Source organism: Panthera tigris, chromosome C2 (assembly GCF_018350195.1).
Source record: "Panthera tigris isolate Pti1 chromosome C2, P.tigris_Pti1_mat1.1, whole genome shotgun sequence".
Lineage (NCBI taxonomy): Eukaryota > Metazoa > Chordata > Mammalia > Carnivora > Felidae > Panthera > Panthera tigris.
The window spans coordinates 152,385,339-152,528,505 of NC_056668.1; the positions used below are offsets into that span (position 1 = coordinate 152,385,339).

Below are 143,167 nucleotides of genomic sequence, written 5' to 3' on the forward strand. Positions count from 1 at the left end.
AATGCAGAAAATATGGAGAATTACAGTGCCATACTGGGCAATTTGATTCCCTGTGACCAGAGTACTCGGGTCACAGCCTTGAGTCATATCCAGCTCTGGCCTCCAGGGTGCTCTCCTTTGGTCACCTTTGGGCCAGCTCATCCCTCAGCCCATTGGGGTCCCCTCTCCCTGGAGGCTCAAAATATGGTGACTTTGAGGGCTCACTCAAGTCTAAACTTGTTGGCCAGGGTCTAAGGGTCCTGATTGGCCCTTAGACTTTCTCTCTGACGAGGCCTTTCTTCTCCCCTCGGGGTTTTACCTCTTCTTACCTCTTTGCAAGTCAGTTCTTCTCATATAACTGAAGGCCCTGCATTGGCCTATGGAGGATAGAAACATCTGAGACACAGGTGCTTCTCGTGCTGGTAGAACAAAGCTGATGGCGGGCAGACCCGTGAGAAGACCTCAGTGGAGACGTAGACAAGCACCCCGAGACAGTTCCCAGCTCCTGAATCCTTCCCAGGAGGAAGTAAGGGAGGCCACTTTTGAACCAGGCCTAGACAGACAGGAGAGCTTCCAGCAGGCAGATTGAGGGGGGCCAGGAGGGAGAGAGGGACAGTCCAAGTGAAAGAAGCAGCTTCTTAGTAAGAATAATACTGAACAAAAGGGCTTAGACTCTAACCGTCAAGAGAATACTAGCAAGGATATTAACGGTTGACCCGGAGCCCGGCTCTATGTTTGGTGTGTTTCAGACATTCCGTTATGTGATTCTTACAGAAGCATTGTGAGCAATACCCATATTTCAGATGTCCCTGCAGCAGAACGTAAGCTTCTGGGCAGCAGTGTTTTGGCCGGTTACGCTCAGCCCCATATCCCAGGCATCCAGCAGAGTGCCTGGCACGCAGTAGGCATTCAACTCATTTGTGCTGACTGACTGAGGACACAGGGAGTCCCGTCAGATAGGTGATGCTGTCCCTGTTTCCCAGGATGGAAACTGAGGCCTCGGCTGCTGGGTACCAGGTAACGTGTGACTTGATCCCATGTTTCGGGCCTTTCTTTCCTATGAGGAGGACACACTCGTATCCTCATATTCTCCTCTGACACGTGCCCCAGCCTTGCAGAGGCATGGGAGAAGGAGGGAGCCAGAAAATTCTGGGGTCGTGTGGCTACAGCATGGCAGGCGTAGTGTTGGAGAATGCTGGAAAGCTAAGTTGAAGGTGGTGTGTGTGAGAGGCTGAGAATGGGAATCTAAGCTATTGAGAGTTTATTCTAAACGGTTTTAAGAGCCATGGAAAGTGTGTGCGTGTGTGTGTGTGTGTGTGCGTGTGTGTGTGCATGTGTGTACATGGTTCTGTGTTTTATTAAGAAGGCTGAGATTGTGGATGAATACATTGTTCAGCCTGGCCAAAGTTCATACTTTTTTCAAGGCCAAGTTCAAGGCCCTGTGTTTTGGGAATCTGTCAGCTGGTGTTAGAGCGGGAGCTAGAACTCAGCTCGTCCCGGTGCTGCTAAGGGACCTCCCTTTCATGGGGTTGTCCTTCAGGGGCTCCTGTCTGGGGGAGACTGGCTTATGAGGCGCTCCTGGGCACCTCCAGACCCTCCCCACGCTGCAGTAGATGGTGTTTTAGCTTCTCTGGAGGGCTTGTCTTGCCTTCCAGATTGAGGGGGAAGCAGACTGCTGTGGTTTGAGGATGGGAGGTGCAATGGAGGCCATTAATCAGCATTTGAAAGGTTGCGGTTGTGGAGAGGCTTGGGGGTGGACCTGGGGGAGGAGGTGACTGGGCTGTGAGTATTCAAACTGAGCCCTCTCTGAATCAGAAAGCACCTTTTTTCAAGGGCTGTCGTAGGAGGGCTTTGTTGCTTCCTCGGGAGCTGCTCCTGACTTCACAAGCAGGTGCTCCCCGTGAGGGGAATATGGCAGTTATCTTGGCACAGAAGCCAGGTCAGGATTTGTAGGCAACCTGTGGTGGCCGATGCTTACCTCCCTCATCTGTCCTGAAGCAGAGCACAGAGTGCTCACTTTTCAGTTTCCTTCAGGTTTGCCTTTACGGGGATATTATTTCATTCTTTCAAGAGTTTATTGTATTCAATTTATTTTTTAAAAGTTTATTTATTTTGAGAGAGAGAGAAAGAGAGAGAGAGAGCGCATCCTCATGAGCAGAGGAGGGGCAGAGAGAGAGAGGGAGAGGGAGAGAGAGAGAATCCCAAGCAGGCTCCGTGCTGTCAGCGCAGAGCCCGATGTGGGGCTCGATCCCATGAACCGTGAGACCTGAGCTGAAATCAAGAGTTGGATGCTCAACCGACTGAGCCATCCAGGTGCCCTATTTTTAAGGACTCTCTATACCCAGTGTGGGGCTCCAGCTCGCAACTCTGAGATCAGGAGTTGCATGTGCTACCAACTGAGCCAGGCAGGCACTCCTGGATTTGATTTCAATTTTGAAGGCCGTCCTTTATGTTTTCCCCGGTCACCCTCACCCTTCCTACATCCATCTCCCCGAGGAGCTGTGGACACAGATTTTTGGTAGCAGACTTGGGTTTGTACCTTGCTTGGAGAAATCCCTTCACCTTGATCAAAAAAGTTTCCTGATGTGTACAACCAGGATAATACTTACACCTCCTTCACTAGCACCGTCAGGGATGTTCCGTGAGAAAATGCCGGAGAAGGTCTCAGCACGGGGCCCGGCACGTAGTAAGTGCTCAATAAATTTTAGCCGATGTTACCTCAGGCTGCTCTCATTCCAACAGCAAAATGGAAGGGTGCCGATCTGTGCACACACTGAGGAGAGACCGTGCCCACCGCTAGCCCCTGACTGGGAGGGACGTCGAGAGTCCAGGACTCCAGTTCAGAAGTAGGAGTTGCGACTGAGCCAGCTTTGCATGCAGCGATATTTCTTGAGTAGCTTTCAGAGACCTGGTGTGGTTTTGGGAATTTGGAATGTCTGTCTCTCAAAGCTCATGCCATCGGCACACTATCGAAGCCTACGATGCAAAGACCTTGGCCGATCCTTTTCCAAGAACGGCATTTTTTAGTCTGAGTTTACATTCTTCCTTCTTCTTCTTTTTTTTTTTGGAGTTAAAATGTTCCTTATTTTGTGAAATTATGGGACGGTGGAGGGTACACGTAGACATTAAAACAATTTTTTAAAAATGTTTATTTATTTTTGAGAGAGACAGAGACAGAATTCAAGTGGGGGAGGGGCAGAGAGAGAGGAGGAGACACAGAATCCGAAGCAGGCTCCAGGCCCCGAGCTGTCGGCACAGAGACCGATGCGGGGCTCGAACTCAAGAGCTGCGAGATCATGACCTGAGCTGAAGTCGGACACTCAACCGACTGAGCCACCCAGGCGCCCCAACATTTTTTTTAATTGAAAAAATTTTAAGTAAACTTTGTGCCCCATGTGGGGTTCAAACTCATGACCCAGAGATCAAAGAGTCACATGCTCTACTGACTGAGCCACCCAGATACACTTGGCTCCATGGTATCCTTTTTTTTTTCCTTTTTCAAGTTTTTATTTAAATTCCAGTTAGTTAACATGCAGTGTAATATTAGTTTCAGGTGTAGAATTTAATGATTTATCACTTACCTGCCACATTTAGTGCTCATGCCAACAAGTGCCCTCCTTAATGCCCATCCCCCATTTAGCCCATCCCCCCACCCATCTCTCCTTCAGCAACCCTCAGTTTGTTTTCTATAGTTAAGAGTCTGTTTTAGGGGCGCCCGGGTGGCTCAGTCGGTTAAGCGTCCAACTTCGGCTCAGGTCACGATCTCGCGGCTTGCGAGTTCGAGCCCCGCGTCGGGCTCTGGGCTGACAGCTCAGAGCCTGGAGCCTGTTTCAGATTCTGTGTCTCCCTCTCTCTCTGACTCTCCCCCATTCATGCTCTGACTCTCTCTGTCTCAAAAATAAACGTTAAAAAAAATTAAAAAAAAAAAGAGTCTGTTTTATGGTTTGCCTTCCTCTCTACCCCACCATGTTCATTGGTTTTGTTTCTTACACTGCACATATGAGCGAAATCGTATGATATTTGTCTTTCCCGGACTGACTGACCTTGCTTCGCGTAATACACTCTAGTTCCATCCCCATCTTTGCAAGTGGCAAGACTTCATCCTTTTTTATGGCCGAGTAATATTCCGTTGTATATGTATTATCACATCTTCTTTTTTTTTTTAAGTTTATTTATTTATTTTGAGAAGAAGAGGTGGGAGGGGCAGATAGAGGGAGGGAGAGAGAGCGAATCCCAAGCAGGCTCTTCATCGTTGGCATGGAGTCCCAGGTGGGGCTCGAATCCATGAACCATGAAATCATGACCTGAGCCAAAACCAAGAGTCGAATGCTTAAATGACTGAGCCACCCTGGCGCCCCAATTACCATGATCACATCTTCTTTATCCATGCACCAGTTGATGGACATTTGGGCTCTTTCCATAGTTTGGCTGTTGTCGATAATGCTGCTGTAAACAGCAGGGTGTATGTAACTCTTTGAATCAGCATTTTTGTATCTTTTGGGTAAGTGGTAGTGCAATTGCTGGATTATAGGGTAGTTCTATTTTTAACTTTTTGAGGAGCCTCCATACCGTTTTCTAGAGTGGCTGCACCAGTTTGCATTCATTCCTATCAACAGTGTAAGAGGGTTCCCCTTTCTCCGCATTTTCCCCAACATCTGTTGTTTCCTGTGTTGTTAATTTTAGTCATTCTGACGGGTGTGAGGTGATATCTCATTATAGTTTTGATTTCTATTTCCCTGATGATGAGTGATGTTGAGCATCTTTTTAATGTGTCTGTTAATCATCTGTATGTCTTCTTTGGAAAAATATTTATTCATGTCTTCTGCCCATTTTTGAACTGGACTGTTTATGTTTTGGGTGTTGAGTTTGAAAAGTTCTTTATAGATTTTGTATCTTTACAAGATTGTATCCAATATGTCGTTTGCAAATATCTTCTCCCATTCTGTAGGTTGCCTTTTAGTTTTGTTGATTGTTTCCTTTGCTGTGCAGAAGCTTTTTAGGTTGATGAGGTCCCAAGAGTTCATTTTTGCTTTTGGTTCCCTTGCCTCCAGAGACATATCTAGTAGTTGCTATGGATGATGTCAAAGAGGTTGTTGCCTGTTTTCTCCTCCAGGATTTTGATGGTTTCCTGTCTTATATTTAGGTCTTTCATTCATTTTGAATTTATTTTCATATATGATGGTACACTTAAAAATTCCTTTTAATGTTTATTTATTTATTTATTTAATTTTTAAATGTTTATTTATTTTTGAGAGAGACAGACAGAGCAGGAGCGGGAGAGGGGCAGAGAGAGAGACAGAATCCAAAGCAGGCTCCAGGCTCTGAGCGGTCAGCACAGAGCCCGACACGGGGCTCGAACCCACGAACTGCAAGATCGTGCCCTGAGCCGAAGTCGGACACTTAACCAACTGAGTCACCCTGGTGCCCCGATCCTGGAGGCTTTTTAACCCCACACAGAAGGCGATGTGATGGATTTGGGGACCATCTCCCTGGTGGCGGGGAGGAGGCCAAGCTGGAGTCGGGTGAGGCTGGGGTAAGGGGAGGGTGGCAAGGCGGATACTGTAGTAACCCAGGCCGACGAGGAAGATGTCTCTGGAGGGTGTGTGTGGGCCAGACCTGGGGACAGCTCTTCTGGAAGCTGTATGCCTAGGTGGGGAAGAGCTGACTTGTCTTCGGCCTGTTGTTTCCTAGTCACGGCACTGTGGGTGTTCGTGCTTAGATGCCCAAGTTGGTTTTTGGCCCAAATCTTTGGTGTGCAACTGGGAGTGGCACATAAGATTCGTCTGGGGCAGGGTGTACCTCCTAGGGTCAGTGTGGAGGGAAAGATTCTGAGGCCTCGTCGAGCCCTGCAGGGAGGGATACTGTGACTAGAGATGTCTGGAGTGGGGTGGAGGCAGGACCCCCTGATTTAGACCCTTGTCTAACGTGAAGCTATAAAGAGGCATGAAATGGGCACGCTGCTCTCCTTTCCCCCTTTTTAGCAAACGAAAATAACAACGATTCAAATTGCTTAGGTAAAAGAAGGAAAGTTCTAGAAGGTGGCCCATGACTTCAGTAACTAGGGAAGAGGCAGGGGAATGTGGAGGGAGCCCCTCTTTCTGCCTCTTCCGCTCTCTGTCCACTCTCAGTCCAGAGTGGCTTCTTCTCGGGGTGGGGGTAAGGCTGTACCCCTTTGGAGCCTCCTACCTCAGCTGCCACTACCAGAGGAGCTCTTCCCAAAGTTCAGGTTCAAAGTCCCAGGGAAAGGTTCTGTCGGGGAACGCTGGCCTGCAGGTCTGGCACATAGAACAGGTGTGAGGGCTGGGGTTTGCCTCTGTGCACCTCACACCTCCTGTCAGAAGGCTCTATAGTGAGCCAAGCAGCCATCCCAGAGTGCATTCACGTCGGTTCATTGGCCGCCTTGTAGAACTTTCCTTCTTTTACCTAAGCAATTTGAATCGTTATTTTCATTCGCTAGAAAGGGGGGAAAGGAGAGCAGCTTGCCCATTTCGTGCCTCTTTACAGCTTCACGTTAGACAAGGATTTATTAAGGCCTGTAAGCAAGTGTGGACCCTTCTTTTCAAAGGAACAATCACAGCAGAGAAGGAGAAAGTTGGGGGCCATTTTCAGATGTTGCAGTGCTGACCCCCTCTCTCCCCTCATCCAAGGCCTCAAATCTCCGATTTTCTCGGCTATAGCTATTTAACTGACTGGTAATTTCAGGGATCCCCTGTGGAAACAGGCAAATACTAAGGCTGTGTTTTCTACTAAATATTTTCTCTTTGCTGGGTAAACAAAGCAAAGGTTCTGTAAATGTTGCAGGGATTACACTCAAATAACCTATGGAGGTTGTCACGGCCGGTACCGTTAACCGAAACCTTCACAGACCAGGGGCAAGACCTGGGTTCTGGCCCTGGCTCTTTTGCCCCCGCAACAGGTGGTGTGGACCGGGGTGCCGGGGTCCAGGAGATAAGCCCAGGTTTGAACTCTGGTGCTCACTACATTGTGACTGTGGTCAGGCCCCCAAATCTTTGAGCCTTGGTTTCCTTGCTCTGGAAACTAGCCTAATAATGTCACTTTATTAAGTCCTTTTTATTTATATGATTCTGTGAGCATATTCAGTGAGGGTGTCATACTCGTTTGCTAGGGCTGCGATAACAAATTACCACAAAGTGAGGGACTGAAGTCAACAGAAGTTTATTCTATCATAGTTTGGGAATGTTCTTCCCATTCCCAGACCTACTCCCCAAAGATAACCACTCTTGTTCGCTTCTTTTTTTTTTTAAATTTTTTTTAACGTTTATTTATTTTTGAGACAGAGAGAGACAGAGCATGAACGGGGGAGGGGCAGAGAGAGAGGGAGACACAGAATCGGAAGCAGGCTCCAGGCTCTGAGCCATCAGCCCAGAGCCCGACGCGGGGCTCGAACTCACGGACCGCGAGATCGTGACCTGAGCTGAAGTCGGACGCTTAACCGACTGAGCCACCCAGGTGCCCCTCTTGTTCGCTTCTTAAGGCCTTCCAGAACTTCTCCCAGTAGATCGAGCGTACACACATACACAAATATGTCCCTAAGCTTTCCAAGTTGCTCTACAAATTGTTCTCCAGTTTGCTTTATTCACGTCATCGCGCATCTTGACATGGCTTCCTCTTACTTAGATCAGCCTCATAGTTTAAAAAAATTTTTTTTTAATTTAAAAAAAAAATTTTTTTTTAACGTTTATTTATTTTTGAGACAGAGAGAGACAGAGCATGAATGGGGGCGGGGCAGAGAGAGAGAGAGAGGGAGACACAGAATGGGAAGCAGGCTCCAGGCTCTGAGCCATCAGCCCAGAGCCCGATGCGGGGCTCGAACCCACGGACTGCGAGATCGTGACCTGAGCTGAAGTCAGACGCTTAACCGACTGAGCCACCCAGGCGCCCCTAAAAAAATTTTTTTTAAGAGAGAGACAGAGAGACAGAGAGACAGAGCATGAGCAGGAGAGGGGCAGACAGAGAAGGAGACACAGAATCCGAAGCAGGCTCCAGGCTCCGAGCTGTCAGCACAGAGCCTGACGCGGGGCTCGAACCCACAGACTGCGAGATCATGACCTGAGCTGAAGTCGGAGCTTAACCAACTGAGCCACCCAGGCGCCCCTCGTTCTTTCTTTTTAAACACTTTTGTAAGACTTTGTGGTGGAGAGCTGCACTGTGATTTATTAAACCAGTCTCCTGTCAGTGGGCATTAATGCTGGTCCCAGTCTTTTCTAATTACAAACAGCTTGACAAGTGAATAATCTTGTACATGTTCCGTTTCCAGTGTGTGCAATCAGTCTGTAAGATTGATTTCCGGAAGTGGAATCGCCAGCTCAAAGGCCGTGTGGATGTGTCACTTGGTTCAGTATTCCCAAATTTCCTCCTAGAGCAGCTGAAGATGATCTACAATGGCTACCTACATTTTCTCTTACGGCTTTTATGGTTTCTTTTCCTCAATTTTTTTTTAAATGAGCTATTTGCATGTAATAGAAGGCACAGATTTTGAGTGCACTGTTCAATGAGCTTTTGCAGGTATATATACCTGTGTGGCCACCAGTGCATCGAAATCTAGAACATTTCCATTCCCCGCAAAAGTGGCCCTCCCTCCTTAGGCAACCGCTGTTCTGATTTCTGAGATTTGCCGGTTCTAGAACGTCATCCAAATGGGATCACACAGTGTGTCCTCTTTTGAGTCTGGCTTCTTTTGTTCAACATATTTTTGAGGTTCTTTGTGTTGCTGTGCATTTTATCATATGATTTGTATTGGTTTTCTATTGCCCCCGTGTCAAATGCCACAGACTTGGCCACATAAACGGGTTGTGTCACAGTCTATGGGTCCGAAGTCTGGGTTAGCTTGGCTGAGGTCAAGGTGTTGGCTGGCTGGGCTCTTACAGGAAGGTCTGCAGAGAAGCGCCTTCTAGGCTCATTCACGTTGCAGGCAGGATCTAGTTCTTACAGCTGTAGTGTTGAGGGCCCTGTGTCCTCACTGACTGTCACCCAGGGGCCTCTGTCAGGTTCCAGGGCCGCCTCCCTTCCTCTTGACGTTGCCTTCTCTCCACCAGCAAGGCAGTCAGTGATGGGGCTGGGCTTTCCCTTGTTCCACATCATGTGCCACATCTCTCCCGCCTTCTTCCCTGGCATCTTCCTGACTCCAGCCGGAGAGGTTTCCTGCTTGTAAGGGTTCAGTGATTAGGCTGGGCTCACCCAGATAATCCAGGATGATATCCTTGTCTAAAGGCCTATAATCTTAACTACATATCCAAAGTCCCTTTTGCATTCACGGGTTCTGGGGATTGGGGCGCGGGCAGATTTGGCGGGGGTGTGTGTGTCCATTGTTTAGCCTAGCACACGGTATGAGTTAGAAATTTAACTTCTTTTCCAGATGGTCAGCCAGTTGTACCAAAGTGACTCATTCTTTTCCCATCTATTAAAAATCCGTCCTTATCACACATGGAGTTCTTTGATAGTAGTATATGTTTGTTTCTGGATATTCTATTTTGTCCCACCCATCTGCCTACTCCCATGTTAGTATCATCCTTTAAAAATCAGATAAGTTTTGTAAATATATTTTAAAATGTTAGAGATTCTCTCTTGATCCTTTTTTCTCTTTTTCCTGTAGAATATATTTCTACTTGGCACATCCCTGACGGTCACACGTGATCCATTGTCAGGCTTCTGTGTGTTTCCCCAAATTGGGTACTTCACACCGTTGGATTCAGTGCCATCAGAATGAATCCTCAGGGCGAGGCTGTGTGTGTGTGTGTGTGTGTGTGTGTGTGTGTGTAAGATAATTCAACATTATATCCATTTGTGTTTGAAACCAGAGCTTTCTATATTTCTTTAAAAAAATTTTTTTAATGTTTATTTTTGAGAGAGACAGAGCACAAGTGGGGGAGGGGTAGAGAGAGAGGGAGACACAGAATCCGAAGCAGGTTCCAGGCTCTGAGCTGTCAGCACAGAGCCCGACGCGGGGCCTGAACCCACAGACCGTGAGCTCATGACCTAAGCTGAAGTCGGACGCATAACCGACTGAGCCACCCAGGGACCCCTAGAGCTCCTGTTTCTGTAACGCAAGGCTAATTTTGACTAAAAGCTTTGGAGTTGACTCTTCCTGCCCTTTAGTCCCACGGAGAGTGTCTGCCTCCTGAATGTGCCTTACACTGGTTCATTTCTCTCCATCTTGCCTGCAGCCAGCATGATGGAGTTAGTTTTTGTTAATCCCCAGCTCAAAAGCCTCTGGTGCTGTCCTGTCCAGTATGGTAGCCATGGGTCACAGGTGGCTGTGTAAATTAAGGTTAGTGAAGCTGAAACAAACAATTCAGTTCTTCTGTACCAGCCACATTTCAAATGCATAATAGCCACAGGTGGCTGGTGGCCACTGTCTCAGTACAAAACAGAACATTCCCGTCATCATAGAAAGTTGGAGTGGACAGGGCTCCTTTCTCAATCGTATGTAAGATGAATTCTGGTATCCTTGGTCGGCCTTCATGATCCCAGATTATTTATCTCTTACAGCAATTACCAATTACTTCCCAGCCTCACTTCTGTCCCCACCCCCTGGCAGTTCTTGAACGATGAAGCTCAGGGCTTTTGCATATACTGTTGCCACAGCCCTATTCTTCACTGGGCCAACTACTCATTTTTGGGGCTTGGCTTACATGTCACTTGCCCTCCCCATTCTAAAGTTATATTCTCATTTTATAAGCTTTCTTTTACCCTCTACTTTTCTGCTTCAGAGGAACAATCCGTTAGCTATAATATTTGTGTGGTTATTTATTTTATGTCCATCTCTCTAACAGACAATAAACTTCTTGCAGGTGAAATAGTGGTTGCCCTTTCACCACGAAACCCCTGATGCCCAGGACAGTGCCTCACCCAGGTTAATTCCATGTAAATATTAACATTGGAGTAATCTAAAGTTCTAGATCCTCTTGAGAGGCATGAATATGTTGGGTGAGTAAGTGAAAATTTCATTAAAAGAGGCATAGCTTTAAAAGCAGTCAAGAGGGGCGCCTGGGTGGCGCAGTCGGTTAAGCGTCTGACTTCAGCCAGGTCACGATCTCGCGGTCCGTGAGTTCGAGCCCCGCGTCGGGCTCTGGGCTGATGGCTCGGAGCCTGGAGCCTGCTTCTGATTCTGTGTCTCCCTCTCTCTCTGCCCCTCCCCGTTCATGCTCTGTCTCTCTCTGTCCCAAAAATAAATAAAAAACGTTGAAAAAAAAATTTAAAAAAAAAAATAAATAAAAGCAGTCAAGAGACCCCACATATTAGGGAGATTGTTATTTATTTACGTTTAGGATGTAAATTTCACAAGGGTGGTTTGATGCTGAACTAGTCCATTGGTTTTCAAATCACCATCCTGACTTTGGTGAACATGTAGTTGGGGGTAATTGAGGCTATAAATTAAGGTGGAAGTCATTTAAAGTTGTTGGATAAAGGGGGTTGGCTGGATTAGGCCAGCCCTGGGGTTTATGGCAGGCCACTGAGCTGGGCTTTGGTGGGTTGGTGCAGGCTGGTGAGACGTCTGCGGGGTGCACACGGTGATCTGGTCTTTCTTGTTCTAATTAAACACCCAGGTAGGAAAAGCTTGGGTCCAGCACCTCATACTTTTCCACAGGCCTTTTGAAAAAAATTTGGGTGAGTTTCTCCAGAAAACCTCTAGTCTTCCCCATCAGCATTTACAAGCCTTCCCCCGGGGGGAGGAGGGGGGAAAGAAGAGAAAAGAGAAGAAAAAGAAAAAAGAAAGAAGGGCAAAGAAAACAAATTGGAATCTCCAGAATGAGTTCTGACTTTGGATTTCTATCCCAGACTGTCTGTGGCCACCTTCTCTCCTGTGGGGAGTAGGAAGGAGTCAGTTTTAAGAACTCTTCCCCCTGGCCTTGGTTCGGAACTGTCTATCCCCAGCATTCCAGGGTTCGTCTTAAATCATTGACTGCCTTTGCAGGGGTTTTTGAAAGGATTTTCATAAAAAAGAAAAAAAAAAAACCCAAGAACAAGGAAAGTGAATTTGCTACCAAGATTTCTAGTGCTCAGATGACGCATGAAGGTAAAGCTTCCCTGTGCCCATTTTTAGTGGCCCCATGCCCAGCCCCGTCTGAAGTTTTTGCTCTATTCCTATAAGGCAGTTACAGGGTTTCATGTGTATATAGACAACAAGTAATAAAAGCTATAAGAACCTGGATCTGCTTTGTTTCAGACTTGCTGGTTTAAAAAAATCTACCGAGGGCACTTGTATTTTTCTTATTTCTACTTCCTTGGGTGTAGCCAGGCAGCCCATGACACCTCCCCACAACTGGACCTTGAATCCTGACGGGGACACAGTGAAAATGACTGCCAGCCAGCGCCACAGCTGTGCGACTATCTACTTTGGGCTTTCATCACACCAAAAAAGACCCTGGAAGTGAGGGCTCGGTGCCAGCCAAATCATCACATGCCTTGGGGATTGACTGGGTGCTGACCTTTGAGCCCCTGTCCTGGCCTTTCCGACTGTAGTTCAAGGTCACGTCACCTAGGTGTGCACTGTAGTGCCATGACTTTCTGTGTCACCGCGGCAAGTAGCTTAACTTCTCTCTGCTGCCGCGTCCCCGTGTGTCAGACAGGGATGCAGTCACGACTCCCTCGTGGGTTTTCTTGTAAGAATGAAACGGCGTGATTGATGTCAGGCACATAGTAGGCACTTGGTACGTATTAGCCATCAACTGTATGTCATTACCATTTGTACTTAACAATTTCATCCTATAAACAGACTGCCCGGTTGCTTAAAAAAAAGCAGACTCAACCACCAAGCCCTCTGTGTTCTAAGGAAGAGATATAAAGCATTCTTCCCTATCATGAGACCGTGGCTGCTAATAAATCCTAGTAAGAAGCCGAAAGCCAGGGCGGGGCGCCTGGACGGCCCTGCCGGTCAAGCATCTGACTCTCAGTTTCAGCTCAGGTCATGATCTCGCTCTTTCGTGAGTTCGAGCCCTGCCTTGGGCTCTGTGCTGACCGTGCGGAGCCTGCTTGGGATTCTGTCTCTCTCTCCCGCTCTCTCTGCCCCTCCCCCACTCACGCTGTCTCTGTCTCAAAATAAATAAATAAAAACGTAAAAAAAAAAAAAAAGAGGCAAAAAGCCTTCTGTGTGGCTGGCAATCCCCCTATTTCCTGTGACGTCATCTTACCGAGAAAAAGCAGAAACAAGAGAAGGAATACATTTGATGTTTGCTCACCTAACATTAAAAGCCCACTGTTGGTGGAAACAACCCGAAAATTCTGACATGAATTGTTTTTATTGTATTCGTAAATAGAGTGGAAATGTTTTGTGTTTGAATTCTTCAATTAAGCCCTTAAAGAGTCTCATTTTAATAACATTTATATTCTGATTATTAATGTTCATTGTAGAGCAGCTGGGAATTCAGAAAAGTACAAGAAGGAAAATTAAAACCCTGCCTAATCTCAATGGTGTTTCATTTTGGCATATTTTCAATATATTATATGTGTTAAAAATTCAGTTTGGGATTATACACCTATTTATGTAGACTGTACTTTTCATTTACTAACATAGCCAATCATTAAATGTTCTTTTACAACATGACTTTTAACGTTTTTTTATTTTTGAGACAGAGAGAGACAGAGCATGAACGGGGGAGGGTCAGAGAGAGAGGGAGACACAGAATCGGAAGCAGGCTCCAGGCTCCGAGCCATCAGCCCAGAGCCCGACGCAGGGCTCGAACTCACGGACTGCGAGGTCATGACCTGAGCTGAAGTTGGCCGCTTAACCGACTGAGCCACCCAGGCGCCCCTACAACATGATTTTTTAATTAATGGTATTCTCCCATATGGATATATTTAAAAAAAAAATTTTTTTTAATGTTTATTTATTTTTGAGAGAGACAAAGACAGAATGCAAGTGGGTTAGGGGCAGAGAGAGAGGGAGACACAGAATCCGAAGCAGACTCCAGGCTCCGAGCTGTCAGCACAGGGCCTGACGTGGGGCCCAAACTCACAAACTGTGAGATCATGACCTGAGCGGAAGTCAGAAGCTCAACCGACTGAGCCACCCAGGTGCCCCCCCCCCCAATATGGGTATTCTATAACCGATTCAAATCCATTACGAGTCATAGGACATTTAGGGTTATTTCCACATTTCACTGTGGCAAACATCCGTAAGACTGAATCTGTCCGTGATGTAGTACATTTCCCCTCTAAGCGGTATATGACAGCCCCCAACATTTGGGGTCATTCTTTTAATTGTTTAAGTATTTCCCCATGATACCTTGTTGCTGTAATTCTTCATTTCTTTGCTCTCTAGTGAGAGTGATCTTTTTTATTCACTCTCCATATATTTAGAAATTACTTGTATTCCTCTGTGAATTGTGGGCTTACAGCCTTACACATTTTGGACAAATTTGTGGCCTTTTCTTGCAGTGGAGAAGTATTTTTTAAAGTTTTTATTTATTTTGAGAGAGACAGAGAGAGAAAGAAAGAGCTAGCAGTGGAGGGGCAGAGAGAGAGAATGCCAAGCTGGCTTGGTGCTCAGGTCAGAGCATGACGTGGGGCTCGATCTCACAACTGTGAGCTCGTGACCTGAGCCGAAATCGGGAGTTGGACGCTTAACTGACTGAGGCACTCGGGTGCCCCGGGGAGTTATTTCTAAAAGAGCCATATTGGGACACCTGGCTGGCTTAGTCAGTAGAACATGCAACTCTTGATCTTGGGGTTATGGGTTCAAGCTCCTCTCTACTACCTTTGCTCAGCAAACACTTCTGGGGTCCATGGGCAGGTGAGGCTCTGGACGCTTGTCTCCGACTACACATCAGAGAGAATCAGTAACAGGCAACCTTCTGGGTTGCCTGGGTTTGGCATTCCTTCTGGGTTTGGCATTCCAATCTGTTACACCATGAATATTTAAATGGCCCTCATATGCTAGTCTGTAGGGCGACAAAGTAAGACAGAAGGTACGACCTGCAAGAAGTAATCTCGGGGACAAATACTCTGGGGATTATATTAGAGTGTTTGAGAAAGGGGAGAGGGCGGAAGAGGCAGTGGCTGTGGCCCTGTGTCCTAACCCCTCGTATATGGAGGCCTCTAGACCTTTCCCCCCTTCCAAGAGGATGGGAGGGCTATCCACTGAGTTTCGCCGCTACCAGTAGTCGATGCGGTGCAGTGGTCAGGAGCAGAAACTTGGCCATCGGGTCGGAACCGGGGGCAGGTGACTTGAACCTCCAGGAGCCTCAGTTTCCGCCTCTGCACCGTGGGGACAGCGCCTCCTTACGGGGGCCGTGGTGGTGGGTAAAGAAGAAGGTAACAACAGTGCCAGTTTCGGGAACAGCCGCCGCTTCTGGGGCACACACGACCTGCCAGGTGTCAGTCGTCTTGTGGGCAGAAGCAGCCTCACCACTCAGTGCCTGGCCGGGCCATTAGCACAGAATAAATGGAATCCACCCCACCCCCCCTTCCCCCCCCCCCCACCCCGGCTGCTGCCACTGAGGTCGGAAAAAGAAGAGCCCCGTGTGGTCCCCTGGTGGTGAGGGGTGTTGTCAGGATGTGCTTGGCAGGTGGGTGGGGCCAGAATGAACCAAGTGCCTCTCCACACAGTCAGCAATGCAGACGTGAAGGGAGAGCGGCCGGGCCGCCAGCCTTTTCCCCCCACCCCGTCTCTCTGCTCACAGGATGGACCCCACAGCTTACGCTGAGCTGTTGAAAGAATCTGGCAACCAAGTTCTTAAGAACGGGAACTTCTCTCTGGCCATCAGAAAGTATGATGAGGCCATCCAGATTCTCCTGCAGTTATATCCGTGGGGGTAAGTGCTGGGATTTACTCCTCACCTTTCGTTTTTTGTTTTTGTTTGTTTGTTTGTTTGTTTTTTTGTAGCAAATGGAAGGAAACTCACTCTGCCGCTTATGTTTTCATTTCTTATCACGCCGCCTAGTTTCTGTTTTCTTTCTCGCCCACTTCCTATTTATCTGCTCTGTGCTGTGAGCTCAGAAACTGCACAGAGAATACCAAGTACCGGAGAAATAGAAAGTGAAACGTAGGACGCTGTTGGTAAGCATTGCACAATTTCCCCTTCTGTCTGGTTGTGGGAATCTGAGTTCCTGGGACGATCCCAGCCCCCAGCCTCTCTCAATGGCCATCTCTCTCACTTTCTTGATCATCTGTGATGTTTACCCCCAGGCTACCGTGTGTACCCCAGGGGGACTCAGGTCCACCCCTTCCTCTGCCCCCTCGGCTTTCAGGAGACCTGTTCCCAAACATTTTTATTATCGCAGCGTGCTTAACAGCTAAGAGCTGTTGTCTGTGTAGGGTGTAGCTTTCAGTAGAGCCTGTATTTGAATTTAAAACGGAGATAAGCTTAAAATACGTTTTTAAGCATCTATTGAAAAGATCAGTAATAAGCCCATTATATGTTAACGGAAGTAACACATTATAATGCAAAATAAGTATGTTTTCCAAAGCTGAAAATTTAGTGAGAAGGGTGGCTGGCCCAGTTTTCACTTTTGCAGACCTCTTTAATGTCCGTCCCAACAGAAGGCATCCGACTTCTCGTATCTGCTTCTGCGTTCAATCCACTGTGATACCACGCATCGTGTAGCCTCTGGAAGATTCCCCGCACACATGGGAGAGAACGTGTGAAAAAGACACATGCGTGGTCCCCTGTTACCGCTGTGACTAATGACCACAATTTAGCGGCTGAAAACACCGTTTATTATCCTATAGTTCTGGCGGTCAGAAGCTGAGATGAGTCTCCCGAAGCTAAAATCGGGGTGCTGGTGGGGCTGGTCTTTTGCAGAGGAGAACCCATTTCTTGCCTCTTTCGGCTCTGGCTGGCTGCCTGCCCGGCTTGGCTTGTGGTCCCTTCCTTCATCCTCAAAGCGTCTCTTCCCAGTGTGCTGCCACGTCATGTCACTCTCTCCTCTGCTACAGCCACGTCTCCCTCTGTCCCTCTCCCATAAGGACTCTTGTGGTTGTATCCTGATCCAGGACAATCTCCCCCCAAGATCTGTAAATTAATCACATCTGCAAAGTTTCTTTGGCCAACAAGTGGTACCATTATTGGGGGACTATTATTCAGCCTGCTATCGTTGGGAAAATATTTTGACCTTGTGGGCCACCTGAGATGGTCTTGGGGCACACCAGACACTCCCAGACCATACTTGGGGGACCGCTGCAGTAGAGGAGGCCGAGATTGGCATTTGTGGGGTGCCTGCGGCCTACATTTGTACCGGGAAATGCCCCGGGATGAAATTACTGAATCCCGGCTCCCACCTCCTGCCTTCTGTCACCTTGGTGTCTACCCAGTAGCTGGATGTGGGTTGAGTGTCATTGATTTGGGCCTGTAATTCCGCCCCTCCCGGCTCAGATCAGAACGGTGTCAGAGCTGGGCCCCGAGCACAAAGCATTTGACTTTCTTAAACAGGCAGTCGGGTGTAGCGGTTATGGCTGTAGACTGCCCCGCACCGTGGGGCCACTAACGGGACCCCTGCCCGGACCCTCCCCTATTATCTCTCATAACCTTCCTGCCACTGTTCCCCCCTGCCGCTGCCGGCTGACATAGGGATTTAGGTGCGTTTGGTTTGCTGAACAAGTGCTCTCAGGAGAAGGGGACTGAGGGAAGGAGGATGGGGCAGGGCCAGGGGCTCCGAGCAGGGACGGTGCGTCCTCTGGAGGCAGCTTCAGCCTGATCCCCTGGGGAGCTCTGGCGCATGAGCTGGACTGCAGAGCCCGTCCCACTTTGGGGCCAGGGAGCTGACCTTCTGGTTCCCATGCCAGCCAACCCTCGGTTGTAGGCTGTCTGGCCCCGGGGAGTTGTCCTCAGGAGTGGGGCTTGGGCTGCCAAAACAACATGCCATTGACCGGGCGGAGTCAACAACAGGAACTTACTGCTCACGGTTCTGAGGCTGGTAAGTCTGAGATCAAGGTGCTGGCCAGCTCAGTTTCCGGTGAAAGCCCTCTTCCTGGTCTGCGGATGGGTACCTTCGCTCTGAATCATCATCACACGGCAGAGCAAGAGAGAGAGAGATTGAGAGAGAGAGAGATTGAGAGAGAGAGAGAGAGAGAGAGAGAGAGAGAGGACGCTCTCTGGGGTCTCTTCACATAAGAGCACTAATCTTATCATGAGGGCCTCACGTCATGACCTCATCTAAACCTAATTACGTCCTGAAAGGCTCCATCTCCAAATAGCATCACACAGGGGGGCCAGGGCTTCGACATATGGACGGAGAGGCACAATTTAGTCCTCACCAGGGGCACAACTTCCCGGGGAGAGGGCAGCTCCCGTTAGGTTGAGGGCGAATCTGGAGAACAGGGCCATGGGAGCCCCTAGTGGCAGCCAGTGCTCACTGCAGCTGTGGATGGCTGCACGGCCTAGGTTATCTGGGCGGGACACCTGCAGTCAGCCCCTGCTGATCGATCACCCACTGACTGCCCCACTGCCTCTTCTGTGCACCTCTGGGGCCTCATCCCTTCAACTTAAGGGGACAGAAGCCGGAAACAAAGCACTGACGATGGGGCAGTTGTAGAGGTGATGTTTACTTTGCTTTTTATTTGTGCTTATCTGCATCACCTAACTTTAAAAAAAAAATTTTTTTTTTAACACTTACTTATTTTTGAGAGACAGAGACAGAGACAGAGCATGATCAGGGGAGGGGCAGAGAGAGAGGGAGACACAGAATCCAAAGCAGGCTCCGAGCTGTCGGCACAGAGCCTGATGTGGGGCTCAAACCCATGACTTGTGAGAGTGTAACCTGAGCTGAAGTCGGACACTTGACTGAGCCACCCCAGCGCCCCAGGACCAGTCACCATTTTCACAGAAGCTTCACCAACGGTCTCTAAAAAATGAAAAGATCCTGGAGATCAGTCAGAGGTAGAACCAAGGTGTTGAGAACATCTGTCATGAAAAGGAGCAGAGGATTTGGGAGTGGTTGCACTTTGCCAATGCCCCGGGATTTCTGGGGGCTGGGGGGTCAGATGTGATCGGTGTAATTGGGACCTTAGCTGGTGATGGTGGCAGTCAGCCCCAGAATTGTGACCTCAAGGTGGTTTTCTGCATTTGCAGAAAGATGGCTCGGGCTCTACTGACCACCGGTTGGTTCTTTCTGACAGGGTTCCCCCCAGGGAGCTGGCCGTCCTGCTGTGCAACAAATCCGGTGCATTTTACAGCCTCGGGAAATGGAATGAGGCCTTTGTGGCGGCCAAGGAATGTCTCCAGTGGGATCCAACCTACGTGAAGGTACGGGGACAGCTGGGGGGCCCTGCCTCCTTCCTCCCTTCTTTTTAAAATGGAAATATGAGGAGTGCATCTCATTCAATCCTTTGCACTTCACACAGGTGCCCGTAGGGCGTGCGAGCCTGTCTGGAGAAGACCGGGAACAGTGAGGGCCAGGTGTGGCAATGCCCTTGCAGGTGGAGCTCGTTGTGCTCTGATGTAGTTTCACCACTACTCGTAGTCCGAAGTGTACTTTGATGTTTCCGAGTTTCATTTGAGCTAAGCTGTGTTGCAGGTGCAAGCTGGGCGGACCCACATGGCACCGATTACTTCTTCCGAAGCACTTCTTACTTGGAAATCAGCTCCGTTGGAGGGATGGGGGTGGGGGGAGGTTCGAATGGCCAGCAATCCACCCCCACCCCCACCCCCCCACCAGGGGTTAACAAAGATCGGTAAATGAGTATTTAAATGAGTATTTGATCGTTTTCCGCAGCTAAAATGCTGTCAGTCTTCGAGTTCTTCCTGCCTCAGGGTGAGCAAAAGGCCAGGGAGACGCCAGCCCAGCTGTTGAGTAACTCTCGGTCAAGTTGGGGAGAGGACAAAAAGCAAAATCGGAGACCATAAAGGAGTTGCCATTCTGGAGCCATCTGAGGCACAGACAATTAAGTGTCACGTGAGTGATACGGACCATTTATGGCGAGGCTCCAAGGTCAGAAACGCGTAGGCCTTTCTCCCCGCTGCTCTGCTGTGCGGCAGACTGGTTTCAGCATGGGAGGAAATGGGTTTCCTTCCTTAAGCCTTCCTTTCCCCCACTGTGTAGGGAGTGGCTGCTTAGGTCTCAGAGTCGCTTCAAGGATTAAGGAGACCTTGGTTCGAGTTGTTGGCACTCAGGACATAAGAGTTTGTGTTGTCTTCTCAGGGATCTGCGTTTTGTGTACGGAACAGTGGGAAGGGGCGAGGGGTTTTGACCTGCATGTTCTCCATCCTCGAGGGAGGGATTTGCCTATTTCACCTTCAGCCTTTCCTTAAATAATTTTTTTTTAAACATCTGTTCATTTTTGAGACTGAGAGAGACGGAGTGGGAGCGGGGGAGGGGCAGAGAGAGGCAGACACAGAATCCGAAGCAGGCTCCAGGCTCTGAGCTGTCAGCAGAGCCCGATGCGGGGCTCGAACGCCTGGAGTGCGAGATTATGACCTGAGCTGAAATCGGATGCTTAACCGACTGAGCCACCCAGGCGCCCCTATACATTTTTAACAGAGTGGTAAAGTGTGGAGGCGGGACAGACAAAGGAGAGGGGTTTAGACTTCGGGGGCTGCGGACTGCGGGAACGCACATGCACACACGTGGGGGAAACTCATGAGAGGGGAGAGAAGGGCTATCTCAGTAATGTTTAGCAGCGCTGGGCCGGCTCAGTGCCAATGTCCGTCTTCTTCATGGCCATAAAAATTCCCTGGGAGAGAAAATTTATGGCAGTCCTCATTTCTTAGACTTTCTGCTTTTACTCAGATCAGGGGAGCTCCAGGAAGGTTTCCTTCCACATCTTTTGAATCTCAAATGCCTTGGGCTCAAGATAATCCTTAGGCCAAAGTGCCATATTTTGGGGTGGCCTATTCTGAACCCCTTTCCTCTCCCCACCAAAATAAAAGATGAAAGAAACTAAAATCTGAGGAAGGGAAGGAAGCGGGGAATTCTGTATCCAGCTTACTGGGTTGGGCGAAAAAAACCCAGACATTCTCCCAACCCTTTTTTTTCTCGTTGTCATCTAATGACGTTTCAAATGAAGGTGAAAACAAATCAATAGTCAGAGATTTGGTGTTCAGTGGAATTTTTAAGTGCTTGCTTTTTGTGTGAACCCAGTTGGTGGACACCTTTCATTATCTTAGAATGTTGTCATGATAGATCCTGGTGTGGATTCCTTTAGAGAATCAAAGAGGGGGAAGGCAATGTCATTTTGCTCCTACTCAAGGCACACCATTTTATGTAGGCAAAAGTCAGCCATTTTCCTCCAACAATCATTGTAATTTTCCTCTCCACAGAAATAAACAATTTTTGCCTCCGGTATACAATGCCTATAACGTGGAGCTCGATACACCTCAACGCTTGTCATGACAACTTTTTTTTCCAGCTGTGTACCCGTGGAAGTCGTGTTGACTTTGATTGAAAGGAGCAGCGAACAAGTTCTGTGTTTACATGACAATCTCATTCTTTTCTGGAACGCTGTCGTCGGAGGATTTTTTTTCATTCTCTTCTTGCCAGGGCTGTGATTTGTTGCGTGAATAACTAAGCCACACATGTACTTGGAAGCGGGCCCGCTTCCTTCGCTCTGTCCTATGTTAGATGCAGTAGAAGTCATGCATTTGGAAATGAATGTTTTCTTGGCAGTTAAAAAATGACAGGAAAACTGTGGCACAGAACGTAACGTGGAAATCCTGTAGCCAGTGCTTGTTAGAAATCTGTGTTGACACAGAAGTGAAACCTCTCCAGCTCATTTCCCCATGTCATCAATCTTGCCTTTCCTTTTAGCAGCTGGTTAGAGGGATGGGTGAGTTACGGGTTTGCTTTTCTTCTGTCCCAGGGATACTACCGGGCTGGTTACTCCTTGCTGAGGTTGCTTCAGCCTTACGAAGCTGCTCGAATGTTTTTCGAGGGTCTGCGACTTCTCCAGGGCAGCCCGGACCAGATCCAGATTGCTGATTTCCTTGTGGGAGTCTTTACCACTATGGGCAGTAAGTTGGAACCACGGGAAATCTGCCTTTCCTCCTTCCTTCCTTCCTTCCTTCCTTCCTTCCTTCCTTCCTTCCTTCCCCTTCCTTCCTTCCTCCCTCCCTCCCTCCCTTCCTTCCTTCCTTCCTTCCTTCCTCCTTTTTTCCCTTCCTTCCTTCCCTTTCCTTCCTTCCTTCCTTCCTTCCTTCCTTTCTTCCCCTCCCTTCCTTCCTCCCTCCCTCCCTCCCTCCCTTCCTTCCTTCCTTCCTTCCTCCTTCCCTTCCTTCCTTCCTTCCTTCCTTCCTTCCTTCCTTCCTTCCTTCCTTCCTCCCCTTCCCCTCCTTCCTTCCTTCCTTCCTTCCTTCCTTCCTTCCTCCCCCCTCCCTCCCTCCCTCCCTCCCTCCCTTCCTTCCTTCCTTCCTCCTCCCCTCCCTTCCTTCCTTCCTTCCTTCCTTCCCCTTCCTTCCTTCCTTCCTCCCTCCCTCCCTTCCTTCCTTCTTTCCTTCCTTCCTCCCCTTTTCCCTTCCTTCCTTCCTTCCTTCCTTCCTTCCCCTTCCTTCCTTCCCCTTCCTTCCTCCCCTTTTCCCTTCCTTCCTTCCTTCCTTCCTTCCTTCCTTCCTTCCTTCTTTCCTTCCCCTTCCTTCCTTCCTTCCTTCCTTCCTTCCTTCCTTCCTTCCCTTCCTTCCTTCCTTCCTTCCTTCCTTCCTTCCTCCCTTCCTTCCTTCCTTCCTTCCTTCCTTCCCTTCCTTCCTTCCTTCCTTCCTTCCTTCCTTCCTTCCTTCCTTCCTTCCCCTTCCTTCCTTCCTTCCTTCCTTCCTTCCTTCCTTCCTTCCTTCCTTCCTTCCTTCCTTCCTTCCTTCCTTCCTTCCTTCCTTCCTTCCTTCCTTCCTTCCTTCCTTCCTTCCTTCCTTCCCCTTCCTTCCTTCCTTCCTTCCTTCCTCCCTCCCTCCCTTCCTTCCTTCTTTCCTTCCTTCCTTCCTCCCCTTTTCCCTTCCTTCCTTCCTTCCTTCCTTCCCCTTCCTTCCTTCCTTCCTTCCTCCCCTTTTCCCTTCCTTCCTTCCTTCCTTCCTTCCTTCCTTCCTTCCTTCCTTCCCCTTCCTTCCCCTTCCTTCCTTCCTTCCTTCCTTCCTTCCTTCCTTCCTTCCTTCCTTCCCCTTCCTTCCTCTTCCTTCCTTCCTTCCTTCCTTCCTCCCTCCCTCCCTCCCTTCCTTCCTTCCTCCCCTTTTTCCTTCCTTCCTTCCTTCCTTCCTTCCTTCCCCTTCTTTCCTTCTTTCTTTCTTTCTTTCTTTCTTTCTTTCTTTCTCCCCCCCTCTTTTTCTTTCTTTCTTTCTTTCTTTCTTTCTTTCTTTCTTTCTTTCTTTCTTTCTCCCCCCCTCTTTTTCTTTCTTTCTTTCTTTCTTTCTTTCTTTCTTTCTTTCTTTCTGTCTGTCTTTCTTTCTTTCTTTCTTTCTTTCTTTCTTTCTTTCTTTCTTTCTTTCTTTCTTTCTTTCTCCTTGTTATTTTATTTGAATGGCTCCTGGAGAGATAATTCCAGGGGGTTTCTTTGTGGCTGATGTATGCAGTTTGAATGAAACTGATTTTCACATTAGAAAGTATTTTGGAAGTTGGGGTGGCTCAGGTTCTTGTAAAAACACCGAAATCGTTTTGCAGAAATCACTTAGAGCTCCGCCACTCTTGTTTCAGACTTCAGTTTTCTGTGTTGCTACTGAGAGATCTTTCCCTATTCATACTACTCGTTTTACGTGAGTTGTGCTCTTTCCTATGAGTTTTGCATGGATTTATCCCATACGTGGAGGCAATATTTTTGTTCGCTGTCTGAATAGCCTGGAAGGGCTGATGGAGGGTCCCACAGAAGCTGCCGCGGTGCCCAGCGTCTCGGCCACTATGGTCAGTGACGCACGGGGGCTTTCTGCGTCACCGCCTTGAGTTATTACTCTCATGACCTGGCCCGTGAGCCGGCTTTGTCAGTGGCCTGGATTAGACAAAGACAGAAAGCCGTAACACAATGTAATGTACTCCCTGCCAGTGACCACGGAACTCTTTCTGTGTTTATCTTGGCGCAGTCTAAAAGTTCTGCCAATGACCAGCCCATTGTTTTCAAATATTGTGTTTGATCACATTTAAGACTGTACCCATTTAAGATGTGCCAGTGAAACAAATGCTTTGCCACTAAGAGACAAACTCAATCGTCACACGCGTCCCCATTCTAGAGATGTTAGGATGTGAAACACGGCACATGTTAGAACTGTGGGCAAATGGTCTTTGGCTTTCAGAGGTGGGGAAATAAATTCAACTGTGACAGAGCCACCTGTTCCCACTGGGAGTGTGGGAAAGCAGCTTGTGTGGTCTGTGGCCAGCATGCCACAGATTTTGGCAAGTTTGGCACAGATGGGGGGTGAGAGCCGCATCAGGCAGTGAGTGGGGGGTGGTTGGAGGTAGATACAGCCACGTCCCCCAGCAGAGAAATGGAAGATGCCCAGATGAGTGCTGATGGGTCACAGCTTTCCAGGCACCCTTTCACTGCCGTGACGGAGCCTGTGTCCCATTCCTCTGAACCTGATGGCTTGGCCATTCCCCTTCGATCTCTCATGTCTTTTCTGCATCTTTGTAAAGTCACCGTTCGTTCTTGGCGACTGCTCCCCTAAGAAATCTGGACGGTTTCCATTCTGCTCCCATCCTGAGAGCGGCACGTCGTAGGACTCCGTAGGGCAACTCATCCCAGACTTTTATGCCAAAGGACTCCTGTTTGGAGGGTGAATGGATGCCCACGGCCCGATTTCTAAAATTTGAAAAATATGCCTATGGAAATTTTGTATCCTTTTGTGCAACATCTATTTATTTTGATAGTTACCTATCTGTGGAAATTGATAATCCTGGAGGAGGTGCGATGCTATTCTGGCACCTGCCTCGTCTCCTTGGATAATCTCACCCATGGGTTTGAGAAATGTGGCTTTTGGAGGATCATGAGATGCATTGGGCCACTAGGTTAGAAGAATGTGTGTTGAATAAGAGAGTTGGTGGATCTGGGTTCCCATCTCTGTTTTTGTCGTTAACTGGTTGCGTGATATGCCATGAAGCCTGGCCTCGTTTGTCTCTGTTTCTCATTGATTGGGTGAGGATAATATTTGTCACATCTTTCTTTCTTTCTTTCTTTCTTTCTTTCTTTCTTTCTTTCTTCTTCTTTTTTTTTTTTTATAATTTCTTTATTTTTTAAATTTATATCCAAGTTAGTTGGCATCTAGTGCAACAATGATTTAGGGAGTATATTCCTTAATGCCCCTGACACATTGAGCCCATTCCCCCTCCCACCACCCCTCCAGCAACCCTCTGTTTGTTCTCCATATTGAAGAGTCGCTTATGTTTTGTCCCCCTCCCTGTTATATTAGTTTTGCTTCCCTTCCCTTATGTTCATGTGTTTTGTATCTTAACATGCCTCATATGATGTCACATCTTTCTTAAGGGAAGTGAGTTTGTTTTTTTTTTTAACTTTTTTGAGCTTCTATTTCTTCCTAAGTAGAGATAATAGGCAGTGCCTTGTCGGTATGTTTGAGGGATTAAATATTAGCACATATCACTGGGCTTCACATATAGAAGAGCTAAGTGAGTATTAGCTCACATTATACCGCTTAACCCTTGGGGCATTGAGTTTATAGCTGAACTTAAAATGATTGCTGCTTCAGTCAATTATATAGGACTTTTACTTTGCAAGTGCCTCTCTTTCTTTTTTATTTTTTAAAAAGTTTATTTATTTTGAGAGAGAGTGTGTGTGTGTGTGTGTGTGTATGTGTGAGCAGGGGAGGGGCAGAGAGAGAGGGGGAGAGAGAATCCCAGGTAGGCTCTTCACTGTCAGAGTGGGGCTCTAACCCACAAACCATGAGATCATGACTTGAGCCTAAGTCAAGAGTCGGAGGCTCAACTCACTGAGCCACCCTGGTGCCTGAGAATGCCTCTCGTTCTGATATCTTTAATTTACCACTTGTTTATGTGTGATCCTAAATGGAGGACCTTTTCCCAAATGTTCTAGACTCTGTCTGGGTTAAAATTTCTAAACTATGGAACTTTCTTTCAGGCGACCCCATTGTTTTGCAAAGTTTCTTGCCCTGTTTCGATCATATTTTTACTACTGGATTCTCAACAGAAGTGTGGCAATCTGTAATAGAAAAGTTGGCAAAGAAAGGATTATGGCACGTAAGTAAAAGGAGATGACTCTCTTGTGGGAAAAGCACATTCTCGATCAAACAGATTCTTTCTGCTGGCACTGGGGAGGGGGATTGTAATTTATTATTTGTTTATCTTGATGCCAAAATAACTTTTTAACTGACACATCATTAAAAATGGAAAGTCACTGAGGTATATTAATTAGCCAGTTTTTTTTAAAGATAGGAAACATATTCAGAACACCTATAATAGTATTAGCTAACGTGTATCACCCTCCCTCCTTGCCCTATGTCTCCATGGTCATCCCAAAAGTGTAAAGTCCAGATGCCAATGGTAATATGGAATGAGGAAAATAAATTTTGGAATGTTCATCTTCATATAATCTTTTTTTAATGTTTACTTATTCATCTTGAGAGAGAGAGAGAGAGGGAGAACACGCGAGCAGGGGAAGGGCAGCAAAGGAGGGAGAGAGAGAGAATCCCACACAGACTCCACGCCATGACTCCCTCCCGATGTGGGGCTCGAACTCACAAACCGTGAGCTCATGACCTGGGCCAGAATCAAGAATCGGACACTTAACCAACCGAGCCATCCAGGTGCCCTCATGCAATCTCTTCTATATTGCATTTGCTAGTGTGGGCTCAGGAGACCTGCCTGTGCTGCCCCCAGCGCTTCTGTGTAGGCTTAAGGGACCGCTGCCCGCAGGTAGCAGTGAGGCTGCAGGAGCCGGCCCGAGGCGGGGAATCTGTGGAAGGGATTCCCGGTGCCCAGTGCACCCGCAGCCTGGGCTTTGGTGTGACACAGATGCCTCCTCGAATCATCATCTTCCACTTTCCGTTTTGGACCAATTGTTTCCCCTCTGGGCCTCATTTCCGCATTTGTAAGTTTCAGGATATAAACTTACTCCCTCGGGGCTTTGGTGAAGTTTAGAAATACTGGAGCAAGAACGCCTAATAATAATATTAGCTAATGCTTGTCAGGGGCTTATGATGTGCCAGGCACTGAGCTAATGGAGCTTCATGGTAGCTGGCTGTGCTACGTGCCCAGTGCATCGTTGTCATTGATGGTGGCCTCTCCGTGCTCGTGAAAAGAGGCGGCCGAGGATGGGAGTTAGGTCAGGAAGGGCCTGCTGGGCTTTCTAAAGCCTGGCAGTCCAGAAAAGTCACTAAAAGCCAGGGCAAGCCATAAGGACTCTAGAGCCAGGCAGGGCAAATGACTTTAGAAGACAGAATTCTTCAATTTTTAGAAAGCTCATGGATTCCACTGGAAATCTAATGAAATCTATGGGGTTCTCTTTGTATACATAGTTTCAGGGGGTTCATGGGACATCCCCTAAAATCCAGCCATGAGTTCTCTGAAACTCAGTCCCATATTCCAAGGTCTTGAGAAAGCAGGTAGGTAGGGAAGGGAAGGCCCAAGAAGGCAGCCCAAGGGGCAGGTGCACTTGGTCCAATACCCCAGCAGTGGGGCCCAGGTCATTTTCACATATTGGAAACAGAGACAAAAAAAAAAAAAAAAAAAAGCCGGGTCAGCAATCAGGATTGTTAGAACCCTGAGTATGTCATCTGAGATTAGGGCCTGTGTGTTCAGGGTGAGCAGTAAAGAGAGGGCAGCAGGCTGAAGGAACCTGGAAACAAGATGTGGCCATAGGCCCAGTCCCTGTGGTCCCCATGTCCACTGGGCATACATGAGGGAGACTGATGCGGAGCCCGGGTCCCCAGTCACGACCATACCAGAACCTGGAGCCCTCAGACCTGTTGGCACACCTGGATGATCTCAGGAGGAACCTCTCTGTGTGACCTAGGACAAATTGCTTAACCTTTCTGAGGGATTCAGTTTGTTCATTGACTCTAGATTGGGTCAGTGGTTCAACAACTGGCTGTCTGCGAGAAAAAGGCCTGATTTGTAGTGTTTGCCAATCTTTGTAGCATCAGTACTCCAGCCATGGCCAACCTGAAGCCACGAACAGGGCTACCGGGTGTGGAATTGGGGAGAGATGTGCAGCCAGCTGTCACTCGCTGGTAGGGACCTTTCCAGCACGCTCTGCTCGCCGGGGTCTAACGGACCCCAAACACTTGGGGCTTATGAAACACCCGTGTGCTACAGAATTGATTGGGATGAGATGCTCGTAAAGGATGGGATTCCTCTGCTTGCTCGGCTTTCAGAATTTCGCAGAGAATCACTTTTTTACCCACTCTGCCCTCGGCAATGCTGCTTAACGTCAGCTGCTCCCGTCTGCAGCAGGCTTTGAGGAGCAGGACATCGGCCGGACGGAAGGACTTCGATTATCATGGCTCAGGCTGTAAAGCTTGGCACGTAACTTAAAAAGAGCGACGGGGCTGGGGCGCCCGGGTGGCTCAGCTGGTTAAGCATCTGACTTCGGCTCAGGTCATGATCTCACAGTTCGTGAGTTCGAGCCTCGCATCAGGCTGTCCGCTGTCATCACAGAGCGCGCTTCACATCCTCCGTCCCCATCTCTCTCTGCCCCTCCCCCGGCTTGTGCTCGCTCTGTCTCTCTCTCAAAAACAAATAAACATTTCAAAAAGAGAGAGAGAGAGAGAGATAGGACTGGAGGGTATTTTGTTTTGGTTTTTGCTCGTTTGTTTTCACCCCGAAGGTAACGTTTGTTCCAATAACCTACGTGGAGAGCATTATTATTCCAGGTTTTTCTCTTTCTCCCTTCTCACCAGTCGTTCCTACTTCTGTCAGCGAGAAAGGACCGGCTACCCCGAAATATCCATGTCCCAGAGTTATCACTGAAGAGTCTCTTTGAGGTGAGGTGGCTTCTTGAAACATACGGTTTTAAGTCAGGCCACTTGGGGCTTGTATTTGGGACCTCTGCTTGGATAAGGGGACTTCAGCTGCCTCACTGCATATCGGTTGTGTATAATGATCTCAGGCGTGGGCCACAGCGAATCTAGGTTTTGCTGATCCCAAATTTTATGAGTGAAGGGGCTTGACGTTTAATATTGATGTAGTGACTTCCATGATTCTTCCTTTGTGTTTTTCTTCCCCCCCAGAAATATGTCTTCATTGGGCTTTACGAGAATATGGAACAGGTGCCCAAGCTAGTGCAGTGGCTCGTCTCCATCGGTGCGAGTATCGAGACGATAGGACCATACCCTCTTCATGCCCTCATGCGGCTCTGTATCCAAGCAAGTGAGTGTTCTTCTGGTTCACCCCACCCAAGCCGCCCTCCCGGCTCTGAGCTCCGAGCTCTGCTGAATTTAGCCGCTTGAATTTAACCACCAGAATTTAGCCAGAATTTAGCCACTTGAAGGTGGAATGTTCAAACGATTTGAATATTCAAATGGTTTGATTATTCAGATGAATAAAGGCAGCAGAGAGATAGCATTGTTTGGTTTTGGTTTTAAAACGTTTTATGTTTTTTATTTTACAGAGAGAGAGGGTTCGAGCAGGGGGAGAGGGGCAGAGGGAGAGACAGAGAGAGGGAGAGAGAGAATGCCAAGCAAGCTCCAGGCTGTGAGTACAGAGTCCGATGCGGGGCCCGAACTCACGAGCCGTGAGATCATGACCTGAGCCGAAGTCAAACGCTCAACTGACTGAGCCACCCGGGCTCCCCAGACAGCCTTGTTTTTATTTCGCCTGGGATCTAGTAGCTACAGGGGCCCAAGCTGAAAGGATTCTGTGTTCCTAGACAGATCCTGGCAGCACAGGGGCACTGAGACCCGAGGAGGGACCTTGGGACAGACAGCCTTTGCTGGGCGGAGCTCCCCGAGCCGCGGAAGGCACGTGTGGTCTTTCCCCTTGTTCGGGTTCATTTTGTCTCTAGCCGGAGAGTCGACCGCTTCAACACTCTTCAACACTGGCTGTTGTTGATAGTGTCTGCTGTGGTTCTTTTAAAGGACTCCGATTTTCATAGAATTCTTTTTTTTTTTTTTTTTTTAAGTCTTCACCACTTGGCTATAGGAGTTCAATTTGAAAATATTTAAATTTTATCATTCACACACACACGCACACACGCACGCACACACAAGATAAAAGCTTGTTTTTCTTTTCCAAGCATGTACGGCACCAGAGTTAGACATTTACCCATACTGTTTTAGAGCCAGAAGAGGCAAGAGAATTGTCTAGACAGTCTTCCTCTTCTAGGCTGGATTGCCTTCCTGGGAATGAAGGAGTGAGGGGGGTGGGCAGGGCCTTCAAGACCTGGGTCCCCACTTTCCTTTAACCAGATTTCCATTTCATGTACTGTGGAGTCCATGAAAGGTTTTATTCTTGCGCAGGGACTGGTGGATCAAACATTTAAAAGTAAAGTCTGACTAAAAGCAATTTGGTCCAATCCTCCCAGTTTTTTTAATTTTTATTTTTGATTTTTGAAGGGCAGAGTGGGAGAGAGAGAGAATCTTGAGCAGGTTCCACGCTCCGTGTGGAGTCCAGTTCTGGGCTCGATCCCACGACCGTGGGATCACGACCTGAGCTGAAAGCAAACGTCGGACGCTCGACCGACGGAGCCAACCGGGTGCCCCAGTCCTCCCAGTTTTAAACTAGGAATCTGGAGCCCAGAGAAGTGTGCCTCTGGTTGTGAAAGTCATGATTCCCCGCTGTGTCTGCTCTTTACGTTAGCTCCCATGGGTACAGGCACGTGTCAATACAATCAAGCATTCAAGGTTATCCCTGATTTGTTTCTCAGAGGAAAACTGACGTGGTGACAAACCGTGTTCAAAGAGTTGGCAGAAGTGTGTGGCTTTCCTTGATCCCAGGAGCTCCAAGGAAGGAACTTGGGAAAATAACTTTTAAATATACGTCCCATCGGGGCTTCTGGGTGGCTCAGTCAGTTGAGCGTCCGACTCTTGACTTCAGCTCAGGTTATGATCTCACAGTCATGGGATCAAGCCCCGCACCGGGCGCCCAGCTGAGCGCGGAGCCTGCTTGAGATTCTCTCCCTCTCTTTCTGCCCCTCCCTTGCTTGCATGTGCGCTCATGCACATGCACTGTCTCTCGAAATAAATAAACATTAAAAAATATTAACAGTCTTGATTAACAGTCTTATTAACAGTATTGATTAGGGTAACCTTTTCGGATACTGACCTGCTTTCTGACACGGGCACCGTTGCCCTGCCTGGAGCCTCTTTACGACTAGTGCCCCCATCCCCACCTGCTGTTCCACAGCTGCCTCCTTGGCCAGAGAGCTGCTCTTGGCCAATCAGCCCCCCATTCTCTGGAGGCGCTCCCCCCTCAACCACACCCCCTCCCTAGAGGTGTTCTGGAGCTCTTGACTGACTGACACAAAGGTTAGCCCCTGCCTCCTCGTGGGTCAACACCGTGGTGCAGCTCACGCTGCAGAGCTCCCTGTGGGGTCAGGCTGAGGCCGACTCAGGGGAGACCACATCTCTGCTCGCCTCCTTCCCCTGCCCCGCCCTGCGTCCCTCACGCTCTTTCTCCTGAGCTCCCTGTCAACAACTCACACGTACAAGAACCCTGGTCTCGGGCTCTGCTGCTCGGAAATCTGGCTGAAGTTAGAACTCGTCCTTTTAGTTTACAAACTCTGTGTCTCCCATTCTCGTGGTGAGTGGCACACGTGTGTCGGAGTCCCCATTTGGCTCCCTCAGGACGGTACGTGTCGATGTGCTTTCAGATTGATTTTCTGTGTGTGGAAAATAACATCAGGAACTCATTTTAATTCCCTTCAGAGGAAAACCATCTTTTCAGGTGGTTGATGGACCACAAGCCCGAGTGGAAAGGCCGCATCAACCAGAAGGACGGGGATGGTTGCACTGTTCTCCACATCGTTGCCGCGGCTCACTACCCAGGATACCTCATCAAACGTAAGTGGCGACACCAGGCTGGAGGGGGTGCTGTGGGCTGGATGACCTCAGGCGTTAGAGAGCCTGACCACACGTTTTTACCCGTTTCCTCCTGGGATGGGCTCAAGAGGGCTAAACCTTTTGTCGACCTAAGCATGACTGGGAGGGCAGGCTATATGCAGGAAAGATGCGGGTCAAGGGAAGGAAGATGGGCTGGGGTCCCCATGCTCTTTGGGCTTCGATGGCTTCTGTGGGGTTGAATGTCTCCGGGATATGGGCCTCTGGCTGCCCTGTTCCTTCCCTCATCACACAGTTACTATAAGCGCTTTATTTTATGCCAAATCTACGCTAACGAGCCAGACCACAGAAGTGGTCCTGCTTCCTGGCCACTTAGAATCGAATGCGGGGATCGCATCCTCCATACCTGCCAAGGCCAGACAGGCCACGAGGAAGAGTGAGGCTGGTGCATGCAAGGATGAAGTTGGTTCTTTTTTTTTTTAATGTGCTTTTTTAATGTTTATTTTTGAGACAGAGACAGAGCACGAGCGAGGGAGGGCGGGGGCAGAGAGAGACACACACACAGAATCCGTAACAGGCTCCAGGCTCTGAGCTGTCAGCACAGAGCCCGATGCGGGGCTCGAACCCATGAACAGTGAGATCATGACCTGAGCCGAAGTCGGACGCTCAACCGACTGAGCCACCCAGGTGCCCCCTGGAAAGATGGATTTTTAAAAAAATAAGACAACTCAAGATTATAAAATGTCTGCTCAAAATTAAACGTGCCTGTGGACTAGACACAGCCTGGAGAGCTCTGGTTGGGGACGTCCCGGGCACTTGTAGTCTTTTTTCCTCAACGTGTCCCAGGGAAGCCCAGCGAGGATTGTTTCTCTAATGTCATCCCCAAAGAACTGCGTCCCAGGAACCCACATCTGGGGAAACGGAGAAAGGGTGTGCTACAGATACTGTTTGGAGCTTTATTGAAATATAATTCAGGTGCCATATAATTCACCTGTTTCAAGGGTCCGATTCCCTGTTTTTAGCACATTCACAGTGTTATGCAACCGTCACCACGATCGGTTAGAAAACATTCTCATCGTCTCCAAAAGAAACCGCGGATCCATCAGCAGTCATTTTCTATTTCTCCCTACCTCTCCAGCCCTAAGCAGCCACTAACCTACTTTCTGTGCCCGGGGACTTCCCTCTTCCGGACATCTCACACAAATGGAACCATACAGTCTCGTGACTGGCTTCTGTCACTGAGCATGCTCTCGATGTTCACCTTGTAGCATGTATCAGGACTTCATTCCTTATTATTGCCAAATAATACCCCGTTGTGTAGGTGAACCACATCTTATTTACCCATTCATCAGTGGATGGGCCCGTGTCTTGTTTCCACCCTTCGGCTATTACGAATAATGCTGCTATGAACGTTTGTGTATGTGTTTTTGTGTTGGAATATATTTCCATTTTTCTTAGGTAGATACCTAGGAGTGGTATTGCCAGACCATACGGTAACCATGTTGAATCCCTTCAGGAACTGCCAGACTGTTTTCCAAAGTGGCTACACCATTTTATACTCCCACCAGTAACGCACAAAAGTTCTCATTTTTCTAAATCCTTGCCGGCACTTGTTATTGTCTTTTTTGGTGTCCTGTGTATTTTACTACCTTCTTCTCTTGTCCAGATCCAGTCCTACGCTTCCCCAGCCTCCCTTTCTCTTCTCTTTGTCTCTCTGCAGAAGGGGATCCCTCCCCTCTGTTCCTCTGCCGCCCATTGTATCTCTCCCAGTTTGCAGTCACGCACCTATGGTCCACCAATTTGTCCTGGTAGGTCCCTGGAGGCATCTCTGTCACTTTGCTACCCGGGGTCTTGCAGTTCAAAGTCCTTTGGACTCAACACTGCTGTGTTCGAGAGACGAGGGAACTTCGGATCCCCCTACTTCTCCGCCATGTAGGATTACTTCCTATTTTAGTACCTTCTTAAAGGCAATGGTATCCTGGCAAATGTTTGACAAGTGGGTTCTTCAGAAGGAAAAGCCCTGAATTGTGGTGTTTGCCAATTTTCTTGGTGTAAATACACCAAGACTTGGTGCCCCGAGTTTTGTTTTTAATGTAACCTATTTATCGTAAGTTTAAATGGCTATGTTGATCAACCATCTTGTAACATTTCTAGACATTCGACTACTGGCCCTTGTGGACTAGGGTGATCTGGTTCCAGCTAATGATAATTCCCTGGTAATTTATGGTTAACGTCTGTGTCTCCAATCACTGTGCTCTCCTTACACATCCCTACTCTGAAAATGCTCCCCCCCCCCCAAAAGTATTTCCAGACAGGACTTTTCAGTTTGCAAAGAAACGCAGCTCCAAGTCTCCTGAAATCCAGGTGGTTTGTGCAATGTGGGGTATTTTACATGCATGGAGCGCCTCGGGTGCCAACTCTCTGCATTGATAACTTGGCAAGCATTTCCTTTCCTGGGACTTATACAAGGACTGTCCAGTACAAGCATAATGAGAGCCACATATAACATTTTAAATTTTCTGGTAGTCATATGAAAAAGTAAAGGCAAAAGAAGTGAAACTAATTTTCGTCATGTATGTTATTTAACCCATCTATCCGACGTGCGTTATCCAATAGATGTTATTTAGCCCATCCAATATATGTTTATATATATTTAGCCTATGTATTTAGCCAATATGTATAGCCTATATATATATAGGCCAGTATACTTAGCCTATCCAATAGATGTTATTTAGCCCATCCAATATATGTTTATATATATTTCCCTATGTATTTAGCCAATATGTATAGCCTATATATATATAGGCCAGTATATTTAGCCTATCCAATATATGTTATTTAGCCCATCCAATATATGTTTGTATATATTTAGCCTATGTATTTAGCCAATATATATAGCCTATATATATATAGGCCAGTATACTTAGCCTATCCAATAGATGTTATTTAGCCCATCCAATATATGTTTATATATATTTAGCCTATGTATTTAGCCAATATATATAGCCTATATATATATAAGCCAGTATATTTAGCCTATCCAATATATGTTATTTAGCCCATCTATCCAGCATATGATCGCTCACATCTCGGTGCAGACTAGCCACATCTCAAGTGCTCAGTAGCCATCTGTGCCTCACGGCTGCCATATGGAACGGCACAACTTTATACTGTTTCTTACAAAGGCAGAAACCTTCCGGACTTTCTGCAACATGGGAGAATAAGCACGTGAAGTAAAGAGAGGCTCCTTTCTCCATGCAGGTGTAAACATGGGCTGTCCCCCAGGCATTGCCAAATGAGGCTTCACTACTCTCGCAGGATGCTTCTCTTTTTCATCAAAGAAGCTTTTTTTTTTAAATCTTCAATTTCAACTAATTTTAGACATACAGAAAAGAGGCAAAAATAGTTCAGAGAGTTTCTGTATACCCTCCCCCAGCTTCCCTTAATCTTAGCATGTTACGTGTCAGAGTTTGATCGTCAAAATCAAGAAGTTAATTTTGACAGAATGCTATCAACATACACAGACCTCATGCAAATTTCACCCCTGTTTTCATGAATGCCCTTTTTCCGTTCGGAGACCTGTACCTCACTTCCTTGTCGGGGCTCCCTAGTGTCCTCCAGTCTTTGGCAGTTCCTCGGGCTTCTGTTACCTTGACCCTTTTGAAGAGTACTGGTCAGTCGTTTTGTAGATGATCTATCAGTTTGAGTTTGTTTGATGCTTTCTCATCATTGGAATAAAGTCAGGCATTTTTGGTAAGAATTCTACGGAAATAATTTTGTGTTCTTCTCAGCGTTATATCCAAGAGTTCGTGATGGCAGTATGTCCTGTGACGTTAGCCCTGATTGGCTGGTTAAGTTGTGATCTGTGGGACTTCTCCATTGTGAAGTTACCATCTTTCCTTTCATAGTTGTTAAATACCTTGTAGGAGATAATGTGAACTCTCCAAATACCGTCTATGCAAATACTGTTTCCCTTTAAACTTTTGCACACTAATTTTAGTATCCATTGGTGGATCTTGTCAGCATCAACTATTACTGTGACCTTTGGTTAATGTTGATTTTTAATTTTCTTCTTTCCTTCTACATTTATTACTTGGGATTGTTTTGCTATGAAGAGCTATCTCTTCGATATATGTATGTATGTATGTATGTATGTATGTGTATTTTAATATGGACTCATGGATATTTATTCTATGGGATAAAATCTAATACTATCATTATTTATTTTGTTGCCCAAGTTGTTCCAGCTGTGGCCATGAGGCACTCTTTCCTTCGGATTGGCTTCTGTGTTCCTTTGACGAGCCCTATCATACCTCTGATTGCAGACCAACACCATGGTCATTTAGCCTTTTAAAATTTGTGACCGCTCTCTTCTACAATATATTTACTTATGTGCTCACTTTTATGAGTTTCAGACCTGCTATCCCATGCCTCTTTGAGAAACACATCCACTAACTAGATTTATGTTTGTTTTATGTTCATTTTATGTTCGTCTGTGTTCAGTTCTTTTTGTCTTCAACTTTACGGCATCCAGTCAAGATATTAAGTTCTTTTCCTCCCCACCCTATTCACTGTAGGTATGCAGCTCATTTGTAGTACCCCGAGGATTATTTTTTCAGTGTTTGCATTTCATTTTAGGGTTCTTCTCATGTCCTGATTGGTTTTGTTTATGTTTTGGTATGTGAAAGGCACATATGTGAAACATTATTATGGTTCTAGGAGTCTGAACTTTACAAAAAGATATACTCAGAGAAGGGTCATTTCCTCCTCCTCTCTTGACACCCTCAGTTCCCAATTCCCCCCTGCTTTCTGCCCCTCTCCCATCCGCTCCCTGTAAGCGATCAGTTTCTTTTATATCAGGCCTATTTTTTCTGGATTCCCTTTGCAGTGATGGGCAGATACACGTGTATTTTCTTACATCTCCTTTTTTACATGGAGGGTCCCCTTCTACAGATACTGTTTGGCACCTGGCTTTTTTTTTCCATTAACGGTTATGTCCTGAAGGTCACCCCATATCATAAGTGCATATTTAGTTCTGTTAGATATAGTCAGATTTCCATCTGGAAGGACTGTGTCAATTTGCACAACTACCTGCCATGTATGCGTCTTTCCCCACAGATTCACCAACAGAATTTGTTGTCGGATTTCTAAATTTCTTCTGGTCTGAGAGGTAAAAACTTGGTATCTCAAGGTTGTTTACCTTCTAATTATGTATGAGTTTGGATGTTGAAAAATACATTTGAGAACCATTTATACACACACACACACACACACACACACATATACACACACATACTTTTTTTTTTTGGTGAGTTATATGTTCATGTCTGTTTCCCCTTTTTCCATAGAATTTTTGGTCTTTTGCCCTCAATTTTTAAGAATTCTTTGTTCATTAGCTCTTTGTCTATGGTATAAGATATGAATTTTTTTCTCCCAGTTTTTCAGTTGTCTTCTGCCTTCTTTTTTTGTCATGCAAATTTGGTTCTTTTTATGTAGTCAAATTTATTTTGACTGATTGATTGATCAGTCAATTTGATTGTCAATTTGATTGATTTCTTGCTTCTGTATTTGGCGTCAGAGTTAGAAAATCTTTACCTGCATCAAAGTTAAAGACTTCTGTTTTTTTCTAGTACCTGTATGGTCTCTTTCTTTTTTTTTTTTTTTTTTAAGTTTTTTTTCTATTTATTTGAGAGAGAGATAGAGCATGAGCGGGGGAAGGTCAGGATGAGAGGGAGAGAGAATCCACACTCTTAGCATGGATCACAAGGCGAGGCTCAATCCCACGACCATGAAATCATGACCTGAGCTGAAATCAAGAGTCAGATGCTTAACTGGCTGAGCCAGCCAGGTGCCTGGTTTCCTTTTTGACATTTAGATCCTTGGTCCATTGGAGTTTCATGCAAAGATCTAGTTTTACCATTTTCCAGATGTCCACTTATTTGTCTCAGCATTATTTATTTATTTTATTTATTTTTCAGCATCATTTATTTTTAAAGTGTGCAAGACCTCAGGGATCTGAGATGCCACTAATTCTGAACTTTCTCTCCTGGTCTACTAGTCTCTTTGCCTGTTCACGGAGGCTTCTTTGAATCGCCTTTCAAAAACTAGTTTAAAAATTAAAAGTACGCTTCACACCAAGATGGCTGAGATACAAAAAGATGACAGGAACTTATTGACGAGGATGTGGAAAAATTGGGAATCAAAAATGGTGCACCTGCTTCGCAAAAAAGTCTGGCGGTACTCACGTCACCATATGATCTGGCAATGTCACCCCTAGGTATATGCCTCATGGAAATGAAAACGTATTCCAACAAACACTTGCCCGTGAAGGTTTACAGCAGCCTTATGGGATAAGAGCCAAAATAGTTCAGGCAACCCAAATCTCCATCAATTGCTGAATGGACAAAAAAAGGCAGTACATCCATACAGTGCAATATTATTCAGCCATAAAAAAGAAGGAAATATTGATACATGCTACAACATGGATGAACCTTGAAACATTATGCCGAGTTCGAGCCCCGCGTCGGGCTCTGTGCTGACAGCTCAGAGCCTGGAGCCTGTTTCAGATTCTGTCTCCCTCTCTCTCTGCCCCTCCCCCTCTCATGCTCTGTCTCTCTCTGTCTCAGAAATAAACATTAAAAAATTAAAAAAAAAAAAAAGAAACATTATGCTGAATAAAAGAAACCAGACACAAAAGACCACATACTGCACGATCGCATTTATATGAAATGTCCGGAATAAGGAAATCCCTAGAGACAGAATCAGATTCCACGTTGCCCCTGGGGGTGGGACAGGGGAAATATGGAGTGACTGCTAATACATATAAGGTTTCTTTTTGGGGGGATGAAATGTTTTGGAACTGGATAGTGGTGATGGTTACACAACTTCATAAATACACAGAAACCCACTAAATTGTACACTTTAAAAAGGATGAATTTTATGGTATGTTCAATCAAAAAATATTTTAAGGGGCACATGGGTGGCTCAGTCTGTTAAGCGTCCGACTTCGGCTCAGGTCATGATCTCACGGTTCGTGAGTTCGAGCCCCGCATGAGGCTCTGTGCTGACAGCTCAGAGCCTGGAGCCTGCTTCGGATTCTGTGTCTCTCTGCCTCTCTCCCACTCACACTCTGTCTCTCTTTCAAGAATAAATAAACATTTAAAAATATTTAAAAAATATTTTAAAAGCAAAAAAGAAAATTGAAAGGCATGCTCTTGGTTGAAAAGAAATCCAAACATTTAAAAAAGATATGTGATCAAAAGTAAATTCTCTTTCACAAAGTCAGCTACCAAGCATTTTTTCGTGAGTCTTGCCGGGATATATACATGTGTGTACCTGTGTGTACATGTGCATGTGTGTGTGTATCCAATTTTTATTTTCCTGCTTTAAATATGAATGTGGGCATACTCTACATTTTATTGAGTAACTTGCTTTTTCCCTGAACAATAATCTTGGCCATTTTCCCCTAATAGTAACTGCATAGCTATTTCATTTTTTTTTTTAACAGCTCACAGTTTTTTCTGACATGGCTATACTTCACTGATGGGTGTGTAAATGGTTTTCAGTTATTTTGCTACCGAAAATAAAACTCAGAGAATATTTTCCTACATACATCTTTGTGCACTGGTGGGAATGTATCTGTAGGATTATTTCCTAGTTGAGGGATTGTTTGTTCAAAGAATTGTACATTTCATTTATTTGGATGACTCTCATTTTATTTAAATTTTAAATAGATTACATTCACAACTCAAAAGATACAAAAAGTATTGAGAGTCTTTGTCCTTTAGCCTTAAAAACCAATGTTACCAATATCTTATGATTTTTTCCTACAAATATTCTATGAATGTATAAATAAAAACATATGTGCGACTTTAGGATGTTAGCATATTGGTATGCATCTGGCTTTTGAAAGCTATTGCTAATTTGAACCCCAGAAAGGTTGCCCCAACAGTGTATGAGTTTTCTCCATTTTTAATACTTTTTTGATACATGGAGAGTCAGGAGCTCTCCAGCGACTTTAACGTGGCCTGAATTCCAGATTCACCATTTAAAATAATTGCAGCATCCTCGAGCCTCTGAAATCATCAGTTCTGTCGGCATTTTGGTGGGTGGCAGTGTTACTATGGTCTTCTTGGCTCTGGATCAATGTGGTTTGGGAGGCCCAGGAGTACAGTCTCAGGGAATTACCAGAGCCCGGCAGCAGCAGGACCCAAAGCCTAGAAACGGTCATCTCCTACAACTGACATCAAGCCAGGCCAGGAGTAGTTGCACTGGACTTGGTTATAAGCTGCAGACGCTCCAACTAGCTTTGGCAAGAAAGGGGATTTATTGGCTCATGTGACTCAAGAGTCCAGAGTTGGGTCCAGGTACTCTAAAGGTGTTTTCAAGAATCTTTCTACCTCTCAGCTCTGCTTTCTTCTGTGTTAGGTTCCTTCTTAGGCAGGCTCTCTTTCAGTTGAAGCCAGCTGATATTAAGTTTATCTTATGCCTATTTGTCAATCGCAGCCAAAGAGGATACCTCCCCTCAGTATTTCAGCTCAAGTCCTAGGAAGGAGTCTTGGTGACTTGACGTTGGTCACATGCCCTCCATGAACCAATCAGTAGAGCCAGAAGGATGGGATGATCTTATTGGCTAGTTCTTGGTGAGGCATTTTCCCCGGAGCTGGGGCTGGGGCAGAGCTCCGGGATGGAATGATCTGATCGTCCAGATCCCGATCAGGCGTTTGCCCCTGGATCTGGGGCTGGGGCTGGGGTTGGTTGGGGTCGGAGCTGGGGCCCCGGCCGAGGCCGTTGTGGAGGATGTCATGGTGGTAGAATGTGTGTCTGTCTGGTGTCTACTCACATCAAGTCAGGTAGGCTGGAAAAGGTGCTTCTCAAAGGAAAACTGGGCTGTTGTTACCAGGAAAAAGGGTAATGGGTGCTAGTCAAGTAAAAAAAAAAAGTCTAGTGTGTCTTCAAATTTTGCCTCTTTATCTCCTTCAAGACTTGAAAACCTATGCACTTTACATGTTTTCATGTTGACATCTAGAATTTTTTATCTGTGAGTCAAAAATGTGTAAGAAAAGGTAATTTTCAGAATTGTGTATACAGATATTTTAAAATACACCTATTCTCTCTCTCTTTCATTTGCATATACTAGAATATAAATGCTACAGCAATTTTGATGTCCTCTAACATCTGTGTAAAAAATTATGGACCAGCTCTTTAGTAGCCAAAAATATCAAATTGTTCATTCATTTTTTGGGGGGATCATATCTCTCGTTTACTTTTCAGAGAGAAGTTTACCCTAATATAATTTATGCCTGAAAGTCTCATCAGCCGTCCAGTGATCTTCTTCTGGAACAAAAATACTTATATGGCTTTAGAGTAAAAAAAATTTTTTTTTTCCTGTGATTTAAAACTCTAGAGTTAGTGTCTTTTCTAGATTTAATTATTACAAAATTGCTACTCCAGGTATCAAAGCCACAGCACTCTATTAAAATCTTCTGTAACTAATTATTAAAGAGAAAAATAATAATTTCGGAGGACAGTACGAGGGGGTAGCCTGTAGTTCCTTCGAAAAGAGTCACCTGGCGGTCACCTGCTCCTCCCTTCTGTTGATACTCTGCGGGCCAGGAATTTTCACCTCCTTGGGGCAGTACATGAATTCGCGGTCAGTTCTCTAGGCTGTGTAGCAGATCCCTGTAAATGTAGTGGCTCAAAACAGCTCAGTTCTGTAGGACAGTCGTCTGATATGACGTGACTGAGTTTTCCACTAGGTGTCCCCTGAGGCTGGTGTCAAGGTACTGACGGGGCTTTGTTCTCATCTGGAATTCCGGGCCCTCTTTCGGGGTCACATGGTGGTGGCAGAAGCCGGTGCCCTGCGGTTGTAGGACTGAGGTTCTCGTTCCCTTGCTGGCTGGCAGCCAGAGGCTGCGTCAGCTTCTACAGGCCCCACACATTCTTTGTCATGTGCCCCCCCCCCCTTCAAAGCCAGCAGGGGAGACTTTCTTTTGTGCATCACACCCCTCTCGTATTTTAATTCTTTGCCCTCTTCCTGACCTGTATACCTTTGACCTTTATGTAGTTCAGGTGGTTAGGTCAGGATAATCTCCATATCTTCAGGTCAAGTGCTTTGGGGCCTTGATTACCTGTGCGAAGTCTCATCACGTTTTGACGTTTAAAATTTTTTTAAATGTTTGTTTATTTTCAAGAGAGACAGAGACAGAGACAGAGAGCAAGCAGGGGAGGAGCAGAGAGAGGGAGACACAGAATCCGAAGCAGGCTCCAGGCTCCGAGCTGTCAGCACAGAGCCAGACGCGGGGCTCGAACTCACAAACCATGAGATCATGACCTGAACCGAAGTCGGATGCTCAACCGACTGAGCCACCCAGGCACCCCTGATGTTTGTTTATTTTTGAGAGAGAGAGAGACAGAGAGCAAGCAGGGGAGGGGCAGAGAGGGAGACACAGAATCCAAAGCAGGCTCCAGGCTCTGAGCTGTCAGTACAGAGCCCGACGCGGGGCTCGAACTCCCAGACCGCGAGATCATGACCTGAGCCGAAGTCGGACGCTTAATCCACTGAGCCACCCAGGCACCCCATTACATTTATTCATTTTTGAGAGAGAGACAGAGCACAAGCGGAGGAGGGGCAGAGAGAGAGGGAGACCCAGAACCCGAAGCAGGCTCCAGGCTCCGAGCTGTCAGCCCAGAGCCCGACGCGGGGCTCGAACCCACAAACTGCGTGCTGATCGATTGTGCCAGTGCAGCTGGGCAGTTGGGGGCTGTCTTAGAATTCTGCCTGCCCCAGTGAGATCCTTGATAGGTAAGAAGTTTGACTTTGTAATTTTGTCTCATTTTTGTGAATAGGAGAAGGGCAGTTGTGACTGGGGACATGGGAAAAGGGAGCTCCGTGAACAGGACGATGCCTGGATAGGTGCCTTGTCAAGGTGGTGAATTTTAGGAAAACATGGGCTTGGAAGTTGGGGATCAGGCGTTGGTTTGCTTAACTCTCTGTGCCCACATAAGTCTTTGTGCCCCCAGGACTACACCCGTTCCATTCGGAAACCTGTTGCATCCGTGACCACAGAGGCACCTTGGTGCTCGGCAAATAGATATGTCAAAGCAGCAAATGGAGCTGGCAGCCAGAGGGTTGGGACTGGGAGGGTGGAAACAGTGACAACGAAAAGACCCTGATGCGAAAGCAATTGCCACTTTCTTCTATCCCCAGACAGGCTTTTTCCCCCACCCCCCCTTTTTTTTCTGGAAGAATATTCTGTTTTCCCTCTAGGGAATAAAGAAATCTGAAGTCACAGCTTGCTGTTATCCTTACAGCTGTAACTGTTGCTTAGTAACCAGGTCCCCCCCCCCCTTGCGTGTTGCCAAGGAGAGGGGAGAAAGGTAGAGAGGAGAGCACTTCTGAACCTCTTAAAAGCTATTGTCCTACCCACTCCACACAGGACTTCTCGCTCTGGGAGTTGGGTGGATTGCCCAAGGCCAGCAGTTAAGATTCTAGAAGCAGAGGGACCTTGGTCTCCTTGCCCCAGGCTGCTTGGGCAGGGAACTGGGAGGAAGAGCCTTCATGGGGACGTCTCCTTATAGAAGGAACCTCGACAATCCCCTGTTGTCATTTTGGCCTGCTCTAGCACAAACAGAGGACGTACAGATGCTCCTGAGCTTTGGGGCAGACCCCACCTTGCTGGATCGACAGTCCCGGTCTGCCATGGATGTCCTGAAGAGGAATAAGAACTTCAAAGCCATCGAGAAAATCAACAGTCACTTGGAAAAGCTGGCCACATGTTCCAAGGACCTATCAGGTACAGCTTCCGGTGAAATAACTTTTTTGGAGGCGGGGGGAGGTGCTAAAACTGGGTCTGTGATATTAGATGCGAATCACTTTATACTTTCTTAGTATATGATGGTGGAGGTGAGACCCCTCAACTTTGGAAAACTTGTTTGCCTGTTTGGAAAGATACAGTAAGACAACTCTTACTTACAGAGTGTCTGTGACATTCTGGTAACTTTGCTAGGTCCGCCTTTGGGCGGTATAGGTGACTTTTTTTTTCCACGCATGCACACAGTAAAAAAAAATATATTCATACAAAACAGGAGATAACAAAAATGAAGCCTACTCCCCAGAAGCAACTACAGCCAACAGTTTAAAATACATTCGTATCTCTTAAACACATATGGTTTATCAGTATGGGACAGCATCTATTGACTGGCTGCCGTATCCGATGAAATGCAACAAGTTAGCTCTAATTGTTGTATTTTGCCTAGTAATGTTATGTGTGTCGTTTACATTCTGCTCCTTACCGCTGAGTTTTCTGTGCTTCATCCACAGATGAATTCTAGAAATGGAATTCTAGTAAATGGCATTTACATGGTAGTGTGGTTATGTAAATGATTATGTAAATTATGTTCTGCAACTGGTAGCCTAGCTGAAGCCGTAGAAAAGAATCACCAAATGTCCCGAAAACTTTGCTCTTTAATTGTGATACTATTTAAGCATCCCGGTTTAACAAAACATATACATTATTGTGTGGATGTGTGTATTTTTCCTGGAGGAGAGACATGGATAGTAGACTTATGGAGTTTTTTGAAAATGTCTTTATGTTGTCCTTACACTGGTTGAGTATAGGCAGTGTTTTCTTGAACACAGGTATTGTGTTTTGTCGATTCTAAATTGCAGTTTACCCCCACATTTTAACGTCTTTAAAATCGGAGTGTGTTTCACATGTGGCATGTCGATTTGGGGGCAGCTGTTTCTGGTGTGTCCATCAGTGTGTGGGGTCTTAGATTGATAGAATATTCTGTAAAACCTTGTTCCTCCCAACTTTGGGGAAACTGTCATTGTCTTCTAGCCTCCATTTGCTACTGATTAGAAATCTGATGTCAGTCTTGTTTACTTTCCCTTCTAGGACTTTCTCTGACCTTCGAGTTTTGAAATGTCCCGGGGTATTTCTAGGTGTGGGTCCTTTTTCGTTCTTTCCGCTTGGCTCTTGTTGGCCCCTTTCAATCTAACTTTTTTTAGCACAGGGAAATTTATCTTTTAGCATTTTGTTCCCCTCCGATGCCTTTTTGGTGCTACCATTAAATGGCTGCGCTTCCTGAATTTATAACACGTCTCTCTATTTTTCCCAAATGTTTTCTAGGTGCTTTTTCTTCCCAGATCTTTAACTTGGTCTCCAGCGTTTCTTTTATAACTCAGCTCGCTCTTTGCATATTTTAATTTGGAAACTCAGTTTTAATTTCTAGCAACTCTTGTTCTCTGATTCTTTCTTTTCTTATCTATGGCAGCTCGTGCTTGTTCCGCATTCGCGCCTGTTCTTGAATGGCATTTGAGAATATTGCAAATTTCAGGGCGTCTGTGTGGCTCAGTTGGTGAAGCATCTGACTTTGGCTCAGGTTATGATCTTGCAGTTCGTGAGTTCGGGCCTCGCGTCAGGCTCTCTGCTGTCATTGCAGAGCCCGCTTTGGATCCTCTGTCTCTCTCTCTCTCTCTCTCTCTCTCCCCCCCCCGCTCCCCACTGCCCCTCTTAAAAGCAAATAAGCATTAAAAAAAAAGAATATCAAGAATTTCTTTCCTAAAAGAACGTCATCCTCTCTTCTCTGAATTATTTGTTTCTTTGGCAGTTAGTAGATTCATTTTCTTATTTCTCTTTTGTGCTATTGCTCTTCCTTTTTTTTTTTTTAAATAACAACATTTTTTTTTAATGTTTATTTTTGAGAGAGAAAGACAGTGTGCGAACAGGGGAGGGGCAGGGAGAGAGGGAGACACAGAATCCGAAGCGGGCTCCAGGCTGTCACCGCAGAGCCCGATGTGGGGCTCAAACTCACGAACCCCTGAGATTGTGACCTGAGCCGAAGTCGGAAACTCAACCAACCGAGCCCCGCTGCCCCGCCCCTGGGGCCCCGCTATTGTTCTTCCTTAATTATCTTCTGATCTTTGGATGGTTTTTGTGCATGAATGAAGAACTAGACTGCCTAATCCTCAATAGATGGTTAGTGTGTGTTTCCTGAAGTTATCTGGATGTGTTTCCCCGGAAACACTGCCCCCCGCTGGAGTGGGTAAGTAGGTGACAAGGTGAAGGAAGCCCATTGGGTGTGTGTGTTGGAACCAAAGGCAGTGGGACAGGCAAGGTCATCACAATTGCCAGGGTACGGAAGGTTTTATTTGGGGGAGAAACTGCTTTTCATTTAATATCCCTGTGCCCCTCATTGCCCTATGTTTTTATTTTCATTTACTTGTTTAAAATATCTTCTGTTGTTTCCATGAGATCGTGGGAATGAGGGGACTGAAGTGTATTTGCAGAGTCCTCTGTTTCTCATAAATGATCTTTTAAAGCTGTGACATATCATGTTTATTTTTTATTTATTTTTTATTTATTATTATTTTTAAATATAATTTATTGTCAAATTGGCTTACATACAGCACCCAGTGCTCATCCCCACAAGTGCCCTGCTCAATGCCCATCACCCATTTTCCCCTCTCTCCTACCCGCCCCCCCACCCCCCATCCACCCTCAGTTTGTTCATGTTTAGTTTTTAAATGGTTTTGTGATTTCTTCTGTAAGGTAGTGTAATTAATAAATCATTGTGAAATTATTTCCTGAGAGGTTTATGTCTGTAATCTCAGCTTCGGGATGGTTTCTACTGTTTGAGAAACTGACACTAACCAAACAGATTTCTTTGCCAGTGAATTTCCAGGTTTTAAAATAACAACAAAAAAGGACCACCTGTTGATGGTAGAAAATGGCCGATTTGTTTGCAGATTTTTCACTTATGTTTAATTTTGTGTTTGCAATTAGTTCTAACCCTAATTCTTAGAATATTGTATATGTGTGTATGTATGCTATATTTAGGGCTACAGACATTAGCATTAAGTCATTCATTTTTGTTTAGTTTTCAAAGTTTTGATTTTTTCAAGTTTTTTTTTGTTTTTGTTTTTTGTTTTTTGTTTTTTTTTTTAGACTAGAATCTTTGAGTATCTGCTAATCCTAAAAGCATCTCAGTTTCTGAGACAGGGTCTTGTTCTCCTTTCCTCTCTCTCCACCTTCACCAACTAAATTTGTGGCCTAGGTTTGGAACTGGGAGAAGAGATTCAGTAGAATAGCAGCCAGTTCCCTTCTTACCTATTAGAATTCAATTATACTCTCATGGGAAGAAAAGCACATTCAAGAGGAATGTGCCTTGTTCCAAGCCTGCCGTTTGTCTCACTGAGTAGTTTGTGATGACGGTGGATGCTGTGAAACCTACAGCCTGCGTTGGTAAGCTTATTGGATATTACTTTAAAGTTTTCCGGACCGTCAACCACGAATTTTTTCTTGCCGTGTAGAAGAGTATTGAAACCATAGGGAAACCCTGAGTCAGAAAAGGCAAAAGAAACTGATAGATAGAAATTGGAGAAGAGGAGGATGACAGTTGTCAGGACGAGCTAGCGAGTTGGAGTCTTCTGGTAGTGTATTTCCCAAAGACTCCGAGCAGTGGAACCCTTGTAGAAGTCGTTGGAATATGTCTGTATTGAACGTCATTGAGCATCAATAAGGCTGTGTAGAGTAGTGTGCGTAAATTTCATTTCTAAGATTTTTGCCAGTTGCACAAACTTTAAAATCTAAGGTGGGGCCCGGGAATCTTTGTAGACGAGTACCATGCAATATAATTTTCTGTAGTGATGTAAATGTTCTATATCTGCTCTGTCTCATGTGATAGCCTTCTGGTCACATACGGCTAGTGAGCACTTGAAATGTGTGACCCATGCAACAGAGGAACTGGAAATTTCATTTTATTTAATGCATTTTAATTCTACTTAATTAAGTTAGTGGCCATCGTAGTGGACAGTGTAGTTTTAGACTTCAGCCCCAGCGTGGTCTTTCTCAGCAGCGTAGTAGTTGAGAAGACAGGCAGAGGGAGGGCCCAGGGCTATGGGCATAAAGGTAACTCTCCAGTCATAAAGATTAGGGTTTTATGGACTTTAATCCTTCCCCATCCTCACACATTAATGGGCTGGTTCGAAACACACTATCTTTGGGAAGGGTGCTGCTAGAGAGTTGGGGACCCTTGCTCCTGACCTGAGTCCACGAACTTAATCGTTTTGTTTTTTACATCTGGGGTCCCAAGTAAAGCGCCTTCAAGACCCTAGCTTTTCGTACCCGGACGGACCATATTCTAATGTACAGAGTAGGGTAAAAGAAGCTGTCACCCTCGGCTCATCCTGGGTGTCTCTGCACCCCGTTTTGATGATTATGGCGACAACATCTTTGGAGAGGATGGCTTTTGCACCTAGGTGAGAAATAAAGGGTCTTCCTGAAGACTTGTGCTGTTCTCTAAACCAGAGCTTCTGATGTTAATGGGAGCCATTTGGGAGGCTGTTAAAATGCAGATTTTGATTCAGCAGGTTCTGGGCAGGACCTGAGATTTTGCAGTTCTTGCAAACTACCTGGGGAAGCTAGAGCCCATTTGGAGGAGCAAAGCTTTAGTCCTAGAGTCAGGGTTACAGACAGCAGTCCCCCGCCCCATCTGCAGGGGACACGTCCCGAGACTCCCCGTGGACGCCCGCAACCGTGGACAGTACTGAACCCCAGATGTCCTATGTTTTTTCCTATTCATACATCCCTATGATAAAGTTTAATTAGCGCCCAGCAGGAGATTGAAAACAATAACTAATATTAAACAGAACCGTTATAACAATCTAGACTGTAAGAAGAGCTAGGTGAATGTGGTCTCTCTCGCTCTCTCAAAACACTTTATTTGTACTCTTCTGGCCCTTCTTGTGATGATGTGCGACGATAAAATGCCTGCCTGATGAGGCGACATGAGTCTGAGGTGGGCACTGCGACAGAGCCTTAGGGTACTACTGACCTTCTGACGATTTGTGAGCAGGAGCACCGTCTGTTTCTGGACCGCAGTCGACAGTCGACCGTCGACCGTGTAACTGAAACCTTGGCGAGGGAAACTCTTAACTGCCTTTCCCTGCCTCTCACGGCCACCACCAGGTGGCGGCAGGCCCACCGCTCTGGCCTCCGTCGCTCTTCTCTCAGGACCGGAGCCCTCATTTTCCTCATTTTGTACTATCTGATTCACTTAGAATGAGGACCATTCCAGGCCTCTGAGGCCTTCCCTCCAGGGCTCCAGTGGGAGCCAGCTGCGTTGTGTTGTGCACAGCCCTCGGAGGACACGAGAAGCTTCTCTCTGTGTGTGTGGGCTTCCCCCGTAGACGGAACTTGGGGCTCAGAGGCCCTGGTTTGTCATCTTACCAGCCCTCAGCACCGAGATGGTGCCCCATTTTCATACATACAGGAATCGACCTAAAAGATGTTCCTGATATGTTTTCCTTATTAAAAAAACAATGCATTCTTTTTAAAAATTTCACAAAGTATAGAAAAGGAAAACAAGAAAATATTAATTTTCCATAAACTCACCTCCCTCCCCCCCCAAATTAATATGTTTGTGATTTGGTCATTTAGTCTTATTCCATGCTTTTAAGGTTATACATTTTTCTTTTCTTTTGTAAAAGTGAAATGAGTACATAAATTTAAATTGATAAAATGTGTGTACTAAAATTTAACCGGCTTTGCCTTTTTTAGCTTGAAAGAAGAATTTCAGGCAAAAATGAAATCTCTTTTTGAAATGGTTTGTTTCTATGTTCTAACACTTCTGAGCACGATTGCAACTCCAGAAGATCTCTTTTCGTTCTAACTTTTGATTTAATTTTTTTCCAAAAATTTTTAAATGTTTATTTATTTTTAAGAGACAGAGAGAAACAGAGCACGAGTGGGGGAAGGACAGAGAGAGAGGGAGACACAGAATCCTAAGTAGGCTCCAGGCTCTGAGCTGGCCTCACAGAGCCCGATGTGGGGCCCGTGATATCGTGACCTGAGCCGGAGTCGGACGCTTAACCGACTGAGCCACCCAGGCGCCCCCCCAACTTTTAATTTTAAATCTGCTTATATATATATCTAGTAAACCTGATCATTGTAGAAAATTTGTAAAAACAGACTTTTATGTAAAAACAAACATTTATTTTATCCAGTCTTTTTGTTGTTGTTATTCAGCACTTACATAATCATCTTAAAAAAAAAAATCTGTGATTATAATGTATAAGCAACTTTATATTCTGATGTTTCTCTTGTCTCTTATTAAGCTTATGGAAAATTTAGAACAAAACAGATTCAGAGTAATAAGCAAGTCGCCTGTGTCTGCCCAGAAGAAACACCATCATCAGTGTGTTAGCACCTTTCCTTTTATGTGTCTTTTTAAACAGTTTTTTAAGTTTACTTATTTATTTTTGAGAGGGAAAGAGAGAGAAAGAGAGAGCACGAGCTGACAGAGAGGCAGAGAGAGAGAGTCCCAAGCAGGTTCCGCACTGTCAGCACGGAGCCAGATGTGGGGCTCAAACTCACAGACCACGAGATCATGACCTGAGCGAAACCAAGAGTCGGACGCTTCGTTGACTGAACTGCCCAGGAGCCCCCTTTTACGCACCTTTACATTGTTGATATCATTCTCTGGTTTCTTTCCTGACGTGTGGAATTTTCTCTGACCCACTGCTTGACTATTCAGAACCACACAACCATGCATTTATTATACAACCGCATCTAATTGTCTGTATTGTCAAGCTTAGTATATTTCTGTTCAGTTTCAAGAAGACTTTTATACTAGTTTCCCTAGTGGAAGAATGATGTTCTAGAAAAGCTGTTGATGGCGTGAGGTCGGGCACACGAGACTGATGGAAGTGGCTCCTTTTCCAAGGGTCCTGTTGTTCTGTGAATTTTCACTGTTTTCTATGTGTTCGTTGGCATTTTAGGATGAACTTGGGAGGGCCGATCTGGGAGTGCTAGTCAGTCAGTGTTACACCACATACACGTTTCCTGGGTCTCTGGCTGAGGTGATGTAGATCTTCCTTTGCCACGCAGTTTCCATCTCTTTTTCTGTGGAGGATGGTGTAAAGTGGGTCTTGCTTCTGTCTGGCACCTGGAGGTCTCTTGAGTAGAGGTCAAAGTGCGTTTGTCCCCGAGGTCAGTATGTATTGCTGTGTGGGTGTATGTGTGTGTGTTTCTGGTGCTCTGACTTGATGTGTTGAAAGGGGATCCCGGTGTATATCAGAAGGCACAGCAGGTAATGTTGGAACTGTCCTTGGATCCTGGGTCCCTTTCACCATTTTTGTGTGCTCCCTGACATGCTGTGCCTTCAGTGTGGGAAGCCAACACCCAAGGCTTGCTCTCAAGGAGACCGGCTTATGGAGCCAGTTTTGCTTGTGTTCCTTCAAACCAGGAGTGCTTGGGAATTTACACGCTCTCAGGGCAGCCTGCAGCCAGTGAGGTGAGCATTTGAAAGCCCGTCTCCCTGACTTCTCATGGGGACACCTGTTAGGAGTACTCACGTTGGAGCTCCCCTGTGGGTTCAGGCAAGGCCACCTGGCTTCCTCCCTGACCCCTAATCTGCTTCCCCCATTTCTCCGCTGGTCGCCTCCTTCATGAGCAGCTTGCACACAAATCCTTGACTCGGGGCCTGCTGCTGGGGAAGCTGATGAAGACAGGATGCTTTCAATCTTTTTCTCATTTTCAACTAGTTCATCTCTTTTAAAGCGTCCCTGCTCTATTAGAACATGACGTTGAATATTCGTTCGTCTCTGCACGATGTGATGGCACTTGACGCCGTGGGCCAGGCCCTTTCCACTGGGTGTGAAAACACACAACCTATGTGCTCAGTAAGATTCCGTTGTAAGCACGAGCGCTTTCTGAGTGTATCACCTGATAGCAAAATAAAACATTTGCCCTTTTCAACATTGTCTCCGCGGAGGTTTTCTAATCATGGTGACTTTCTCAAGTAAATGGAACCAAGGGGGTATTGTCTTCCATTCTCTGGCCAGAGAGGTGGCTCCTTCCTCTTGGCTTTTTCCTGCTTGCCAGTAAGACTCACGGGTGGCTGGCGTATGGTTGGATGTTACTGTGGTGCTAAGCCCTCCTCTTGCTGTCTTACTTCCCTGAACTGTTGTTATGTCAGTTATCTATAGCCATGTAACACATCGCTCCCCAAATGTAGTCTCTTGAAGCAACCAGCACTTATTTCGCTCATGATCCTGCAGGTCAGTAGTTTAGGCTGGGCTGTTCTCGTAGCTTTAACTGAATTCCTCCAAGTGTCTGTGGACGTGCCGGTCTTGGCCAGGCCCTTTCACGTCTATGGAGCCTCAGTTTGGACAGCTGGACTGATTCCTCTTTGTTCTACGCTGTCTCTTGTCCTCCCAAGGACGAGACTGGACCTATTCCCATGGCAGAGGCCTGGGTCTCAAGAGAGCAAATAGAACTAAGCCAGGCCTCTTGAGACCCCGCCTCAGAACGAGCATCAAAATCACACCCACTGCATTCTAGAAGTCCAGAAGCCAGGCCAGAAGGCAGGGTGGGGAGGAGAAAAGGCTCCACCTCTTGATGGAAGGTGATGCGAAGTCACCTGGCAAAGCACGGGCGTACACGGAGGGGTGGAGACCTGGGGTTGTTTTTGCAACCTGCCACGGCTGTGGCCCCTGTATTCAGAAGCATCGTCTGGCCCCTGTATTCAGAAGCATCGTCTGGCCCCTGTATTCAGAAGCATCGTCTGCTTGTTTTGTAGGACTGCCCAATGGTGATGGACCCGCTAGCGAGACCGACACTTTCCGGAAGGCCGCTGAGCAGCTGGTCAAGTACATGAACTCAGGAAACCGGCTGCTGCATAAAAACTTTCTGAAGCAAGAAGTAGTTCAAAGGTTCTTACGCCTCCTTTCTTCTCTGCAAGGTAATTTTGCTCGCAACGTTCGGTTGTGCCAAAGATGATGTATGCTCACTAAAACTCTTTTCTAGTATCCTTAAATTTTTTTAAACATTTATTTATTTTTGAGAGACAGAGAGAGACACAGCATAAGCAGGGGAGGGGCCGAGAGAGAAGGAGACACAGAATCCGAAGCAGGCTCCAGGCTCGGAGCCGTCAGCACAGAGCCCGACGGGGGGCTCGAACCCACAAACCGAGAGATCGTGACCTGAGCCGAGGTCAGATGCTTAACTGACTGAGCCACCCAGGCTCTCCCTGTTTCCTAATATCTTTAAAAAATTAATTAAAAAAAATAAAAGTGATGAGCTACATGTAAAACATTCCAACAGCACAGAACATTATTCAGTGGAAAGTCTAGATCATGCACCTTAAACTTTAGTTCCTAAATCCCACCCCCAGCATCAGCCTCTGTTTCCGGTTTATCATGTATCCTGCAACAGTTACTTTTACATATATGATCGTTTTTTAAATACTACAGATGTTTTTCTCTTCTATAGATAGTGGCTAATGTCGGGATATAAAGTTATTGTAGAATTGAATGTAATTTTTTTCATTAGGGGGAAATCAGGAAAGTTCTAGAAAAGAACTTCAGAGGCACATTCTAGATAACTAGGGAAGATTCTAGAAACCCTAAGTAGGTGAAAGTTAGTACTTTTAAAATTGGGCTGTAATGCATTCACTCGGACCATCCAAAGGGCTGAGATTTCTTAATTTTCCAGAGAATGCAGGAAGGAGTAGCCAGTGGAAGGAAAATGCTCTTCAGGGTATGCAGCAGATCTTTGTGTTTCAGGCTTGGAGTTTTGCATTTGAATCTTAACCTCTACCACTTACCGGATCTGTGGCCTTGGACCAATTATTTAACCTCAGGACCTTTGGTTTCCTCAACCCTGCGTTAGCTAGGGTCCCTACCTGCTGAGATGATGGGCGTAGAGCACCTCGTCCAGGGTCCTGTTTTTCTCGTTTTCAAATGACTATTTTCAACATTAAAGTGAGTGTTTATTTTAGAAATCTTCGAGAAAGGTGGGAAGCAAAAACTAGCAATGCACATTAAATTGCTCTCATTTAGGTAACTCTTGATTTCTTCCCTTCTTCTCTTCCTCCCTCCTTTCTTACTGCCAGGATTGCCAGACAAACTGCAGAATGCCAGTTGAATTATAATTAAAAAAAATTTTTTAATGTTTTATTTTATATTAGAGAGAGAGAGAAAGCGTGCACAAGCAGGGGAAGGGCAGAGAGATGGAGACAGTCTGAGCTGTCAGCACAGAGCCCGACACGGGGCTCGAACTCACGAACTAACTGTGAGATCATGACCTGAGCAGAAGTGGGACGCTTAACCTACCGAGTCACCCAGGCGCCTCGAATTATAATTTTATTAAAAAAAATTTTTTTTTAACATTTTATTTATTTTTGAGACAGGGAGAGACAGAGCATGAACAGGGGAGGGTCAGAGAGAGGGAGGCACAGAATCTGAAACAGGCTCCAGGCTCTGAGCTGTCAGCACAGAGCCCGACGCGGGGCTCGAACTCACAGACCGCGAGATCATGACCTGAGCCGAAGTCGGCCACTTAACCGACTGAGCCACCCAGGCGCCCCTATAATTTTAGATAAACAATGAATATAGCTTAAGTGTGTCCCAAATAGTACGTGAAAGATTTAACTGGCATCCTATGTTTTTATTTGCTGAATCTGGCAATTTACTTACTGAGGACCTCTGTTAGAAGTTTCCCATCCATGGGCTATACCAGCGTCATGAACTGGGATAACATTATCTTGTCTCTGATGGAATACATCAGAGATCAGATGGAAACACTTGGCGTCTCGTGATGTGAAATTAGGAATTTGGGTTAAACCATCCTCTCGCTCCCATCCGGCAACTGTTGATGTAATTATTCTACAGTGCCTCGTTGCATTTCAGTGTTCCTTAAGCAGAAGACACTCTTTATATTATGCAAGACTTAAGGCAGGCTCTTGCCCTTCTAACCTCTGAAGAGTGGCCTGACTTACGTCTTCTTCTAAGACACAGTCATCTTTCTGCCCTCCTTCGGGGCCAGGCTCTACTCTCCTTCGAGTGTTTCTAACCCTCCCAAGAGGGTCACATGGCCGGTGCTGCTACTGATGTTAATGAGTGGCTGAGTTGTGTGCTCAAAGGAATGGCTTGTTTCTGTTTTCCCCAGTGCTTACAAACACTGACCGGTAAATTCCTGTTAATTATGCCTAAATGTGTTGAGCGGTATTTGCGTTCAGAAATCATATGCACCTTTTTTGGGGCGTGTGGTGTATTCTTATCTTTCAAAGAAATTCCTCCTGACCTGGTCTGTGACATTAACCGTGACTGCGCCAACACCTTCATCAAGTTTTTGCTGGAGAAACAGAAGTGGCCTGAAGTGCTTCTGCTGCTGACCCGCAAGGTAAATGGGGAGCCGCCCCTGGGCGACTGCCTCCTCAAGGGCTGCAACTTCTCCGACCTTGACCTCTGCGCCCTCATCCCCCGCCTCAGCGCTTGGGACCCTCGGAGGATGCAGCTCCTGGGCTGCCTCATCGACGGTGGAGGTGAGAAGGCCCGTGACGAGCCCTGGAGGCTTGTCCCCTGGGATGTCAGGCCACCGCTGGTCGCGGGGCTTTCACTTGGTTTTGGAGATTCCTCTAAATGTTGCCCCATTCTCTTCTTGGGGAGCGTCTCATTTTGCAACAGTGGCCGGGTTAATGCCCTGTCGGTTGGTGCTGGCCTGTAGCTGGCCTGTAGGAACTCTCTGCGTCTTTGTGAATTCCACTTACCTTTCTTGTCTTGTCCTCTGCCTTGTGTGAGGAACCTCAGGTGCGTGGAGGGGCCCTTGGCCCTGGGTGTGGCCCACGGCAGTCTTTTCCTTCCGATGGCCGGCCGGACTCTTCCCTCCGCTCAGGATGCTGTGTGCATCCCTGTCAAAGTCTGGCATTCTTTTCTAGTCAGTGGACTGGGATTTGGTGCTTGTTTTTAAAGAAATGGCCAAATAATTGCTGGGTGGAAACATCTGCCATTGTAATCAGCACAATCACTGTATGTGGGTCAGTGTATGTCTGGAGTGAGCCGTCGAGTTGGTCTTCCTTCCTTCCTTCCTTCCTTCCTTCCTTCCTTCCTCTCTATTTCTTTCTTCCTTCCTTCCAACTTTTATTTATTTTTGAGAGAGAGAGAGACAGAGCATGCGTGCAAGCGGGGGAAGGGCCAGAGAGGGAGGGAGACACAGAATCCGAAGCAGGCCCCAGGCTCTGAGCTGTCAGCACAGAGTCTGATGCGGGGCTCGAACCCATGAACCGCGAGATCATGACCGGAGCCGAAGTCGGACGCTCAACCGACTGAGCCACCCAGGTGGCCCGGATTGGGTTTATTTTAAAACTAATTTGGGAACACCAGCCTCCTCCCACTTCCCTCTCTTCCCCCCTCTCCCCCCCTCCCCCCGCCCCCCAACTAATGCCACTACAAGTTGTGGGGCTTCGGGCATGCTATTTCTGCCTTCATGTCCTTCTTTATAAAATGAGAATGATAACAGCCCCCCCATTCTTAGGTTGTTTTGAATATAAAATGAGTTCATGCATGCAGGTTCTTGGAAGAACACCGTGGCTGTGTGGCTTTCTGCTTGCTTGGCTGTTTAAGGGGGAAGGCCGTTCATTGGTCCTCCGCTCTCAAAGTGCCACACAAAGCCTGCAGGCGTTGGCTGTACCCACATTTTCCAGGAGGTAGATGGAATGCCCCCCGTAGTTTAATGCCTTTAAACCCATTCCTCGAGCAGAGCGTTACTACTACCTTTGCCTGGACCCTGGCCGTCATGGGATTTCTCTTTCGTGCCCGAGTCAGCGAGCACTTAGGAAGTGCCTCCCTGGAATCGGGTTCTGGGGGGGCAAGGGCGGAGCGAATGTGTGGCTGCCGGGGGCGTGTGTGGAGTGTAGGGGTGGAGGTCGGCAGCCTGGCGGTGCAGAGGGGGTGCGGACGGGGCTAGAAGGAAGCCGATGTCGGGGGTGGAGAGGTGTCACGGAAGATGGCACTTGAGGGTAGAAGGGCAGCCTCAAGAAGAAGCTCGGTAGACGCAAAAGATTCGGGGAAGCCATACTCCTATCACCTGATCACCGACTGTGTGTCAGGGAGGGCGGCGGGCAGGCCCCGGCATTTCCGTTGTTCACGGGCCCTGTCCCCGCTCCCGACCAGTGCTGAAGATGTGAGGGGGAGCAGAAGAGTGGGGAGCGGCACGGCCCGCGGACTTGGGCTTTCACCCAGAGGGCTTTGGGAAGCCTTCGCCTCCCAGAAGGGGTGGTGGTAAGAGGGGCTCAGAAGCCGGGTCGGCGTCAGCTCTCGGAGTAAGTGGCAGAAGGGGGCCCCTCCTCCTCCGGTGAGCCAGGCTGTACCCCGTCACAGGGATGCAGCTCACGGGTGTCCTTCTCTTCTGCCTCCTCAGCCTTGCCCGAGGGTCTCCAGGACAGGCAGGAGACGCCGCTTGTCTTGTGCCTGAAACACGAGGACTTTGAGCTGGCTTTTCTTCTCTTGACCAAGGGTGCGGACCCCCGCGGTATCACCCTCACGGAAGGTGATACCCCTCTGCATGCAGCGCTCCACATCTTTTTAGATATCAGAGGTAGGCCTTTATTTTTTAAGCAGTCTTCTCCTCGGAGGGGCAGCTGGGCATTAGAACTGATGCCGTGCTTTTTTGTCTTTCCTGTGGGGAAAGCCAGCGCTCTGAAAAAGGCCCATTTCCTGGTCAGGCCCACCTGTTGTCTCCCGGCCCCTCACCCATAGCTTGATGAGAAGGGGCAACCGTCACGGTGAATGGTCGGCGCGGGTTGATTCTTCACCTGGTTGTCCGTAGCCGACGAATACTTCCCGGTTATCGACACCATTTTCAGGGGCCCTGACAAAAATCTTATGTCAGGAATGCTATGAAGCTATTTTAGGGTTTCTCAACCTTGACCCTATTGACATTTGGACTAGGCGATTCCTTGCTGTGGGGGCTGTCTCGTGCATTGTAGGATGTCTAGCAGCATCCTGGGCCTCTACCCGTTAGATGCCCATCCCGCCTCCCAAAGTGTGACAACCAACGGTGTCTCCAGACGAGGCCAGGTGTCCCTCGGGGAGCAGACCGTCCCTGCTTGTGAACCGCTGGGCTGTCAAGTACTTGGGGGAAGTTTCGTGCTCTGAGATGCCCCTGGCTGGCGTCTCTCCAAATCCAGGGGTCTCTGTGCCCTGGGGAGAGCGACGGAGCACTCACAGGGTTTGGTTTGTGTCTTTCAGCTGACATCGGTTTTAACTTCCTCAGCCACCTGCTGGATCTCTTCTGGTCCAACCCCGCTGAATTTTGCTACCTCAACCCCAACACCCAGGACAGCAACGGAAACACGCTGATGCACATCCTCTTCCAGAAGGGCATGCTGAAGCGGATGAAGAAGCTAATAGACCTGCTGGTGAAGTTTGACATCAACTTCAACCTGAAGAACAAAGAAGGCAAAGACGCGCGGCACCGGATCAAGAAGAACGATGCCCTGCTCTTGGCCTGGAACAAAGCTCTGGCCGAGTCCAGGCACAGGAGCCGGCAGGATTCTGCCGCCCACTCGGGGAGGCTCCCGAGGCCCGCCGCCCCCGGTCACACGTCTCAGCTCAGGTCCCAGGGTTCATCCAAGTCTCTGTCGTGCAGCATCAACGCCAGGACCCTGCCCAAAGGAGCTGTGGTCCCCGACAGCTGGGAGACTCTCCCGGGTGCACAGGCAACGAAGCAGGACCCGGGGGCCGTCAGGCCCTGCTCTCTGAGAGACCGGCTGGTGCGGGACATCACGGGTTTAATTCAGCAGCTTGAACCGAATCCGTCCCTCCCAGAGGACTGTTCTCAGGGCTCTGAGCCTCTGGAGACAGGAGCTGGTAGGGAGGTAAAGAAGGACGAGCTCCAGCGAGCCCTGGGGGCGCGAGGCTCCGACTCCAGTGGGAACAGCCACACCATCCTCGAGGCAGGGGGTGGACTTGCTCAGGCGGGCCTCGGGGCCTCGCGGCTCGTTCCCGCTGGCCCCAGAGGGAGAGAAGGCAGTGACGATCTGGACAGCTGGAGCACGCAGGAGATCGAGGCCTGCCTCCAGGACTTCGAGAACATGACATGGGAGATCGAGTGCACTTCGGAAATGCTGAAGAAGCTGTCCAGTAAGGTAATGACTAAGGTCATGAAGAAGAAAGTCATCCTAGCCATCCAGCAGCTGGGGAACGGCGAGTGGACCCAAGGCCTCCAGAAGCGGCTGAAACATCTGAAAGGAAGCATCCGGCTCTTCGAGGCCAAGCTGGACAAGGGGGCCCGGATGCTCTGGGAGCTGGCCATCGACTTCTCCCCTCGATGCAGCGAGAACCCGGAGAAGGTCATCACCACGGAGCGGACCCTGCGCTGCCCGGAGAAGTCGGGTCGGGTCTACACAGAAATCATCCGGATCTGGGACATCGTCTTGGACCACTGCAAGCTGTCGGACTCCATCAGGGCCATCTGCAGCGCCTATAACCGGGGCCGGTCCTGCGTCCTGCGGAAGAAGCTGAAGGGCATCCACCAAGGCCAGGTGTCGGCCAGCGTGAAGGTCCTCAGGCGCATACCCCGCTGCTACGTGGAAGACACGGAGGCCGAGGAGAGCCGGGGGCACGCGGACCCCGAGTACTTCCCGCCCGCCAGCGCGGTGGAGACAGAGTACAACATCATGAAGTTCCACAGCTTCAGCACCAGCATGGCCTTCAACATCCTCAACGACACGACGGCCACGGTGGAGTACCCCTTCCGGGTGGGCGAACTCGAGCATGCCGTGATCGGCCTCAACCCCAGGCCGCTGGAGCCCATCATCCTCATCGGCCGCAGCGGCACCGGGAAGACAACTTGCTGCCTGTACCGGCTGTGGAAGAATTTCCACGGTTACTGGGAAAAGGCTGGGCAGGCGGGAAGCCCGCTGCTGGCCGGACAGATGTGGCTGAAGAGAAGGCTGGAAGTAGACCCCGGAAAGGAGGGTCCGGGTCCGGAGGAAGAGGAAGAGGAGGAGGAGGGAGGGGAGGAGGAGGAAGGGGAGGAGGAGGAGGAGGAGGAGGAAGCGGAGGGCTCCCGGGAGGCGGAAGCCGTGGACGGCACAGACGAGGAGCAGGACCCTGAAGCCCGTGCGGGGGGACCCGGCGGGGAGCCGGGGGGGCCTGGCCGGGGGGCCGAAGCGCGCACCCCAGAGCATCTCCGCCAGCTGGAGCATTTACATCAGATCTTCGTGACCAAGAACCACGTCCTGTGCCGGGAGGTACAGCGGAATTTCATCGAGCTTTCCAAGTCTACCAAGGCCACCAGTCACTACAGACCCCCGGAACCCAACGTCCACAAACTCCAGGACCTGAGGGACGAGAACTTTCCTCTGTTTGTCACTTCCAAGCAGCTGCTCCTCCTGCTGGACGCTTCTCTGCCCAAACCATTTTTTCTGAGAAACGAAGACGGCAGCTTGAAAAGAAGCATCGTGGGATGGTCCACACAGGAGGAGGTGACCATCCCCAATTGGCAGGAGGAGGAGGAGGAGGCCGAGGCGGACGGCGACAATGGTGAGGAGGATAGGGCGGCGGAAATGCGTCCGTGCGACAGTGACCCCCGGGTGTATGTGACATTTGAGGTGTTCGCCGATGAAATATGGCCCAAAATGACCAAAGGGAAGACCTCCTACAACCCTGCACTGATTTGGAAAGAGATCAAATCTTTTCTGAAGGGGTCCTTTGAGGCCCTCAGCTGCCCGCAGGGGAGACTCACGGAAGAAGCATATAAGAAATTAGGGAGGAAGCGGTGCCCCAATTTCCAGGAAGACCGGAGCGAGATCTACGGTCTCTTCTGCCTGTACCAGCAGATCAGGTCTCAGAAAGGTTATTTCGACGAAGAGGACGTTCTGTACAACCTGTCCCGGAGGCTGTCGAAGGTCAAGGTGCTCCCGTGGTCCATCCACGAGCTCTATGGCGATGAGATCCAGGACTTCACTCAAGCCGAGCTGGCGCTGCTGATGAAATGCATCAATGACCCCAACGCCATGTTCCTCACGGGGGACACGGCCCAGAGCATCATGAAGGGGGTGGCCTTCCGCTTCAGCGACCTGCGCTCTCTGTTCCACTACGCCAGCAAAAGCACCGCGGACAAGCAGTGTGCCGTCCGGAAGCCCAAGAAGATCCACCAGCTGTACCAGAATTACAGGTCCCATTCAGGTATGTCCGGGCTTCGTGCCTGCCTGCAGGGGAGGTGCCTGGGCGCTGGCCTGGCACTGCTGGGCCTTGTTAGCTGAAGTGAGGGGAGTATCTTGGAGTCTGTGAGGAAATGAGCCCGTGAACGAGAGATCCTGTGGTTTCGGCTGCCGCTCATCCTTAGGCTGATAATTCAAGCTGCGGCAGAGTGGAAGGTGCATCTTGGGGACCTTGCCATGACGTGAGAACATTCCAGGGGAGCACTGAAAGTGCTCGAGAACGTCTGCTAAAACACTTGGGAAGCAGGAGCTTATGCCATATACGGCAATATGCCGATGACCAGTTACTAATCCCCAAAGCGGCACTTCTCCAGGAGAAGCCAAGAGAGAGGGCTAGGAGGCAGTCGGGAATAGCACACACTCAGGTGCTTTTAACCTGAACCTCAGTTGTGCCCCTTCCTGGCGCCAGGCAGCTGATGCAGAGCACCTGTACTTGATCGTCACAAAAACCCTGCCGGTTAGGCATCCTTCCCATTTTACAGAGAACACCAAGGGGCAGAGGGTTTGAATAACACGACATCCGCGCTGGAGCCCTTCCTTTATGGTTTACAGGATGCTCGCACGTTCACCCCCTGTGTCCTGCATGTGTCCGTGAACAAGAGAGTATCATTTTACACGCTTAGAAACTTTATCTGATGGCATCGTGCCAGACATATCTTCCTGCCACTTTGCATTTTTGCTTCATGCTATGTTTTGAGATTTCTGCATATGGACAATGTGGAGCTCTAGTCCCTGCAGTCGTGACTCCTGTCAGCGTCCTATTTTATGGCTGTACCACGATTTGTTATTCATTTTCCAGTTAACGGGCATTAGGCAGTTTTTCACTGTGATCCCGGAGTGAACCTTCCTGAGCACATCTCTCTGGATCTGTGTTATAGCCTCTTGCTTTGCTCCTGGGGTAGGTGTGAAATGACATCTGGTGTGGCTTGAATTTCCATTTTCCTGAGATGTGGCATCCTTTCCTGCGTTCACTGGCTATTCGGTATTCTGTGAATTGTCTGCTCTCCTGTGCCTGCCTTTTTAATGAGTTGTTTCTCTTACGGATTTGTTCAGAATTCTCTATGAATTCTGCCTTCACATCCTGTGTTGAGTATGTTTATTGCAGATCTTTTTCCCAATTCTGTGGCATGTCTTTTTAACTTTGTTACGGTAAAACGGTATATACTTAATGGTGCTCTTTAGTAGGAAGATACTTTAAATTTTAACCTATGAATGTTTTCTTTTAAGGTCTGTTCTTTTGTGTCTTACAAAATTCTTCTGATCTAGAGTTATTAAGATATTCTCTTAGATAATCTTCCTGTGATTTTAAATTTTGCTTTTTATATGTAGGCAGGTATTTAATGTTTATTTGTTTTTGAGAGACAGAGAGAGAGAGAGACAGAGCACGAGGAGGGGAGGGGCAGAGAGAGAGGGAGACACAGAACCCGAAGCAGGCTCCAGGCTCTGAGCCGTCAGCACAGAGCCCGACGCGGGGCTTGAACTCACAAGCTGGGAGATCATGACCCAAGCCGAAGTCAGACGCTTAACTGACTGAGCCACCCAGGCACCCCTGTAGACGGGTATTTAAATTTGGGTAAATTTAACTAACTAAATTTAATCTATCTAAAATGTGTGTGTGGTGTGACAGTGTCTTTGTTGAACTAACCCTTCTTCTCTGATCTAATTTGACTTTTTTCCATAAGGAGAATCAGCTGTGTTGACGCCATTCACTTCTGGGTCCACCTTTGCCTCTGATTTGTAAGGCTGCTTTTCTCCTGCATCTGTGACTCATGGTTTTCTTTGATTTGTCTCATTTGTCTGTTCTTGTACTATTATCACGATATCACATTTACCATAGTCATCAGATTCTCGGACTCTTTGTAATTTTGATTGGAATTTCATTGAATTTATTGCTCTTTGGGAAGAATTCACATCTCTCCATCCTTGGGATTTCTGAGCCATGACCTTGGCATGTTTCTCTATTCAGATCTTTTAGTGCCTTCAGTAATATTTTATCATTTTCCGCAGACATTTTACACAGCTGTTAGATTGGTCCTCGGGATCTTCTACTTTTTGTGACTCTCATGGCTGCCCCCTTTTCCTGTTCAGTTATTTATTTTACATTTCTAGTCAGTTATGACTGGTATAGAGGATGCTGTTGGGTTTTATACGTTGATCTGGTCAATTTAACAATCTTGCTGAACATTCTAACTTTTAGATTTTGGCATTTTTCTGCAGATAAGGGTGGTATTTATCTTCTTTTCTATATTGATCATTCTTTTTTCCTGTTGTATTTCATTGGTTAGGATCTTAAGTAGTAGCTTTAACAGGTATCTGTTAAAGTCCACATAAGATGTACTAGATTTTGGAGACTTTATAACAGATGCCTGTTATTTCTGAAGTTAATGGGACCATTTCTAATATTTCACCATTTACGTCTGATGTTTCTTGTAGGATTTGATAGATGCTCTTTTTCTAGATGCATCTCAGATTGGCTTTGGTTTGGTGGAAAGAGAAAATACATACATACCACACATACACATAGACATGCACATTGACACACACACACACACACACACACACACACACACACACACTGTGAAATTAGATTAACATTCTGATTTGTTCAGCCAAGGAGTCAGAAAATGATCGGAAGGCAGGTGGCCTCCCAGAGTGCAGGGGACGCCACAGAACTCAGCCCAGCTTCCCGGGCTCCAGAAGACCTCACAGATGTTGCATTTGAATTGTGGGACCTGGCTGGGCCTGAGCAGTTCAACTTCTTGTTCTTCTGTGGTCTTATCCCTGAGACTTGGGTTGTGTAGGAAGAGCTGGCACAAAGTAATTTACGCTCTTCGTATAGGAAATAGAGCCCTGACCCTTTTTCATCCGTTCAGGAATCATTTACAGAGCTCCTACCCTGCCTGGCACTGTGTGTGGACTGGATGACTCCCTCTTTTCGTCCCCAGGGAGTGGCTTCAGTGGCACCCATTTTGTGTCGTTGGATCCAGTGGCAGGATCTGGCACGAGTAGTTGAATGAGCTCCTCATTCTGGTCGACCCCCTGGTTCAGCGCTGCTGGTCCGGGGCCAACAGCCTTTATGGTTGGCATGGTAGAGCCTGGCAGGGGGAGTTGTTCCTGGGACCAGTTCTGGTTACTTTGGCTAAGTAACCCGTGAGGATAGCGACTGCATAGACCCCACCTCCCACCTCCTCTCTTGGGATAGAGGGAAGACTGTGTGTATACGTTTCTGGTTATAGAACCAGGAAAAGCCCAGATTAGATGTACTAGATATAGAGACTTTGTGAAACACAGAAAATGTTAAAAAATTACAAGCTACCTGTAGGGCCGCTCACTGCTAATATTTTGCTTCATGTCCTTTGGATCTTTTAAAAATATACATGATATGCATTTATCATGCACCTGTATGTATTGATTATGTGGTGAATATACACTGTGTTTAGTGAATATTTTCTCTTATGCTGTATTCTTTTTTTAAAATTGAGATTCATGTAGTGCAGCATTCACCTGTTCATTTATTTTTTTATTAAAAATTTTTTTAAATGTTTGCTTATTTTTGAGAGAGAGGGAGAGAGACAGAGTGTGAGAGGGGGAGGGGCAGAGAGAGAGGGAGACACAGAATCCAAAGCAGGCTCCAGGCTCTGAGCTGTCAGCACAGAGCCCGACGTGGGGCTCGAACCCACGAACTGTGAGATCACGCCCTGAGCCGGAGTCACATGCTTAGCCGACTGAGCCACCCAGGTGCTCCCACATTCACTTGTTAAAAATATGGAAGTTAGTCGTTTTAATATATACACAAGGTTGTACAACCGTCACCAACATCTAATTCCAGAACATTGTCACTCATCACCCCAGAAAGAAAGCCTGTACCATTAACAGTGACTCCCCGTTCCCCTCACCCTCCCTCCTCTGGAAACCACTGATCTACTTTTTATCTCTGGATTTGCCGGTTCTGGACATTTCATGTCGTAGGAATCGTCCAGTATGTGGCCTTGGCTACGTGACTAGCATAGCGTTTTCCAGGGTCCTCTGTGTTGGAGGATGTGCCAGAATTTCATTCCTTTTTACGGTGGAACCATCTTTTATTCTTTGGGTGTGCTCGCTTAAGTTTCTCTAGAAGGCATTGAAGTGGGTTCCCATTTATCACTGCAGCGAACACTTCCCTGCCCTTTTCTGATGCTCCCATGAGTATGGATCTCTGGCCTTTGCTAGCTCTTAAGGGGGAGGGAGCCTCAGTAGCAGCTGATTTGCTTTGACTCAGTAGTTTCCACCTGTGGTCTCACTGTATACATCTAGTAATATTATTATTGGATAGTAAAAGTTCTCCTTATTATTTGGTGATGATAGCAATTGGGACACGTATGCCCATTTCGTGGCGTTTTACCAAAGACGTAGTATTCTATCTGGTGTTAGGCAAAGGACACGTGGCCCCTGTGAACAGCGGAGAGACCCAAGATGATCTGTGTTCAATTCAGCTTCAAATCCTGTCACTTGGAGGGGTTTGCTAACTTCTTGGACCTGGGAGTCTCTGCTCATAAAGGTGGGATTGTCTGGTCTATCTCACTGGGCGGTCCTGAGGATTAAATGAGATAATTTTATGAAGGTGTTTGTTGTGCGGTAGTGTTCAGCCAGCTGACCGGCTAAGATAGGACAAGACAAGACAGGACAAGACATGACAGGAGCTTAGTGAGAAACGGGTCCCAGGGAGAAAGCTCTTTGCAAAACCGCTCTGCATCTTAGTCCTATCTCGGCTGGGTATAAATGTGGTGGAAAGGTGATGGAGGCCTTGGCTGCTGCCCCCAGCTAACATCCAGCACTGCAGTTACCGTGGCAACATTTCCAGTGCTCCAAGCTCCAAGGGTCAGAATCATTTTTGTTTCCTCACCATCTATACCAGCCCCTTATATTAGCATCCTAACAACACTGATGTTCAAATTACATTTCTGCCTTGACATTTCTTTATGAGGTGTTTTTCTCTAATATGAACGTAGGTCGAGAATGAGATCCCACCAACACCTTAGCAACGCGTCTCTGCCTTCATCCCCTGTCCCCAGAGTGATTCCGCACAGGGTCAAAGTGGTAACCTAATGGGAACCCGAAATTGGCTTGCAGTGATCCATACCCTCAGGGCCAATGCTGCTTCTCAGGACAAAACCACACACACACACACACACACACAAGCACAAAAACAGAAAAAAAACCCAGTCATGTTGTTGTGTTGTTCATTATGTGACATGTGTTTTCTCCTTTATGTCAGGAATCCTTAATCTGGCCTCTGGAGTGGTGGATTTACTTCAGTTCTATTTCCCAGAATCTTTTGATCGCCTCCCCAGGGACTCTGGCCTCTTTGATGGTCCCAAACCAACTGTCCTGGAGTCTTGTAGTGTAAGCGACTTGGCAATTTTGCTCCGAGGGAACAAAAGGAAAACCCAGCCCATTGAATTTGGAGCCCACCAGGTGAGCTTCTGGGGAACGCGTGTTGTGAAATAAAAAGCAGTGTGCAGTTGAGAAAAGGTTCGGGAGGCCGAATTATTCCACAGTGTAGAATTCAATAGCCCCTCTTCCTGAATGGGTGAGTGTCAGAGATGGGCGAGTGAACGGTTATAAATATTTCAGCTAGCCTGGTTGACCAATTCCTTGCCGGCCACTTCTCGTTTAAAGACGTTACTTGCCTCCCACAGAAATAGAGTGAGCTTTTACCAGATTTCTCTTTGTAGAATTTGATGGTTTTTTTCTTTCCTACCTTCTTCTTCTCCTCCCCTCCCTCCCCAGGTAATCCTTGTAGCTAATGAAGTGGCAAAGGAGAAAATTCCAGAAGAGCTGGGGTTAGCACTTGTGCTCACCGTTTATGAAGCCAAAGGCTTAGAATTTGACGATGTGCTCCTTTACAACTTTTTTACTGATTCTGAGGTATGTCATAGTGAATTCTGTTCACGCTGTGCATGCGTATGTATGAGCTGGGCTTCCGCTCTGGGAGAGGCAACTTGGAGCTGAGTAGAAGTGAGTCTGTCACAGGTACTGGTTTCCGTTTTAGAGCATCATCCATTTGGTGGTGGGGGGGGGGGGCTTGTTGTGTTTGGATACGGGTTTTGTCAATGGCTGCGGGTGGTTTTCTAGTGTGTCGGGCTGGTTCGCCCTGCCCTACTCTCTTGTATTCATCTTCTTCCGAGTGCCTGGTACCCAAGCGCCAGCTTCCAGTTTTCACTAGCTCTGTTATCCTTGACTCCCAAGGATGCTCCAGTTGGAGTGAGCTCTAAGGAGAGCCTTACAAAGGAAGGCAAGGTTAGCAGTGTCTACCCTATGAGGACAGAACTGGGCAAGTTCAGTTCATAGAAAGAGAAAACTCCGGGAAGACAAATGAGGCTTGGTTCCTGCCCACTGCATCAGGTAATGTGGGGGATGAGGACAGCTGCCCCGCCTGGGAGCTCCCTTCTGGCATGGCTTCACCACTGCTTGCGGCCCGTGTAGACGATGGCGGTGAAAGAGTCCCTGGGTTGACCCCCAGTGACCTCCGTGCCAGCCCCCTGCTTTGACTTGGCTCCCGAGTCCTTGGGAGGGTCTTTCTTCCCAAGCTCAGTACACTGTGGGTAGAGTCAGCAACTCGAGCCGCTGGTTTCTCTTCACCACTCTCTTTTGATGGGGGCTCAGGCTGGATGCCGACTGTGCTGTGGGGTCTTCTCTGGGGACGTAGCTGGCTGTGTCCTTGTCCCTGTTGCAGACTTCCCACTGCACACGTGCATGCTTGAAGGGGCTGCTTTTCGTACTTGATTTAGGAGCACTGTTAGCTTTGACACCTTAAAATCTGTCCCGGAACTGACCGTTCACATGGGGTCCTTAGCGTTTTCTTTCCGGTCTTTTAAAAAATATGATTGCCTTGATGGTACCTAGGACTAATATTGCTATGGGTACTTTACGGCTTATGAAGTACTTTTTGAAGGCCTTGTTTCCCGTCATCCTCCTCTAACCCTCTGAGGTTGTGTGTATTTTCATCACCCTCATTCTACAGGTAGAGCTGAGGGTTGTGGGAAAATAGTCATGATGTAGGTGCCAGAGCCCGGAGACCAACTCAGATGCTTTCAGTTCTGAGTCTCGAGATCTTTCCTCTGTACTCCTTTCCTTTTAAAGCCCCGCATGCAAATGGGCTTCCAGAATCTTCCACAATGAGTATGACATTGCCAGACCTTAAGTGCATTCTTTTTCTATTGACTTTTGCTAAGGCAATCAGATGCACTCTCATTGACCCTGGAACCGTTTTTAATCTCTGAGGACTAACTCTTTTCTTCTCATAATACATCCATTGGTCATGGTTGGACCGAGGCTCTGCTGAAAGAGGAAGGGGTAAGACTTTGTTGTTCCTGTCCTTTATTAAGTGCCGGCTGTATGCTTGTGCCAGTAAGAAGCCTGAGGAGCTGTGGGCCTAGGGATCTGTAACTTGTGGTCCGTTCTACTTGTGAAAGAAAAATCCAGTTATCCTGTCTCACCTTGATCCTGGAAATGACAAAGGCGAAGACATCTTGGCCCTGTGCTCCCACCAATGGCTCCGTTTGTCGCATGAAACGAAAATAATGCCAAATGGAATCTTTTGGTAACCGCCACTTCATCTGTGCATGCGATAAGATTTCTAAAAAGGCTTCTGATGGGGTGCTTCTCCGTTCCCGGGGGATGTAACCATGCCTTCCCCGGCACAGAGCACACCCCCTGTTATCACGGACAAACTCAAGCCCAACAAACGTCTCATTTCTAAATGAGAGGAAATGCTTTAATTAAAGCAGAGGAAAGACAGGGATCACTTAAGTCTTCAGTCGCCTGTAGTCTGGCTCCTCATGTGGGGTTTCCTTCGGGGTGACTGGCTGAAGGCTGCTGCAGAGCAATGGTGTTTTGATACGGGCGACCGTGGAGAGTTCCCTTCCCCATCCCTGGCCTCTTCTTCTACCCCCAGTTTGTGTTTCTGGCAGACACTCTCTTTGAGCGTGTGTATGTGGGGGGTGGGGAGTTCTTGTTGCCCTCGTTTGTGAGTCTTCGGTCTGGAGGATTTGTTGTGACCTGTTCAACTGTAGGTGCCAGGGCCATCTTCAGAGACGGGAAAGGGACCAAGAATGGTTACACCAAACCCTTCTCTTCTAGGATCTGGCCTCAACTGGGGGGAGCAGCAGTCATTCTCCCAGTCACCCCCACACTCTCCTCCTGTGGGGACTTGGAAGGGTGCCTGCCGTTTACTCTGCCCCCGTGGGGACTCCTTTCCTTCACCCTGGCCTGTGAAGAGGACGGGAGGGACTTTGGAAACCACAGCTTTTATGGGTTAATCACTTAGAGAACAGGCCCACCTTTGGCCTTCCCAATTCTCAGTCCCAGTAGAAGGAGCTGGAAGAGTTAAATCCTGCTTCTTTGATGCTCAGAGGTGCTGGAGGCCCAGATTCTTGCCACAAAGACACGTGCTCACTCCTCAAAGGCCCTGTCTTGAAAGTAAAGTGTGTTTTATTCCTGGAGGCGGGTTAGTCACGTGCCCGATGAGTGCCTTTGCTCCTCATTCAGTGGTTTTAAAATACGCTGGTGCTTCACAAGCCCTTCTAAGGTCAGCCGGTCTGCTCCTCGCGCTGTCCCCCAGGAGAGCCTCGCACATGTCAGAACACTTGTGTCTTTTGCCTGCCTTCGTTGGCACGCAATTCAGTGACCGTGAGCGGCTCTGTAAGGCCCATAGTCATAAGGACGTCTGGAAGGCTTTTTTTTTTTTTTTTTAAACTTCCAACCACTCAAATGATTACATGATTCACATCTTGTTCAGAGCGTGGTGATTCATCTCACAATTGGTTAGTAGCGTGGCCATTTTTACGTAGTAGGCAGCGTATAAAGCATTTACCCTAATACTTCTATAGCATAAGTCCTGGAGTGACTTGAGGGACGTCATGAACCGTATTCTGCTTCATGTTTTCATCGTTCTTGAGAAGGTAGCACCATGTGATTTATTTATTTATTTATTTATTTATTTATTGTCATTCAAAGGATGAATTTTTATTTTATTATTATTATTATTATTATTATTATTATTTAATATGAAATTTATTGTCAAATTGGTTTCCATACAACACCCAGTGCTTCTCCCAACAGGTGCCCTCCTCTGTGCCCCTCACCCACCCTCCCCTCCCTCCCACCCCCCATTCACCCTCAGTTTATTCTCAGTTTTTCAGAGTCTCTTATGATTTGCCTCCTTCCCTCTCTAACTTTTTTTTTTCCTTCCCCTCCCCCTGGTCTTCTGTTAAGTTTCTCAGGAGCCACATAAGAGTGAAAACATGTGTTATCTGTCTTTCTCTGTATGACTTATTTCACTTAGCACAACGCTCTCCAGTTCCATCCACGATGGGTAGCACCATTTTATAAATGGAAAAGGTAAAGGCTAGGGACAGTTAACTAGCCACTTTCCCAAGACGCAGTAAAGTCTGAAATCTGAAATTTCATGGGAATTCTGCCCTCTAAGTCCGGCATGTATTCTGGGCACTTTAGCTTCGCCACGGTCTGCCAGCCGTGACGGCCAAATCCAGCCTACTGTCTACTTTTGTACCGCCTGTGGCCTAACAGTGGTTTTTACATTTTTAAATGGTTAGAAAGAAAATCCAAGGAAGATAATATGACATGACACATGGAAATCACATTCAATTCAGTTTCAGTGTTGGAAAACAATGTTTTATTGGAACACACCATGCCCATACATCTACATAATTGACTCTGGCTGGTTTTGCATCATAAAGGCAGAGTTGAGTAGTGGTGACAGAGGCCACATGGCCCGCAAAAGCTAAAATATTCATCACCTGACCGTTTAGAGAAAAAACTTGCCAACTTCTGGTCTACGTAGTCACTTTGTGGTATGAGTTTGGATAAAGGGACGCGTGGCTAAAATATCAACTCCTTGTCAAGCATCGTATTGTTAGACACTTGACATTGATGATCTCCTTTTATTTCCCCCCAAACTTGGGTAGTTCTATCACCCCCATTTTTCAGAGCAGGAGTAGGAGACCAGCGGAAACAAATAAACAATTTGTCTGAGGTCACATAGCTGAGAAGAGAAAGAACTGAGATATAAATATGTTCTTTCTGACATCATTCTACTGTGTCCACAGTTCCTGAATGTTGTTCCATCTTTGCTTGAATAGTTAGAAGTGTTGTCATATATGTCTTCACAGCTGACACTAAGTGGCATGTCTAACACGTTGTGAAAAGGGGTGAAGGACACTGGATTCCTCCCTCCCTACTGCTTGCTGAAGTTACTGAAACAAGAAACTTCCTGGGTGCTTAGCATTCCTTCTGGAAGTGGGCACGTGTGCCTGGCTTCTCAGCTGTCTTGGCCGAGTGTCCGGGGGAGTTTTCACGGTGGCTTCCCCGTTCCCTGCCTGTGCAACCTGAGGTCCCCCCAACTGAGGCCATAGGATGGCCGCCTCCTTACAGCTGGGGCTGAGGGCCCCAGGCCAGGAAAAGGGGGCTTAATTCACCGTGAAGCTGTGTGTACAGTTCAAAAGCATATTCTCTTGGTCTCTAATTTGTCCTTGTTGTTCAGGCTTACAAGGAATGGAAGATCGTTTCCTCATTTACACCTTCATCATCCGACTCCAGACAGGAAAACCGGCCACTGATTGAAGTGCCCCTGGAAAAACCCAGCTCCTCTCAGGGTCGGTCTGTTGTGATGAATCCAGAAATGTACAAGGTGATTTTCTGCCATTTGTCCACACGCTGGTTTGATGGGGAGGCAGTAAACAAGGTTTGGATGAGAAGACGAGGTTGAAAACAGAGTCTGGTACTTGACTGGTTTTTTTTGTACGTCGGCAATGGCGAGTGGAGGATGGGAGGGGGCATGGCAGGGATCTCAGTGTTGGCAAACTCTCTTTTCTCAACAGAGAGTGGGGCTTGGTGGGTGGGGCACTGTCTTGAACGTGGAAGGGGGAGGCTTGTTCTTTCTATCCATCTCTGGCACTCAGCTCTCTTTGGAAATTTTGATGTTGCCGACAGGGAACTCAGACGTGAAATGCAGGGCAATAGTTAATAGAGACTTGTATACCAGCCTTAACTGTTGTTGGGGAGAAAAAATTTTCTCTACATTTGAGGATTCTTCTATCTTCTAGTTGGTCTAAACATTAAATCGACACGAGATAGATTAACAGAAGACAACAAAACTTAATTATGTATGTACAGCAAATCGACATAGACCTGAGATTCCGAAAACAAGCAAAATGAGGTGTATACGTCACCCTGAACCAAGGAGAAGGGGGTAGGGCTTTAGGGTTTCAAAGGGAAAGAAAGTAATTCACAAGAAGATGAAAAAGATAAACGTTTGGTAAGCAAATGTTTGCTGGGTCATCCAGAAACAATGGGACACAGAAAGGAATTTACACAGAGTTTGCTACCATTGTTCCTGTTTACCACCCCTTGTTCATATTATACTGTACTTGTCTCTGGTGATTGGCCCCTTCCTGGAGCAGGTCCTCTGTCTACATTCTTTTAGGCAGTCAGGGAGAAGGTCAAAGTTTCTTCCTGAGCCTTTCGTTTCTTAAAAATAATTGGCCCAGGGTGCCTGGATGGCTCAGTCATTAAGCATCTGACTTCAGCTCAGGTCATGATCTCACAGTTTGTGAGTTCGAGTCCAATGTCGGATGAGCACGAGCCCTGCTTTGGGTGAGTCCTGCTTCTCTCTCTTTCTTTCCCTCCCTCTCTCTCTGCCTCTCGCTCACTATGGCCTCTCTCTTTATCTCTCTCTCAAAAAGAATAATAATAATCCACATGCCAAAGAGATGGTAATCCACATTTTGGGGTGGCAGATTTTGCACGCATATACTGTTAAGGGACCTGGCTTCCCCTTCCCTACACCCCAGCTACCTCACTGAGAAAGAGGCTAAACCTGAACAGTTCTGCAGAGTTTTTGACCGGGGGAGGTTGATGGGGCCTCAAGAGAGTAAGGGCAACATCACAGAAAATTGAGCCAGCAAAACCAAAAATTTTGGGAGAAACTCCTGCCCTAGTTTAACGTCTCATACAAAGTGCAAAACAACCAAGCAGAGCAGCAGTCATCGGGCACTGCAGAATCAGAAGTTAAATCACTGCCAAGCTATGCAAACCTCTAGGTAGCCACAAATCGGCTCTTGTCTTGAAATGTGCATTATTTAATTAAGTAGGCCTTCTCCACGCTCAAATCATAATACCCTTATATCTGTAGCCCTCAAGCGTGGCACAGGTCATGAGTAATTTTGTACTAATGACAGTGGTGATAGACGTGTATGAGTGGCTTAATTTTTAAAAGTAAGTTACAGTAATTGTGTAAGATGTAACCATTGGGAAAACTTGAAGGAAATGTGTGTGGGACTTCTCTACACTGTCTTTGGAACTCCCTATGCACCTGTAAATATTTCAAAATATAAAATTACATTAGGTCCAAGGGCAGTCCCGTGCTAGGGTTGTGCTCCCTTGTTAGAGCTCTGCTTACCTGTGCTGTGACCACAGTTGAGTTCCTCGTGTCCCGCCCGTGCCTGGGCTATACTGACGTTGGCTTTTTGTGTTTCACCCACATGAGTAAGCCCATCGAAGTGTATTGCGTTGAAGGTTTAAACAAGAGGCTGTCTGTCTTTGTCCTCGATTTAGCTCCTCAACGGAGAGCTGAAGCAGCTATATACTGCTATCACACGGGCCCGGGTCAACCTCTGGATCTTTGACGAAAACCCAGAGAAGCGGGCTCCTGCTTTCAAATATTTCATGAGAAGAAATTTTGTCCAGGTTGTGAAGACAGATGAAAATAAAGGTGAGATCTCCTTAAACTCTTCTGGCTGTTGGATACAAAACCCGTTACCCCTGACTTCTTCTTACGATACCCGTGAAACCTATACAGGGTATAGGTTTTTGAGAGCGTGCTTTCTTTCCTTTGCACATTCTTCTGAGAAATGAGCGTTCGTATTTACCGCTAAGGTATGTGGGAAAGTGTGGTTGTAATGGGATGGGGGGAGGTTAACTCCTGCAGGGAAGATCTTTTATTGGTCCTTTGAAAGTGAAGGTCACGGAGGGCACCTGGCTGGCTCAGTCAGTAGAGCATCTGACTCTTGACCTCAGGGTCGTGAGTTCAAGCCCCATGTTGGGTGTGGAGCCTACTTAAAAAAAAGCAAAAGTGAGGGTCATGGGCGAGGGTGAGAAGAAATAGGCTCTGTGGGGGGAACCCAAATTGCTATGGTCTTTGGACAGCTGATTGGCGATACCCATCAAAATAAAGAATGTGCAGCTTTAAAAGTGACTCAGCAATTCTTGTTCTAGGAGACTGTTCTAGAACATTCCTGTATGAAACCTCAAAAGTTTATGCACAAGGGTGTTCATCACAGCACCATTTGTAATTATCAGAAACTAAAACAACCTAAGTGTCAAGTGTCCACCAACAAGGAGCTGGTTATGGCGGCTCCTCTGGTCCTGCGACACGTGAGTGTGGGTTGTTGAGTAGACATGGATGCCTTTTTTTTTTTTTTTTTTTTTTTTTTTGCAATCATCATATTCAATTTATTTTTTTTTTCTTTTTTTTTTTTTTCTTTTTTTTATTTTTTAATATATGAAATTTACTGTCAAATTGGTTTCCATACAACACCCAGTGCTCATCCCAAAAGGTGCCCTCCTCAATACCCATCACCCACCCTGCCCTCCCTCCCACCCTGCCCTCCCTCCCACCCCCCATCAACCCTCAGTTTGTTCTCAGTTTTTAACAGTCTCTAATGCTTTGGCTCTCTCCCACTCTAACCTCTTTTTTTTTTTTTTTTTTTTTTTTTCCTTCCCCTCCCCCATGGGTTTCTGTTATGTTTCTCAGGATCCACATAAGAGTGAAACCATATGGTATCTGTCTTTCTCTGTATGGCTTATTTCACTTAGCATCACACTCTCCAGTTCCATCCATGTTGCTACAAAAGGCCATATTTCATTTTTTCTCATTGCCACGTAGTATTCCATTGTGTATATAAACCACAATTTCTTTATCCATTCATCAGTTGATGGACATTTAGGCTCTTTCCATAATTTGGCTATTGTTGAGAGTGCCGCTATAAACATTGGGGTACAGGTGCCCCTATGCATCAGTACTCTTGTATCCCTTGGATAAATTCCTAGCAGTGCTATTGCTGGGTCATAGGGTAGGTCTATTTTTAATTTTCTGAGGAACCTCCACACTGCTTTCCAGAGCGGCTGCACCAATTTGCATTCCCACCAACAGTGCAAGAGGGTTCCTGTTTCTCCACATCCTCTCCAGCATCTATAGTCTCCTGATTTCTTCATTTTGGCCACTCTGACTGGCGTGAGGTGGTATCTGAGTGTGGTTTTGATTTGTATTTCCCTGATAAGGAGCGACGTTGAACATCTTTTCATGTGCCTGTTGGCCATCCGGATGTCTTCTTTAGAGAAGTGTCTATTCATGTTTTCTGCCCATTTCTTCACTGGGTTATTTGTTTTTCTGGTGTGGAGTTTGATGAGCTCTTTATAGATTTTGGATACTAGCCCTTTGTCCGATGTGTCATTTGCAAATATCTTTTCCCATTCCGTTGGTTGCCTTTTAGTTTTGTTGGTTGTTTCCTTTGCTGTGCAGAAGCTTTTTATCTTCATAAGGTCCCAGTAATTCACTTTTGCTTTTAATTCCCTTGCCTTTGGGGATGTGCCGAGTAAGAGATTGCTACGGCTGAGGTCAGAGAGGTCTTTTCCTGCTTTCTCCTCTAAGGTTTTGATGGTTTCCTGTCTCACATTCAGGTCCTTTATCCATTTTGAGTTTATTTTTGTGAATGGTGTGAGAAAGTGGTCTAGTTTCAACCTTCTGCATGTTGCTGTCCAGTTCTCCCAGCACCATTTGTTAAAGAGACTGTCTTTTTTCCATTGGATGTTCTTTCCTGCTTTGTCAAAGATGAGTTGGCCATACGTTTGTGGGTCTAGTTCTGGGGTTTCTATTCTATTCCATTGGTCTATGTGTCTGTTTTTATGCCAATACCATGCTGTCTTGATGATGACAGCTTTGTAGTAGAGGCTAAAGTCTGGGATTGTGATGCCTCCTGCTTTGGTCTTCTTCTTCAAAATTACTTTGGCTATTCGGGGCCTTTTGTGGTTCCATATGAATTTTAGGATTGCTTGTTCTAGTTTCGAGAAGAATGCTGGTGCAATTTTGATTGGGATTGCATTGAATGTGTAGATAGCTTTGGGTAGTATTGACATTTTGACAATATTTATTCTTCCAATCCATGAGCAGGGAATGTCTTTCCATTTCTTTATATCTTCTTCAATTACCTGCATAAGCTTTCTATAGTTTTCAGCATACAGATCTTTTACATCTTTGGTTAGATTTATTCCTAGGTATTTTATGCTTCTTGGTGCAATTGTGAATGGGATCAGTTTCTTCATTTGTCTTTCTGTTGCTTCATTGTTAGTGTATAAGAATGCAACTGATTTCTGCACATTGATTTTGTATCCTGCAACTTTGCTGAATTCATGTATCAGTTCTAGCAGACTTTTGGTGGAGTCTATCGGATTTTCCATGTATAATATCATGTCATCTGCAAAAAGCGAAAGCTTGACTTCATCTTTGCCAATTTTGATGCCTTTGATTTCCTTTTGTTGTCTGATTGCTGATGCTAGAACTTCCAGCACTATATTAAACAGCAGCGGTGACAGTGGGCATGACATGGATGCCTTTTACTTCTTCCCTTCTGTGCTGTTTGCAGTGTTGAGAAAGCCAAACCAATATTGTGTGTTGTTGTGATAACTTACAGAGACTGGCTAATTAAAAACCGGAATGGAGGTCTCCCGGTAGGAGAACTAACGGAGAAACAATCAGCCCTTCATAAAGGAGAAAATTGCTGTCTTTCTTGTGGGTTAGCTGTTGAGTTGGCTCCTCTAGGCCACAGTTAATTTCTCCAAGGATGGGGGGAGGCGCAGGGCTCAGCCACGGTGCAGAGGTCTGCTGATTTGCTGAGCATTTTCCAGCCAGTTGTATGGAGACTATTTCTGGTTACAGCCAATGGCTCAGCTGGGGACCAGGGTGAGACGTTCTATTCCTGGGCCCTGGCGGTTAGGTGTAACAGGGGAAGTTGAAGTCTTGGAGTTAAAAAACCCTAGCTTCTCATTAGAACTTTCTACCTATGCGGCCACGTGACCTTGTTCAGGCACACTGTCTCACCCCGGGCTTTCACTTCTTCAGCGAAAAGGGAGCGAGTGGGCTGGCCTCCCGTGGTTGTTCTTGGCCTTTCCTGCAGCGCAAACTCCTTTTGGTCTCAAAATAGATTCTGGCACCTGTTATAAAAGATCATCAGGAGAGGCAATTTTCCTTAATTTAAACATTCAGAATGAAACCAGATCACAATTTATTTTCCATCTTGGTGCATGAAGAATACAAGAAAAGGGCAGTCTTTGCTGTGTTGTAAGTTGCACATGGGAAAGTCTGTGAGAACATCTGTTCCCACTGTGCAGGGGAGCTTGGGCTGAGCGCAGTGACTGTGTTTTTTGGGTTTCTTCATCATGGGCCGGCAGAGTTCATTGCCCTGTGCCGAGCTACTGTGGAGCTCTGCTGTGAAGGTAAAATGTCCCCCGGGTGCTGACAGCACTCGGGGAGTCAGGACAAGACGCTGCGAAGTTGTCTTTGCACTCACTGCTGCAGGGCATGGCAGAGGGCTGGCGGGAAGGATTTTGCACCTTTTAAACGAAGCTGGCAGGTCCGCCTTGCTGCCCCCGTTGATATCCACGGGCCCGGGGATCCCGGACCCCTCTAGCCCAGATTGGCCTCTCAGCCTGGTGCTGGTATTCAGTCTTTCATGTACTTCCTGCAGCTGTGGCTCAGAACCAGCAGAGAGGGTTGCCCACTGCTGGTGATGCTCCGGGGCTGCAGGAGGGGTGTGATCTAGTCTCCAGCAGGCTAACGTGACGACAGAAAGGCCCGACAGCAGGTGGCTGCGATAGTCTGCGTCCACCAATGGGGATGCGACACACTGCTTACCATGAGGGCAAAGTCTGGGCATTTGAAAACACTGTAAAGCACTCTTACCTTGTTCCTTGCTAAAGCCCCTGTGTGGGAGTTTGCTAAGAGCTACATGGCTTTGGATTTTTAAGGAGGAATAGACTTCGCTTTAAAAAAAGATTTTTTTTTAATGTTCATTTATTTTTGAAAGAGAGAGAGAGAAACAGAGTGAGAGCAGAGGAGGGGCAGAGAGAGAGGGAGACACAGAATCCGGAACAGGCTCCAGGCTCTGAGCTGTCAGCACGGAGCCTGACACAGGGCTCAAACTCACGAACCACGCAACCATGACCCGAGCTGAATTTGGATGCTTAACCGACTGAGCCACCAGGCGCCCCAGAATTTGCTGTCTTCCTATCTATAGCCATAGGGGAGGAAGGTAGACTGAAGTTCAAAAACTGAGCAGCATCCTTTCTCACCCCTACTTCCCCCTTCCAAAACCCGCAACAACCTGGCTTGGTAAGCTAACATCGATCTTTTTTTTTTTTTTTTTTTTTTTTAATGTTTATTTATTTATTTTGAGAGAGAGAGAGAGGGAGCACGAGACGGGGAGGGGCAGAGAGAGAAAGAGAATCCCAGGCAGACTCTGTGGTGTCAGCGTAGAGCCCAATGAGGGGCTCGATCCTATGAACCACAAGATCATGACCTGAGCTGAAATCAAGAGTTGGATGCTTAACCGATTGAGCCTCCCACGTGCCCCTAAGCTATGTATCAAAACGAATACTAGAAAGACAGCACAGGTGTATTTGTCTGCCAGGGCTGCCATAATAAAATACCACAAACCTGATCGTCTACGTTCTGGAATAGTACGGTATTTGTCTCCAGCACTGCACGTGAGAAGTCCGAGACCACAGTGTCAGCACCTTGATCAGACCTCTTCTGAGGCCTCTCTCCTTGGCTTGTCGGTGGTTTTCCCTCCGTGTGAGCCCCTCTTTCTCTGTGTTAATCTCCCTTCTAATAAGGACATAGATCGGATTAGGATCCACCCTAACAGCCTCCTTTTAACTTACTAACTTCTTGCAAGGCCCTGCTTCCGAGTATAATCACATTCGGAGGCCCTGGGGGTTAGGGCTGCAACATATACATTTTTGGGGTGAGGGAGGGGGGCAAACTTCAGCCCATAAGAGCACATTTAAGGGAATGAATGCCCAGAGAAGCAAACCCACTTTTCTTTTTCATCTCAGACTTTGATGACAGCATGTTTGTTAAGACCTCAACCCCTGAGGAATGGATCGCGCAAGGAGAATATTATGCTAAACACCAGTGCTGGAAGGTAAGTGCTGGACCAGGAGCCTGGGGGTGAGGTCTTTGTGACTGGGGACCTCATCAAGGCCTCACAGGCAGGTTTTCCGCCATCCACCTTATCACCAGGATAGGGCAAAGGTTATGGCTGTTGTGCTACTTCTTCCGAAACATCAGGTCGCCCCGCGATGAAGTGAGCTTCCTGTCCTGCTCCTTCCCCAGCGCAAGGGTGACGTCCCTTCCCTGTGGCCAAGTGCCAGCATGTACCAGTAGGAAGAGGGAGTGTCATGGCTTCTGCCCCACCCACAGACCCTTCTGTTAATTTTCTTTTCCTCCTGTGCTCTTCGTTTCCACTTTTTTTGCTGTCATCCCACCGCGTTTTAAAATAGTAGCAGATTGGGGGCGCCTGGGTGGCTCAGTAGGTGGAGCGGCCGACTCTTGATTTCAGCTCCGGTCATGATCTCATGAGCCAGTGAGATGGTGAACCACGCTGACAGGGCAGAGCCTGCTTGGGTTTCTCTCTCTGCGCCCCTCCCCGTGTCTCTTTCTCCCAAAGGAAATAATAAATAAACGTTAAAGGAAATAAAACAGTAACAGGTTGGTCACTTGTTTCTCAAACTGATCCGACACAGACCTGACTGCCAGTCTGGGGCTAGTGAGCATGGGTTAAGCTTTATCACCAGACTGCGTTGACCAATTCTGGGCCACGAGCCGTGTTGCCAGCGTGAGCAGCCTTCCTCCGGGCAACGTTATCGCTGCTGGTCCTTTTGAAGTATTGAAGCCAGCGTGAGAAGCCCCATCCCTCTCCCACGGTCAGCATCCCTACACGTCACACGGTCTCAGGTGAGGCCCCAGGGCCTGTGTGTTTCCCGTGATGCAGTGGTAACGATGTCTCCACCTACAAGGCACAGCCACCTTCAGCCCAACAAGCTCATCTTGGGCCCCGTCTCATTCCGTGTCTTCCCTGTGTCATCTGCAGCTTGTCAGGTGACATGATGACTGCAGCAGGTGGCTAAGCAGCCCATCCTCCCCAGCAGCAACCCAAGCAGGGCTGAGGGCAGGTACTTTTCTCCTCAGGGGTCTCTTTCTTTATCAGGAAGTCCCCCATGGACTTCTTCTGACATCTCACTGCTCGGTACTAGGTCACGTGCCCACGCCTGGTGCAAGGGAGTCTGGGGGGGCAGTCCCATCCTGCGGTCTCAGCCCTTCATGGAAGGCGGGCTCTGCCATGACGCATGGGAGGGAGCGGGGAGTGCTGTGGGCAGCTAACCCGCAGCCGAGTTCGGCTGTAGCTCCTGTAAGTCTCAGCCAGGCCACCCACGTCTGAACTCAGCAGCCAGTCGGCAAGCAGGTCGGCTTCTGGGGGTTAGTTGGCATTTGGCTCAGGTGATGGGGGTGAATGGGGACACGGGCCCCTCATCGTCCAGCAGATGAGCCTGGGCTGAGCAGCATTCCGAGTAGAGAGGGAGGCAAACCATAAGAGACCCTTAAATACAGAGAACAAACTGAGGGTTGATGTGGGGGGCGGGGAAGAGGGGAAAACGGGTGATGGGCATTGAGGAGGGCACCTGTGGGGAGGAGCACTGGGTGTTGTGTGTAAGCGATGAATCACGGGAATCTATGTATGTAACGCTGTATGTTAGCCAACTTGACAATAAATTACATTAAAAACAGAACGAAACAAAGAGTAGAGAAGCCCATGAGGCCCCCTGAAGCCTGGCCTCGGAGCTGGCCCTGTATTACTTGGCTGTGCTGTGTTGGCCAGAGTAGGTCACAGCCCAGATCTGAAGGGAGGAGACATAGGCAGCAGTCTTGGGAAAAGCTGCAGAATTATACTGTGAAGGGGTGTGGACCGCTAGCGGGAGCACTGAAGGACTGTCGCCACCTTGCGATCAGTCCTAAGGGGTGAATATGTAGGATTTAGCTGCCAGAAGTGGACAGAGCTCTGAAACTTTACCCACTGCCCATCTTTGTTATAACTTGGATGCTGTTATAAAACCAAGATTCTCTTTGGGGGCAGCAGCAGAGAGGGGAAATATGGGCAGCAGGTATGGATATGAACTTGGAAAACTAGACGGTCTTTCCCTTTACTCCCTTCAGAACAGTGTTGGTGTAACCTATACATGTCGCCCAAGCATTTCCAAGTCTTTAGCCCTTTTTAAATTATTATTGTTATTATTAATGTTTATTTTATTTTTTTGAGAGAGAAAGAGAGCAAGCAGGAGAGGGGCAGAGAGAGAGGGAGACACAGGATCCAAAGCAGGCTCCAGGCTCTGAGCTGTCAGCACAGAGCCCGACACGGGGCTCGAACTCATGAACCAGGAGATCGTGACCTGAGCCAAAGTCGGAGCTTAACCGACTGAGCCACCCAGGGGTCCCTCTAGTTCTTTAGCCCTTTAAGACCTTTTGAACGTTCGAATCTAAAATCTTTTTATGGGAGCTGGCCCCGACGAGAATGCTATAAAAAGCTTTCTCCTCACCTGATTTTGTTTTGACTCCACGAAAGGACTTCAGGACCCAGGGTGTTTATTGAGTTTTTGGCTGCGTGTCAGTGAATGTTCCAGAACCACCATATAAATGGCAACCACTAGAGGTTCATTCACTCGATAAGTTCCTGTTGAACTACTGGCCAAACGTTGCGTTTAGGTTGCAGGGATACGATGGTGAGCAGGACACACACGGAAGGGCGCACGGCCCCTCCTGCTGCACGTGTCACAGATGAGAGATGAGCTGCCCTTAGAACCAGCTGTCCTGGACAGGTTGGCCAGGAAGGATGCTCCAAGTAGGAGCCTTGAGCTGAGTCCTATGGGCTGAGTGAAGTCAACTGGGCAGAGAAGGAACGGGAGAGCGTTTCAGTTAGAAGGAGCAGCATGTGCAAAGGCCGGGTGGTTGCCAGGAGTGTGGCACAGGTCATTGGAACGCAAGGAGGCCCATGAGGCTGGGGAGGCTGAAGCAAAGAGCCTGAGGGAACAAGATGTTGTCCCATCTACTTAATCCTTCCCTCGCCCACGCTGAGACCTAATCTTTACCTGCTGGACCAAACCTGACTTTTTGCCCTGTAGCCTGTGCCCTGAGACGTGGCGCCAGCATTCCTATTTTAGAAAAGCAGCTTTCTGCAGGCCGGGATGGGGGTCCAGGCCATTCTCCTGTGATGCTTTTATGCCCACCTTCTACGCGCTCAACACAGAGGCGCATGACCCGGGGGTCTGGCCAGTTATCTTTCAGAAGATCCCCGTCTCTGTCCCCATCCCTACCCCCCTTTCTGTGTTCCCGGCTCTTCCACCAACACTCCCAGGTAGCTATTGTGGTTCCGGACCAGAAAAAACCCGTGTGGGTGCCTTTGGGCCAACGCTCCGTGTCTCTGACCCGAGGTTGCTAGTGCATACGACGAGACCGGTGAAGCTTCTCACACGTGGCTTTTGGAAGATTAAGTGAGGGTGTTACTTACGGCGGCCTGTAAAACTAGGTCCTGAATCCCTTTTCCATGGATTCTGGGCACTTCCAAAAGGAACCTTTGAATGGGAAGGGTTCGCTGGTAACGTTACTGGGCTTTGTCCCGTGAGGTCGTTTTCTTTAGCTCATCGGCACGTTCCGGCTCCTCCCCTCAGGCTGGGCCGGGGTGAGACTCACTCCCTTGTCGGTGCACACACGGGCGTGTGCGTGTGTGTGTGTGCGCGCGCGTGCGTGTGTTTAACCCTCGTTCCGTACGTCACCTCCAGTTCCTTGTTGGGAATCAAAGCCTTCTGCCCGTTCCAGGTGGCAGCCAAGTGTTACCAAAAAGGAGGTGCGTTTGAGAAGGAGAAGCTGGCCCTGGCCCACAACACCGCCCTGAACATGAAATCCAAGAAAGTCAGCCCCAAGTAAGAGTCCCGGGGGGTCATCTCGGGGCTGCTCTGGTGAGCGCCGCGGGTGAAACCTAGCGGGGGCTCCGTCGCCGGTCCGCGGGCACTCTGTTTTGTCTCCTCCTCCAGGGAGAAGCAGGTGGAGTTCTTGGAACTGGCCAAGACCTATCTGGAGTGCAACGAGCCAAAGCTGTGCCTCAAGTGCCTGAGCTGCGCCAAGGAGTTCCAGCTGTCTGCCCAGCTGTGCGAGAGGCTGGGGAAGGTGAGGCCCAGCCTGCGCTGTCGCTGGGAGAACCGGGCCACCCCGGAGCCGACTCCCTCAGCCCCCGCTTGCGTCAGGGAGGGGCCCCGGGCCTCCAAAGAGGGACACGGCAGCCCCGAGGACTGCAGGGCAGTCGTTTTCTCCACGCGCCCGAGCGTTTCCACGGCTCCAAAGATGTGTGTGCGTGTCCACGTCCGTGTGAAGGTTTGCGATCCAGTGTCAGTCACAGAGGGGCCGAGTGTTCAAATCAAAGGGCCGATGGGCTTTGGCATAGTCCTGCCTTCCTGTCCTCCCTGTCCAGGCCGGAGTCTGCCTGTGGCGATGGCCCGGCATGACATGGCGGTTTTCCCGCGTTCTCGGTCACTGCTCTAGTTGCCAACCCATCTGGCGGGCCGCTAGCCACAGGTGGCTATTTAATTTATAATTTAAGTTAATTAAAATGTCGAAAAATAAGAAATTCAGTTCCTCGGTCCCACTAGCCACGTTTCAAATGCGCATTGCTACGAGAACATTTCCATCATCGCGGAAAGCTCTGTTGGGCAGAGCTAATGGTCTAGAGCATAGCTACTCACTGCGGGGTCAGCGGGCTGGCGGGCGGGCCACGCAATTTCACGTGTCTGCACCAAGATTAGCACCGAAGGTGAAAGTGACCAGTGAGAGACTGTTAGGGCAGTTCGGCACTGCCGTGACATCCAAGTGGTGATGATTTTTTTGGCGATTCCTTTTTCTCCTCGAGACAGAATTGGCATGGAAAACTATCGGTTGTAGATGCACGATGTAATGATTCGATACATGTGCGTGCTGCGAGGCGATGCCCACAGTAGGTTGAGTTAACATCCATCACCGTACAAAGATTGTTTTCCCTCGCAATGAAACCTTTTAAGATCTGTTCTCGGAGCAGCTTTCAAGGGTGCGGTACGGCATTATCTGAACTCACACGGTTCACGTTCAGTGTATCCCTTGTGAGGGATGGGAGGTGTAGAGCGAGGTGGTTCGAGAAGCTTTGCTCTAGAATGCCCAGCTCGGGCTGCGGTATTCCCCCATGTAAAAGGCTTTCCAGCAGGAAAGTGGGTTTCCACGCCTCTCGTCTCCCCGTGAAACCTAGTAGCTCCTGGATGTGCAGAGCATCCCGGGCATTGGATGGGGAAGGGAGCGGCACCTGCTGGGGACTTTGAAGTGTGGCCCCCAAGTCAGTGTAAAGAGCATGAGGCCCTCATGGTGCTGCCTGCCCGGCCCCGCATTTATTAGGGTGTGGGAGACGGGGATGGGATAGGGATTCCCCTCTGGGTGGGAGTTTGGGTCCTAAGATTCCGGGAACTAGCGTAGCTTCTAACCTTTCCACGTTCCTTAGCTACCAGATCCTCAATGCCCTGTGTTGCCACCTTGGACCTACTCGCTGACAACTACAGGGAACCAGCCTCAGCCTTTGCTTCCCGTTTTTGCCCAGCAGTGCCCGCCTTGACTGAGTCAGAGACCTTTTCCTTATCGACTCATTTAGCCCACAGCCCCACCCGCAGCCCCAGCCTGGAGAGCTCTTCCTCTGAGAGTAGGGGGCTCAGGGACCAGGAGGCCATAAGTATAGCCTGTGCTCCCTCCTCCGGGACTTCAGCACCTTCAGAACGTGGAGGCCACCCTGCTCCCCTTCCGCGGGTTTGGCCACCGGTGGCAGCCTCGTCTGCTTCCTCTCCCCAGTACATTCTAGCAGCTCCAAGCCCCAGCCAGGGAAGGGTCTGGTCCCAGCCCCCTCCCTGGAAGGGTGTGCAGCCCTCAGCCAGCCTCAGACCTCACGTGGTCATCCTGCCACACTAACCGGCACGATTCACGTTGACCAGCTGGGCAGCAGCCTTCGTCTGTATCCTTAGACCAAATTGCCCCCCTGTTCCCAGCCCCTAAATGTGTGTCACCCCTGCCAAGAAGTGTTTTTGAGGGGACCCTGGAGATGCAAGACCATTTTGCAAGGATTCCTCTGCCTCATCCGCTTCTTGCCTTTTTCCTGAGAGCGACATTGGCTCCCTCGGAAACTTCTCAAGGCCCCTGCTCTGGACGGCAGGTGGGAGCCCTCCGCTCAGGGAGCTGCTGCATAGAACCAGCCCTCTGCTCTCTCTCCGGTTGGGCACACGCTTGGCACCTGGCAGGGCCTGCCTTCACACGGGGGGGGGGGTTTCCTTCAGAGTAATCAGCATTGTCAGGGGAAGAAAGAGGTGGGGTGGTAGGTAATCCGGTTATGGGGTTTTATTCATGTGGCCGAGATGGGTCTAGATGCTCCCGGCTCTATGAGGTCTCGGGACTTAGAAGAACCTCACACCCGAATCTTTCCTTGTTTTTTATGTTTAGTTATTTCCTGAGAGAGAGAGACAGAGTGCAAGCAGGGGAGGGGCAGAGAGAGAGGGGGAGACACAGAATCGGAGGCAGGCTTCAGGCTCCGAGCTCTCAGCACAGAGCCCGACGCGGGGCTCGAACCCACAAACCGTGAGATCATGACCTGAGCCAAGGTTGGATGCTTCACTGACTGAGCCATCCAGACACCCCCCATACCTGAATCTTCTTTGAATTTTGGCACTTGGTGCAGATGGTCTAGATAAATAAAAGCCAACTAAAATTTACTGGAGGGACTGGAATATATTTTGGCTTATTTCATTTTGGTTTTGTTTTCTCTTTGGACCTCAGGTGCCGTAAGTAGAATTATGAAATGAACTATTCAACAAACAGACGCGCCCGGGCTGTGTGCCGGGCACTGCGGGTGCTCAGTGGCCAGTAGGCGACAATACAGGGGCCTCTGCCTTGACAGAGCTTCCGTTCCTAGTGTGGGAGAGGGACGGCGGACAAGCCAGTAGCATAGAAGATGCCAGTGGTGATGAGGCTGGGTGAGGGGAGAGGGGTGTCGGGTGTTGCTGTTTTGGGCAGGGGGCGGGCAGGGAGCTGTCTTGTGAGCAGAGACGGTGCAAACACCTGGAGGGCATCGTGGGCCAAGCGTCCTTGCAGGCAGCAGCCCCCGAGGTGTGAGCGTGTGGGCGAGCTTGAAGAACGGCAAAGAAGCTGGTTGGGCCAGAGCAGAGTGAGTGGGGTAGAAGTGGTAAAATGAGCCAGAGAGGGCGGCAGGAGCAAGTCATGTAGGGCCTCCAAGTCCGTGGTGGGGACTGGATTTTGCTGACGTGGGACAGGGAGCCAGTGGAAGGTTCTGACGGCAGGAGCCACACGGAGCTCGTTGTTTGGAGGCTCTGCGGGGGGTCTGTAGGCAACAAGAGTAGAAGCAGACAGGCCAGTGGATGTGATTTGGGTTGCCATGATGGCGGTGGGGTGCCGGGAAGGGGAATTGCGGAAACGTTGCGAGAGCCGAGCACAAAGGATTAACCAAAGGGCTGGATGGAAGTGTGGGGGGAAGAGCGGGATGTGATCTTCTGTTCGCGGCAAACCCACTGTTGGTTTTTGTCTGTTCATCCTCTTCCTCTTCATGGCCAGTCTCCGGTCCCATTCTCTCGTCACTGGCAGCCATTCCAGTGGATGTAACGTGTCATCCCCATATGCATGCCTAATTGAATAACAAATTCTAGTATTTTCTATACATGTATGTTTTGAGCTTTTGTAAATAGCATATTGTTCTGGTTTTCACTCTTTCCACCCCCTGCTATAGTGTTGAGGTCCGGCCAGGTTTGTGACCCCTGATAGTCTTCCAGAATGGGCATCCACCGTATTTGACTTTTCCATTTCCCTAGCGGTGAACGTCCAAGTTGCCACCAACTCCCGGCTGCCACACACAGTACTATGTGGCACAGCACGTCTCCTGCCAGTCCTGGGTACTGCTGGAAATGGGCTTGCTGGCCCTAGGGTACGCATATACTTAATTTCACCAAGCGAAAGTGGAAGCCACTTTGCTTTCTAGAACAGCCGTACCACTCTGCGCAGGACGGTTCCACGTGCCCCATGTTCTTGACCACATTCAGTGGGCTCTGGTTTTCTAATTTTTGCCAATTTCATGGATGTATCTCACTGTGGTTTTAATCGACGTTTCTCTATCAGTGAGCTTGAGCATCTTCATTGATTTGTTAGTCACGCAAGTTTCCCCCACTGTGACCTGCCTGTTTGTATCCTTTGCCTAGTTTTCTGTTGTGATTTCAGGAAAGTCTTTGTCTTGTGGTCGAAAGAATCCATTTTATGTTCTAGATCTGTCTGGTCAAATGTGATAGCCATTAGCCACATGTGGAAATTAAAGTTAAAATGAATGGAAATGGAATGAAATGAAAAATTCAGTTCCTCAGTTACGCTACCCACGTTCCACGTGCTCACTCTTCACACGTGCTTAGTGGCTACCATATTGGCTAGCATAGCTATAGAATATTTCCGTCTTCACTGCAAGGTCTATTTGATGGCGCTGGTCTGGATGTTCATGTTTGCCCTCTCTCTGTTAACTTTATTTCACATACCCTTTGTTCAGCAGTTTTGATTCCATCAAAGGAAGTTTATGTGTTTTGGGTTTTATTGAAGACTTTCTTTAACCTCAAGGTCACAAAGATATTCTCCTATGTTTTCGTCCAATAGCTTTCACATTTAGGTCTTTATCCTATCTGAAGGTTAATTTTGTATATGGTGTGAGGTTGGGATATAACTTTATTTTTCTCTCTATAAATAATTCTATACAATATATAATATGTATAATACAATATGTATTACATTTTATATATAATTTTTATGTAATTTTATATAAATTGTTTTCCTAATATCGCCTATGTCTTAGCATTTTTCACTGGGTCCTAACAAATAGCAGACATATTGTTCGTGGTATTGGCTTATTTTTAAGATCAAAAGTTATGCTATGAATACTCTAAGAGTGTATTTTACTCTGTCCTAGATAAAAGATGCGGCCTATTTCTATAAGCGAAGCCAGTGCTACAAAGATGCTTTCAGATGCTTTGAGCAGATCCAGGAATTCGATCTAGCACTCAAAATGTACTGCGAACAGGAGCTTTTTGAAGAAGCTGCTATTGCAGCCGAAAAGTAGGTGGTTTTATTCTCTCCCTTCCCCCACCCCGCTCCCTCCCTCCCGCTGCTCTCTGGGGGCAGCCTGCCTTGGAGGGTGTTATTCCGCTCTTCTGAAGCGGCCTGCCCGTGTCGCCCTCCTTCCACTCGAGTGGTGGCCTCGGTGCTGGGTCAAGAGCTCCTTGAAAGCAAGAACCAAGCCTAAAGGATTAACCGAGGAGCTGAATGGGAAGTGCGGGAGGAAAAAGAGTGGAATATAATCTCCAGTTCCCAGCAGAGTCACCATTGGTTTCAGTTTGTTCATCCTCTTCCTCGTCATGGCCGGTCTCCGTTCCCACTCTCTCATCGGCAGCCATTCCAGTGCCTTTAACATACACGCTCTTAATATATTCACATTTAATATATTCTACTCTCTTTATAAGCTTTGACACAGTGTCATGAGAAGAGGCAGAAGATGATGAAGGGTTTGTTACAAGTGTGTATATAAGACACATGGCAATTTTGTGCTTAATGATGGTTCTGTCCTCTACCCTTACCTGCTGAGGTAGCAATTTCGCTGAATGGACGGATGAAGGTAAGTGCACTAGTGGGCAGTCAGGCCTTTGCTTCACCGTGACCTATGGGCAGACCCTCAGCCATGCAGTCATACATATGTGTACGAAATGTATGTTCACATACCCTCATAAGCTTCACACATGACCCACCGGAGGCCTTCTCGAGCCTTTATCTAGCTCATATTCCAAAGATGATGTCGAGATGGGCAGGGCTAATGGTTGACAAGGAATACAGAAACGGCATGTTACTGGTGCCCCGAAGAGATCTTCTTGGTGGTATGGGGCAGCTAGAATGACAGACACCGCTATTCTGTGTTTCTGTTTGAGTCTACTCTCAGCTCCTGGAGAAGCAGGGTGTGGGTTGGTTCTACATTTTCTTTGCTTTCTACCAAATTCTGCATGTGACAAAATGAACATAACGGACCCAGGTGTTCAAACTTCAGGCTTTTGGGAAGTTAGCTTTTGTTAAAGTATAATATGTAGTCAAAAAGGTGCACCTAATTCTCAAAACATAGATCTACTTGTGTAACCAGCACCTCGATAAAGGTGCCCAGTACCTCGAGTTTTAGTTTTGGAAATGGAAAAGTAGGTGTTCTGTGCCATGGCTGGTAAAGTGAGCATATTCCTTCGTGAGGGTCTTTGGTACCCTTACGTTTATGATATATGCAACGGGTATGTAGTAGTCCGTTTAGGCAACCAGAACGAAATGCCACGGATTGAGGGGCTTAAACAACAGAAATTCATTTTCTCCTAGTTTTGGAGGCTAGAAGTCCAAGATCAAGGCTCCGGCCGGTTGGGCTATTGCTGAGAGCTCTTTCCCTGGCTTACAGATGGCTACCTTCTCACTGTGTCCTCAGGTGGCCTTTCTCTGGCACTTCCACATGGAGAGAGACTGCAAAAGACAGGTCATTCTCTGGTGTCTTCTTATAAGGACACTAATCCTGTTGGATCAGGACTCCACCTTTGTGACCTCATTTAACCGTAGTCTACTTCCTTTAGAGATCCCATCTCGAAATCCAACCACACTGGAGATTGGGCTCGAATGTATGAATTTCAGGGGACACAAACTATCACTCCATAAAAGGGTGCCAGCTGTGACATTTGTTGGGCACATAGTTACCAGGGTGCTATGCAGTCGTGATATGAGTAATTGACCAGACCAATTCCCTTGTGAAGTCATATGACAAAACTGACCGAGAGGTGGTTGTTTTTTTTTAAGTTTTAATTAGTTATTTAAACTTCTGCCCTCAGGTTTTCAGCAGAGCATTGAATCGTCACAGATTTTCCCCAGAAACATATTTTTCTCTCATTATTCTTTTTCAGCTTGATTGAGGTATACAGCTGAGAGTTCCTATGTGTTGAGTTGAGATCTAAGTGTAATCTGAGTATTAACTGGAAACTCACGTTAGATCTGTCCGAGTGTCCTTTGAGCACCGTGCATATTGAGTGTAGAATTCAGTGGCTAATTGGCATGACCCAAAATGCATTGTGGACCTTGTAGATTTGAAAAGGACATACCCGGGAGTTCTTTACACTTGCTGAAAGTACTCACTACTCCATTAGCCGAAGCTCACGTGTGAAGTATACTCCTTTTCTTCATCTTTATTTACAACCCTTCATGGGAGACCTCTCGTAGAAGAGGAAAAGCTAGGAAAGCAGATGTTTGTAGGATAACTCTGAGCCATCATAAGGAGCCTGGGCACTTCTCTGGTTGTGAGGAGACGGGTTTTGTCCTATCAGGGTTCAAAAGCACGCATGTTTTATTGGATTGTTCCAGTGCCTTGAAAATTGGTAGTGTGGGAGGTACTGACTTTGACCAGCAGAGTAAAGGGGAGCATTCGGAGCTTCGTTAATCTCACTCTTATCAACCACGCTCGTACCTGGCAGAAGAGAAAAATCAGAGGTTGGGTGATGAGAGGAAGACCGATGTCGTTAATGTCACGCTGGCGTGTCATGCTCTGTCTTCACCCTTTCTCCTTAGTCCTGTCTCCAACTCAGTGGGGCTGTCGGCCCAAGATGAGGATCGTGCTTTTATGAAAATTTAAGGGTTTCTTTTTTTCTACAGGGATAATTTTGGTTATGCATAATCGTTGCCCTTCAGATTGACTTTCATTTATCTACTTAGTTTTCTTCTCAAAATTTTATTTACTTTTATTTCTTTAAATTCTCAGACTGACTTTCAAACCTAACTTCCATTTGCTTAGGTGGTCACGCCGTAACATTTCATTAATTGAACATACAAAACTTCGTTCCTTTGGAGAATAAAGAATTCATTTTACCCCTGCGAAATGAAGCACTCGTAAAGATGCCGGATAAGTTTAGGCCCTGTTTTGTAATTTAGATCTACACGTGGGTGGGACTTGTGTCTGACTTGCTCTGTGCTGTATCTTGGAGGAGATTTTCTCCTGGGTGGTAATGAGCTGACATTTGGGTCGTCTGTCATTGCAGGTACGAGGAAATGCTGAGGGCCAAGACCCTTCCCATATCCAAGCTGTCTTATTCTGCCGGTCAGTTTTACCTGGAAGCCGCAGCAAAGTACCTGAATGCAAACAAGATCAAGGAGATGATGGCGGTCCTCTCGAAGCTGGACATAGAAGACCAGCTGGTGTTCCTGAAGTCTCGCAGACGGCTAGCGGAAGCTGCAGACCTGCTGAACGGGGAGGGTCGGAGAGAAGAGGCCGCCTTGCTGATGAAGCAACATGGTTGCCTGTTGGAGGCTGCCCAGCTGACTGCCGACAAGGACTTCCAGGCCTCGTGTCTGCTGGGGGCTGCCCGCCTCAATGTGGCCAGGGATTCGGACGTGGAACATACCAAGGCCATTCTGAGAGAAGCTCTTGACCTCTGCTATGAAACCAACCAGCTGGCCGGCATTGCCGAGGCCCAGTTCCTTCAGGGGGTAATCCTGAGAGACTTTCAAAAGCTCAAGGACGCCTTCTTCAAGTTTGACACACTCAATCACTCGGCGGGAGTGGTGGAGGCACTCTACCAAGCTGCCAGCCAGTGTGAGGTCGAGCCTGAGAAGGTCCTGGCCCTGGCTCCGGGGGGCTTGGAAGTCCTCCTCAATCTGGTCAGGGCCCTCAAAAGAGTGACCAACAATGCCGAGAAGGAGATGGTCAAGTCTTGCTTCGAGTTTTTTGGGATTTCTCAGGTGGATGCCAAGTATTGCCAGATAGCTCAGAACGACCCTGGACCCATATCAAGAATCATTCTTGACCTGGATGTGAACCTGAGAGAGAAGAAAACAAAAGACTGTTTCTTGGTAACGACCGACCAGGTGAAACTGGCCCTCAACAAACACCTTTTGAGCAGGCTGCGTCAGATCACGCAGAGCCTGTTTGGGAAGACCTACGCAGGCGTCTGCGTGAGGTTTATCGTGGGCCTGAAATGTGAGGTCGAAAACTGTAAAGATTTCCACAGGCCCTTGCGGCGCTGCGAGGCCAAGTGTTTGGTTCAGTCAAAGATACACTTGGTGGCAATCAGCGGGTTGCTTTTGGAAGCCAAGAAAGTATTCCCTAAAATCTTAGCAGAGGAACTCGAAGAAATCGATTACGTTTCGTCTGGCTATATGTACGGCCTTTGCAAATCCTTCCTGAACGTCCTCTTCCCTAAGCATTTCCACCAGAGAGTGTTGTCAGAAAACCCCACGGCCTGCAAAGAGATCCTCAAACCGAACTACAAATCCTTTCGGTCGTATAGGGCAGCTCTGAAAGAGTACGTCCGTCTTCTGTTTCAAAACGAGAGGGCACGAAGCCGCCGGGAGTCTACAGACCTGTGGCTGAATGCCATGCAGGCGTTCCTGGTCTCCTCCAACTATCCGGAGGAGTTCGAAAAGCTGCTCCGTCAGGAGGAGGACAACTACAACAGGGAACTCAAAGCTCTAGAGGCTGAAAAGGAGGAAAGGGGCAGGGGGAGGGGCGTCAAGGTGAAGGGAATAGAAGGAAAATTCGGCATGTTGGCGCCCAACAAGGACGATGACGGTGCCGAGAAGACCCACCTGTGCTTCATCCGGCTGCTGGAGAATTGCATCGACCAGTTCTACGTGTACAGGAACCCAGAAGACTACAAGAGGCTCTTTTTCCGTTTCATGAACGTCCTCATCAAGAGGTGCAAGGAACCGCTCATCCCCAGCATTGGAAACACGGTGGCCCTGTTGGAGTTCCAGTTCGTCCACTGCGGGGTGGTCCTGGCCCGCCTGCGGAAGAACGCCATCCTCCGCCTCCCCAAGAGCTACATCGCGCTCTTGCACTACTGGGAGTTCCTGGTCAGCAAGAAGGACAGGGAGCCCGGGGACGTGTTCTCCATCGTTCAGGAATACAAGCCTAAGGACGTGGCCAGAGCCATTCAGGATTTCCGGTTCCACCTCTCCTACCTCGTCAAGGTGCTCTGCGGCCAAGAGAATGGGAACTTCAACGTCCTGCTCGACGCCTTCGGTGAGATAGACTGTGTGGTGTCCGGGGAGGCAGAGCGGACCCTGGTGCTGTGCTTGGTGATGCTGGTCAACGCCGAGGAGGTCCTACAGCCGTACTGCAAGCCTCTCCTGTGCCGCCACTTCCAGGAGATCCAGACGAGGCTGCAGCTGATGAGTAGGGACTGCCCCGACCGGGTGCCCGAGAGGCTCCTGAAAGCGGCGAAGCGGGCGTTGATGGCGGGCAACGTGAAGTCGGTGGCTGAGGCGCTGCGGGACCTGCTCTTCGAGCGGGACGAAGAGTACCTGATGGACTGCTGCTGGCGGTGGGACAGCGCGCACGCCAAAGGGCCCGTGGTCCGCGGCCTCTACCACGAGGAGGTGAAACTGAGCCGCCTGCCCAGCGTGGAGCCCGCGGACTACCTTGCTGACCCCGAGTGTGAGATCGGTCAGGACGAGACGGACGAGCTGGCGTCGGAAGACCGAGACCCCGTCCTCGCCGCCATTCTTTCCCGGAAGCAGCGGAAGGCTTCCGTCCGGCGCAAGTTGAGGAGGGTGTGCCTGGTCGTGTCCTTGTGCATCAGCTGGAGGAGAAGGGTGAGCACCCAGGCGGAGTGCTTCCGAGAGGAGACCAGGGAGCCCGGGGCCGGGAACTTTAAGAAGGCCGACATCGACAGGACCCAGTGTGACCTGTGTGGGGTGAAGTTCAGCCGAGGTCCTGACAACTATTTCGGCCCCGGGAAGGCACTTGAAGGAGCGGCTGCGGAGGCCGTGGCCCCTTCCACGGCTGAGCCGGGAGACGAGGAGGGTCCGGAGAAGAACAGCGAGTCTTACGAGCAGCACATCCGCCTGGAAAGCCATCAGAGGCAGCAGGTGGCCTACCAGAGGTACTTCGAATTTTTCCATGAGAAGGTGGACCCGGCCATCGACGAAGGCAAGCTGCTGGTGCAGGACATTGAGCAGAGCGTGTGGATCCGCAGTCACCTGGGCTCCAAAGAGCACAGCCACATGTTGCAGAGGAAGGTCCAGGAGAACATCAAGAAGGTCTCGGATACGGTGGAGGACCTCTACAGGCGGAAGGCCTGGGCTGGCGGTAAGGCGTCCCCAGAAGTTGGGGCCCGGGGGGGCGTGTCAGAACCCAGGCTTTGAGAACACATGTCAGATCAAGTCCTGGGAATGACAGAGCTTGGCGTTGGCAGAAATACAAGTGAGGAGCGGGTGTTCTCAAACCACGGCAAACCCCCATTATTTGAACCACCCCACCCCACTGAAAACATGTGGTTATCTTGAGTCGGGATGATTTCCCTGGCACCACACAGAAGAGAGGGCCTTGCTCACTAGTTCTGTGACGAGGACGTCGGGAGGGCGTTTCAAGTTCTGTGACAAGGACGTAGGGAGGGCGTTTAACGTCCCGAGGAAACTCTTCAAGCTTCCGATCTGTTCTCCAGTGACCATTTCTTGAGCACCTACTCTGTTCTGAACGTTTGACTAAGATCTGGGGCTGCATAGCTGGTCTCTTCCTTTTTAGGAGGGTTCTTAAACCATACCCGGCGTGAGACCTTAACAGTAAGAATTCTTATGTGGCCTTTGAATCGATTTCCTCTAACTTCCTTGTTCGCGATTTCCTAGCAACACCGAGTGCAAGTCGTGTTATGTACCAAATAAGTGAAATTTCGTGTTTAAAACTCATTCTGTCATCCAGACACTCCAGTGTAAGGTTTAAGGACATTTTGATGTTTATTTATTTTGGGGAGGGACAGAGACAGAGACAGAGCATGAGCCGGGAATGGCAGAGAGAGAGGGAGACACAGAATCCAAAGCAGGCTCCGAGCTCTGAGCTGTCAGCGCAGAGCCCCACACAGGGGTCGAACTCGTGAACTGCAGGATCATGGTCTGAGCCGAAGTCCGATGCTCAGCCGACTGTGGGTTTAATGACATGCTGAACGAGGTTCCCTGAAAGGTTTGCTGTTGGCAGCCTCTACCGTCACACAGTGATGGCGTCAGGCTAGCATTTAATTGCAATTTACGTCTGAGGTGGCAGAAGGTGGCTGTGGGTCCTTATCCCGTCGTCCCCCTCAGAGGAAGCACACAGACGGCCCTTGGGAGGTAGGGGCTCTGGCTCTAGTACCGATTAGTCTGGTTCCTGCGGCAGCCCCTTCACTCAGAGCCCTTGTTCTTTGGTTCCTGTAGCAGAGGAGGTGATGGCTCATTTGGTCAACATGCTGATCCCGTCCGTCAGGGATGCGCGGGCATGGCTGATGAAGGCAGAGCTCCACTTAAATGAAGAAGGTAAGGAGCCCTTTATCCCAGGGCGATGCTCTGGGTCTCGTGGCTCTTGGTTCCGCTCATTCCCAGGTCAACGCGAAGTGGGGTCACCTATAACGTCCACTCACTGTCTAGGGTCATCTTCCCCCAGTGAGTCGAGTAACATCTGAGCTCCCCCCTCTGACCGAGGGCTCATGTTAGTTGCTTTTTCCAAAATCTCTTGGGCCGCTCATGGGCTCCTATCGATGACACCCAGTCACTACTCATGCTCAATACAGTGACTCCCACGCGTAGACAAAGTATTGAAGAGCCGTCTTTTGGCAAACAGGGTCGCCTCTGTCAACCATTCATGTAAGTCCGCGAATATTTATTGAGGGCCTAGTCTGTATCAGCGCTGTTCTGGCCTTGGGGATATAACGCCAACGCATTTGTGAGCAAAACAATATCACAGGGGAGACTTACACACCCCTTCCTAGAGGGTTAAGGGCTTGTACGGAGTGAGTCAGGTTTCTCTCCTGACAGAACGATCTTGCCAAATTCTGTATCATCCCTCTTGCCCATCCCAACTGCCACCCCCTCTTGGCCAGACCTAATCTTTTCTTAGTCCGTGTATTTCATATGCCCCAGATTGCCCTTCTGTGGGTCCTCCTAATCCAGATGCTACTGGAAAATCTAGACCCCAGAGCCGGGGAAGACTAAAAGGGACTTGGCCCAAATATCTCTGTCGGGGAAAAATATCCTTAGAATATATTCCCTGCCAGGACCATGATTTTTGTGATTGTTTCAAAAGGGAGATGACTGGCATACCACCTCGAGTTTGTGGTTGAATTTGGGTTTTTGTTTGATTTCTTTGCCATTTAAAGGGCCTCTGAAATCAGGGCAGAGGCACCAGCCTGTACAAGAACTTAATTCTAGAGAAGGGTGTTTCCTTTGGCTCTGACCCAGGCTTTTTTGCCCTTTAATTTAAAACAATTACAGAGACATTAGGTTTTATTAGCACGTTCTGTTTTACAGTGGTGTGAAAAAAAAAAAAAAATCACCGTTCTGTGCTTTGTTCCCAGTGTTGTGTTTGTTTCTTTTTGGCTTTTGAAACAGGTATTGTCCAGGAAGATGATTACGAAAATGAAGCCGAGGACTTTGGTGAACTCCGTCCTCGAAGGCGTTCGCGGAAAGGTGGAAAGCCGAGAAAATACTAATGTCCGCTCGGCTGCTGCCTCCTAAGCCTTCAGAACATTCCATCCTGACTTAGAATTCCGAGTGCTGGGGCAGATGGGGGGGGGGGGGGGAAGAATGTAAATTAGCGTAAAAGGGGGAGTCTAGCCATGCCTTTGATTTTTATTCTTGTTACAAGAGCTGCGTGTGCCCAGGGTCCACGTAGGCCCTCTGCTGGCCACTCCTTACCCCCAGGCCACCCTCTGCTCATCTCTGAACCTGCTTACAGCCAGGGCCCTTCTGTTACGGCCTCTTGTCTCCGTGCAACTTTTCTGCCCTCCTTCTCCCCATTTTTTGTGACCATTTCCAGCTACCTGTGCGAGTGACGGTGAGACTACCTCAGAATGTAGTCAAGAACTCCCCAGCGTCCTATGGGTGGGAGCCTCAGGACCTTTGCCCTAGAAGGCAAGCCTTGGGGGGCGTTGTGGGGGATTCCCAGCCTGCCTCTCCGAGGCGGTCCTAACTCTGCCTTGGCTATGGTGCAGACATTCCACAAGTGTTTGTATGTAGCCCTATGTGTCTCACTTTCTTGGTTGAAGGAGGCTCTTGCTTTACCCCCAACTCCCACTGAGCCAGCGGCCATCCGTATGGTCCCATTCTGGAGGCCTTCGTGCCGCTCACGCTTCCTGCCCACCCTCTGCCCTGCCCCCCAGCTCAGCCTGTGTGAAAGCTCGGCTTACATCGGTCCTTCCCTGATCTGTCCTCGCAGCAGAGCCAACTTCCCCCCGCGCCGTGTTGCTGCTGCTTTTGCTGCTTAGCGTTTTCTCTTTATCGTCTTTCTAAATGACTCTATTTCCTTGTTTCTAATTTTTATTCCAGGTGGTTTTTATAAATTTCACTTGCCGGAAAAAAAAAATCAAATCTTGCCGTATTATCACATTTTTATAAAGTGAAATCATTTCTCTTACGTGGAGCTGTCCGTTGACTTATTTCCGGTCTCCACTCAGTCAAGGGGTGGATCCTGGGGCTGGTTCTCTCTGGCCAGCTGGTTGACGCCTTCTGAAATGAAGACATCCGGGGACTCACAGCTGGTTGCGGTGTCTTGAGGGCTTGCCTGTGTCTCCTGAGCGTTTAGGGTGTGGACTGTGGGAGTTTTGTCACTGCTGCCTATTGGGACTGCCCCCAACAAGAACATTGCCCCGGGAGGCAGGAGACCCGGGGTCAAATCTTCTCCTGACCCCACTGAGCCGTGTAACCTGGGGTGGTCAGATCACTGAGTGCCTGGATGTGGCACTTGAGTCCGTGGGAGCTCGGGGTCTGCTGTGGGACAGAGGCAGTGACGTGGAAAAACAGCAGTGATAGAAATGCATATCATGTGGGTGGCAGCTTCATTTACATAACCCAGTGGGGCCTCAGTTTCCCCTTTAGGGGAGTTGAATGGTCTCAGAGCCCTTTGTGCGTGCCCTGATGCCCAGTGGCTCTGTAGCTTTTGCCATGGGTTCGAGCACCCTCAGGTCTTGGCTCTGGGATCTCAGGATTTGCTTGCGTTGGATGAGCAGGACAGCTGAGTCTCCAGAAACAAAGCGTCCTCTGTCCTCTGATCCTATGCCTCAAGGTCCAGGAGGCTCATGACTGGGCCAGATGAGCCTGCTACCTTCTGGGTCAACGCTGTCTGATAGAACTCCCTGGAGAGAACCACTCCCGAGAATCTACCTCCTCGACTCATAGGGGTCCTCGACTCATAGGGGTCCTCGACTCATAGGGGTGCAGAGGCTGGGGAGAGAGGAATGGGATTCAGCAGTATGGTCAGCAATTTCCCCTGATGACCTCAATCCTCAGGCCCCACCCGGTCCAGGGGCTTTGGTGTCCCAGGCCTTGCCTGGAAGTCCGGGAAGGGGGTAGGTGTAAGGGGTCCCTAAGAGCACTCTCATGTTCGGGAACGCTGGCAGGGCTCACGGGACTCAGCCAAAGCTCTACGGAGCACCATCTGTAAAGGGAAAAGGCACATGGGTGGAGTCGAGGGGGATGTCAAGTGCAGGCCTCTGAGGGTCCTCTCCCGGTGAACTCACACAGGATACACTTAATTCCCCCACTGACAAGTGTGACAACACATGTGAATTGTTGCCGATCAAAAATTATTAGCGACTCAGTGCTCAGAGTTTTTGACGGGGGCTGCTCACGTAGGCGTCTTCTGCCTAGCACGTAGCAAAGTCCCAGAGTCTCAGACGGAAAGCAGGTGTTCCGCATGAACTACGGTGTACAAACAGTGAGCACTGTGAGGTGCGGTTATCGGTTCTGAGGACGGCAGGAACCTTCCAGAAATTCAAGTTCCCAGACGCCAGCCAAGGGGCACCTTTCCGAGCAGGCCTTTCAAAAGCTAACAGACCTACTGTGTTAACTCTCTTCCGCCTCAGGGGTCCCCCCAGGCTGGAGCTCTGTCGTGATCACCCCCACCCCCAGCTTGCTTTGTGGTCCTTCCCCCCCACTGTGTACCTCGCTGCTGGACAAGCGTGGACATAGCTAGTGTCTACCTCCCCAGTCAAGAGGGTGGATTCTCAGGGACAGATGACCTTCCAAAAACCCATCACGAACAACCAGCTGTTTTCCTAACTGCCTCAGACATGGATCCCACTTCTTTGCAGTCAGCATTAACCATTTAGGGTGGTGTTTGGGGCCCTTGAGGATTGTTGGGGGAAGGGAAGGGGCTGGATGACTCCTACCAACACGTACATGCTTTGGCCTGACTGTTCTTAGCCGAGAGCCCTTGTTCTCCTCAAATTCTCTCTGGGGACAAAGGGCCAGTCTTGTAATGACTGGAGGAAGGAAGGACACTGAGGGTCCCTCTTCCTCACAGCCGGCTGCACATGTATGCCAGTGGGATAGGGTTCAACTAGGATAGGAAGCATGGGACCAAGGTAGATCTGCGTGGCCTCTCGGGTTTCTAGAAGAGCCTCTTTTCTTACTGGATTATCATCAGCACGGGCCATATGACACTCTCACCGAAACACCTGAGTGGGTGAAGCACGTTCTTCTCTGACCGTCTATTTGAACAAGGATTCGTCCACTGCATCCCTCCGTCTCGATTTCTAAAAATATCTTTACTGTTTCCTATGATGGCAAATATAATCCAAACTATTTTTAAAAATCCAGCTCTTATGGAGTCCTCAGTCACCAGCACCACCAATTTGGAATTAAATTTGTATTTATTTTTACAAAAGTGGATTGAACCATACGGCCTCCACTTTAGCTTGAGTTTTCAGTGAGCCATTGGTGTTTGCCATTTTTCCACGCCAGCACATTTAGCTCTTTTTAAAAACTGGACCATATTCATGGTCTTTAGCCATGCCCCCAGCTGAATACGTGAGTTCCTTCCAATTTTACACCGTCCCAGATGCTCCTGGACACTTGCTGTAATGCTTCTCTAATTTAAATCCCTAAAAGTAGGAATGCTGGTAATAAACATACAACTGAATATGATTCAGCCCTAAAAAGGAAGGAAATTCGGACGCACCCTATGACATGGATGAACCTTGAGGACATGATTCTACGTGAAGTAAGCCAGTTGCAAAAAGACAAATACTACACGAATCTACTTATATGCATCACCTAGCGTGCTTAAAATCGTGGAGAGAGAATGTGGAATGGTGGTTGTCGGATGCTGGGGGAAGGGGAAATAGGGAGGTGTTGTTCAATGGGTAGAGACTTTCAGTAAGATAAAGTTCTGGAGACCGATTGCACAATGTGAATGTACTTAATGCTGTTGTGTTGCACACACAAAAGTTTAAGGTAGTAGATTGTATATTACGTGCATTTTACCACGATTAAAATAATAATCTAATAATAATAAATAATTTTTTAAATCCCCCCAAACAAAAAGTGGGAATGTCAAGTTCAAAGGTGATTCCAGTTTGAATTTTAATAATGTTGGCGAAGTGCCTCCAGAGGGGCTGTCCCGGTCTTGTTTCCACCGCAGGGTGTGAGAGATCACTTCTCCCACAGACTCTCCAACATGGGCATTGCCGATCTGTTCTCCATCATGATTTGGTCATGGCAAATGGGGACAGAGAGAGGGCAGAAGCTGACACTTAACTTGAAGTGTAACGAAAGAACGTTCTTCTGTTCAGCCCATCTAGACACTTGAGTGGCCACAAAGTGAATTTGGGTTACAGTGTTCTTCAGGGTAAGTGTAGATCTCTGTGGATGCCTCCGGAAACTCCAGACTTATTCTAGCTCTTCCCCATCCCATCCCACTCCCTAACCTTAAAACCATGACTCCAAATATCACGGACTGGCCTACATAGTTCCCTGAAACAGCTGTCCTGCAGAATCACTAAAACTTGGGTTAAAAATAGCCTCGGTCTCTAAAAGAAGGTTAAGTCCCTGGAAACAAAGCCCTCTTAGAAATGTCCCCACCTCCGTAAAGGGCACACAAAAGCTGCCCAGCTCTTTCCCCAGAGCTGGTCTCTACTCGTGACTACCCCTCCCTGCCCTGGAAACAGATTGTTGCCTGAAATCTTTTCCCGTTCTTGGTCCATCGATGGAAGAAAAGCAGGGAATAAGGGAGTATAATGCAATTACAAACAAGCTACAAGCTCGTGTCCTTATTTCCATTTTATAAATGCCCAAATGGGCTCAGAGGCTTTAAAGAGCATGTCTGAATTCCCATAACTAGTATAAGGAGCCAAATTTCAATCTTACGTCTCACTTCAAAGATACAGCGGTGACAGTACCCTGCTTCCCAAGGGCAACCCCTCCCCCCAAAAGGTCCTATCAGTCATTCGGGTCGCAGCACCACTGAGGAGGGCCAGATGATGTGTCAGGCAGAGAACAGAGAATTCTGCAGCACCAGGAGACGTTTCTAGACAACAACCCACCTAAAGAACGCCCGGTACCTTGCTGATGGCTTCTCCCTCCCCCTTAGCAAGTGGGAGACACATTTTCCCGGATGGTGGGTGGGAGTGAGGATCAGCTATCTCCTGTTGTTGGCAGACCCAGCTTCTCTGCTGTGGGAAGGACTGAAAGTTTATCGGGTTAAACAGGGAGCCTTCCCATGAGCTCTTAACCCCCGTGCTGTTACAGAAGTTGCCAGGTGGGGAGACGGCCTCTGGCCAGCCATCCGACTTTGCGCTCTGCGGTCAGGATCTCCAAAGCATATTTAGAGTGACAAGATCAGGCAAAGCCAGTCTCAGTTGCTTCGGAAAGATATTTGTGGCTGCAGGGAGAGCGGCCACTGTACCTGCTGTGTGGATTTGCCCATCCTTTGGGTCATAAACTTAAGGATGATCCCAGGGACACAGATGTCTGGCAATTGCATGGTGTTGGTCCAAAAGGACGTTCAAGGCATCCCAGACCCCAGATCAGCTTGCTGGAGAAGGCCAGGGATAATTTAGTGAGCGTGTGTGTGTGTGTGTGTGTGTGTGTCAGAGAGAGAGAGAGAGATGGAATTTGAGATGTTAGGCATTGAAATGGTTATTATGGCAGGAGGATCTATGAATCCTGGATTCCTGTCCTGCAAGGACCCTGAAGGAGACAGATGTGTGAGGAGAAATGACCAGAGAAGTACCACAACGTTGTACTGTTACCTAAACGCTCTGCCCCAAACCTGCAAAAAGAGTACATATCCACATCCCTCTCCAGATTATATTCCAGTAGTTAGGAGCCCCCTGCTCAAATCTGCCTGAGCTTCCTCCCCACCAATGTGCTGGGTCAAGGGGGAGCCACGGGTGGCTCTTTCTCCTGCTCTTAACACTCTTGGCTCTACACCTTCTAACCCCCTGGCAGCAACCTTGACCTTGAGTCTCCCCACTGATGATACCCTCCTGCTACATTCCCTGGCATCTGTCCTGAGCTGTGAAGACACACTCATCTAGCTGTGGGGCTTAAGACAAGGCAAAGAGCTACGACAATCATAATGGCTGTCACTTAGTGAAAAAGTACTTCAGTACTGGCTCACGTAACTACCACCACAACCATCCCCATCCCACCCAGGGAGACTGAGGCTCTGGGAGCTCTAGCCAGCCCTGTCCCTCAGGACTACCCACCTGCTCCAGCCCCAGTGCATGGGGACCACAGAGAAGTTAGTTTGTGTATAGAGACAGAAAGGGTGGAGGTTTTCTTGAGAATCAAAACACTATTCTTCGATCTTCTACTCCACCAACTTCCCCTTCCGTTCAGTTTCCCTTCAAGCAGACGTCAGCGTGTTTCCATTTCTCTGGAGTCCTTTGGCTTCTTCGATTGCCGACTTGCAGGTGTTAATCTGGCACTGGGGGAAGGAGGGGGCGGCATCTGTTTTTTTGTCACAGTTCACAAAGTCCGTTGTCTTGGTGAGAGCTACGATGTTGGGGATTCTTGCCGCCATGTTGGTGGTCTTGTTGGCCTCGAGGGAGGGCCCTGGGGACAATACAGGGGGTCTGGCACATCCAAGGAAGGGGAAGAGTCCCTCACACGGAATGCTACCGAGTTCACAAGGGAGGAAACGGAACTACAGATGAGGTGGGTGACTTTTTCAACTTTTGTTTCAAGCTTTTTCAGAGCTTCTGGGGCAGATGTAGGGGAAAAACACTTTAGCCCTTCTGCTAGGGCTCTGAGACCAGAAGAGCTGCATGAAAGGCAGCTGGTCATCCCAGACTTTGTGTCCCTGATGACACACACCTGAGCCCTCAGAACCACCCACAGGATCACCGAGTTTCATCATCAGCTCTTGTGGCTCATCAAAACCCAGACCTTAAGAACCCAAATTGGGTTAGAGTTCTCAGGGAGATCTAGGTTTGTAACTGAAGTGCTTTCCTGGAAGCACTTTCCTCCTATCAAGGGCTTTCAAATAAAAATTGTAAAGCAGCAGAGATCCTGTTAGAACAAAAATAGACTCTGGAGATGCCGGGCTGTCAGGCCATCTATGCTGAGGAGGGGGAATGTGGCCTGGGCACCAAGGGCACAGCTTCTGAGTGAGCAGGACTCTTGCCAGGAGTAGAGAATAGCATCTCTGAACGCTTGCCTGCACGCGCAAGTGTGTGTGTGTATGGAGGGCTGGGATATAAAGGAAGAAGGTACATGTGGTTGAATTTCTCATTCCGTCTGTTCCTTTGCATATAATTTAAAGGGAAAAGAGTGCACGGGCTGTCCGGGGGTGTCCAGGTGAAATTAAACCACTGCCGTTTAGTTCAAGTGAACTGCACTCCACAAATATGTCTGAAAAGGAGTCTTTGCCAAAGGACAAACACTGTTTTGTCTACTCTTTTTATGGGAGTCAATTAAACAAATAAAGTGGGAGCCTGCCATCTGAAGGGTCTACAAATCCCTGTCTCATCCTGAGGGACGGTAGTGGGCCTATGGGGTCAGGGTGAGGAGGCGGGGATTGAGAGTGGGGGTTGGGGGTGGAGAGAAACTGCACAGCGGGAGGGGGCTGTCTGACAGGAGAGAACTAGAGGCATTTTGGCTAAACCTCCCCCCGCCACTGATGATAACCAGGTGAATTAGTTGGCCAGGGCCGCCATAACAAGGTACCACAGACTGAGGGCTTAAAACGACAGAGATGCATTTCCTCACAGTTCTGGAGGCTGGAAGTCAGAGATCAAGGTGCCAGCAGTTTGGTTTTTCTGGAAGCTTCCTCTCCTATGCTTGGAAATGGCTGTCATTTCTGTGTATCTTTGCATGGTCTCCCCTCTTTGCGTGTCTGTGCCCCAATTTCCTCTTTCCGTAAGGATACCAGTCATATTGGGTTAGAGCCCATCATAATTAGCCTAAAGGCCCTATCTCTAAATACAGTTACACTCTTAGGCAGTGGGGATTAGGACCTCAATCCATGAATTTTGGGGGCCATGGCTCAGCCTATAGCACCAGGTAAAGGCCTCAGCTTTGCTGAGCAACCCTTGAGGGAGAATGACTTTGGTTGGAGCTCTTAGCCCCAGTGGCCCAAGTGCAGAGGGCGGAGCCTGTGATGGTGACTTTGGGCTGTGGAGGGGGGACTGAGGGTTGATGGCATCCGGTTGACTCTACCGCTGAAAGTGGGGTGTGGACAGCTGGCTGGCTGCGGGGGACCCAGAGGCTGTCCAGTGAGCTTTCTCTTCTGCCTCCCTTTGCGCTTTTCTGATCCTACTGCCTGAACATCTCCCTCATTCCTGCAGTCTCGGTTTCCCTGCTGTGCTCGTGACTTCATAGCAAGTCTTCCCGCCCCAGCACCTCTTCCAAGGACCTGCTGACCTTTTCTGCCTTGAAGTGTCAGTGGCACAGTAAACTCAAGTGCCCCAAATAAGTGCTCTGCCCCTTGGGCCATGTTTTGGTCCTGATTTCTCAATTTCCACCAAGGGCCCTTTTCCCTTCAGTCAGGAGTCTCAGAAGAGGCTGGTTGCGTCCCTCAACAAGACCGTGACCTCCCCGAGGGCAGGACTTGGGCTGTTCCACTGTGGCGTCCCCCGTGCCTCTGCGCGCATCCTTCAGTAGGCACCCAGGAGCTATCTGGAGACTGAGGGAATGACTCTCCAACTCGGTTTTATTCCCAAAGCTAATTTGTAATCGATCACCCAGCCTGAGAGATTGCTCAATGTCATCCACCCTTCCGCAAACACTTATTGGACACCTACTACGTGCTTTGACAGTCGATTTCATGGACTGAAATGTAGCCGGGTGCTAGGGATGTGGGACAGAGTAGGAGGTGCCCGGAGTGTCCTTGGAAGACAAGTCCACACTCCCCTGCCCCCCAACTGTTTCCTCCGTCCTGACTCAGGTGTTCATTCCCTCTCACTTGGACTACGGCACCTTGTTGGAGGCGGTCATGGAGAGGATGACCTCCAAGCTGGATCTGGTTCCTCCACCCCTTCCCCTGTCCTTGGAATGTTCGTTTCAACCATCTTTCCCATGGTGGGAGCGGCTTTCAAGGACACTGCCTTGAGAGAGCAACGTGTCGTTGAAATCCTCTGGTCACACCGCCCTCAGTATACCGGTGCCGGTTTGTGGACCAGCACCCGCCCCCTCCGGGGCTGCTCAGCTTTGTGGCTTATTTGTGGCTTAGCCACACCGTCTGCTTCCTAAAGCTCATGTTGGCCACGTCGTTCCACTGCTCAGAGGCACCTGGACACCAGCCTGCTGATCAGGCTATCACTTGTCCAGACTCCTCTGCCCCCAAGGCACTTACTGTCTTTCCTACTCGTTCCGAGGGTTTACTGCACTTTCCGGCGTCTGCACTTCTGCCCATTGCTACTTTCTGCCTGGAAGTCCCTTTCCCAGCCAGACTCACCTGTCGAAACTTTTTCCTTCCCTTAATCCCCTCCCCCCCCCCCCAGGCCACCACCTCCAGGAAGACTTCCCTAACCCCCCACGTGGAAATTCTCCTATTGTTCAGGGGAGGGGTTGCCGCGCTGCTCCCCGGCAGGCAGTCTCCACACCTCCATTGCGCCGTTTTAGCAGAGGCGGAATAGGGCTTTAGGGCGCCTGCCTGTCCCCATCTAGCCTGGACTGCCCAGTAGAGCAGTCGCCAGCCACATATGGGGATTTTAAGTAAAATCAGCTCAGATGAAACATAACTGAAAATTCAGTTCCTTGGTCACACCGGCCACGCTTCCAGTGCTCTGTAGCCACACGTGGCTGGGGGTCCTGTGGTCTAAAACGTTGCCATTGCCCCAAAACGTTCTGTTGGACAGCGCAGCTCTAGATCCGGAGCTTCTGGAGGCCTGTCCTGGTGGTAAGCATGGGGCTTGACCCACGGCAAAGTGCTCCATAAAGGCTTGTTGAACGAAGTCGGACATGTGCTTTGGAGGAAGTAAAGACAAAATCTTTGCTGAACGCTGCGGTCGTCCAGAGTGAACCGGGAGCTGCCCCCGAGGGGCAGAAGGACGGGGGGGAAGGGCAGGGAGGGCCTGGGAGCCGAGCACCTACTACTTGGCCAGGCGTAATGCACAGCCCCCTAAATTTGATGGGGCTGGTGCTGGCGGTGGTGGTGGTGGTGGTGTGTGTGTGTGTGTGTGTACGTGTGGGTGCAGACAATTGCTATTCTAGACAGATTTTCCCATCTGGATGAGACACATTTTTGGCTCACAGCTTAAAACAGAATCAGGGCCAAGAGCGTGCTCTCGAGCGCTTGCGTCTGGGACTGTCATAATGTTTGAGTGCTGCTTGCTTTGTTCCCTGTCCCCCTGTGCTACCTTGCCCCGCCCTGCCCAGCCAGCCGGGCAGGCTGGCAGAGGAGCCGGGCCCCCCCCCCCCCCCCAAGCCTGGCTTCTGAGAAGGGACATGGAGAGAGTAAATGCACGGAGGCCCCGGTACAGGGGGAAGAGCAAGCCTCCTGGCTTTTTTCCAGCCCGAATCTGGGGCTGTATGTCAGTCTTAGCTTCAAACAGACGCACTTCCCTTGCAGCAACAACGAGCTGGTTTCTCCGGGAAACCCAGGCTGCAAGCCCTCCGGCTGTGAGTGGGAGGCTCTGAGCTCTGTCAGGTGCAAAGCAAGAAGTGGGGCATCTCCCCCGTCAAACTTGGTCGCCTTCCCCCTAAATGCTCCCAGGCGTTCGTGTCACGAGATACTTTCCACGCCTGAGAATCAGTCTGTCCCTGGCCAAGGAATGGACGCTCAGCTCCTTTTCCTTCAAGGATGTTCACAAGCTACCCAAGCACAGCAATTGTGGCCTCTGTGCGGAGCACCCGGTGCCCGGCGGGCAGCTCAGGGCTGTCGTTGTGCTTAATCTTCCCAGTGACCTTGAGAGGCAGGCAGTGAACGCTCTGCGGATGTAGAAACTGAGGTGTGAGGGGGCGAGGCTGTGTGCCGGGGTCTTTCCCTCACCCCCTCTCCGAGCACAGCTCCACACCTCACTGGTAGAAACACGAGGGATGTTACTGGCTCCCCCCTCCATGCCCTTGGCAGCAGTCGGATTGGCCCTCCCGCCAGCCAGCCTGAGCCATGCACCCCAGCCAGACCCGATACAGCTTCAGGTACCTCTGACTCCCTCAACTCCTGTTAAACCATCAACCTCCGCCCCCGCCCACCGCCCCCCCCCCCCGCATCAGTAGCACAGATGCCTTTACAGAAGATGACATTGTCGGGCAGGATGTGGGAGCTCTTAGCTGCCTACCACGTCTCCCAGCATTGCTTCCACCACGGACGGGGCAGCGACTGCTCGCTTCCTCCCTTGGGCTCTTCGCGGCTGAACTCACTCGTGCCCCTCTGCACGTTCCCGCCTAAGAGACACCCCCACCTCATCGCTCCTGTGCTCCCCTCCCGTCTTCAACTTTTCTCTCTCCACCCCCTCGTGGCAGATTGTGTTTTCCAAAAATCGGCACAGAAATGTCTCTAGTCCACATGCTTTACCGGCACTTGGACACCCGTCACCAAGAGATGCTTCATTTTCCCTCCTCTTGCACCAGTGGGACTTTGCTACTACCTTAAGGGACAGAATATAGAAGACGGGAACTATTACCTCCAAGGCTAAGTCAGAAAAAGTGGTACGGCTTCCTCCCTCTCCTCATGATTCCTGCTTCTGGCTTCTGCTTAGCACATATCCTACAGGATAAAGTCTGTAAGACCACAGGGGATACGACCCTGTGTATTGCAGTTTTAAAAGACACTCCCCTGACCCAGTTTTGAGGTCCTAACTAGAAGCTGGTTAGTTCTTCTTCCTGATTAGCTAAATCCACCCTCGATCCTATCAGGTTTTTACACCTGGGCCACCACACACACGGGCTACCATACGGCTGCCCCAATTTCCCAGGGCCAGGAACCAAACGGTCAAGGACAGACTCTATGCCCCAGAAATTATTCACACTGGCCAGTCTTAAACCTGCTTATCCTGCCTGCCCCTTCCTTCCTTCAGAAGCCACAGTGCCCACAGTTCTCCTTTCTCGTTTTGCCTCCTGACCAAACCTGGTGCTTCCCTGAGTGGCCCTGCATGGTGTGCTGTGTTCTCCCAGGGAACGGTAAGTAACAAAGCTGTAAAAGTCTTTCAACTTTCTCTCTCTGGTCTCACCATACATCACCCAGGGTAATATCTCAAACACCTCGACACCAGCCCAATTGGTTAGAAGTTGTTGTGTAACAAACCACCTTAACAACCATTGAGAACAGCAGTCATTCATTATTAGAGCTCACAGGTCAGGAGCCAGGGCTTGGCCGAGCTTAGCGAGGCTTGCTCATGTGTCTGTGGGTCACCAGGGGGCTTTGCTCTGGGCTAAGCATGGCCAAGCAGTCTCATTTGGAATAGATCTGATCCGTCTGGCTTTCATTCCCCTCCTGGGACCGGTGGGTGAGCCTGGGCTTGTCCTTTTCGTGAAGAAAGCAGAAGCACAGGGAGCAAACTGAAATTCAGAGTCTCTCGAAGCCCAGGCTTAGAGCTTACCTCCACCCTCAGTCTCACGGTATTGGCCAAAGCCAGCCACGTGGATGTCAGGAGTGGGGAATTATGTCCCACCCATAGTGAGAGACCCCTGAACAAGTTATCTAAGAAAGACAAAGGGCATGGGTACAAGGAGGAACCAAGAACTGGGCTTATTAATGAAAATCTACCATTTCCCCCAAATACTGCTACATCCAGAGTTAGATTGGTCTTTATAAAACTATCTCTTATTATTGATCATTAAACTGAAAACAGCGATTTTGGAATAATATATTTTGAAATTGGTTATTTTCAACTGGGTTTTTGCCTGTAAATGCAACAATTATGCATACAAGACAAAACATTAAAATTACACGAGAATATACTATGAATATTAAGGTTTCTTTCCTCCTGACTTTTTAGTTTTCATTCCAATACTACTGCCCTTTTTCTTTTTCACTTAATAACATACCTTATATGTATTAATTCATAATAACATCCCTCTCTCTCTTTTTTTTTTTTACAATTACAACATACATAGCTTAACAAGTCTCATATTGATGGATGTTTAAATTGTTCCCAATCTCTTACCATCAAAAACAATGATGTCGTTCATTCATCTCTGCATACATACGAGAACATGTCTGTAGGATAGATTCTTAGAAATGGATCTGGTGGGTTAAAGTGTGTGTGCATTTGAGATTTTGATAGGTTTTGCTAAATTGCCATGAGCTGATGGTTAATTGAGATGATTAATTTTACAATGTCTGAGAAATGTATTTTCCTATATCTTTACCAAAGTGTTATTACTTACTAACCTTTGCCCATGGAATAGTTATATCCAGTAATCTGAATTTTAATACTCATTCCTCATATTATCAGTGAGCTTATGAGAACCTTTTCAGACATTTAAAATCCATTTGTGTTTACTTTTCAGTGACGTGTCTATTCATAATGTAATAATTTTGTACGATGACATAGGGTAACGATAGCTATTGTGGTGAGCGTTGTGCAAGGTATGTAATTGCTAAATCAATATGTTATACACCTGAAACTAACATAACATTGTGTGTCAACTATATTTCGATTAAGAAAAAAGATGGAGTAACAGGGACTTGACTTACCTTTCTGCTTGAACAACAACAAAAGAAGGACAATAGTAAATGACACAATGGCACTTCAGACTCTGACCATCAGGAAAGTGAGCCTTGAGACGTGGGAAACAAATCAGGTGAGCCCTATGATGGCCACAGCTTACTGCCTGGAGGGCATTCCTAGGACATGATGCATGGAGAGACAAGCTAGGCAGAGACCAGAAGTCTCCCTAAGCTGGGATGGAGTTGGGAGTCTGGTAAAGCCAAAGTGGCTAGAAGTCTCAGGGCACGGTGCCGGAGACAAGTGAGTCGCACGAAGAGAGAACTCCAGAGATATGCAGAGGGCACTGGTCAGGTATTTAGCCTAGTACTGTATGTGAGAAACTACCAGGGGCCAGAGGAAGAGCCATTCAAAAGGATTAGAGGGGGCGATGGTGCACGAAGCTCACCCAGGGCTTGGAATAGTGCCTGTTCTCAAAAACCAGAGTAGAATACCTCAGAATTCATAAGGCATCCCAAAGGTGCTAAGAAAAGTCTTGCCTCGGAAGTGAGAAAAATTGACCCTACGCTACATGACTGTCCAGTCCTACCTAACATTAAAAGGATCAGACTGTTTCCAAGTTCCTTAACTGTGCCCCAAAACAATGTTTGAGAGTATTTGTAAGACTGCGATATATCCAACAAGTTAAATTATGATGTGCAGCATTCAACAAAAAATTATTAAGAAGGCAAAGAAGAAGAAAAATGCAGCCCATATGAGGGGGAAAAAAATCAATCATTCCTGACCCAGGAATGACACGAGTGACAGAAGTAGTAGATGGGGACATCAAACGATGGTCATGACTATACTCCATGTGTTCAGGAAACTAGAGGAAAGATTGAATATGTTAAGTAGAGACACAGAAGATCTTAAAAAAATATCTGAATTGAACGTCTAGAGATGAAAACTATATTGTATGAAATGAAAATGCACTGTCTAGGATTAACAGCTAATCAGACAGCTGATCAGAAGAAAAGATTAGCGAGCCTGAATGTATGACTATCAAAACCATCCAAAATCAAATGCATAGGGGAAAAAAAGAACACCGAACAAAACAAAACAAAGCAAAAGAACAGAGCACGAGTGAGCCCGCCAGTGGCACAAATTCAAATGGTTAAATGTAACTTCATTTGGAGCCCTTGAAGGAAGGAGGGAGCCAAATATATAGAGAGAACTAACAGCTGAAAGATTTTCCAAGTTGATGAGAGTGATAAACCCATAGATCCAAGAAGCTCAATGAAACCCAAGTACACACACACACACACACACACACACACAAATCAAAGCAAATGAAACCAAAAACTGACTACAGCAACAACAAAACACACACACACACACACACAAAACCGCACCAAGGCACATTATGATGAAATTTCTTAAAATAAATGGTAAAGAGAAACTTGCAATGTAGCCAGAGAGAATAAAAGGCCCACTGTGAACAGAGGAACAAAGGTGAGAATGACAGCATATTTCTTGTTGGAAACAATGCAAGCTAGAAAACCCATCTCTAATGTACTGAAAGAAAAAAAAAATCAAGCTGGAAACTATATGCTGAAAAAATATGTCAAAAAATATGGTGAAGAGGTCACAAAACAATGCAATAAAGCCCTCTAAATTCCATCCTTCTATAAAAGCAGCAAACAATGGGCCAAATCTGTGAGAAGCAATGTTTTGAAACTCTGGAAATTAACCAAAGGCTTATAGCAACTCAGAGAATAGTTATTCAAGAAAAATGGCTGATTCTTGGTAACGATAAGGAGCTTTGCGGTGTTTTAACTTATCCCAACCCCATTCTTTACTCCCCATTTCAGTAGTACTTATTCTTAGTACCAGAGGAAACAGAATGAACCTCATTCACAAAGAACTACATTCATTATTTGTTCGGACTGTATGGTGGTTCCCTGGAAGACTGGCTCAAAAGCTTGTCTTTATTTCGCCTAACTTGGACCTGGCCCACTGCTACATCTGCTTCCCGAAAGCCATTTGTCGAAAACCTTTACAAACTGGGGCACCGGGGGGGCTCTGCCTGTTAAGCTTCTGACTTCAGCTCAGGTCATGATCTCACAGTTCGGACCTCGTGTCGGGCTCTGAACTGACCGCTCAGAGCTCAGAGCCCACTTTGGATTCTGTGTCTCCCTCTCTCTCTCTGCTCCTCCCCTGCTTGTGCTCTTTCTCGCTCAAAAATAAATAAATACACACACACCAAAAAAGAAAACTTTACAAGCTAACAGGCTAACGTCTTAGTTGCTGCTTGAGGTGATAGGTAACGGTTAGAGCCAACCAAAGAGTAACCTCAAAGCTCGGGAGGAAAGGCTGGGTAATGAGATACCTAAAAGGACTGTGAAAAGCTATGACGAATTTCTGGAACGATGGAAGTCCACGTGCAGACTCAGGCATGTACGCATGCTCTTAGGAACGACTACAAGAGGGTCCTCAGGATTAACCTGCTGCTGGCCTTGAGGCTCTGAAGAAGCCGGAAGTGAAGGTTAAGGTAGGGTTCTATAGCGTGTGGCTGCATGTTAAACAGGTGCCTCACCAAGCACACAAAACTTCTCCCCAAAGATTAGAAGCGTTGTCGTTCAGGGCATCTAAGGAAACCTCTGTCTCATCATTAATTGACCACTATGGGAACAGAGAATTCAGACCACCCATGAAAAATGATACAGACTGTAAAGTTAGTTCCCTAAATAAACGACTATAATAAACAGCAGCAACAGAAAACACCAGGGGAGGGAGAGAATCAGATTTCCAGTGTTGCCGGTTATAACATTAAAAAAGTACAATTTCCGCAAAAATTAACAGAAGCAAGAAAGTCCGGCTCATTCGTAGGAAAAGAGAAATTAATAGAAACTGCCCCCAAAGAAACCCTGACATTGGAATTACCAGGCAAAGAATTTCAATCAACTGTCTTAAGTATGTTCAAGGAGCTAAAAGAAATCACGGGCAAAGAGCTGAAGACCACCAGGCGAACAAGCTCTCATGACATAGGGGACATCGATAAAGAGACAGAACTGATAAAAAAAGGAAATGCATAGAAATTTTGGAGGTGAAAAGTGTAACTGAAAATGAAATCACACGTAGACATGCCATACTCAAACTGTCGAAGGCCAAAGAGAGAATCTTGAAAGGAGCAACAGAGAAGAAACTGGTCACATACCAGGGATCCTCAACAAGATTTAAGAGCTGATTTTTGAGTAGTATGCTTGCACCGTCCTCCGCTGAGGTTGAAGGAATGTACCTAATGCTGGTGATTGGGGGGGTGTCAGCATAGGGGTGGGAGGGGCATCTTTCCTGCTCGGTATAGGTGTCCACACCTCGGAGCCCTTTGGCCATCTGGGGACAGCCCCTGCTGCTGACTGCCTCTCCCGAGTGTCAGTTTGCCAGACGTATGGTGGGACCAGGGAGTGCAGGGAAGACAAGGGCCAATCAGCTGAAAGCAGGGGGTGGGGGGAAAGGTAATCGAAAGAGACAGGGGGTGATCTTTCTGACCAAGAGTTACCTAGTCTATTGCTAAGCATTGTTGCTGTTGACATTAATCGTTTTTTTAAAAAATGTTTATTTAGTTTTGAGAGGGAGGAGGGGCAGAGACAGAGGGAGACAGAATCGGAAGCAGGCTCCAGGCTCAACTGTCAGCACAGAGCCCGACGTGGGGCTCGAGCTCAAAAACTGAGAGATGATGACCTGAGCCGAAGTCGGCTTAACCGACAGAGCCACGCAGGCACTCCAACGTTCACCGTTTTGAAAAGATGTTTCAATCTTGCCTCTTCCACGGACCAAGGGTTAGGACCTCTGACTCTGCCCCCTCAAAAGTGCTTCTCTTCCTCTCTCTCTTTCAAGGACCTATGGGGCAAGGCCACCCGGGCACAAAGATGCTCTGGATGAGAGCTTTCCTGCTTAGCAGAAGTTGGCTTCGCTTACCTGGGCTCCATACTCATGGCCAAGATTGCCCGTGGCCTGGCTGGGTTGCCTGACCACAAGGCTCAGATGCCAAAATCTGCTGAAGTGACAGAGGGATCCACCCCCATGCCACCCCCCGCCCCCAAGGTGGTTCCCTTCTTCCTTGGAGGCTGAGGGCTGCAGCCTTTGGTTGCCACCAGCATACTAGGCCAGAGGCCACTGAGAGGTCCACCTTCTCTAGCCCCTCAGCCACTTTCTGTCAAGCTTTCTGCTTAGATTTTTTCTCACAATTAGAAGTTATCTTGTGTATTTGTTTTCTTTTCTACTGTCTGTCTTCTCCCAACGGAATGGCAGTTCCTTGAGAGTTGGAATTATCTCTTTATTCACTTCTACATCTTCAGCACCTAGCAGTGTCCGCCCCTAGGGCCCTCACACATATTTCTTGAACAAGTGAATGATTGGAGGGGCAGGGGTGGGGTGATGAGCCTCCCGGAGCCTGTCTAAACTTCCCTCCATCCTTTCCCAAGGGTGCAGAGAGGCTGGGTTGTCAACGTTTCGCAATAAGGGAGCTTATAAAAGATAAAGAGGAGGTAGGGCTAGGGAGCACGCCCTAGATCAGCCCAGGGGTCTGGACTGGCTGGATGTGAGGACCAAGGGTCACAACTGTGACAGGTGACGTTCACAGCAAATAGTTCTGTGTCAGCTGCTCTGAGAGCTTACTTTTCGAAAATCCCCAGTTATACTTGGTATAACTTCTTGGTATAAGCCTTCCGTGGGAATAGATCAAGTATGGATCCCCATGGCTCTTCTCTACGTTTTTCCTGAACAAGTTCCCAGAAAGAATTTAGTGTTCATTATTAGCATGCTGGCCCTCCAAGCCCACTGGACTGGAACCCTCCAGACAAGCCTGAAGGCATTTAAGGTGACAGGCGTATCCCAGCTAACCTGGGTGTGGCCCCACGTTTTAGCCCGATTTCTCATGATCTCAGCCAGGCACTACCTGGCTTTGCAGCTGCATCACATTTGAAGCGTCTACAAGGCTCTTATTCAACATAGCCTTGTAGGCAGGCAGCCCACTCAGTTCTTCAGTTTTGCGAGAGAAAAAGGAACATCTTTCCTCCAGCCTACAGGGACTCAAGGTTCTTTTACAAGCTCTGCTTCTCTGAGGGGCTAGGGTAGATACTGCTTGACCAATGCCACCAGTATACTGTGTCCAGTCCTACCAGTATGGATTGCTTCTAGGCTGTCCCCAGTTGGTCCAGCCCAATGCTGCTCCTAACAAGAAAACTCAGATGGCATTGCTGATGTACAAAAAGTGACTCAGTCTTACCTTCTTTCATAGACCAAGAGTTAGGACTCTGTGCCTTCATGCAAAATGGTCAACGTCCTATAATCTGGGCTGCAAGACTGCTCTAGGCATGTTCCAAGCAGAGCATGGCAATTTCAAAAGAAGGCAAGACATCGAAAAGTCTTGAATTTATGCTGATTCATGCACAATGAACTCCCCAGATTCATTAAGCTTTAATCTGTTATTTTAATACAGATGCGTATCACTTTATATTACTAGTCTCTTTCCCAAATGCCGTGGCTATTCCTTTTTGAGTCCTTTCACATTCCATACGCCAAGTCTCCGTAACACTATCTCAGCACAGGACTCCCCAGATATCCAGTAAAGCACGGCGTCTGTGGGAGCAACCTTTAGGGAGCACGAGCACTGAGCAAGTGGGTCAGAGCCAGTTGAGAAGCACACATTAGGTAACTGCCTCGGTTGGTTGTTGTCATAGCAACCGTTTATAAGGCATTGCGGATACATCCCCAGAGCTCCGGGGATGCATTGCTGTGTCACTTTTGGAAGATGGTTTTTGGTCTACCACCCATGCCCACCTCCATGGAATGGGGGAAGGAGGGTGAGTCTGCTTCATGGAGAGCTGAACAATGCCTGGAGAGACATCTCTAAAGGAACATCATTGCTCTGCTCAAACACTTGCCACATCAGGGCTCAGATGATTCCAAGAGGGCTGAGATTTTAGCACTCACTATCCTTTGGGTCAGAGAACATAGAAAACATATTTTAGTACATACTTGCACACACTGCAAATCAGCTTCCTTTCTGGCTTTTTGCTCACCCTCTCCTTGGTCCTTATTCCCTTTGGGAAGACTACATCATCTCCAAAGTCTGGGTTTGAGCACTTGTGTGTGCCCGTAAAATATGCTGTGATTGCCTTTTTACTTGCCTGTAACCCCAGCTAGCTCACTGACTTCTATAGATGGGGGATCACGTCTGTTTTGTTCACTCTTGTATCCACAGGGCATAGCATTGACATAGAATATATTCAGACATAGTGAATATTTATTGTATGAATGAATCAGTGTAATTCAAGCAGACGGCCATTTTAGCCAAACCACTGAACACAGAGGTGGCCCCTTAGAGAGACCTTGTTTCTTTTTTACCCATTTTGTAAATCAGCATTCTGGGATTTTTTTTTTCCCCCTAGCTTTCCTCACTCTGGCTTTATTTTTAGCATTTTTTGTTTTGAACAATTTCAAACTTACAGAAAAGGTGTAATTGGGCCCAGGTCAGTCTGCCCCCAAATAGCCAAAGCGGTGTATTGATTATTTTTAATTAAAGTTACTTAAGAAACAGCTGATGTGGGAAGGACACTCAGACCCTCTTTTGTCTCCCTGGAAGCAGGACGATGAATCTCCCATGTGGACGGGACCCTCCCTATACCAGGAGGAAAGGAGACGACACCCTTATTGCCGGAGATGGGGAATTGGAGGCCAAGAATGTACAAAATGCAACTTGTCGCTTCTTTACTAATGTACTACCCCTACCCCAAACTTCTTTGCCTCGTCAATTCCTCACAAATTTATTGTGTCTTTGTTTAAAAAGTATCAAAGCTCCCTACTTTGGTCGCTTCTTCGGGTTGTGCATCTATGAGAATTCCGCACGCGTGGATTAAATTTCTTTTTTCTCCTGTTAATGTGTCTTGGGTCGATTTAATTAGTACACCAGCCAAAAGAACCAGGAAAGGTAGGGAGAAACTTCCCTTCCCCAACAGTTTGGGCACAGTTGGCAGGCTCTGCTCGCTCCCGGGACTGTTGTGGATGAGAGATCCTGGGACCTCTGACACAAAGCCGAAGGAAGGGAAGAATTCCTGCTACGTCAGCCTCCTGAATCTCTGTCTGCAGGGTGTGGTGGCACCCGAGGTGCAAGAGTCTTTGTCCGAGTTTAAATCAGCAGGAGAAAATATTTGTGGAACTAGTCCCTTGGGTATGGTGACTCTGTTAAAGATTTGCTACGCGTACTCTCGCTTTTTACGGATCCCTTTCCTCCCAGGGATGGTTACTATATTTCTTTGTCTCTGTCTGTTGTGTCATTTGTCATAAGGGAAAAAAAAAAAAAACCCAAAGGGTAGGACACAGGCATAGGATGCATCAGCCTGCTGTTCAAGCTGGTCTAACAGACTGGTGAGTTCAAGGTTCTAATCAGACTGGCGTCTGTTTAGACAAGCTTTGTGGTGGGTCGTCTGCATAAAAACCGGACGGGGTTTTTCCCTTTTGTCTTGTTCTGCGTCCTGAGAACTCAGCTTTGTGACCAGCGAGAATGTTCTCTTTGGCCTCTGCCATTCAGAAGGCATACCTACCAGTGTGCATTGGTAGGTCACATAGACAGGGATTCTGAGACATACAGTTACACACAGCACACAGCCAGCTCTCAGGGGAGTTTGTCGTAAGAGGTCCCGGCGCATAAGGACCCTTGTCATCTCAACCTTTGTAATCTTGTCTATGCTGGAAATTCTCATTCCAGTAGTGTTTGCTCAGTGTCACAGATTAGTGGGTCTGTGACTGAAGACATCTCACGCTCCCACGAGAGACTGGAGACACGGTTTTCCCTGCACAGTTCTTACCACCTGTGACAACGAAACCCTTTGCTTTTTTTTTTTTTAATGTTTATTTATTTTTGACAGAGAGAGAGAGAGAGAGAGAGAGACCTAGCATGAACGGGGGAAGGGCAGAGAGAGAGGGAGACACAGAATCTGAAACAGCTCCAGGCTCTGAGCTGTCAGCACAGAGCTCGACGCGGGGCTCGAACTCACAGACTGTGAGATCATGACCTGAGCCAAAGTCAGATGTTCAACTGACTGAGCCACCCAGGTGCCCCAAAACCCTTTGCTTTTTTAGGCTTATTCTGCGAGTAAACTTTCTGCATCTTGTAAGGGCTGTATCTTTTGTACTGTCTTTTGGGACACCTCTCATGTCCATGGTTCAGCCATAAAAGGGCCTGAAGCACTGTGAAAGTTTGTAAGGTGCAGGAACCCCCTCCTTCTGTGAGAAGGGTGAAGTTACTTAACCAACCGAGCCCCCCAGGTACCCTAGAAGGGTAAAGTTACTTAAATCAGGTAGCAGTTGGGGACACTGAGTTGAGACCCTTGTTGAGGATAATGAAAATGGAATCCAGTAGGAAAAAGACTGACTGAGGAAGCTGGGAACATCCACAGGGACCATCCCTCTGGAAAAGGCCGGAAGCCCCCTGTATACCGTGCAGGTGTTTTCAACACATCGCTGTCTCAAGGCTGTGTGCTCGCATCAGGCTCTGGGAGCAGGAAGGGCAAATACAACCCACATTCCAAGGAAGAGGAAGGGGTAAGGAGTCGCTGAGCTCCTGGGTCTAGCTCACAGGTCAACTGGTGGGCACATCTTTTTAATGACCTTCCCCAACATGCTGCTCTGGTACTCCTTCAAATTTCCAGTACTCTGAGATTGTCCCGACCATTTGGTACAGAAAATCATACGTGTATGTTGTGATGCAGTGGTTTGGTCTGGGTAGGAGCTAGCGATTCAGGAAGGCTCACGATGGGCGGACAGAATCCACCCTGATTATATGGTGAGGTTCTAGAAGCAATGGGACCGGAGGAGTGAGGCTTCCCCCCAGCCACATACAAACTCTCACACAGCTGTGAGATTTCAAGGGGGAGTCGCCAGGAATTCCTAGGGACGGTGGAAGGAGCCAGGAGCTGGTTGTGTTAGCAGACGCCTACGTGTGAGAGACAGGAAGTCCAAGCGTCTTGACTGCCTTCACAGAGGTGAGGGACACTGGTGGGGTGCTGTGCCACTTGGCATCACATGTGCGATCGATAGCCTATCAACATAAAACTGGGAATGGTCACTGTAGAAATAAGCAGCAAGCCTGGAAAAGAGCTTTAATGTTTGTTTGTTTGTTTTAATTTTTTTAAAAAAGAAGGAGAGAGGGAATCCCAAGCAGGCTCCACGCTCTCAGCGCAGAGCCTGACACAGGGCTTGATCCGATGAGCGTGAGATCGTGACCTGAGCCCAAATCAAGAGCCAGACGTTCAACCCAGTGAGCCACCCAGGTGCCCAGAACTGGAAAAGAACTTCAGAGATTCACTCCTCCCCCGCCCCCCCCCACCCCGCTCCTTCCCTCCCTCCCCACTTTGTGGCAGAGGAACTGAGGTCAGGGAAGGAAGAGCTAAGTTGGAACTAGAGAACTGGACGCCAGTTTGGTAAATTGTATCATTCCTGGTTGTTAGCTCTTTCTCTTCCCCGGGTTTCTCATTTGCCCATCTTGTTGCTCTTGCCCGTGGATGGACGACATTTCCACCAATGACATCAGAGTTGGCCATCTTGGCTTTTTGGCCAATGGACTGTGCCATTTACCACATGTAAACAGAAGCTCTAAAGGCATCGGAGTTTCCACCGTTGCCTCTCCCTCCGCCATGAGAGTGTTGTGTCCCAGGGAGAGGCTGGATCCCAGCATGAAGAAGGTATGTGGAGCAGATCCATAGCTGACATGGCCCACGTGTAATATGGACAAGCAATAGTCCTTTGCTGCCGTAAGCCACGGAGATCTTTAGGTGGTTGTTGGTGGTGTTTTTTCCCAGCATAACGTAACCAGAGTTGACGGTACAGGCACGATACCTTGTGTATTTAGGGGGTGATCCGATCAAGAGGAATCACCTAGAGACCTGATGTGGAATCCATCCTGAATGAGCCTTTGCTGCATGACAAACTACCCCAAAACTTGACGGCTGAAAACAACAATCCTGAATTTAGTTCATGGTTGTTCGGGTCTGCAGTTAGGGCTGTGTGCGGCTGAGTGACTGCGTTCAGCTAGCGGGTTGGCCGAGGTTGGCTGGTCTCAGATGGCCTCACTCACCTGTCTGGTGTTTGGCTGGCTGCTAACTAAGGCAGGGATCACTGGGTTATTTATCTCACCATCTAGTAAATGAGCCTCGGCTCATTTATATAGTGGTCTCAAGGTCCTAATCGAAGTGCAGCAACAGGGCGAGCCCCATGGTCAAGTTCTCTTGAAGCCTCTGCCTGTGTCATGTTTGCTAACGTTCCATTGGCCAAAGCAAATCCCATGGCCAAGCCCAGATTCGGTGGGTGAAGAGATAAACTTGCCCTTTTATGGGAACATCTGTGGATCTGCAATACCCCTTTGCAAGGCTGAAGACGGGAGGAGGGGCAGGAATTAATGGCTATTTTTATAACCTGCAATAATGAGATCCGGGACTTTGAGCCTGGTGCTTCAGTTAAAAAGAATTTCTGGCATATTTGCTTTGGACGAATGATGACTGGATTCTGCTTGTGTAAGGCAAAGAAGCGAATATTTGTGACCAAGAGGGAAAATGTATTGAATGCATTATCAGTCCTGAGTATTGGCTGTCCTTCCTTATGAGAGGACGTTTATCTTTGATGGTTGCCATGTGACTTGCAGTGTCCTCTATGTAGGAGGAAAAGATTCTCTGATCCCAAGGGTATCAGGTTTAACCAAATGACTTACTCTGGCCAAGGAAATGTAAATGGAACCGATGTGTGCTGTTTGCCGTAGAAACTTTGGGAGCCATTGTGCTATCTTGACCTTGTTCTCTTTTCTCTGCCATGGTAGGGTTTGCTTTTCTAGCCATGGATTCTGTTCCATGAAAACGACAAAGAAAAGTCAAAACTGAGCTGCAGAAGATATGCCAGATGTGTGATAAATAAACCACTGATATAAGCCACCGGGATATCTGTGGCCACAGTGTATCCTAGTGAAAACTGATCTATTAGGGACCCCTGATCCCCAGCCTAGGTTTCGAATGAATTATTGCTGACGGGAGCCTGCAGCTCCTTGCATCAACATGCTGGAGAAAGTGGTATAGACAGAACTCCACTCGGGCCCCCTGCAAGGATTCTGACCGAACATCTTCAAGGTTTTAAGCAGAGGAGCACAGCTAGCAAAGAACAGCCTTCTACTAGGGAAGGTTGTCTTCTTTGACCAAGTGTACCACTTTGGGAAGGACACAATGGAGTGGTGAGGAAGGAAAGGGACACTCACCTAACCAGCCAGATCAACCAAATCAACCCTGACAATCAATGGGCTGACAGATGTTGCAGCCAGATTGACTTCACCTCCCCGATGTGGTACCTTGGAAGGGTCATGTCAATTCATATGTAAGCTCTACTCAGATTTGGAGCCAGGTCTCAGAGAGTTGGGGATAAGCAGAATGGAGTTCAAAAGGCTTCATCTAGGAAAGGACAAACCTAGGGAAACCATTAGTACTGAAGGGTCTAAGACAGTGAGTTTATTGAGCACAGATCATCTTGAGTGTGGTAGTTAACCCATTGGTGTTGGCATATAGGATCAAGTTTAGGTCTGTAGCCACCGGATGCCTCTAGGCTTTCATACTTGTAGCAAAAGACAAAAGATCTGTCTTCAACTGTGGTGACTTTAAGGGTCTGCATTTTCCTTCCTAATAATTCGGGGCTCTCCTTATAATTTTCCCACTGCTGCTACTTACTATTTATTTAGCACTTCCTAAGTGCCAGGGATGGCACTCACTGCTTTATGTACCTAATCTTATTCAATTCTCATAGCTGATAGATGGTCAGTTGTTAAAGGAGCAAAATATTCTTGCTAAAATTGGACAATGCCACGACGAATGCAGAAGTCCAAAAGTCAGGCCTTGTTCAGAGGAGCCTGAGGAGAATCTGGCCCATGGGAGACCTTTTGTCAGGGTCTCAATGGAAGTGGGAACATGGCCTCTGAGAAGTTAACTAATCTGCCACCATTGACAGAACTGTAAGTGGCCTGGCTGAGATTTTGACACAGATAGATTATTCCCAGAGAGTGGTTTTCAAATTTTGTCGTTCCTGAGATTCAGCCTGAGGATTTGTGGAACAGGAAGATCTTTGGTCCTACCAGCAGAATTTAGATTCAGGAGGTGAATTGTTAACCAGCAACCCTCTCTAGCTGCCAGTGATGCTTAAGCGTATGGTTCTAGAGCCATACTTTGGAAACTACCACTCAGAAGTTCCTGGCTCCCTGTGGGGGGGAAAATATCTTGCTGATCTTACTTTCTTACTTCAAGGCTAGCATTCAGTAGGGGGCCCCCACATAACCCCAGCCTGTTCAGGCTCCTCTCTGCCCCCTCTCCAGACCCCTCCTTGGTCTTACCCTTGTCCCTGATGAACCAGTTCTTGCAAAGAGAGACCATCAACCATGACTTATCTTAAGGAGTCTTTACGAAATAAGTATCTCTTTTAGGACAATTCTACAAAACCCATCCTCTTAAAACAAACTCATCCAAACTCCTAGTCCTCAGAAGACAGGCTCATTGGATTCCAAACTAAAGTAGTCTTCAGTCAAGTCTGGAACATAGACTTCTTTAGCTCTATTTGGCTAATTGGTTCCTTTAAATTTTTAGAATTCTCCTTCTAAAGAGAACTTTCCATGGGACAGGCTGAAAGCTGGCTCCATCTGGGATCCAGCAGACCCACACCTGAAAGCGCTATGGAGGACTATGGATAGAAGCACTGTCTGCCATTTTTTCACTGAAATGCTCCTATGGCTTGACTAAAACCGCCAACACCTCACAGCACTCCCTTCCCTTAGACAACAACTCAGCTCTTAGCAATAAACACCTGCTGCCCTCCAGACTCTCGACCTTGGTGGCTTATAGCCACTTCAGTCTTAACACCTCCAAATTCAAGTGTAATTCTGGCCCCGTGTGGCCTTCCCTCATCCTCCAGACCCAGACTTGGTTGCTGGGATCACCATCTGCTCAGGCTGAAAGCTCAGGTCCTATCGTGCCTCTTCTTGTGAGCACCCAGACCACTTTCATCCATATAGCTTAGCAATCAGGACAGAGAACTAGATCACCTGTCCACTCCAGAAAATTCCTGCCTGGGAATGAAGGCTTTGACCCGGTCAACAGCTTTCTCATTTGTGTCAGGGAATTCCCGTAACCGGATTTGTACAGTTGGCAAAGAGCTCCTTTCTCAGGACCATATATTGTTCCCCAGGGCAAACATTCACTCATCAAGCTTTCATGTTTATTTATTCATTGAGAGAGAGAGAGAGAGGACAGAGAGGACGCACGCCCTAGAGAGAGCACACACAAGAGTGGGGGATGGGCAGAGAGGAGGGGAGAGAGAATCCCAAGCGGGCTCTGTTCTGTCAGCACAGAGCCCTACACAGGGTTCAACCTCCTGAACTGTGAGATCATGACCTGAGCTGAAATCAAGAGGCAGATGCTTAATTGACTGAGCCACCCAGGCACCCCAGTTTGCTGCCTTTAGAATTCAAAACGCTTTTTCCTGTCTTGCCACTTCTCTGAAAATGTAGGCTTTTTAAAAAAAAATTTTTTTAATGTTTATTTTTATTTTTGACAGAGAGAGAGAGAGAGAGAGAGAGACAGCATGAGCGGGGGGAGGGGCAGAGAGAGAGGGAGACACAGAATCCGAAGCAGGCTCCAGGCTCTGAGCTGTCGGCACAGAGCTTGACGCAGGGCTTGAACTCACACTGCGAGATCATGACCTGAGCCGAAGTCGCGCGCTCAACCGACTGAGCCCCCCAGGCGCCCCAATGTAGGCTTTTTTTAAGCCTCAATTCTAACTATTCCTTTGAGCTACTACTCATCCCTGGTATGCTCATCTGTATGAGAGATACATATGTCAATAAACTTCTCTTTACTTTTCTCTGGTAGATCTGTCTTTTGTCAGTCCAATTTATTAGGCCCCAGGGGAGAACCCATGATCCGTAGAAGAGAAGGATTTCCCCCCCTTTCTCCCTTACACCACCAACCCTAAACTAGGAGGTGTTGGGAAAATAGATTAAAAACAAAATCTTCTCTTGACCCGCAAATCCTCTCCACAAGGATAGTAGAGATCTCTTTCTCTCAAAAGTAAATAAACGTTAAAAGTAAAAAAAAAAAAAAAAAAAAAAAAAAAAAAAGCTTAGGGGCGCCTGGGTGGCTCAGTCGGTTAAGCATCGGACGTCAGCTCAGGTCATGATCTCACGGTCTGTGAGTTCAAGCCCCGCGTCGGGCTCTGTGCTGGCAGCTCAGAGCCTGGAGCCCGCTTAAGATCTGCATCTCTCTCTCTCTGCTCCTTCCCTGCTCACGATCTGTCTCTGTTTCTCTCTCAAAAACAAATAAAAATTAAAAAAAATAAAGTTTATTTATTTTGAGAGAGAGAACAAGAGAGTGGGGGAGGGGCAGAGAGAGAGGGAGAGAGAGAGAGAGAATCGGGAGCAGGCTTCACACTGGCAGTGCAGGGCCCCATGAGGGGCTCCCACTCACCAGCCGGGAGACCATGACCTGAGCTGAAATCGAGGGTCCGGAGCCTTAACCGACTGAGGCTTAACCCAGACTCCCGACAGCATCTTATGTTACACATGATTGTCCTAAGTAGCATGGTCACTGGGGAGACTCCTCGGCTGGTTTTATTGCAGGAGAAACAAACTTCTCAAACCTCTTTTTTTAAGTGTTTATTTGTTTTTGAGAGAGAGAAATGGGGGAGGGAGGGGCAGAGCGAGAGGAGGACGCAGGATCCAAGCGGAGAGCCTGACGTAGGGCTCGAACTCATGAACCAAACTTCTCCAATCATTACGGCTGGAGACTGTTTTGCGAATCGGAGCCAGATGCCCATGGAACTTAGGAATTTAGGCACCACAGGAATTGGAAGTAGGGGTGCTTTCTCTCTTGATGTTTGCACTCCCAAAAGATGGTTCTCACGCCCTGGGGGAAACACGCCTGAGCTGGGAGGCTGGCAAGAAGCTTATGTAGCCCTTATGAAGGTATATGCACATTTGAAAAGGACGGAGAGAGACAATCTGAAAGAAAAACAAGGGGAAAGAGAAGTCTCCTTATTTTCAACAAGGCTTAAGAATTAAGCCTTTTTAAAAAGAAAATCGTATTTACCCTCACAAATGTCACAAACTTTGCTCGGTCCTGATTAGCTTCCCTCGCGCCTCGAGGCCCTCTCCTAAACCACCGGACCCCAGACCTGAACGCTGGGAATATCTGCCCCGATCTCCTGCCGGCACAAAGTGTGTCCAGTGTCTCCTCCTAGTCCCGAGGTTGTGAGGGAGAGGCGGACCCCGTGCTGTGGAATGTCACAGTTGAGGACAGATAGTATGGCCAGGGAATATGTCGGCCTGAGGGCAGTGAAATAAAATCATTGAACCAGGCCAGGAAGAGACGCCGGGAAAAGATCTTGCAATTTTCTCAGCCTCAACCTTTGCCCCTTCCAGGAGCCGCGTTTTCAGACCGAAGTCTCCTGATCCACTGTAGTTATCGGTCATTTAATGACACCGGTGCATCCCCATTTCCTCATTTCTTGGTCCTCTGCCCTTCCCAGGCCCTGTGTCAGTCTCTTGCATCTGGGTGTGCAGGCCCACTCTGCCCCTGGGCTGCTCAGGCTGAGTCTGCCAGTTACTTCCCTGCCGGTGGAGCTCACCCGCTGCACTCACCCGCTTCATGCACCCGCTGCATGAGGGAATGACTCTCGGACAGCAGGGCATTGAGTTCTCTCCAAGGGAGAAGCAGAAGGCCCCTTGTGATCCAGGTGATAAAACAATGCAGGTGATGGAAGAACCGAGTCGACTTCTTCCGTAAGCCTCCCAGGCTTTAATTTGGAAACTACCGTCTGGGTCTGTGTGGGAGCCCTCTCTGCCCCTCGGGAGGGGTGGGGTGGTGGCATTTGCTCTTTTCTTTCTTTGACTCTGCTCTTTTAGGAGCGGTAAATGTGGAAAGGTAAATATACGGGGGAAACTAATGGAAAATAATGATTATTCAGTACGATGTCTTATGTAGATTCAAGTCCCTGCTTTCTCTACTGATAAGAGTTGGTGATTAAGAATCTAAGACTCATCCTCCCTTCCTGGTAAGGGAGGAGATACCTTTACAAAGAGAAATTTATGTTACCTTAACAAAGGGAAATTTATACCCTGCCCTTAGGCAGATGGGGGGGGGGAGGGTAGAGAGCTTCCTTTGTGTCTGTTTCCTCTCAATTGCTTTCAACCCAAACTCATCCTTATGCCAAGGCGGCATACTTTAGGGTGGCATATTCTGATCCCCTTTAATATTATTTTATTTCCTAGAAGATTATCTAATTGGGTTTTGCTTATGTAAAGAAATGGGATTATCTCTTTTAAACACACCACACAGAGAAATAAGCACATAAGGGGACCACTCAATGAATTTCCACCAACTGAGCACAGCCGCATAACCAGCGCCCAGATGGAGAATCTGAACGTGACCAGCACCCGCCTGTGCCTCCTTCAAGTCACAACGCCGTCTGTGATAACTGCCACTGTCTTGACTTCGAACTTCCTCTGTTAGTTTCACCTATTTTTATACCTTGTGTGAAAAGAATCAGACAATGCGTATCTGGCTTCTTTCGCTCAATTTTGTGTTTGTGAGATTCATACGTATTGTCGCTTGGGGTTGTGAATCATTCACTTTCATTGATACAGTCACGTGCAGTATGTGACTATATCACCATCTATTTAGTCCATTCTGTTACTGACGGGCGTCTGGGTGGCTTGTGGTTCGGGGGCTGTTGTGAACAATAATGCTTACAGACATTTTTAAACATATCTTTCGGTGAACATCTGTACATGTTTCTGTAAAGCATACAGCCAGGAGCTGAGGTGCTCCATCAAAGGGTTTACATATGCTCAGTTTTAGTAGATACTGCCCCAAAGTGAATTGCTATTGATTGTTTCTTCAGTTTTAAAAATTGTGGTAAAATACACATAGCATAAAATTGACCACCTTAACCATTTTAAGTGCACAGCTCAGGGGTATTAAATACATTCCTACTGTTGTACAACCATCAGTCCCTTCCATCTCAGAACTCTCCTCATGTTGTAAAACCGAAACTCTACTCATCAAATAATCATCTCCCTATGCCGTCTCCCTTATAATTGGTTTTTATATACCAGCTGTTTCTGAAAACCACGATGAACTCCGTTATTGATTCTAACGGTTGATTCGGCTATATTTCTGTGCACGAAAGCTTCCTCCTCCCTGAAAATTTTTTAGAGCAGAGCACGGGAACATTTTTGAGCCCCTATACGAGTTGGTGTGTTCGTTATCTGATTTGGATGAGAATCCCCTCACTTTTCAGAGTTGCCCACCAGTCTTTTAATTATCTCTTAATGAGTCATACTTTAGGTTTGTTTGAGGAGATAAATTACACTAAGGGTAGCTCTGTCTTAACACTCTCAAATGTGGTGTTTCCTTCAAGTTCTCTGCCGCTTTTCAATTTTTCATTTTGCTCTCTGATTTCCATAGTGCTGTTGTTTACTACGTAATTGAGAAAAGAGCTCTTGTGCCCCTTTGTAGCCAATCCTGCCCTTCATTTCCATCCTTTATGCGATTTCTGTTCCTACGGTTTTGCCTTTCCATTTGTCACGGAAATGAAACCACCCACGTGAAGTTTTTGTGTCTGACTTCTTTCATTTAGCAAATGCATTTGAGGATCATCCATGTGGCATCGCACAGAGCAGTTCGTTCCATTGTACTGGTGGTCGATTGCACGGATGTACTGTAGTTAAGTTCTCTGTCCGCCGGTTGATGGGTGTTTGGGGGGTTTCCGGGTTGGGACGAGGAAAAGTAAAAGCACAGTAAACATTCGAGTACAAGCCTTTGTGGTTTTCACTCCTCTTGGATAATAAATACCTAACCGTGGTAGGTGAGCTCATGCAGGATGTGTACGTTTAACTTCATAAAAAATTGTCGAACTCTTTTCCAAACCGTTCTGCACTCACCGGCACTGTATGAAAGTTCTAGTTTTTCCGCATCCTTACCAGCATTTGCTATTATCAGAGTTTTTTGTTTCTGTTTTTTTAATTCACGCTCATTGGTGTGTGAGCATTTCTGCTCATATCTCTGTTGCTGCCCCTGTCCGGTAACATTGGTTTCTGGCCCTTCTAGAGTAGAATAGGGGTAGAAAGGTCAGGAAAGAACTAGGGCTTTTGTAAGATACAGGTCTCTGCAGCTCTGAATGTGGCAGGCATAAGACGCTGACTCCTTTTCTTGCAGAGTGCTTTCTGGATAAAGCCCCGTCTCTGGGTGAACCCGCAATTCTCTTGAACCAGGTAAAGTCTTCTTTACTGTAGCTGTTAACGCTTGGTTTCTCAAGGTCAGCTAAGATGATGTAGGTCACACAGTTAGACCCTCAGGCAGTATCCTCAGCCTCTCCAGAGCTAAATTCCATTTTTCTTTCTAGGTTTCCCTCTTAGACAATACCTAAGGCAATTCTTAGACTGGCTCTTTCTTGGGCAGGCCCCAGACCCAGTCTGTGAGAAATACTCTCGCATTCTTTACCTGGACACCGTTAGGGAGTGTAGGATAATTCCACTACAGTCAAAGCCCTCCCCCATCCACTTCATCCAGCCCATCTCTTGGACCCTTGATTTCCCTCATGGGGATGGGAGAAGGGCCACCGTATCTCCATAACTGTAGGGCAATCAGCTTTCTGAACCCCTCTTTCTTGTCTCAAAGCAAAGTGAAAAGTGCCACTTGTCTTTACCTCCAGGAATGAAGTGAGTCTCAAAACTACTCTCTTTTAAGATGTACTCTGAAGTCATATTGTTTATAAATTGACGTGTGAGGAATTCCAAGGATCAGGCTGTCCGTTTTGAGACAGCTACTTTGAAAGTCCTGCAGGAAGCCCTGTCCTTCAATTCAGTTTGATATCTGATATTTGTAAGCTTGGGATCTCATTCCTAACTTCCATATTAACAATCTGTCTTATAATACAATTTCCATTAATCGTAGAAGCCAACTTGCAATGAAGGTATTATCATCTCCATTTGAGGAAGAGGCTAGAACATTAAATTACTCTCCAAAGGCTATCCAGCCATTGAGAACCAGCAGTGGGATTCAGGCGCAGGTTTGTCTGACCCCAACTTCTGCGCTCACTCCATAATACCACATAAATAAGTGTTGCACGTTGGGTTCTCCAGAAGGAGATGCCGAGACAGAGTGTGGAGTCCAAGACGTGTACTAAGAGTCAAAATCTGGCGAGGGAAGGGGGTCAAGCAAGATTGGGCAGAGGGAGAGGTCAAACTGCAATGCTGGGCCAACAAGGTCTCGGCCACCCTGGCAGGGTGCCCTGGAGTGAGTATCCTGAGGTGGCCTGAATTACCTGGACCGAAATCCCTTACCTCAGTCAGTCACCGATGTGGGCTACCCCAGGAAGGGGGCCTTCTCCAGCCCTTCTCAGCTGAGGGGGTTTTCTGCAGATGACCCCCAAAGGAAATGATGATGTAGGCAACACGTTCTCTCTCAGTGGAGACCCTGGGTGGTTCATTTCTACGTCTGAAGCACAAAGAAGGCCCAGAGCCCCTCCTTGAGGGAACTCTGTCCCCTTCCTAGTGAGGGGCATAACTGGTTCTGGGGTAGGACAGAGGGCAAGATACCATGGGAGGTACTTCTCTGAAGGTCATCAGCGGGGGGTGGTGCCCAGGGGAGGCCCATTCTGAGAAGTCAAGAGGTGGGTTCTCCGTGAGGGACTGTGGTGTCTGAGGAATGGGCAAGCCTCTGCTGAGGGGAAAGTGGAAGCAGGACTCAAGGGTGGGTGTGGGCAAGGTCAAGAAGGGGGCTCAAAATTGGAAGGGGGTGGGACCTCACGGCCCCAACCCCAGTGAGGAGCCGTTGCCGGCATTTGGCTGTGCTAAAGCCAGCGAGGGGGTAGCCTGTCTTATGACTGATCTCTACTGAGCTGACATGTGAGGAAGGAGCAAATGTCGTCTAGATAGAAGGCTGAGCAAGAGCATTTGGGGCAGAGGGTACAGGCTGGGCAAGGACCCTGAGGTATAGAAGAACTTGACCGAGTCTTGAAATGAGGCCAACGTTCAGACCACATCAAAATGAGCAAGTGTAGGGGAAAAGGCCAGAGAGGGGTACACATGGGCCAAATCATGTGAGGGAATAGGCTGTGAGCAACAGACATTTTACTCTGAGAGCAAGAGAAGCCATTTGAGGACCCGAAGGAGGGGAGAGCCGTAGAAGAAAGGTCCAGGAACATGTAAGATATGGATCTGGGCTTCCTTGAGCAAAGAACGTGTGTTGAATTCTGAAAGGTGACCAGGAGTTAGACGGATGAAGGTAGAACAGGCAAGCGAGAGTGTTTGGAGCCAGGGATTGGCAAGTTTTTCTCTAAAGGGGCGGGTGGTAAATGTTTTCAATTTTGGACGTCTTACAATCTCCGTGGCCCTTGTCCTACCAGACAACTGTAGACAATATATAAACGAGTGGGCACGGTTAGCTGCCTTCCAGTAAAGCTTTCTTTACAAAAACAAGGAGCAGGCAGGATTGGCCTGTGGACCAGCTACAGTTTGCCAACCACTATTTCAGGCCAAGGGAACGGCAGGTGCAAAGCCACTGAGGCGGGAAGTCATGAGGTACCATCAGGGAACTGATTCCGGGTCAGAGTGGCTAGAGTTAGGAAGCCAGGGGTGAGTGGTTCACAAGAAGGCTGGAGGTGTGGGCAGCTGCTAGATGATTTACGGTCCTGTGGCCAGGCTGAGGATTTGGAATTTCTTCTTAATGGCAAGGGATGGAGTCATCTAAATAATTTTTATTTAACCATAAACACATACGGAAAAGTGCACGTAAGCACACAGCTTGCTGAAGTTTTCACAAATGACATATCCATATAATCAGCACCCAGATCAGAAAATAGAACGTTACCAGAAACCAAGAGAGATTCCTCCTGTGCCTGCCTCCAGTCCTGACTCTGCCTTCCCAGAGTAAGCACGATCTGGACTTTCAACAACATATACTGTATTCGTGTGCCTGTTTTTGTCCATTATATAAATGGAATTACAATAGGTAATGGAATTACAAGATGTAGTAATAGCTACAATTATGTACTCTGGTTTCTGGCTTCTTTCCCTCAAAATAATATCTCTATGAGATTCATCTGTCATTTTCATAGATGTAGATTGGTCATTGTCACGGCACGAATATACCACACTTGGTTTATCTATTCTTTTTTTTATGTTTATTTATTTATTTTGAGAGAGAGAGAGAGCACAAGCAGGGGAGGGGCAAAGAAAGAAGGAGAGGGACAATCCCACGCAGGCTCTGTGCTGTCAGCGCAGGGCCCAAAGCGGGCTTGAACTCACGAATGGTGAGATTATGACCTGAGCCGAAATCAGGAGTCAGACGTTCAACCCACTGAGCCACTCCTTGGTTTATTCTAATGTGGATGAGCACTGGGGAAGTTTCTAGCTGGTGGCTGTTGTGAACCGTGCTGTGCGGAACATGCGTGAACATAAAAGAGAAATGCAGGTTAGCGTTGGATATATACACTTAATGGCGTAATTGCACAGTCACAGCATGGCTATATGTTCAGTTTCGGTAGACGCTATCAAATTGTTTTCCAAAGCGGTGGCATCATTTTACGTTCTCCTCAGCAAGTACGAGAATTCCAGCCCTCTCTCTCCACACTCACCTACACTTGGCATTTTACATCTTTGTTTGTTTTCAGCCCTTCTGGTTGTTTTGTAGTGGTATCTCATTGTGGTTGTTGTTTTTTTTGAATGTTTATTGATTTGTTTATTTAGAGCGAGCGAGCGAGCGAGCGTGCATGCGTGCACGCACAGGCAGGGGAGGGGCAGAGAGAGGGAGGGAGAGAATCCCAAGCAGGCTCCACGTTCAGTGCAGAGCTCAACCGGGGGCCGGTCTTACAACAGCGAGATCATGACCTGAGCTGCAATCGGGAGTTGGCCACTCAGCCCCCTGAGCCACCCGGCACACCTCGGTGTGTTTTTAACGCCCGTTTTTCTAATGAGTAAACAAGGGAACATCTTTTCGAATGTTTATTGGCCGCTGGAGACTTTCACGCAGGAACATGATCCAATCATATTTGCGTTCTAAGAAATCTTCTTCAGCTTCTGGTGTGGGATAGGTGGGTGACGAATGAAAATTTAAGCAGGGATAGGAATCAGGAGGTCGTGGAGGTGATTGGGGCAGGTTGTGATGACAGATTGGAAGACGATGGTGGTAGTCGAGACGGAGACGGATCATCTGAGCGTCTCTTTGGAGGCAAGTTGGCAGGACTTGTGGTGTATTAGATGCAGGGGCTGAGAGAGAGAGGCATAAAAACTGTGGCTGGAAAATTTCTCGTGAACCCGCCATCCCCTTCCTTCTATATTTAGGTTGCTGTCATTACATATATTTTCTTTTAAGATTTTTTTTTTTTTTGGTTACTTTCCAAAGACCAAAGAAGAAAGTTTTAATTGGAAAAAAGAAACAATACAGCAATTGAATATGACCTTTTTATTATTCATTTTTTATTTGATGCTTCTCTGCTCTTCTCTAGCGCCTCTGAATTTTAAAGTTTCGGATGACTCATAGATGAAACAATGCAAGGACCTGGATGACTATTATGTTGGTCGTGGGGGAATTCTCAGAAACGCAGAAACCTTTGGGGACTGTGGGTCTGGCTGGTGGGTGAAGTGTTCCGGGAGATTTCCTTATGACCTGTTCTTTCTGTGGCTTGTTGTCACGCAGATTTTGGGAAGGATGCAAATCCTATGGGAATCCAAAGGTTCCCCCTAGTTCTTAAGTGTACCCGTGCTGAGAAAGCCCTCCTCCCAAGCCGGCAGAGCTGAGGGTGTGTGAAACAGTAAGGAGAAGGGTGGCGAACTAGGGAGGCCAGGCAGCACCCTGATTCCTGGCCAAAGCTCAAATAGGCTATGGTCACGAGTGGCCATCGCTGTCTTTCGTATTTTGTATTCTTTTCGAAAAGCCAAAAATTACTGTTTCTTTCCAAGGTATAAAGCCTGATCTTAACCAGGAGAACAGACCTTATCTCTGACTTTCAACAAGGCAAGTGTGCACCTGAGCGATCTTTGGCTCCCACCCCAAGACCGGCATGGCAGACATCGGCCGTCACTCAGAGTGCTCTTGCCCACAAAGTCCACGTCGGAATGGAGGATGTAGCCTGGCATTCCCTTGGGTTCCTTTCTTGGGGGGAGTGCCTTCTTCCCCTGCCCCGACTACCCAGAGCACTCGAGCCTGACGGGCCTCGTCAGCCTCATGTTGACTGAGCAGAAAGAAAGGGCTTTGGAAATCTTATTCACTATTCCCTGGAATATCCCTGAGTCACGTTGGATGTTCCATGATTTAGGTCTCACGGGAATCGCTGATGACTATTAACAGCAGCATTATTTTTATGTCTCCGGAACACATTTTTTTCCCACTGAGTGGATTTCTTGTGGGCAATTCCCAAGACACATTGACGTCTGTCTCTATGCACTTGAAGACGGACTTTTCACTGAGAACTGAGAACTTTACGAGGAGCTCCCACAGTTGCCCTCTCGGGTTTCTCCCGGAATTTCCTTTCCATGCAGATGTTTTCCGCTGACAGTTTCCCAAATGGAAATAAAGCAAAATTTCATCTGATGACATGTGTGTGGGAGGTAATCGGTGTCCTCCAGCTGAGGGCTTCAGTTGTGTCTCTTGAAACCTCAAATTCCCACTCAGCTTCTCAGAGCCATTGTGACTCCAGGTAAGAGGGAAGGAAGGTAAGGTGATACCAAGAAGTATGAGGGACGGCCGCTCTTCTGACTACCAGTTCTTGATCGTCAAGAAATTTCAAAGACACAGAGTTGGAGTCTTCAGAATGGGATAAAGCTGGACTAGAATGGCTAACTGTGTGATGTGAGTTAAGTTACTTAGACGTTGTATAAGACAGAATCAATAGTATCTATTTTATATCTAACGCATGGTTTTTCGGGGTCTTAAACCCTTAGCAAAACGTCTCACAGAGTAGGCATGGGGTAAACATTAGCTTCTTTCACCTTTCTGTACCTAAGATTATTTCTCCAGGACAGAGCCTTAGAAAAGAAATTTCTGAGAGAAAGGATGTAAATATTTTTTTTTTTTTGCAGACTCTCAAAACTAATTATTACTATTATTTTTAAAAGTTTATTTATTTATTTATTTATTTTGGGAGAGAGAGCACGTGGGATAGGGGCAGAGAGGGAGGGGGAAGAGAGAATCCTAAGCAGGCTCCATAATGTCAGCATGGAGCCTGATCCGGGGCTCGAACTCACGAACCGTGAGATCATGACCTGAGCTGATGTCGGACACTTAACCGAGAGAGCCACGCAGGTGCCCCCAGAGCCAATTATTTTTTGGAGATTGTACCAGTATAAAAGCAACACTTGCGAGTGTTCATCTCACCGCGCGTCGGTCAGCGTTGAGTACTCTGGGCAAAAAGAAGTTCTGTCATTATATTATTTTTTCCCCGGTGCATTATGTTGCTTTGAGAGAGACTGAAGCTGAACATTTTCCCACAAACTTTTCACACTCCACAGACATCTGGGTCACCTTCCCTTTTGTATCTTGGGACACCTTGCCGTTTGGATGCTGGGCCTTACATAATACCTTATCTTCCATAAGCTCTTATTTCAAAATTTTGTGTTCTCAAAAATGTCTCCTTGTGTTCATCACTTAATTTTACCATGAGTATGTTATAAATCTGACTATATAAAATGAATCTTTACCAAGAACATTCTGGTAAAGAATTTAATTCTATGTAAGATTTCAGTTGAAAAAAGTATTCTGCTTTAAAAGAGAATGTTTGAAAATTGCTGTGATATCTACTATCATGGTGCAACATCAGAAAATACAACTGTCAATAATTAATAGATTAAATAGTAAAAAAAATCACTAGAGATATATAAAATTTAAAAACACAGTTAATAAGAATCATCTAGAAGACACATATAGAACATTGCATTCAGAATTGATGAATGCCCATTCTTTTTAAGGATATGTTGAATATGTAAAAAAGTTGCCTGCAGGTGAGTCCATAAAGCTATCCACAGCAATTTTTAAAAGAATGGCACTATGCCTATACACAGTTAAGTTAGAAATCGATAATAAAACTATAACTAGAAAAATCATACATTTGGAGATTAAAAATACAGACTCCCATTTTTAAACAACTTCTGTTCATAAAAAAAATCATGATGGAATTTAGAAAATACTTAGAATGGAAAATTGAGAGTGTTTTATGAATTAACTTATGCCAACACATTTAAAAAATTAGATTCATGGGTGAATTCTCAGGCAAACATAACTTATGAAAACCTATTCTTAAAGCAGCAGAGAATCTAGATAGTCTTATAGTCCTATGATAAATTGAATCAAGCATTTCTTTGTATTTCCTACAAAGAAAATACTAGACCTGGCTGACTTCACAGTAACATTTTATAAAACATAGCAATAACATTAACTCTAATTTTATATTTAGTGCTGTAGACAATATAAGAAAATGGAATACTTCTGTTCATTTTTAAGAAGCAGGCTAGTACAACCTCTCTGTCAAACTCTTATAAGGAAAGAATGAAATAAGGTAATGTATAGATGAATCTCACTCATAAATAGCAATGCACATATCCTAAAGAAAATAATGCCAAACCAAATTCAGCAATGTCTGAAAAAAAATTAATACACTGTTATTTAGTTGAATTACTCGAAGAATACAAAATTGTCTTAAAAAAAGATTGTCTTAATTCTAGGAAATTAAATAAACTAACATATGGTCAATTATTCACATATCAAAGAATAGAAACCATAGGATTGTTCTAGTAGATACAGAAAAAATTTACTAAAATTCAACATACCTTTATTATGAAAAGCTCTTAGTAAACTAGGAATGGACAGGAATTTTCTTGACTTAATAAATGCCATCAGTTAAAACTATTAATGATGTAATAGGGAAAGCATTCTTTTTAAGGTCAGGAATAAGCAGGTAATTTTATAACTTGCTGTACAAACAGTACACTTTACATCTTAATAAAATTATACATTTACTTAGATTTCACCAGTTTTTCCACCAATGCCCTTCTTCTGCTTCAGGATCCAATTCACAAACCCATGTTGCTTTTAGTTGCCATGTTTCCTTGGGTTTGCTCTGCTGATCTGTAACAGTTCCTCAGTCTTTCCTTATCTTTCATGACCTTGACACTTTTGAAGGGCACTGGTCAGGTATGTTGAGGAACGTTCCTTAATTTAGGTTTCTGCGATGCTTTCTCGTGGTGAGAGAAAGGCCGTGGATTTCTGGAAACAGAATCACAGAGGTGGTGCACGATGTGGCTTGGCAACTCCTGTCTTGAAGTGAAGTCTATGTGTCCTCTCTTGAATGTGAGCTGGCCTTGTGACTTGCTGTGGGCAATAGAATGTGCTGGAAATGACGTGATGTGTCTAGGTCTCAAAAAGTCTTACACACTTCCACTTGTCTCTTGGGACACTGAGCAGCTACTATGTGTACAAGCCTGAGCTAACCTGTTGTATAACTAAAGACCTCATGGAGCAGAGAAAAGCAATGCCAGTCAAGGCCACCCTGGACCAGATAGCCTCTAGCCAACCCATCAGCTGATTGCAGGTGCCCAGCCAGCATAAGAGGAACTGCCCATCTGAACCCAGCCTAAACCATTAACTCATAAAATCATGAGCAAAATAAGTGATTGCGATTTGAAGTCACTAAGTTTTGGGGTTATTTGTTACACAGTGAAAACTAACCAATACACTCATTTCCCAGCCGGCAACAGTGTGGTGTGGTAAGCAAACATAGACTTTGGTGTCTGGCAGATCTGTGTTCAAATCCTGTTTTTGTTGCTTATTAGCCATGTGATCTTGGAGAGTCACTTTATCGGATTCAGTTTTGAAACAGGAATGACAATTTCCACAAATAGGTTGTTGTAAGGAGTAAATAGGACAATTCATGTAAAACTAGCAAGACAGAACTTAGTATGAAATAGATGCTCTGTAACTGAGGTCCTGCCTAAGAACCAAGGTGAGACCATCTTAAAGTTCAAGGTGTAGGAGGAGCCATCCTTCTGGGAACCAAGTCTCCTGTCACTGATTGTATGTCATTTGCTTTCGTTTTTCAGAGAAAACATTCTTTAAACCGTATCTTGACTATTTTCATTACCATTAATTTCCATTTGCACTTTTCAACTTCTGTTTTCCTAAAGACTGAAATACAGTGGCTGCTCCTGGAAGACATTTCCTTGGTGACAACCTTCGAGATCTGCCCTAGAGATCTCTGGAGATCTGAGGCACGAAGCTCTGTAGACACAAAGGAATAAAACGAATCCCACCCATTCCTTTGAACGAAAGTTACCATGCTGCCAAGTGCTGTAGAATTACATAATTATCAGTTTTGCTTTGTTAGATAATTGTGCTTTTTAAATGCTTTCTTGGAAATAGCTTTAAAAAAAATCTACATTTTTCTAACATCTCTGAAACTTAATTTGAGGGGGTTTTGTCCAATTTTCTTGGTGCTAAATGCTGCAAGAAATGATATTCTTCAAAGTGAACCAAAACAAAGTTAGGGCATTTTTTTTTTTTCATCCTTAGTCTTTTCGGTGACACAGAAAAGGCTGTTTCATTTCCCCGGGTCTCATGTTTTCCACCCACTCTCAGTGCAAGTGGGATGGTCTAAAGATTCATGGAACACTTGGAACATTCTTGAAATTTCAAACCAGGAAGTTTCTATGCAACTGTAAAGACAACTTCAAGGACTACATACAAAAGACAATGGATATCCAGACCCAGCAGTAAACTGCCCGGCTTTTATATTGCAAACATAGTTGTGCCACGGGTGGTATTTTTGTTTTTAACATGCTTTTTTTGGGAATTTATTCTGTCTTTTAATTTAGACCACTCTTAGGGATTTGGATCACGCAACTTAACCAACTTAAGGTTCAAAAAAATCATCACAATTTTCAAATATTACAAAGCATGACATTAAAAAGTCAGGACATACAGGAATAGGTTCAGATCATGTAGGAGAAGAGTGTTTTTTGTTTTCTCACAAGAGCATCTTTATCTCCCGGCATGAACGGGAGGTCGGGCTTACTCTCTCTCTAGCTGTTTTCTTTCCTAACTCCTTTATTTCTACTAAATCACCATCGCAGGCATTCAGGATACCAGCAGGTGTTTGATAGCTCTGTTAGTTGGTTTGGATATTGGAATTGGACTATCACCCAGAAAATTTCTTGCTGAAGATTATACTCAGAGTCTGTTAGGTTGCGAGTGACATTGCACTTTGAGCCCTGGAGGGTCGGTGTCTGAACTTGGAAGATATTCCCACCGGCATGCCAGTTCTGCTCTTGCTTGACTTCTTGGCCCAGGAAAGATTTTTCTTCATGGACTGGTGCAGTGTTTGAATGTGACCTTTCGACATGTTCAATTATATGACAATGACTTTTCTCTGATGAATGAAGAAAAATAAAGCTTTGGGTAAAAATCCCATTCTGTGATGGACCCATTTGTGCCACAGCTCAACCTCTCTCTGAAATTCTGCTAACTTATCTTTGATCTTTCCAATTGCTATATATTTACTAGCTTTGAGGTTGTAAGTTCAGCCTCTCTAAGATGCTGAATATGTCACTGACCCTTGCCACTTGGAATCAGAGAAGAGATCTTTTTTATATTATCAATGGCATGAAAAAGCCATTTTTGCGATCTCCATCTCTGTAATTTAATGGGAGCACATTTCTTGAGTCACCCTCGAGTGTGGGAAAAGCAGAATTGTTCTTGTTGCCGGTTCCTTGTCACAGCATGCTGAGAGAGCAAACGGTAGGTCGCTCTAATTTGATCATGTTCATGACGCTCACTGGCTCCTTCGACATGATACCAGGACCAGTGGGCGGGCTGTTGACCGCTGACAATCCTCTGTTGATCAAGCTGTGTATGGATTGGCCCTGAATATTCTTTTTGGCTTCCCATGTGGCTGAGGCTCCATCAGTCTTGAGTCCGACACTTGTTTTCCAATTCACAGCACAGGTGCCAAAAAAAAAAAAAAAAAAAAAAAGAAAATCTCTTCTCCTGGAGCGTGAGGGTCATTGAGAACTTTCCTCTCATATTTTTATCAAGAGCTTGATTCCACCCTTCAGTGCTTTGTCCAAATCTAGGCCAAAAGAACTTCTGTCGTTCACGCACACACACAGTGCAGACTGCCCTTTCCTCTTGTATCCTGCTGATTTTACGGGACTCCCTGTATTGTCATTAGCTAAGGGACTTTGGCTACGACCCCTCTCTGCTTTCTCCTCAGGCATAACTCTCTCTTGATCCTTGTGGCTGGTTTTATAAGACATTCATTCCTGTTTTTGCTGGGAGGAGGACGGCAGGGAGGGACACATCCACAGCCTTTAGTCTTTTTTTTCAGCCGTTAATTCACAATTTGTCAGTTTCACACTGGGACACATAACATTCTGGGGAGGGTGCGGAGAAACCGGGTAGCCTGTAATTGTGGCTCTCACTGTGCTTCGTCTGAAAATGATGAAAAGTGTCGACAAGTTTCAGTCATCTGTTCAACAGGGGTTCAAGACAGATTGCTTCTGAGCATTGGGGTTTAGTAGACTGATGCTCCAGTGAAGGGAAGCTTTTACATCTTTACCGTTGAACCTCCGACTTGCAGAAAACCCCCCTGTGTGTGTGAAACCACACATCATTCCCTAGCATCCTTCACTTGTCACAGCACAGATTCACATTGGATGCTTCTACTGGAGTTTCACTATTTACATTTTTTTAAAAAAGAGTTTATTTATTTATTTTGAGAGAGAGAGAGAGAGAGAGCGTGAGTGGGAGAGGGGCAGAGAGAGAGGGAGAAAGAAAGAATCTCAAGCAGGTTCCATGCTGTCAGCACAGAGCCGGACGCGGGGCTCAAACTCACGAAACCCTGAGATCGTGACCTGAGCTGAAACCAAGAGTCAGACACCTAAGCGACTGAGCCCCCCAGGTGCCCACTATTTACATTTAAAACATTATTTAGAGTGGCAACGTTTACGATACTATTTTCTTTACCACTTTTAGGCTTCTACAAAAGGCTTCATACAGCTATGAAAGGTCTGTAGAAAGAAATAGTATAATTATCTTAAGTAACCAGAGCTGTCACTGGAAATTTAAGATGCTCTACCAAGAGTGTAGAATAAAATTCCAGTTTCTTAAGTTTTAGACAAGAAAGATTGCCTAAGACCATACTGAAAAAATAATGACACCCAAGTTAGAAAACCCAGCATAGTGACTGTGTCTGACTCATCACAGTCTGGTGGGTTCCACGCCAACAGGACGCCAGAATTATGTCTGGAGTGGTGGTTAATATAAATTCAAAGGTAATCTAGATAAAGAAAAACTGAATCGTTGGAGAAATTGCTTCAGATTTCATGAGCCATTCTCTGACATGATGCCGACAGTCCCTACATAATGGATACGATCTGCACACTCAACACTGTATCGTTTAGAAAAATAAAATCATGGAACTATCGTAAGGATATAGTTACTCTTAATTTGTTTTATTAGACTGTGGATTGAGGGGGCTTCTGAGGTGGGAGGGGTCTCAGCAATCTTACTTGAAATGTATCTTACTGTGGTTAGCGGTCACTCTTCATTGTTTCTGAGGATCTTTGTGTCCTCACCATGCCTGGCATGGTGACACAGTCACCGAACACGGTAGATACTCCTGAAGGGCCTGCTAATTATTTACTGGAGGAATACGTGGATAAATCTGTCAGGCAGCAAGACACGGTGGAGGGAACATGGGCACTGATGTCAGACAGACCCGGGTTCCAATTTGACCTCTGCCACCGACAAGGCTGCTGTGTGATTTGGGATGAGTTTCTTAACCTTTCCAATTCTCAGCTTTCCTAAGTGTCTAAAAATACGGGAAAATGGAGACAAACGGTAAGATGACCCTACTATCTCACAGCGTTAGGGGGTTAACAAGAGGTTAAGGGAAGAGGTGTCCCTTCATGGAAGCTCCTGATAGATCAGAAATGCTCGTCTCCCCTCTAGCATTGGGCTTCTCTCCTTGGTAGGGATTTTGAGAATGTTCAGAGAGGGGGTAAATCTACTGAGCGGTTGGACACTGAAAGGGCCGGAGTAAAGCAGAATGACTGCCTTGAACCTGAGAATGAGGAGCTTTCACTTCTTTTCCATAAAAGTTTTCAACGTTATTAAGCTTGCAACAAATAAGTACTCTTTGGGGGCTTGCTTTTTTTTTTTTTTCCCCCATTTCATCCAAAGGCAGACCACAGAAACGTGTTGACGATACAAGGGTCCACAAACTTTTTCTGTAAAGAAAAAGATGCAATAGATATGTTTGGTTTTGCAGAATACACAGTCTCTGTCACAACTATTCAAAAGCAGCGTAGACAATACACGGAACAGATGTGGCTGCATTCCAATAAAACTTTATTTACACCCACTGGCAAAGGGCCAGATTTGGCAGTGAGTTCCATGTAGTGTTATGCGGATTCCTGCCTTAGAGCAACAAGCCTTTGACTAAATGTAAGAATCAGGAACGTTCCGTCCACTTTCTCTGTTTATCTTTGAGGATAGCAACCTTACCTGAGGTCACCTATCCTTCATTTGACATCTAGATAAACCGAAAGGATTTATTTAAGGCCAATGGAGTCATTGATACATTTGTCTTAAAATTTTAGATAGGATCTGGGCCATCAATTTAGCAATTTCATCATAGCTCTGTCAGGGTCAGTGTCCCATACATAGTCATGAACCATGCATATGGATACATTTTGCAAATGCGCATGGGCCTATGTACATTTTTAACTTTGCGTGCCTACATGTCTTATTCTGGAATCTTAGGACTGGATGTCATTTACTTACTGCTTCTTCTTTTTTTTGAAGGCAAGTGTGGTGATTCAATACAGATTACACATATTGTTGTGCTACAGTCTAGCTTTCTCAGACTGAGGCCCAGTCCAGTTTTCTAGCTACTGTAATCTAATTCGATTACAGCCCACAACCCTGGGTTCATGACCTGAGCCAAAGTCACGAGTCGGACGCTCAACCGACCGAGCCACCCAGGCGCCGCACAAATGGGTTTGTTTTTATTGTGAAAATGCAGCACCGAGTGCCATATTCTTGGGCATCCGGAGGGCCTAAAGGGAGATTTTAGCAGACGTTGGAAAGACACTCATTTAAAAGCAGGAGCTTGTATCCGGAAAATGTGTTAACAGTTTGGATCTCTTCCTCCAATCACGTCTACCCAGAGCTGACACAAAGGGTGACACAAAGCGGACTAAAGGGTGAAGCGGGATTACAGGCGTGAAGGACATCCACAGGAAATCCTGTATTTTGTCTTGGGCAGCAGGTTTGACTTCATTCCCTTTTGAAACCTATCACTAGTGTTGACTCAGGCCAAGCCAGATGGAGGCATTTGGAATGACTTCCCGTAGGTAAGAATCACTGGCCGAACGGAAGGTGCCAGTGCCTGGGTCAGTTGTCAGCACGGGTGCGAGATCACAGTGGCCATGTTGCAGTCACTTCTCATACCCTACTTTCTTATTCTTCTGCTGGTAGAGGGGGCCGACGAGTTAGGGCTTGAGTCATGGCTTGGCAGCTTGCTTACTGTGGGGAGGTGACACTGGAGTAAGGACTGCTCAGGGACAGATGGGACGGTGTATGGAAAAACATGGCAGTCAAGACAAAGCAAGGAATGTGCGCTAGCTGGAGCCCAGAGTGCCCCTGGGGGAACGGCAGGACATGAGAGTTAATAGGTAGACAGGACCAGAGGTTGAAGAGCCTTGAAGATCATTCTAAGGGGTCGGGAACTTAGTTCTCTGGGCACTCAGAGTCACTGGCAGATTTTTAGTGGCGAAATTATGTAACGTCTAGAGCCACATGGAGAAAGGTTTCCTTGGCTCCAGTAAGGCTGGTGATTTGGGAATAAGGATGGAAACGGCGTAGCAGGGCAAGGGAGGAGGTACTCGGGGTGGTCTGGGGTGGGATATCATGAGAGTGTGACCAAGGCAATGGCGGGGAGGTGGTGGTGAGAGGACAGGGTTTAGTGAATGGATGTGGAGTTGATAGTCATTCCTGGGCTTATGGCTCGGAACCCTGAATTAAATGAGACCAAGAATCCAGCAGGAAGAACAGATCCGGGGGGACGGACGATGAGCTTTGTTTTGGACATGTTGTGAGGGGTGCCAATGAGAGGCCCCCGAGGGACTGTCCAGGAGGCGACTGAGCTGATCTTGGGGGAGGCAAGGCGAA

The 143,167-nt window shown here is 47.5% G+C and overlaps 1 protein-coding gene across 1 annotated transcript; it reads left to right on the forward strand.

Moving 5' to 3' along the window:
- Positions 1-15,470: 15,470 nt before the first annotated feature.
- Positions 15,471-98,232, forward strand: TRANK1 (tetratricopeptide repeat and ankyrin repeat containing 1). Its single transcript, XM_007081031.3, has 23 exons — positions 15,471-15,752; positions 19,055-19,181; positions 21,734-21,884; positions 25,931-26,049; positions 28,710-28,793; positions 29,040-29,178; positions 31,674-31,808; positions 43,430-43,600; positions 52,392-52,553; positions 54,882-55,136; positions 57,011-57,187; positions 57,841-60,783; positions 66,073-66,272; positions 66,588-66,725; positions 71,362-71,508; positions 73,434-73,590; positions 78,990-79,078; positions 82,804-82,907; positions 83,019-83,151; positions 87,998-88,143; positions 91,128-94,177; positions 95,275-95,373; positions 96,445-98,232. Exons 1-23 carry the CDS (start codon positions 15,622-15,624, stop codon positions 96,543-96,545), a joined length of 8,958 nt encoding a protein of 2,985 aa, XP_007081093.2. The 5' UTR covers positions 15,471-15,621; the 3' UTR covers positions 96,546-98,232.
- The last annotated feature ends 44,935 nt before the right edge of the window (positions 98,233-143,167 follow it).

What these genes read in the sequence shown, in the direction of transcription:
- TRANK1 (XM_007081031.3), top strand. Translation starts at nt 15,622, where the DNA reads ATGGACCCCACAGCTTACGCTGAGCTGTTGAAAGAATCTGGCAACCAA. An exon ending in TTGAATTTGGAGCCCACCAG is followed by an intron (nt 66,273 to 66,587) that starts GTGAGCTTCTGG and finishes CTCCCTCCCCAG; the next exon opens with GTAATCCTTGTAGCTAATGA. An exon ending in GCTGCTATTGCAGCCGAAAA is followed by an intron (nt 88,144 to 91,127) that starts GTAGGTGGTTTT and finishes CTGTCATTGCAG; the next exon opens with GTACGAGGAAATGCTGAGGG.